The sequence below is a fragment of the Budorcas taxicolor genome, chromosome 6, assembly GCF_023091745.1.
Source record: "Budorcas taxicolor isolate Tak-1 chromosome 6, Takin1.1, whole genome shotgun sequence".
In the NCBI taxonomy this organism is placed as follows: domain Eukaryota; kingdom Metazoa; phylum Chordata; class Mammalia; order Artiodactyla; family Bovidae; genus Budorcas; species Budorcas taxicolor.
Window position 1 is genome coordinate 84,558,992 of NC_068915.1, and position 135,387 is coordinate 84,694,378.

The 135,387-nt window shown below is 37.8% G+C and overlaps 3 protein-coding genes and 3 pseudogenes across 3 annotated transcripts; all 6 read right to left on the reverse strand.

The window, feature by feature from the left end:
* Window positions 1-16,528: 16,528 nt before the first annotated feature.
* Window positions 16,529-34,486, reverse strand: LOC128049673 (UDP-glucuronosyltransferase 2B17-like). Its single transcript, XM_052641979.1, has 6 exons — window positions 33,757-34,486; window positions 32,795-32,943; window positions 26,321-26,452; window positions 20,708-20,795; window positions 19,640-19,859; window positions 16,529-16,808 (listed from the first exon to the last, which is right to left on the reverse strand). The coding sequence occupies exons 1-6, from the start codon at window positions 34,484-34,486 to the stop codon at window positions 16,529-16,531; spliced, it is 1,599 nt and encodes a 532-aa protein (XP_052497939.1).
* A 758-nt stretch (window positions 34,487-35,244) lies between these two features.
* Window positions 35,245-46,248, reverse strand: LOC128049532 (UDP-glucuronosyltransferase 2B31-like; annotated as a pseudogene).
* Window positions 46,249-51,775: 5,527 nt separating this feature from the next.
* Window positions 51,776-69,509, reverse strand: LOC128049646 (UDP-glucuronosyltransferase 2B4-like). Its single transcript, XM_052641943.1, has 6 exons — window positions 68,780-69,509; window positions 67,818-67,966; window positions 61,354-61,485; window positions 55,729-55,816; window positions 54,658-54,877; window positions 51,776-52,055 (listed from the first exon to the last, which is right to left on the reverse strand). Exons 1-6 carry the CDS (start codon window positions 69,507-69,509, stop codon window positions 51,776-51,778), a joined length of 1,599 nt encoding a protein of 532 aa, XP_052497903.1.
* Window positions 69,510-70,267: 758 nt separating this feature from the next.
* On the reverse strand, window positions 70,268-74,830 carry LOC128049533 (UDP-glucuronosyltransferase 2B31-like; annotated as a pseudogene).
* Window positions 74,831-76,945: 2,115 nt separating this feature from the next.
* Window positions 76,946-79,176, reverse strand: LOC128049534 (UDP-glucuronosyltransferase 2B31-like; annotated as a pseudogene).
* A 36,769-nt stretch (window positions 79,177-115,945) lies between these two features.
* On the reverse strand, window positions 115,946-132,575 carry LOC128049669 (UDP-glucuronosyltransferase 2B4-like). Its single transcript, XM_052641976.1, has 6 exons — window positions 131,843-132,575; window positions 130,843-130,991; window positions 122,382-122,513; window positions 122,113-122,200; window positions 120,799-121,018; window positions 115,946-116,225 (listed from the first exon to the last, which is right to left on the reverse strand). Exons 1-6 carry the CDS (start codon window positions 132,567-132,569, stop codon window positions 115,946-115,948), a joined length of 1,596 nt encoding a protein of 531 aa, XP_052497936.1. The 5' UTR covers window positions 132,570-132,575.
* Window positions 132,576-135,387: the final 2,812 nt, after the last annotated feature.

The window sequence follows — 135,387 nt, forward strand, 5'->3', positions numbered from 1 at the left end:
TGAAACAAGTCATTAAATAGTTTTTCACTATTAAGCTACTTTGCCTACCTAATGTGGAATCTGGACAAGAGATGATGCAATCATATTGGCTTTTCTTCTTTTATGTTAGTGACCACTGACCGCAAAGAAAATACCATAATACCTTTTTCTCCAGAGCTCTGGGCAAACTCTTCCATATCCTGTGAGAGAAGAATTTGCTTCATCACAAAGGAGCAACAGCATAACGACCAATATTGAAATGATTGCTACAAACAATTAAAGAGAGAAAAATCAGATATGGTCTGGAATTATTAGAGTTGTAGATTTTAAAAAGATGTTACCATCTTAACCATTCCTAAATGTGTGGTTCAGTAGTGTTAAGTATATTCATATTGTGCAACCAATAACCAGAACTTTATCACCTGGCAAAACTGAAAATCTATGTCATTAAGAAATGCTCTGGCAACCATCACTCTGCTTTGTGTTTCTACAAATTTGACCAAGCTATATACTTTTGAATTTTATGGTACATGTCTTTCTGGACTGGCTTATGACACTCAGGGGAAGGTGCATCCAAGTTGTGTGGTGTTTCAGAATTTCCTTTTAAAGGTTGAATAATCGTTTATTGCTTTATTGGTTGAGGGACATTTGGGTTGCTTCAGCCTCTTGGCTCTTGTGAACAGTGCTTTCATGAACATGATGTACAAATATCTCGTTGGCATCCTAGTTTGAATTCTTGTGAATACATTCCCAGAAGTGTAATTGCTGGACTATACGTAAATTCAATTTTTAAGCTTTTTAGGAAACTCCATAGTGTTTTCAATAATGATTGTTTTTTAACAGATCTCATCCCTGAGATTCTTGAGGTCCTTGGTATAAGGTGAATTTCTAGTGTTATGTGTATCTGTGCACTTGTGTATATGAGTTAGGAAAGAAAGGAGACAGAGGCAACACACAGTGGTGAAGAGGAGATACTGTAAACCAGTGTTAGACTTAGACTCTTCATCAATATTGTCATTGGTTACTACATAGATTATTGGAAGAAGACCACATAGCAACATAGCAACTCATATTTAATTGTTTATTATTATAGTCCTGCTAAATCATTTCTTTAATTTATTCCAGGGAGATGTTCTGAATACTTTTTAAAAATAAGTCATTAGTATTTCATTTCCCTATTAACACTAAGAAAAATTATAATTTGAATGATTTATCATTTTCTCATCTCTATACTTTACCTTCTCTTCAGTTCAGTTCAGTTCATTTACACAGTCATGTCCGACTCTTTGTGACCCCGTGTACCACAACAAGCCAGGCCTCCCTGTCCATCACCAACACTGGGAGTTTACCCAAACTCATGTCCATAGAGTCGGTGATGCCATCCAACCATCTCATCCTCTGTTGTCCCCTTCTCCACCGTGCCATCAATCTTTCTAGGCACCAGGGTCTTTTCATATGAGTCAGGTCATTGCATCAGGTGGCCAAAGTATTGGCGTTTCAGATTCAACATCAATCCTTCCAAGATTCAACATCAGTCCTTCCAGTGAAAACCCAGGACTGATCTCCTTTAGGATGGAGTGGTTGGATCTCCTTAAAGTCCGAGGGACTCTCAAGAGTCTTCTCCAACACCACAGTTCAAAAGCATCAATTTTTCAGTGTTCAGCTTTCTTTATAGTCCAACTCTCACATCGATACTTGACTACTGGAAAAACCATAACCTGACTAGACGGACCTTTGTTGACAAAGTAATATCTCTGCTTTTTAATATGCTGGCTAGCTTGGTCATAACTTTCCTTCCAAGGAGTAAGTGTCTTTTAATTTTATGGCTGCAGTCATCATCTGCAGTGATTTTGGAGCCCCCCCAAAATAAAGTCTGACACTGTTTCCACTGTTTCCCCATCTATCTCCCATGAAGTGATGGGACCAGATGCCATAATCTCAGTTTTCTGAATGTTGAGCTTTAAGCCAATTTTTCCACTCTCCTCTTTCACATTCATCAAGAGGATCTTTAGTTTTTCTTCACTTTCTGCCATAAGGGTGATGTTATCTGTGTATCTGAGGTTATTGATACTTCTCCCAGCAATCTTGATTCCAGCTTGTGTTTCTTCCAGGCCAGTGTTTCTCATGATGTACTCTGAATATAAGTTAAATAAGCAGGGTGACAACATAACAGCCTTGACATACTCCTTTTCCAATTTGAAACCAGTCTGTTGTTTCATGTCCAGTTCTAACTGATGCTTCCTGACCTGCATATAAGTTTCTCAAGAGGCAGGTCAGGTGGTCTGGTATTCCCATCTTTCAGAATTTTCCAGTTTGTTGTGATTCACACAGTCAAAGGCTTTGGCCTAGTCAATAAAGCAGAAATACATGATTTTCTGGAACTCTGTTGTTTATTTGATAAGCCAGTGAATGTTAGCAATTTGATCTCTAGTTCTTCTGCCTTTTCTAAATCCAGTTTGAACATCTGGAGGTTCATGGTTCACGTATTGCTGAAGCCTGGCTTGGAGAATTTTGAGCATTACTTTGCTAGCGTGTGAGATGTGTATAACTGTGCGATAGTCTGAGCATTCTTTGGCATTGCCTTTCATTGGGATTGCAATGAACCCTGACCTTTTCCAGTCCATGGCCACTGCTAAGTTTTCCAAGTTTGCTGGCATATTGAGTGCAGCACTTTCACAGCATCATCTTTCAGGGTTTGAAATAGCTCAACTGGAATTCCATCACCTCCACTAGCTTTGTTTGTAGTGATGCTTCCTAAGGCCCACTTGACTTCACATTCCAGGATGTCTGGCTCTAGGTGAGTGATCACATCATCGTGATTATCTGGGTCGTGAATATCTTCTTTGTACAGTTCTTCTGTGTGTTCTTGCCACCTCTTCTTAATAACTTCTGCTTCTTTTAGGTCCATACCATTTCTGTACTTTATTGAGCCCATCTTTGCATGAAATGTTCCCTTAGTACCTCTAACTTTCTTGAAGAGAGATCTAGTCTTTCCCAGTCTAATGTTTTCCTCTATTTCTCTGCACTGATCACTGAGGAAGGCTTTCTTATGTCTCCTTGCTATTCTTTGAAACTCTGCATTCAAACGTATATATCTTTCCTTTTCTCCTTTTCTTTTGGCTTCTCTTCTTTTCACAGCTTTTTGTATGGCCTCCTCAGATAGCCATTTTGCTTTTTTGGCATTTTTCTTTCTTGGGGATGGTCTTGCTTACTGTCTTCAGTATAAGACCACGAACTTACATCCCTAGTTCATCAGGCACTCTGTCTATCAGATCTAGTCCCTTGAGTCTATTTCTCACTTCCACTGTGATGATCTGAGCCACAGTCACTCCTGGTTTGTATTTGCTGACTGTATAGAGCTTCTCCATCTTTGGCTGCAAAGAATATAATCAATCTGATTTCGGTGTTGGCCATCTGGTGACATCCATGTGTAGTCTTCTCTTGTGTTGCTGGAAGAGGGTGTTTGCTATGACCAATGCATTCTCTTGGCAAAACTCTATTAGCCTTTGCCCTGCTTCATTCTGTACTCCAAGCCCAAATTGGCCTGTTACTTCAGGTGTTTCTTGACTTCCTACTTTTGCATTCCAGTCCCCCATAATGAAAAGTACATCTCTTTTAGGTGTTAGTTCTAAAAGGTCTTGTAGGTCTTTATAGAACCATTTAATTTGAGCTTCTTCAGCATTACTGGTTGGGACATAGACTTGGATTGCCATGATATTGAATTGTTTGCCTTGGAAACAAACAGAGATCATTTTGCCATTTTTGAGATTGCATCTAAGTACTGCATTTCAGACTCTTTTGTTGACTATGATGTTTTCTCCATTTCTTCTAATGGATTCCTGCCCACAGTAGCAGATATAATGGTCATCTGAGTTAAATTCATCCATTCTGGTCCATTTTAGTTTGCTGATTCCTAGAATGTCAATGTTCACTCTTGCCATCTCCTGTTTGACCACTTCCAATTTGCCTTGATTCATGGATGTAACATTCCAGGTTCCTATGCAAAATTCCTCTTTACAGCATTGGACTTTACTTCCATCACCAGTCCTATCCACAACTGAGTGTTGTTTTTGCTTTGGCTCCGTCCCTTTATTCTTTCTGGAGCTATTTCTCCACTGATCTTTAGTAGCATATTGGGCACCTACCGACCTTGGGAGTTCATCTTTCCATGTCTTATCTTTTTGCTTTTTCATAGCGTTCCTGTGGTTCTCAAGGTAGAATACTGAAGTGCTATTTCCTTCTCCAGTGGACCAGATTTTGCCAGCTCCTGGTTACCAGCATATTGCTCTCTGCTTTTACCTTTTGACTATTTTAGATTCTACATATAAGTGATATCATATGGAATATGTCTTTCTCTGTCTTTTCAAAGAGATGAAAAGAAATGAGAATCTCTAACTAGACTAACCAGGAAAAATTGCAATCTTGTAATTGAAAACCAATTTTGATTCAATTAATTAGGCACAGGTGGCTAGCACACATTAGTTTATAGACAATATCTAATAGTAAAAAAAAAAAAATAGTAATAACAACAGTTAGTATTTCTTCTAGATCCTTGAATATGTGCCAGTCACATTTTGGAAGTTTCAAATGTACTAAAAAAATTTTCCCCACAACAACAATGGGAGGTTGGCTCTAGGATTTTAAGAGTGAGTGGTTATATCTCTGTGAACACTGCGGTCTAGTTTCCATCATTGTTGCCTATATCTCCCGAAAACCTGCTAAATGGTGTCCCTTCTGCTCTTGGCCCTTTGCAATCCAACCCAGTGACTACATCCTGTGATTTTTTTTAAAAATAAAATGTGATCCTATCTCTTCTTTTCTTAACTCTTTTAACTTTCTCCCAATTCTTCTACTAGATATTTCAAATTCCTTATGATGATCTCTCTTCAACTTATTTCTTCAACATCATCTGCCTCTTACTCAGCCTCTTTCCATTTAGACTAAGCTTGAACTTCTTGGAAACTGTCATTACTATTCTACCTGCTTTTCTTTCATGTCTGCACCCCAGCCCTATCCCTTTTACCTATCCCTGAACATCCTTCAGATTTCACCTTACTTATCAGTGCTTCAGAGATAATTTCCATAATTCCTACTGGATATTTCAATAGCATGTGTGAAAGTGAAAGTGTTAGTCGATCAGCCATGTCCCACTCTTTGCGACCTCATGGACTTCAGCCTGCTAGGCTCCTTAGTCCATGGGATTCTGCAGGCAAGAATACCGCAGTGGATTGCCATTCCATTCTCTAAAAATTTTCCTGATTCAGGAACTGACCCCAGGTCTCACGCATTGCAAGCAGATTCTTCACCATCTGAGCCACCAGGGTAGGAATTTCCTTATTATGATACCGAGCATGAAATTTTTATGACTTTCTTGTATTCTGGCTTTCCAGGTAGAGTGCCAAGTGGCACAAGCTGGCTTTACACCATTTCTCTATATTAGCACTTACTTCTGGAATATGCTAATCATTGAACAATTATTCTTTTAATGAATGTCTGATGTTTTATTATCTGCTGAATAATGAAGACTTTCATTTTTTTCATATATTCTCAAAATTCCCAGGTATCCCATTTGATTCTGTAATGATAATTAAATTCAGACACTTGAGTTGGTATAGGAATTTCTTCGAGTTTCTAATTGGCTGGTAATTTTATCAAGCTTCTCACATCCAACTCACTCTAATCAAACATTCTAAATTAAGAATGCAGAATTATTTCTGTTGAAAATGCAAAGTAAACAATGCAAAACAGGAATACCTTAGGATTTGGCAGGTTTGCAGAGGAGGGCTCCAACAAATTCAAAATTTGGTAGCACTGGGAGAGGAAATTCTAAATCCCAGTAGGTTCGAATGAGCCATATTTCAGCTTTCCAATCATTGTCTCATATGTTGTAGTGGGTCTTCCTGAAAGGAGAACAAAAACAAATCTTAGAGGAAGTGACAATATTGTCAAATGCATGTATTAGGTAATTTTTGGAAAAGACCTTAGAGTATTTTAGCCAAAGATGTTTTGAAGTGTCTGTTTTTTGATAAAGCAAACATATATGTGCATGTATAATATACAATATGCTCATGCCTGGCAAGTTGCTTCTGTCATGTCTGATTCTTTACGACCCTGTGGACATAGCCAGCCAGGCTCCTATAGGATTCTCCAGGCAAGAATACTCCAGCGGATTGCCATTGTCTCCACCAGAGGATCTTCTGGACACAGGGGAGCCAGGGGGTGATGGTGGTGGTGGGGATGGGTGCGGGTGGGATGGGCAAAGGACTTTCTATTTTTTGCCCTCAGTTTTTAAAGATAGCTTTATCTGACACAGAATTTTTGGCTGATGGTTTTGTCTATCAACACTTTGAATATATCATCTCACTGCCATAGAGCATCCGTAGTTTCTGATGAGATATAAGTAGTATCTTATTGGAGTTTACTGGTATGGATATATTATCTTCTATTACTGCTTTAAGATTTTCTATCTTTAGTCTTCAACATTTCACTAGTGTCTGTGTATGGCTCTCCCATGTTTATCCTCCTTGGAATTGATTGAAACACTGGGATATGTAGACTGATATCATTCATCATATTTAGGATGTTTTCTGCCATTATATTTTGAATATTTTGCTTTGCCTATTTTCCTTATAGCACTCCTATTTTGTGTATGTTAGTGTGTTGGTTTATATCCCACAGTTTGCTACCCTTGTGTTCATTTCTCTTTATTCTTTTATATTTGTGTTCTTTTGATTGTATTATCTTATTCATCTATATTGAATTTGCTGGCTTTTTCATCTGTGGCTTCATCTTGACTACTGACTCCCTCTAGTGAGTTTTTTCCAGTACTGTAATTTTCAACTCTAAAATTTTCATTTGACACTTTTGAAAACATGATTTCTATCCCCTACTTTGTATCTCTTACTTTCTTGGGCTCCAAAATCACTGTGGATAGTCACTGCAGCCATGAAATTAAAAGATGATTGCTCCTTGGAAGAAATGCTATGACAAACCTAGACAGCACATTCAGAAGCAGAACATTGCTTTGTTGACAAAGGTCCGTATAGTCAAAGCTTTGGTTTTTCCAGTAGTCAGGTATGCATATGAGAGTTGGAAGATAAAGAAGGCTGAGTATCCAAGAACTGATGCTTTTCAACTGTGAGAAGGCTCTTTAGAGTCATCTGGACAGCAAGGAGATCAAACCAGTTAATCCTAAAGGGAAATCAACCCCGAATATTCATTGGAAGGACTGATGCTGAAACTAAAGCTCCAAGACTTTGGCCACCTGATGTGAAAAGCTGACTCATTGGAAAAGACCATGATGCTGAAAAAGACTGAGGGCAGGAGGAGTAGTGGGTGATAGAAGATGAGATGGTTGAATGGCATCACCGCCTTGATGGACATGAGTTTGAGCAAACTCTGGGAAATAGTGAAGAACAGGAAGCCTGGCAAGCTGCAGTGCATGGGGTCACAAAGAGTCAGACGTGACTGAATGACTGAGAAACAACAATCTCTGATGTATAGATTCTATTGGATGGGACATTATCTTTATACTTCTCTTTCTGTCTTAAGAATGGTTACTGAAGGTGGGTTGCATGCTTTTAGGAATTCAAAGTCCTCCATTTAGGTGTGATATAAGGATTCACAATGGTCTCACGGTCATTTGCCTGTGTGCGTCTTATGTCACTTCAGTCATGTCTGATTCTTTGTGACCCCATGGTCTGTAGCCCACCAGGCTCCTCTGTCCATTGGATTCTCCAGGCAAGAATACTGGAGAGGGTTGAATGCTCTCACTCCAGCAGATCTTCCCAACCTAGGGATTGAATCCACATCTCTCATGTCTTCTGAATTAGCCGTCGGGTTCTTTTCCACTAGTGCCACCTGGGAAGCCTGCGATTGTTTATATACACACATTGTGTGTATATTTAGTTTATCATTTCTTGAGTGTTTTGCCTTTCTCATAGTTTCCTTTGGGTCATTGGATACAATTTGCAATAGCCAATTTGAAGTTTTTCCCTGTTTGAACTATTAGTCTCTCTCATAGTCAGTTTCTATTGCATTTTTTCCCCCACATGGAGGTCACATTTCCATTTTTATTTATATGTATGGTGAAATTTTTGTTAAACTGTACCATTTAGGTAATAAGAGTATAGCAAGTTTGAATATTGATCCTCTCCAGGTCCATGTATTTTTACTGCTATTTGTTCAGTAACGGAATGGACTATTTTAGTGAAGCCTTTTTCCTCTACTGTGTTAAAGCTATGATATGACTACTTGGAAGGTGCAGCCTTTGGCATACTCACATTCCCTGGGCTGATAGCGGTTATAGTGGGACACTCTTTTTGACTGTCTCTATTTTTAACTGTTACCCCTCACTAGTTGTTGGGTGATTGTGCTATAGTTTTGGATAACATCTTGAAGTATAAATTGCTCCAGCATCTGACCCCAAAAAGTTCAGATGTTTTTTCAGGGATACTTTGGTAGTCAGTGTCTGATGTGTGTTCTGACCTCGGAAAGGCTCTTCTCAGCTGTGTCTTCCATTGGTTTTCTAGGATTTCTGGTAACTTCCCAGTGGTTTAGCTTCTATCTGTCTTGAAGCAACTAGCTTCCTCTTAGCTTCTTAGCAACAAATTCTTTCATAGCTTGTGGGCACTCATAGGCTTGAACTTCCCACTAAGTGCGAGTTACTCAGTCATGTCGACTCTTTGCAACCCAAGGGACTGTAGTCCCCGGAATTCTCCAGGCCAGAATACTGGAGTGGGTAGCCTTTCCCTTATTCAGGGGATCTTCCCAACCCAGGGATCAAACCAAGATCTCCCTCATTGCAGGCAGACTCTTTAACAGCTGAGTTACAATGGAAGCCCCAAAATACTGGAGTGAGTGGCCTATCCCTTCTCCAACGGATGTTCCTGACCCAGTAGTCAAACTGGGGTTTCTTGAATTGCAGGTAGATTCTTTGCCAACTGAGCTATCAGGGAAGCCCTGACCTTCCCACAGTCTGATTCAAATAAAATCAGTTGATGTATGGCAAAACCAACACAATATTGTAAAGGAATTAACGTCCAATTAAAATAAATAAATTTATATTTAAAAAAATATGTGTGCCTTGAGAATAACTTGGAGCTCTGTGTTTTATGCTTTGAATCTCTCTCTGATCAAACTCTCTGAACCTTGGCTTCCAGAGCTGGGGATATGGACACTGGCACGCTTCTCTCTCTGTTACATCCTTCTTTTAGGTGTAAATAATAGTGTCTATTTTTAGTTTGCCTCTTTCATTATGGAAGCTGCATTCTATGAATGAGCTGAGGAAATGACTATCTGCAATTCACTGTACTCAATATATTGCACCTAAATTGAATCTTTGCCCTTTGAGTGTGGCTGAGTGGAAGAAGGGAGAACCTTGTTGACCACTCTTGCCTGGAACGTAGCCTCTGTAACACACAGCTGAGATATGTGTGTGTGTGTGTGTGTGTGTGTGTGTGTGTGTGTGTGTAATTCAAGTGGCTTGACCCTTCTAAGAAGATACTATAGCACTCAAAAGGAGTTGTGAGGAGTGAGAGCTCTGTGTTCTTTCTGAACCTACTTAGAGTGGAATCTATTTTTCTGATTAAGGATAGTGAGACAAGGAGCCATTTGAGGTTTAAATGGTGCAGGATTTCGGTGGTTTTACTGTTGTAATGTTTTTCTGGAATAAATGTGTCTTTACTGTGTGTCTTCAGGACAATTTCTAGACACTTTAAATAGCTGTTTAAAACACAACTTCCATTAGTTATTCTTGTTTCATGTAAGAGCTGATCCATGGAATATGTCATGGTGCCATTTAAGAAGAAGGAGGTTGAAGGTGTTGTGAAATCTCTCTACATTCTGCTTCTTTAATATATTCAATGGAATGTAGATGCCAATTTGCTAGGGCTGAGATGAGTGAGTGGGAAGCAACTATCTAATGGGTACATAGTTGCTTTTGGGAGATGAAAAGACTCTGGATCTAGCTAGAGGTGATAGTTGCACATAGTGTAATTCATTAACTGAAGTATACAATTTATAATGCTTAAAAAGATGAATTTCGTGTTATATAAATTTAACCTCACTGGCAGAATCACAAATGGGTGCCACCAGGATTTGGCTCAAGTTCAGTTCAGTTCAGTTCAGTCACTCAGTCTTGTCCGACTCTTTGCGACCCCATGAATCTCAGCATGCCAGGCCTCCCTGTCCATCACCATCTCCTGGAGTTCACTCAGACTCAGGTCCATCGAGTCAGTGATGCCATCCAGCCATCTCATCCTTTGTCGTCCCCTTCTCCTCCTGCCCCCAATCCTTCCTAGCATCAGAGTCTTTTCCAATGAGTCAGCTCTTCTCATGAGGTGGCCCAAGTACTGGAATTTCAGCTTTAGCATCATTCCTTCCAAAGAAATCCCAGGGCTGATCTCCTTCAGAATGGACTGGCTGGATCTCCTTGCAGTCCAAGGGACTCTCAAGAGTCTTCTCCAACACCACAGATCAGAAGCATCAGTTCTTGGGCACTCAGCCTTCTTCACAGTCCAACTCTCACATTCATACATGACTACTGGAAAAACCATAGCCTTGACTAGACCTTTGTTGGCAAAGTAATGTCTCTGCTTTTGAACATGCTATCTAGGTTGGTCATAACTTTTCTTCCAAGGAGTAAGTGTCTTTTAATGTCATGGCTGCAGTCACCATCTGCAGTGATTTTGGAGCCCCCCAAAAATGATTTGGCTCAGAGGCCATGGTTTAATAGCCCCTGGTTTGTAATGTAAACCTATTTATCTATCATCTCTCTATGTATCTTTTAGTGTAGTTTTACAATTTTGTCTGAGTTTTAGGTGCATAGCATCATGATTCAGGATGTTTTGTAGATTATACTCATCATCATTTATTACAGATATTGGGTATAATTCTCTATGCTAGTCAATAGATTCTTATTGCTTATTTTAATAGTTTATATTTATAACACTCTACTCCTAATTTGTTCTTCCCCTTCTTCAGTTTGGTAACCATAAATTTATTGTCTATGTCTATGAAGCTGATTCTGTTTTATATACAGATACATTTGTATAGTATTTTTATGGATGACATATTTCACTATGAATGATATTTTCTAGGTTCATCCATGTTGCTACAAATGGCAAATTTTTATTCTTTCTAAGGGTAATATTCCTTTGTATATACATCCCACATGTTAAGACAATTATCTATTGTTGAGCATTAACTTGGCTTCCATATTTTGGCTATTGTAAATAATGCTGCTATGAATATTGTGATTCACGTAGTAGTATTTCAGTGACTTAAATCCACACTGTCTGTGTTCAGAGTGCAACCTCTTAACCATTATGGTATGGTGACTCCCTTTTCTGGGTTATACTTACTTTCAAAATGTAACATTAACAGTTTCCCATTATTAAGATATATCATCACTATGATATTATGATAAAAGCATGATTATTGTTTAGGTTATGTATTAGCACAAAAAACTGCCCTTAGAAGAGCCATATTTATTTTATTTTTATCTCTCATAGTTCTGAGTGTTGGTGGGGCTCATTCAGGTGATTCTTGTAATCAGATTCTCAGGTGGTTCCAGTCTTATGGTGACTGGGGCTATATCAGGAAGACCTCTGGTGACTGCTTTTAAATGGCTCAAATTGCTGGAGGGCTGGGACCACTGGGGCTTCTTAGGCATGTGTATGTATCTTTCCACAAGTGGTCATTTATCATGGAAACTTTGAGTATGTTACAGACCTACACGATGAGTAGGCAGACAGAGAGATGAAATGGAGATAGTGAGATAGATAGCTAGATAGAGACACAGACAGGCTGAACGACTGAGACAGAGAGGCAGAGACAGATTTGTGTTGTGTTCCGTAACTGAGCCTTGGAGGTTAGGCTGAAACATTTGTGAGACAGCCTCTAGAGTTACTGAAGTTCAAGAGAGAGGGAATTACTTGAGGGGAGAGCTGGCAGAGTATTTGTAGTCATGACTCAAAAACACTATAAGTATAGATGTAATCCAGCAGAGGTCCCTTAACTATTGCAAAATGCATATAATACTGCTGTTAAAGCCACAGTAAAATCAGTAGATTATGTGAGTTAAGATTTTAAAAACTACTGAAATTATAAATATAAGGTGTTCTAAAAAAATAGAAAGAGACCTTATTTGACACATTGAATAGTATGCTAAATTTCCAGTAGCTTTTTAAAAAATTTTTTTATTTTACTTTTGGCCCCAGCATGTGGGATGGGGATCTTAGTTCCCAGACCAGCGATTGAACATGTGCTTCCTGCAGTGTTGGAAGCTGGAATCTTAACCATTGGACCACCAGTGTAAGCACGTGCTCAGTCACTCAGTTGTGTCCAACAAGGCTTGTCTGTTCATGGGATTTCCCAGGCAAGAATGTTGGAGTGGATAGTCATTTTTCCTCCAGAGATCTCCCTGACCAAGGAATCAGACCTAGGTCTCCTGCATCTCCTGCATTGGTAGGCAAATTCTCTACCACTGAGCCACCTGGGGAGCCCCTTAAACCAATAGGAAAGTCCTCAATTCAAGGATTCTGAGAGAAACTAATACATTGATAACATGATATGAAAATCTTATGATTTAATATCTCAAGATAATAAGAACTGAATATATTGAATCTATATGTTTATTTCACTAATTATTTAATATCACATAATAAATAAATGAAAGGACTATTATGAAAGGTCAAGTAATGAAGAAGTATATAGAATAAAAATTTAAATTGTTTTCATTGGAAATTCAGTTCAGTTCAGTTCAGTTCAGTCGCTCAGTCATGTCTGACTGTGACCCCATGAACCACAGCATGCCAGGCCTCCTTATTCATCACCAACTCCTGGAGTCCACCCAAACCCATGTCTATTGAGTTGGTGATGCCATCCAACCATTACATCCTCTGTCATTCCCTTCTTCGCCTGCCCTCAATCTTTCCCGCATCAGAGTCTTTTCCAACGAGTCAGCTGTTTGCATCAGGTGGCCAAAGAACTGGAGTTTCAGCTTCGACATCAATCCTTCCAGTGAACACCCAGGACTGATGTCCTTTAGGATGGACTGGTTGGATCTCCTTGCAGTCCAAGGGACTCTCAAGAGTCTTTTCCAACACCACAGATCAAAAGCATCAATTCTTCTGCACTAAGCTTTCTTTATAGTCCAATTCTCACATCCATACATGATCACAGGAAAAACCTTTTAGCCTTGACCACATGGATGTTTGTTGACAAAGTAATGTCTCTGCTTTTCAATATGCTATCTAGGTTGGTCATAACTTTCCTTCCAAGGAGTAAGTGTCTTTTAATTTCATGCCTGCAGTCATCATCTGCAGTGATTTTGAAGCCCAGAAAAATGAAGTCAGCCATTGTTTCCACTGTTTCCCCATCCACTTGCCATGGAGTAATGGGACTGGATCCAGTGATCTTAGTTTTCTGAATGTTGAGCTTTAAGCTAAACTCTTCACTCTCCTCTTTCAGTTTCATCAAGAGGCTCTTTAGTTCTTCTTCACTTTCTGCCATAAAGGTGGTGTCATCTGCATATCTGAGGGTATTGATATTTCTCCTGGGAATCTTGATTCCAGCTTGTGCTTCATCGAGCCCAGCCTTTCTCATGATGTACTCTGCATATAAGTTAAATAAGCAAGATGACAATATACAGCCTTGACATACTCCTTTTCCTATTTGGAACCAGTCTGCTGTTCCATGTCCAGTTCTAACTGTTGCTTCCTGACCTGCATACAGGTTTCTGAAGAGTCAGGTCAGGTGGTCTAGTATTCCCATCTCTTGAAGAATTTCCCATAGTTTATTGTGATCCACACAGTCAAAGGTTTTGGCATAGTCAATAAAGCAGAAATAGACGTTTTTCTGGAACTCTCTTGCTTTTTAGATGATCCAGTGAATGTTGGCAATTTGATCTCTGGTTCCTCTGCCTTTTCTAAAACGGCCTTGAACACCTGGAAGTTATTGGAAATTCAGTGTATTCTAAAGATCGTCTCCTCTGTGGTCTACAAATTTACATATATTTACATAAAATATGTTTAATTTTATTTCCAAAGATGAGTGTCATGCTTATGTTTTTTAGAATTTCTGGAACTTTTTGTTTGGTAACGTGGCATGAAGAGTATTTAACAATATTGCCCATAATTGAACTGTTTTCTTTCATGGCTGTATAACTCATATCTATGTGGTAGATAAGTGTGTTCACAAATTGATAGCTATTTAAGTGCTAGTGGGAATATTCAGTATGTAATTATGAACATGTGCAAGTCTTTCTGCACGACATATAACTAGATAATGAGTTGCTATATAAAACAGTGTGTATAAATTTTATTTCAATGGTATTTCCATATTTTACTCCCTCAAAATTAGTCCTCCCAGATTATTTGTTCTATAAATTATTTGCAGGAATATTACTTGTTGACAATTTAAATTTCCCAGATTTTCCATACCACCTTTTATATGTCATTGGCCATTTCGCTTCTGTGAATTTCCTGTTTGTACTTTTCATTTATTTTCATATTGGAGTGCTAGACTTTTCACTGGAGATTTTTAGTCTTTCTTATTGCACAGTGACTACCAACCCTTTGTCTATTACACGTGCTGCCGTGTAGATTTGAGAAAAATTTTGTAAGCCTATATGCTTGATTTAAAAACATTTTCTACTATGGAAACATATGGTTCTACCTTCTTACTTTCTGTTAGTTTTATTTTTCTTTAAATATGTGTCAGTTATCTAGGTGGGTTCTATGAGAAGCTCTTGGTAAACTTTCCTATAATTCCCCAAACATCAATGTTTCTTCTTTAAAATAAACTATGCCTAAGGCTGATGAATGTTTTTTAAATGTTGTGGATGGTGGTCCCCTTGACCAAAGAGACAAGACTCATTCCCTGACCTGGACATTTTGATAATAAACTGCTTTTCTGATGTACAGTTTTCATCAGTACCTTCAGATTGTTTTCATTTGATTCACCAATTTTTTACAAAATTTACAAGATTTTTGTCTTGTGCTCATTGTTTCTGATGATTTCAGTCATAGTGGACCTAGGTTTAAAGAAAATAATGTCTATAATATTTTCTGTCATGATAAAGGATTGAATGTTTACACGTAAGTGTTATGGGAGGGACGATGCAATAGCTTCCTGAGGAAAGAGACAAAAGAATGATAAATGCTGATCTAAAGTGTGGTTATGATATAATATAATATGAAAGTGAAAGTTGCTCAGTCATATCCAGCTCTTTGGGACCCCATGGACTGTAGCCTACCAGGCTCCTCTGTCCATGGAATTCTCTAGGTCAGTGTACTGGAGTGGGTAGCTATTCTCTTCCCCAGGGGATATTCCCAACCTGGTATCAAACCCAGGTCTCCCACGTTGCAGGCAGATTCTTTACTGTCTGAGCCACCAGGGAAGCCCAAGAATACTTGAGTGGGTAGCCTAGCCCTTCCCCAGGGGAATCTTCCCAACCCAGGAATTGAACCAGGGTCTCCTGCATTGCAGGCAGTTTCTTTACCAGCTGAGCTACCAGGGAAGCTCATATTATAATATAATAGTAAATAATTCAGTCTGTGTTCAACAAACCCATTGAATTTTTCATCATATCTGCAAGTAGCTAAGCGGTGCTCTGTCCTGAATTGTAAAAATATACATAGATTTAGATATGTATATAGATATAGATAAGATCATAGATATATTTGGGTAGCTTTGGAGAGAATGAAAATTCAAAAGTCCCTTTAGAGTTCAGGTTATTATTTTCTTAACATACAGTTGAGAACTTATATCCATTAGCAAAAGCTGGTTATGAGAGTGAAAATAATAGATGAATAAAAGGTGGGTGACAAAAAGAGAATTAGGTCATGAAATTAAAGATTTTTGCAAATATCTCGGTTTTATAGATGGAAGCATGTAGCAGTTGCTACACTTCTAATTCCATGAACACTCCAAAGGCAAATGAGTTTAACTGGATGAAGGCAAGTGTCTTGCCATGGCTTTAGGTAAGAAGTGTTGTTGAGGCTGGATGCACAGTAAAAATGAAGAACTATTAGTGGTCTCACTAGTGAAATTAAAGGGTGAGTCTTTCAAAAGAATTCCAATTATTGAACAATCTCTATAGCAAGGAAAAGCTATAAAATTCTATATAAAAGTGAAGATAAAATTCTGAATATCTATAAAGTAATATGGATACTATGAATAGACTTTTATTGTTCTCGTTTCTACACCCAACATGTGAAAAACAGTTAAATTCAACCATATCTTTTTAGTATATTTTTGCATTAAAATAATAAATTTCAATACATACCCACATCATTTTATGGAGGAGTTCTACTTATGAGGCAGAACTGCTAGAGCAGCAGTACCCAAACTTTTAGGCCCCAGGAACCAGTTTCGTGGAAGACCATTTTTCCATGGACTGGGATAGGAAGCAATGGTTTTGGGATGATTCAAGCACATTACATTTATTGCTCACTTTATTTCTATTATTGCATCAGCTCCACCTCAGATCATCAGGCATTCGATCTCAGAGGTTGGGGACACCTGTGCTGAGTCTCAGATACAGCTAGTCTCTTTTCCCCTTCTTTCCTGTTTTAGCAAGCTTCCAGCAACAAAATAGACAACATTTTGTGATGACAAATATGGCAGTTGCCACACAGGCCAGCAGGAACCCAATGACATCCAGAGAGTGGTACTGGAACCAGGTGAGGTCATGGATAGCTGGCCGCAAGTGCTTGGCTCCTTTGTGGCGCATAACAAACTCGATCCAGAAGACTGCTCTGTCCAAGGGCTTCATAGGCTGATCACGTTGAATGGCTGATAATCTCATCACATTCTCTTTGTAGCTGAAGGAAAATCAAACAGTTATCATTTATGGAATGAGCTATAATAGATAAATATGTGAAAATTCCTTGCAGATGGTAACAGAGTGCAACACAGAGTGGAAGAAAAACAGATAATTTTCTCTGAGGTGATTATTGAGATATTAGCTTATGGGCTAGGATTTCTTAAATGCACAGTTTTCAAGCTACAAAGAAAAGAAAGAAAATGGGAGAGAACAAAATTGTGTATTCTAAAGAATGGAATAAGCTGTCCCAAAGGGAAAGAAAAGAAAAGAAATTCGTAATATGTTTGTCCAAAGTTTGAATTATCTCATAAAGAATTGTTAAGAGACCTGGTAGATGTATTTCAAAATGTTATAATCTAGATATAGCAGGTAAATCAGGGATGAGGTTTGGAGACATGTCCAGACAGGGCTGGTCTTACATTACTGAAGTGGTGGTTGAGAGTGTGGAAGTAGATTGACTCAGTTTGATTCCTGACTCTTACTTTGTTGGCTGCTTTTTTATTTTTCTGTTCCTCTGATTTTTTTTTTAAATTAATTTTACTGACATTTTAAAACATTTTTATTTTTTAAACTTTTAATTTTACTTTGGAGGGCTCAATTATGATAGAATCTGTTTCTCAGTTTTTCATTGTTATATAAAATGGCTAGGAATAGTGTCTTATCTAATTATTTTGAGAATATTGTATTGATTCTTAGAGGCATTCCTAGCATGCAGTAGACACTCAGTGAATGGTTACTAGTATTGTTGTTCTGGTTCTTGTATTGTTGTTCTGGTTCTTTGTCATGAGCCTTCTGGAGAAGGCTCAACATTTCACTCTCAGGCATTGCAGACACACTTGTTTCTATTGCTGAAATAATGGCAGACTAATAGACAAGAAGGAAGAATAAAGAGATATAGCTCATGAACTTTAAATCACAAAGTACTGTAACATGGCAGTGTAGTAATAACAATGGAAGTAACTTTTCTCCCTTTACTGTCAAAAACTCAGGAGGAGCACTGGGTTTTTGCAAAGACTGCAGTAATCCTAGAAATATATTTTTAATACAAGAGGAATAGACTACAATAAAGAAGTTACTTAAAATGTGTAAAGTAACACTGTTTTACTAAATACAACATGTAGCATATCAAGAACATTCAGTATATTTTCATTTTTGACACCAACATTACATTATTAAAAATTAAAAAGACATATAAATATACTAGAGATATGTACATTTACATAGAAACAGCAAATGAAAGATTTGTTTCTTTCAAAAAAAGAAAAAAAGTGCTTTTTATGCTGCTCACGTAGGACAATAGCTGTGCTAAAATTAAATTTATATAACACTGCTTATAAAACACACAATGCATTTTGCTGCCATTACTGACACATTCTCAAAATGCTTTCTTCACAAAGTCATTATGACAAAAAAGGGGGAATATATACATCATATTTGTGATATTAATATAATTGTGTCATTGAAATTCATGTATATCCTGAAGCGATTTGGAAATTAAATATTTCTGTTTTCAGAAAATGTGGTTATAAATAGGGATATCCCAACATAACTACCTATTCCAAATAAGACAAAAATGAGCACGAATAGAAGAACTCTGAATATACTTACATTTATAAGCTGTATCTACATAGTTGTAATTGAGAAAATTAGAAAATTCTAGTTGTTTACCATTTATGAATGATGGGATCAAAATATTATTACAGACTAGCAGATACAGAGAACAATCTATTGGATACCAGATTTGGGGGAGTAGAAACACACAAGTGGGGGAGTAGGAGGCAAAATAACTGGGAATAACATAAGCTCAAGGAGGTGTTATACAACACTGGAAATTTAACCACTATTTGGTAATTACTTTAAATGGAAAATAACCTGTAAAAATTGTGTAACATTTTTTGCAAAAAGGAATATCCCAACATATGGGTTTCCCTGGTGGCCACAGATGTAAAGAATCTGCCTGCAGTGCAGAGACCTGGTTTGATCCCTGGGTCAGCAAGATCCTCTGGAGAGGGGAGTGGCTCCCTACTCCCATGTTCTTGCCTGGAAAATTCCATGGACTGAGGAGTGGTGGGATACAGTCTATGGGGTCCCAAAGAGAAACACAACTGAGAAACCAACCCTTTCACTTTTTCATATCAACATATTCTTCCCAAGTCAATTATGTTTAGATTTTATAATTGTTCCAAACAAGACAAAATGACCACAGTAAAACAAAAAACAAACAAAAAAACAAAACACCAAGAATATACCCACATTTATAAATAGGATATACATATTTGAAACTGGGTAGTTAGAAAGTTATAGCTGTTTATCATTTATCAGAGATGGAGTCAAAATATTAGCATAGAAAACTTGGAAAATAGTAAATGTAATTGGAATTTGAAATGGATTATGTCATGGTGGTTTACTGAAAATAAACCATCTTTTAAGAGTTTAAAACATTTGAGAACTTCATACGCTGAAAGAAAGTAGAGTGGGCAGATGTGTATCCATATTGTTCATGGTTCTCTACACAACTTTGTTCTCAATGCTTCTTAATCCATTAGAATTTCAATGGTTCTTCTCATTCTAATGATTAAGTTTTCAAAATTTCTCCACTATCTTTAAAACACTGACAAACCTTTTCCATAAGGCCATGAAAAAAACTTAATGTGACATTCACAACCCGTTATTTTTGTCTGTTTTCAAAACATTGAGCAAATCTTACACCTCATTGTGCTTATATGAAGACTCATGGCTGCCTCCCTCGCCTTCAGATGAGAACTTCTCTAGAAAGATTGGCTAGTAAAGAAAAAAAAAAAAAAAATATATATATATATATATACTCACGAAGGATTATTAATGACTTCCTTCAATGCGTTGAGCAAATCTCTTGTTGACATTGTTTCCAAGTCCAACCTGACAGCTGTTCCCTTGGATTTCATTCGAGCGATGTTATCAGCTTGATCAGCAAACAAAGGAGTGCCCACCATAGGGATCCCATGATAGATGGCCTCATAAACACCATTGCTTCCACCATGAGTTATAAAGGCTTTGGTTTTTGGATGGCCTAGGATTGAGTGAATTTCAGTAAGATTATTAATTATAACAGAATAAAATGAGAGATGGGTATTATAAGGCACTGGAAGAAGCAATATCTTTTAGATAACATTATTATGTATATTGAAAGTGCTTTTAACTTGCTTTCAGAACTCAGAGACGAAACAGCTATGCCTGCTGAAGGGGTAAATGAAGATTTTGTGAAAGAAGATCTGAGTCACTTGAACATCACAAATGAATCCAGGATTGGCAGGTGAACAACCTGAAGGACCATTCTGGGTAAAAGAAACCACATGTGCAAAAAATGAGGGCATGCCAGAATTTATTCGCCTAAAGATACAGTGAAGTCATTTAGTTTGATAGGAATGGTGTCAGGGGAAAAGAAGGATAATGGTAGTGGCACTGGAACCAGAGGAAGGAAAAGCTAAATTTTATCATGAAGTGTGTTATTGCTTCACAAAAATGATTGCTGATTTTTTAAATAGAAAATTGAGAGTCATTGGTAATGGCAAAAGAGTTCTTATTTTTAGTAGCATTTAACATACCTCTACAGAATGGAAATGATAAGTATAAGGAAAGAATTCAGAGACAGAACAACAATCCAGGAAATTATTGAAAAGTTCACTGTGAAAAGTAATTACAGCTGAAGTAAAGATTCTGGCTGTGAGGGATGTGACTATGTAGAATAAACTGACAACTGTTATATGTTCTCCTTTTTTTCTCATAGCAAAGAAAATTATAATAAAGTAGTAAAGTTTTCCTTTTCAGTGTTTTAATAATTGCTTTGTAAGTGTGTTTCCTGTTGCACTCTGCTCAGCTGTTACTCATGTTTTCATTATTTGTTGTGACAAGTCTCACCAAGAAGGTCATTCTGGGGAAGCCATTTATACAACCGGGTGTTGGGTCCTAAGTTATCTGGTTTTTTGCCATCATATCTCCATAGCACCTGTTAAAAGTAAAGGAAATGCTTTATGAGTTGAACTTCACAGTTATACTAATACTTTCTAAATTGAATAAGATACATATAATTACATGCCTTCCATATGACATGTAAGGAAATGAAGACATATTAAGTAATGGTAACTAGTAATACAAAGACATAAATAGGAATACCTACGTTTGATGTATTAATTATGTACGCATGATGGCACAGACAAGTGAGATTTTCAATGACCAATTCAAATATTAAAAAAAAAAAACCTGCTTTGTTGTTGCTTTACCGTCACTAAGTTGTGTCCAACTCTTTGCACTCCATGGAGTGCAGCATGCTAGGCTTCCCTGTCCTTCACTATCTCTCAGAAGTTGCTCATATTCATATCCATTGATTCAGTGTTGCTATCCAAGCAACACATCCTCTGTCACTGCCTTTCCCTCCTGCCCTTAATCTTTCTCAGCATCAAGGTCTTTTTCAATGAGTCATCTCTTTGCATCAGGTGGCCAAGGGTATTGGAGCTTCAGCTTCAGCATCAGTCCTTCCAATGAATATTCAAAGTTAATTCACTTAGGATTGACCAGTTTGATCCTGCCATCAAGGGGACTCTCAAGAGTCTTCTCCAAAACCACAATTCAAAAGCATCATTTTTTTGGCACTCAGCCTTCTTTATGGTCCAACTCTCACATCCATACATGACTACTGAAAAACCATAGCTTTGACTATATGGACTTTTGCAGGCAAGTGCTGTCTTTGCTTTTTAATACTCTGTCTAGACTTGTCATAGCTTTTCTTTCATGGATAGGTGGTTTTATTTCTAATACAATAAGTCAGTGGCAGATTACACATAAGCTACATATTCATTTGCTTTCTTTATATGCTAGTGCTCATTTTCAAATTCAATATTCACTGATTTATTTTTGACTGCTATAAAAGAGTTTACTTATATCAAGTAGTTAAAATGGGAAGTTAATTTATTAGAATTTTACACGTTTTGATTACAAAGAAGAAAACGTATGCAGTCAATCACCTCAGATAAATATTTTGGCTTATTTATAATTTATTAATCCCCTTCATAGATCACAGCCTTGTCATGGTAAAGTGGCTTGTGTAACTCAATGAAGCTATGAGCCCTGCTCTGCACGGCTACCCAAGGGCAGATGGGTCATAGCAGAGTGTTCTGACAAACTGTGGTCCACTGGAGGAGGGAATGGAATGGACAACTACTCCAGTATGTTTGCCATAAGAACCACATGAACGATATGGAAAGACAAAATATATGACACTGGAAGATGAGTTCTCCAGGTCAGAAGGTGTCCAATATGCTGTTGAGGAAGAGTGGAGGGCAATTACTAATAGTTCCAGAAAGAATGAAGTGACTGGGCCAATGAATAAATGATGCTTAGTTGTGGATGTGTCTGGTGGTGAAAGTCTGATGCTGTAAATAACATAGGATCCTGGAATGTGAGGCCAATGAAATCAAGGTAGTTGGACATGGTCAAGCAGGATATGGCAAGAGTAAATATCAACATCTTAGGAATCCAAGAACTAAAATGGTCGAGTTCAATGAATTTAATTCAGATGACCATTATATCTACTACTGTGGTTAAGAATCCCTTAGAAGAAATGGAGTAGCCTCACAGTTAACAAAAAGGTCTGAAATGCAGTGCTTGGATGCAATCTCAAAAACAACAGAATGATCTTGGTTCATTTCCAAGGTAAACTATTCAACATCACATCAATCCAAGTCTGTGCCCCAACCACTAATGCTGAAGAAGCTGAAGTCAATTGATTTCAGCAAGACCTACAAGACCTTCTAGAATTAACAGTAAAAAAAAAAAAAAAAAAGAAGACGAAGTCTTTTCATCATGGGGATAGGAATGTAAAAGTAAGAAGTCAAGAGATACCTAGGATAAGAGGCAAGTTTGGCCTTGTAGTACTAAAAGAAGCAGGCAAAAGCTAACAGACTTTAGTTAAGAGAACACACTGGTCATAGTAAACATCTTTTTCCAACAACTGATGACTCTATACATGGACATCACCAGATGGTCAATACTGAAATCAGATTAATTATATTCTTTACAGCCAAAGATGGAGATGCCCTATACAGTCAGCAAAACAAGACCTGGAGTTGACTGTGGTTCAGATCATGAGCACCTGAGTGCACAATTCAGATTTGAATTGAAGAAAGACTTAAATTGAAAGTGGGGAAAACCGCTAAGCCATTCAGGTATGACAGAAATCAAATCCCATATAATTACACAGTGGAGGTGATGAATAGATTCAAGGGATTATATCTGATATACAGAGTGCCTGAAGAACTGTGGATAGAGGTGTATAACATTGTACAGAAGGCAGCGATCAAAACAATCCCAAAGAAAAGGAAATGCCAGAAGGCAAAATGGTTATCTGAGGAGGCTTTATAAATAATTGAGAAACGAAAGGGAGTGAAAGCCAAGGGAGAAAGGAAAAGAAAGATATACTCAACTGAATGCAGAATTCTCGAGGATAGATAGGAGAGATAAGAAGGACTTCTTCAATGAACAATGCAAAGAAATAGAGAAATCAATGGGATGTGAAAGACTAGAGATCTCTTCAAGTGAATTAGAGATCCCCAGGGATCATTTCATGCAAGGATGGGCACAATAAAGGACAGAAATGGTATGGACCTAACAGAAGCAGAAGATATTAAGAAGAGGCGGCAAGAATACACAGAAGAACTATACAAAAAAGGTCTTAGTAACCTGGATAACCATGATGGTGTGGTCACTCATCTAGAGCCACACATCTTGGAGTGTGAAGAAAATGGGACCATAGGAAATATTACTGTGAAGAAAGCTCGTGGAATTTCAGCTGAAATATTTCAAATCCTAAAAGATGATACTGTTAAAGTGCTGCACTCAATATGCCAGCAAAGTTGGAAAACATAACAGTGGCCACAGGACTGGAAAAGGTCAGTTTTCATTCCAAACCCAAAGATGGGTAATGCCAAAGAATGTTCAAACTACTGTACTAATAATGTTCCTTTCACACGCTAGCAAGGTAATACTCAAAAATCATTTATCTCGGCCTGAGCAGTACATGAACCAAGAACTTCCAGATGTGCAATCTGGGTTTAGAAAAGGCAGAGGAACCAGAGATCAAATTTCCATCATTCATTAGATCATAGAAAAAGCAAGAGAATTCCAAAAAAACATCTACTCTGCTCCATTGACTATGTTAACCTTTGACTGTATGGATCACAACAAACTGTGGAAAATTCTTAAAGAGCTGGGAATACCAGACCACCTTAACTGTCTCCTGAGAAACCTGTATGCAGGTGAAGAAGCAACAGTTAGAACCAGACATGAAACAACAGACTGGTTCAAAATGGGGAAAGGAATACACAAAAGCTGTATATTGTCACTCTGCTTACTTAACTTACATATGCACAGTGCATCATGTAAAATACTGGGCTCAGTGACTCACAAGCTGGAATCAAGCTTGCTGGGAGAAATATCAATAACCTCAGATATGTAGATGACACCACCCATTTGGCAGAAAGTGAAGAGGAACTCAAAAGCCTCTTGATGAAGTGAAAGAGGAGAGTGAAAAAGTTGGCTTAAAGCTCAACATTCAGAAAACGAAGATCATGGCATCTGGTCCCATCACTTCATGGGAAATAGATGGGGAAACAGTGGAAAGAGTGTCAGACTTTATTTTTTGGGGCTCCAAAATCACTGCAGATGGTGACTGCAGCCATGACATTAAAAGACGCTTACTCCTTGGAAGGAAAGTTATGACCAACCTAGATAACATATTCAAAAGCAGAGACATTACTTTGCCAACAAAGGTCCATCTAGTCAAGGCTGTGGTTTTTCCTGTGGTCATGTATGGATGTGAGAGTTGGACTGTGAAGAAGGCTGAGCACCGAAGAATTGATGCTTTTGAACTGTGGTGTTGGAGAAGACTCTAGAGAGTCCCTTGGACTGTGAGGAGAGCCAACCAGTCCATTCTGAAGGAGATCAGCCCTGGATGTTCATTGGAAGGACTGATGCTAAAGCTGAAACTCCAGTACCTTGGCCACCTCATGCGAAGAGTTGACTCATTGGAAAAGACTCTGATGCTGGGAGGGATTGGGGGCAGGAGAAGGGGACGACAGAGGATGAGATGGCTGGATGGCCTCACCGACTCGATGGACATGAGTTTTAGTGAACTCTGGGAGTTGGTGATGGACAGGGAGGCCTGGCGTGCTGCAATTCATGGGGTCGCAAAGAGTTGGACACAACTGAGTGCCTGAACTGAACTGAAAGAGATTCTTGATGTGGGTGAAAGAGGAAAGTGAAAAAGCTGTCTTAATACTCAACATTCAAAACAATACATTCATGACATCTGGTCCCATCACTTCATGGCAAATATATGGGGAAAATGTGGAAGGTGTGACATATTTTATTTTCTTGGGCTCCAAAAGCATTGTGGATGGTGACTGTAGCCATGAAATGAAAAGACACTTGCTTCTTGAAAGAAAAGCTATGACAAATCTAGACAGAATATTAAAAGGGGAGACATCATTCTGCCAAAAGAGGTCCATATAATCAAAGCTATATTTTTTTCCAGTAATCATGTATGGATATGAGAGTTGGATAGTAAAGAAGGTTAGGTAAGGTAAGATAAGGTGAAGTCACTCAGTCGTGTCCTACTCTATGCGGCTCCACAGACTGTAGTCTACCAGGCTCCTGTATCCATGGGATTTTCCAGGCAAGAGTACTGGAGTGGGTTGCCATTTCCTTCTCCAGAGGATCTTTCTGTCCCAGGGATCGAACCCAGGTCTCCTGCATTGTAGGCATACGCTTTAACATCTGAGCCACCCAAGAAGTCCTTAAAGAAGGTTAAGCGCTGAAGAGTTAATGCTTTTGAATTGTGGTGCTGGAGAAGATTCTTGAGACTCCCTTGGACTGCAAGGACATCAAACCCGTGAATCCTAAAGGAAACCAATCTTGACTCTTCATTGGAAGGACTGATGCTGAAGCTTCAATACTCTGGCCACCTGGTAACTGATTGGAAAGATCTTGATCTGGGAAAGGTTGAAGGCAAAAGGAGAAGGGCTGGCAGAGGATGACATGGTTAGATAGCATCACTAAATCAATGGACAAGAATCGTGGCAAACCCTGGGTAATAGTGAAGGGCAGGGGAGCCCAGCATGCTGTACTCCACGGGATTGCAATGATTCAGACGACTTAATGACTAAGCAACAACAGCAGAATTTTTTAATAGTGTTAATTAGTGCTGCCGAAGAAGTATGTTCTCTTAACTTACAAATTATTAAGCCCTACTTCCAAAAACAATGAAAAGTGGAATTGTTTGACTGGAATCAATATTGCATGACTACATTTATTGTTAAAATTTAACTCCCGAGAGCATCTGTATGTGTGTTGTGTCCTCAGAAGTCCTTCAAAGAAAAGGAACAAGTGACAAAGTGATAGGAAATGTCTAAAATCATATCTTTACAGAGTTTAACAGACTTATTAAATAGTTGTCTATGATTAAGTTATTGTATCTACCTTTTGTGGAATTTGAGCGAAGGCTGATGCAATCACCTCGGCTCTGTCTTCTGACATGTTACTGACCATTGACCCCAAAGAAAACACCACAATTCCATTTTCGCCAGAGCTCTGTACAAACTCTTCCACTTCCTATGAAAAAAGAATTTGCCCCATCACAAAACAGCAGCAACATAGCATACATTATTGAAAGGATTGCTACAAGCAACTAAAGGGAGAAAATCAGAAATTGTCTTGAGATTAGAGTAGAGATTTCTCACAAAAATATTGTGGTAAGATACACATGGCATAAAATTTACTTTCTTAATTGTTCCTGAGTGTATAGTATAGTAGTGTTAAGTATACTCACATTGTGCAACCAATCTCCAGATCTTTTTCATCGGACAAAACTGGAAGTCTATGATCATTAAGAAACTCTACTTTCCTCTTTCTCTAGCCGTTGGCAAGTTTCAGTCTACTTTGTGTCTACAAGTGAGATTAGTCTGGATACTTCTTACAAGTTGAATTGTAGAGTATTTGTCTTTTTCTGACTAGTTATTTTCACTTAATGTAAGGTTCATTCATGTTGTGACATGTGTCAGAATTTCCTTTTAAAGGTGAGTAATATTCCATTGTTTGTATATATGATATTTGTTTATTGCTTCCTCTGTTGATGGACATTTGGGCTGCTTAAACCTCTTGGTTCCTGTGAATAGAGCTTTCATGAATATGTTGTACAGATATCTCATTGGGATCCTAAATTCAATTATTTTGGATATAAACCCAGAAAAGGAATTGCTGAGCTATATGTGTAGACAGGTTTTATATTAGAAAGTGCACATTATTCTTTTCACATACTATACAGTTAGCTAATAGAGTGATTTCCCTCCCTCACCCACCCCACTCTCGCAATTCTCTTGAACATATTAACTTCACATCTTGGACTTTGGTCAGTTGTACTAATAAATATTTAACACTAAAAAATCATTAAAAAAATTTTTTTGAGGGACTTTATATTATTTTTTACAATTTTTTAAAAACATGTTTTATCCTTCAGATCCTGGGAAAAGAATGGGTGATATGAGGTCAATTTCTTCCATTATATATATTTGTGCAAATGTGTTTCTGTATAAGCAGGAAATAAGATAGAGCCAGTACTAGTAGTGACAAGGAGATACTATTAAACTATATTATCCTCAGACTCTTCATTAGTCTTGATGTTAATTACTAACATAGATTCTTGGAAGGAAGTTACTTGCCAGATTCAACTCCCTTTGATTCTTCATTATTATGATTCTGCTAACTCATTTATTTATTCCAGACAGACTTTTTGAGAATTATTTAGGTTATTCATTAATATTTCATTTCCTGACTATGAGCACTATGAAAAAATATATGATCTGAATCAGTTTATGTCTTTCATTCAGCTCTGTAATCCTATTCTTCATCTTAGACTTTGTCATAATTTCCAAACTCTGTCTAAAATACTAACTACTGACTTGAAGAGTCAAGTATTATAGTTTGGAAGTTCTATGAAATAGTTCTGTGAGTTCTATTTATAATCCAAATTTATACTTGTATAGTTACTTATTTGAGAGACCATATTGCTGTGTTCCTTTACATATGATGCCTTTGTCCTGAACTTGCATAATTAATGTCACAGATGGATGTGTTATGTCTAACTGCAGTGAAGGACCTTCAACTTGACTTCAATGAGTCCCCCTGGAAGCACCTGCTCCACAGAGGAAAAGGTGCCCAGGGCTTTTTGCAGCACAGGTCTGGTCAGCTTTTGAGCAATTCAATTCTAACTAAATAAAGCTCCAGGGGAATCCGTATTTGCCTGGAATTTTTTCTGAATTATTTTGCTTTGTGGTCCTGATCCTTTCTGATTAAAAAAAAAGTTACTTTCTATACTAGAATAATTCCAAATGTTGAATGGCAACCCACCCCAATATTCCTGTCTGGGAAATCCCATTGACAGGGGAGACTGGCTGGCTATAGTTCACAGGGTCATGAAGAGTCAGACATGACTGAGGATGTATGCATATTCACTGTTCTGCACCTTAGATCTCTAGTATTTATTTACTAAGAAATGCAAATTTGTATCCTTAAACAACATTTCTCCTGTTCTTCCAGCTCTCAGTCCTGGCAACTACCATATTACTCTGTTATTACAAGTTTGGCATTTTTAGATTTCGTATACAAGTGATTTATTACAGTATTTGTCCTTCTCTGTTTTTTCAAAAAGATAAACAAAACTGAAAACCTTTAGTTAGACTAATCAGGAAAAAAAGTGACTCAAATAAATAAGATTAGAAATGAAATGGAGACATTACAACTAATACTGAAAAATTACATAGGATCCCGAGACTACCATGAATAATTATAAGCTAAGAAATTATTAATACATATGTGAGAAGAATGGAGAACTTCTTAAAAGCAGAACCTACCAAGAATGAATCAGGAAGGTGTAGAAAATCTGAACAGTCCTAGTAAGTAAAGAAATTGAATTGGTAATCAAAAACCTATCAACACACAAAAGGCCCAGGGACTGATGGCTTCACTGATGTATTCTATGAAATATTATAGAATAATTAATGCTAGTTCTTCAAAAAATCTTAGAAATTAAAGAGGAGGGTAGGAACATTTCCAAACTCATCCTACAAGGTCATCACCATGATCATGATACCAAATAGATAAGCACATTGCAAGAAGATAAAACTAAAGTCAATATCCAGATTGAGTATTGTTGCAAAAATTCTCAACAAAATATCAACAAGACAAATTCAAGAGCACATTAAAAGAATTATATAGTAAGACCATGTGAGATTTATCTCTGTGACGCAAGGATAAATAGAATGAACAATAAAATAACTTGATTATCTCAATAGATGTCCAAAAAACTTTTAACAAGATATGACATTCTTTCATGAGAAAACCCTCAACATATATGGTATAGAAGGAACATATCTCAATGTAATAAAGAACATATATGACAAACCCAAAGCTAACGTTATACTCAACAGTGAACACTTGAAAGCTTTTTCTCTGATCAGAAACAAAACAAGGATGCCTACTCCCACTATATAGAATTCAGTTTCCTTACTGTGTACTAATAATGAAACATCTGGAAAAAACTGTCCCATTCACAATAGCATCAAAAGGAAGAAAATAACTAGAAATAAATTTAATCAGTGAAGTGAAAGATCTGTACAGTGATAACTATAAGAAATTGTAGAAATAGAAGAAAACACAAATAAATGGAAAGTCATCATATGACATGGACCAGAAGACTAATACTGCAAAAATGTTGACATTACCAAAAGCCCAAAGAATCACACCTTGAAATTTCATGTTTACCACAAAGTTTCAATATTTCAAATAGTGTACTGGCCCCCAAATAGACACATAGGCCATGGAACAGCATACAGGGTTCAACTAAGAGTCAACAAGGGAGCAAGGGAGACAAAAACACCAATTGTGGAAATGTTAGTCACTTCTTTCTTTTCTGAGAAAACTGGATAAACTATGAAAAAAACAAAAAACCAGACCACTCACAAAAACAACTCAAAATGTATCAATGTATCAATGACTTATGTGTATCAATGACTTAAACACAAGACCAGATACCATAACATCCCTAAAAGAAAATATAAGGTCAGGAACTCCTTGACACTGGTCTTGAAAATGATGTTTTTGTATAGGACATCAAGACCACAACAAAAGGGAAAAATCACAAGTGGGGCTACATCAAGCTTAAAAGCTTCTGCACAGCAAAAGAAATAATCAACAAGAGGAAAATGTGATCTACAGAGTGGAAGAAAAGTTTTGTAACCACATATTGAATGGGGGTTAAGATCCAGAATGTATGCACAACTCACACAACAAAATTCAATTAAAGAATGGGCAGATGAACAAAACAGACCCTTTACAAAGAAGATTTCCAAATGGTCACCAGGTATAGGAAAAGATACTGAACATCAGTAATCATCTGGGAAATGTATTTCAAAATCACAATCAGATATTACCTCACCCCTATTAGAAAGTCTATAACCAAGAAGAGAAAAGTGTTGTGAGAATGTGGAGAAAAGTGAATGCTTGTACAGTCTCAGTGGGAATGTAAATTGGTTTAGCCCTTATGGGACATACCTTGAAGGTTCCTAAAACAGTTAAAGATAGATCTATTGTATGATCCAGCAATTGTACTTCTGGGTATACAGTCAAAGGAAATAAAAACAGGATATAGAAGAGGTATATGGGCTCCATGTTGACTGCAGCATTCTTCACAATTAGCTAAGGGAAAAAACTTAAGTGCCCACCAATGGATGAATTATTTAAAGATGTTTCATAGATACACACAGACGTGCACACACACGCACAGAGACACATGTGCTCAGAATGAAATGTTATTCACCCACGAGAAAGAAGGAAGTCCTGCCATTTTTGACAATATGGGTGGACTTTGAGGACAATATGCTAAAATGTGTGCTGTCATTTTAATCTTCATTCTATTCCTATAATCAAATAATACCCTATGATATATATCCTAAAAGTTGTAATCCTAGCTTATGCTTTTTTAATGTTCAAGAAAACTGTGATCTTATTATCTTTGTTATTTTCCAAGTAAATATTTTATTGTATCTCATTTTTGTTGTATCTCATTTAATATATTTTATTGTATCTGATTTAGTATAATTTAACATTTGCTAGTGGCTCAGATGGTAAAGAATCTGCCTGGAGTGCAGGAAACCAGGATTTGATCTCTGGGTCGGGCAGATCCCCTGGAGAAGGGAATGGCTGCCTACGCCAGTATTCTTGCCTGGAGAATCCCATGGACAGAGGAGCCTGGTGGGCTACAGTCCATAGTGTCACAAAAAGTCAGATATGACTGAAGTGACTTAGCAGCAGCAGCAGCATTTAATATAAAGATTTTTAATGTCAGGAATTTTTAAGGTTTTGGTTATCAGATGAAGAAGATGAAATATTAAAGTATTTTTGTAAGTTTTAAGGCTTATCACCACAGCACTAGCTAAAATAAATGCCCATTTCCAACAATATAAGTGAATGTACATATAACCGTATGTTTTTATTCCCAACCCAGAGATTTATTTAAATTTATTTAAAGTAAATCATCCTGATTCACGTCAATGTATGGCAAAACCCACCACAATAATGTAAAGTAATTATCCTCCAATTAAATTAATTTAAAATAAAGAAAAAAATGAGTTAAGGTGATATCTCTGTGAATACCGTACTCTAGTTTTCACTCATTATTGTCTATATCTAGCAATAATCTGCTAAATGGTCTCTTCCTACTCTTTACCATTTACAATCCAACCCAGTGACGACATCTTGCTTTTTATTTGTAATAATATATGGCTATCTCTTTCTCAGGGTTTTTGTCATAGCTCAGTCGGTAAAGAGTCTGCCTGCAATGCAGGAGACCTGGGTTGGATTCCCAGGTTGGGAAAATCCTCTGGAGAAGGAAATGGCAACCCGCTCCAGTATTCACACTTGGAGAATCCCATGCACAGAGGAGCCTGGCAGTCTGTAGTCCATGTGATTGCAAGAGTCGGACACAAGTTAGAGACCAAACCACTGCCATCACCTCTTTCTTTCTTAATCCTTTCAATATTCTTCCCAGTGCCCCTACTAGATGTTTCAAATCTTTACAATTATCTGTTTCCAACTTGCCTCTATAGCATCATCTTCTCTATTCAGCCCTTTCCTATCTAGACTAAACTTGGGCTTTTGGGCAACTGTCATTACTACTCCACCTACCTTTCTTTTATATCTTCTTCCAACTGAGCTATGAGAGAAGTCCATATCTTCTTCCACCCCTGCCCTATTCCTCTGTTTATTCCTGAGCATCCTTCAGATCTCATAATTGTCTGTGAATCAGAGATACGTTATATGATTCATGCTGAATATTTCTTTAGCACTCTGGTCTTTCCATACTGTAACATTTTTTACAACTTGATTGTGTTCTGTCATTTCAGGTGGACTGTCAGGTGGTAGAAACTGTGCCTACACCATTTGCCTATATTAGCACTCACTTCTGGAATATGCTATATACAAAATTATCCTATAATAATTATAATACAATTATAATGTAACATATTATAGTGAGATGAGGTGTTTGGATGGCATCACCAGGTGATAATATCGCTGTTATTTTATTTATATGAAATATATATTTTTATATAGAACTATATGTGTCCTTTAATGAATGATGCTTCTCTATGTGTGAATAATGAAATTGCAATTTAATTGATGTATTATCAAAGTGTCCCATGTACTCTAGTTTATTCTGTAATGATAATGAAATTCAGATAGTTGTGCTGATACAGAAATACATCACTTTCTAGGTGAAAGTTCACTTTATCCAGGTTCCCACATCTGACTACCTGTAATCAAACATTCTAAATAAAGAATACAGAATATTCCTACTGAAAACACAAAGTTCACAAAGAACAGCAAGGAGGAGTAGGTGACCTTAGGCAGAGGCTTGGCAGGTTTGCAGTGGAGCCCTCCAACAAATTCAACATTTGGTAGTCGTGGACGGGGAAATGAAAAGTCCCAGTAGCTTCGAATGAGCCACATTTCGGCTTTCCCCATTGTCTCTGATAAGGTAGTAGGTCTTCCTGAAAGTAAAAAGAAAAACAACAACCAATGTTTGATCAAATGAGACTATTGTCATGTGTGTATATTAGATAATTTTTGCAAAGGAACTGGGGATGTTTCGGCCACGATATTCGAATGTGTCTGTTTCTTGATAAATCTATACATAGCACGGTATAGGATAATAAAGTATATCTGGAATACATCTGTTTCTACATAAGCAGAAACAATTTCTAAAAGCTAACTGGATACTTATACTACAAATATGTGTAGAACTCTCAATGTGCATGTCTTCATTTATCAAGACAGTTTATGAGATTCTTAATGACTTTAAGTTAAAAAAAGAGGTTTTGTAAGTTGGATAGTCACTTGCAGATGTCCTAGGTACTTCAGTCTGTGGTGAATGACTTCCTGGTATCCGATACTAGTAATGGGCTTTACCCTACCCTATAATTTAAGTGTTTGCATAATATTTGTTAGATTGAGGGTCATTTTATATATTTTTTTCACTGTTTCACTTATTTGAGATAAATTTTTGTGAATTTATATTTAGACAAACTCAACTTCCAAGGCACTAGGAAAAATAAGACTTCATGCTACCAACTAAAAACATGAATTACCTAGTAGTTTCGTTGCTAAGTGATAACTGACTCTTTTCAACTCCGTGGACTATAGCCCAACAGGCTTCTCTGTCCATGGGATTTCCCAGGCAAAAACACTGGAATGGAATGCCATTTCCTTTTCCAAAGGATCTTTCTGACCAAAGGATCAAACCTGTGTCTCCTGCCTTGGCAGGTAGAGTCTCTACCACTGAGCTATCAGGAAGTCCAACTTACCTAGTACTTCACTGTAAAACTGATTCCACTTCTTATCGTTGTATGCTGTGAAGAAAAGGTCAAAATAAAGTGTGTAAAACATATTTTTGACCCTCTCCATGAATGTCATGCGATCACTTAATTCTGAAAACATAACAGGTACATAAGATGGTGGGAATGGAAGTCTTCCGCTATTCTTTTCAATTATATGGCCAGGTGAGGTGTAATGACTGTACACGAATGGTATTTGAAGTAGTTCAGCCAGCAGTTCACCACAGGGTCCAACGGCATCTGCAATAAGGATATCAAACCTTGATCCCTGTAGTTTTGTCATTAATTTCTTGTTGGAAACAGCGTCCTTACACATACTTAAAGTAGTATCAAAAAATTCCCAAAATACACTCTTCACTGTTGCCAAATAGGACCAAAAGGAATCTTTCGCCACATATGTCAATTCCTCAAGAAGACGTTCCATAAAATTCTCATAATCACTTTTGGTTAAAGTTGTAGGAAAAGTCTCAAATCTCATAGTAGATGGTTTGCTGGAATTAGGAATAGTGGAAGCGGAAGATATCAGAACAGTCACCTCATGACCCCTCGTGACAAGTTCGTCCAGAATTGTCCTCATATTCAGCCAGTGACTAAATTCCACCGGCCACACCAGCACCTTTCCACAACTCCCACCGCTAAAGCAACAAGTCAGCTGTAGCAGCAGCATAAGCGAGAGTCTTTTCATAGACATCTTTCTCATATGCAGTCCTTTAAAAATAATTACTGTAAACTTTTGCTATTGCTCAGGCTTATATCCAGATGTTATTAACCAGAAGTTAAATTATAACTCCTATTCCTTAAAAAAGTAGATTACACGAATAGTCAGCAGATGTGGAAATCAAGTGAAAAGGCAAAGTGCAGAATGTTTCGAGATTATACAGTGTGTTTAGTATTGATTTGTCAGTGCTGTCACCCATCTTGTACACACACATCAATTATATTCTATGAGAAAGAAGACTAGTGTAAAACAATAGCAAGTGAGAGGCTCTTGTGTCTGCAGTCGCTTTGACACAGAATTAGAGATAAGGTGACATCAACAAAATGGAGGGTTATGAGGTCACAACAATTGTGTCCCTCACAGAAACAGCAAAAACAATAAATGACCAACTGCAAACCAATGTAAATTATTTGGGGAAAGTTCTGGACTAAAATGAAAAAGCAGCAGAAATCCTGCAGTTTGCAAAGACTGAAGATGTGTCTTCTGATTTTTTTGGTGTAATGTATTAATTCTAAAGATATCAATTAAGCTTGACTGGTCAATTGTATAATTTATGATCACTATTGCCATATTGATTATTTTGTCTGAACGATCTGCCTACTGATGACAGCGGGCAGTTAAAACAGAAGGAGACGACAGAAGATGAGATGGTTAGATAGCATCACTGACTCAATGGACATGAGTGTGAGCAAACTCTGGGAGATGGTAAAGGACAGGGAAGCCTGGTATGCTGTGGGCCATCAGGTGATGTTATCAGGTTGATCGGTAAACATAGGAAAGCCCACCATAGGGATCTCACGGCAGATGGCCTTGTAAGTGCCGTTGATTCCACCATGAGTTATAAAGCCTTTGGTTTTTGGATGATCTAGCACTGAGTGACTTTCAGTAAAATTATTAATAACAATTCAGAATAAAGCAAGAAATGGGCCTTATAAGGCACTGTAAAAAGCAATGTTTTTAAGATAACAGATGGTTACACACAGGAAACTGCATTTAAATTGCTTTCAGAACTCACAGCCAGAAACTCCTGTCTGCTCGAGAGATAAGTGAAGGCTTTATGAAAGAAGTGCTTTGTCACTTGGATTTCACAAGTGAATTCAAGATTGGCAGAAGAACAACTTAAAGAACACTCTGGGTAAAAGAAACCACATATGCATAAAAAGGGGGCATTCAGAAATATATTCTCTAAAAGATTAAGGAAGTCATTTAATCTGATAAGAATGGTGTCAAAATCACAGAAAGGGTAATGGTAGTAACTGTGGAACCAAAGAAAAGAGAATCTTCATTTTATTAAGAAATATGCTACCTCTTCATGGAAATGATTGTGGATTTTATTTCTGTAGAAAATGGAGAGTCACTGGTAATAAATAAGGAGCTATTATTTATCAGTAGTATTTAAAATACTCCTACACAGGAGAACCAATAGGTGTAAGGAAAGCATTCAGACGTAGAACAATAACCCATTAAGCTACTCACTGTTAGAAGCAATTACAGGCAAAACGAAGATATTTTAATTTTGGGCATAAGGGATATGACCAACGTATAATACAGTGCCAACTATGATATATTTTCCTTCTCCCCTCTAGTGTTGGGAGTGAAAACACAGAAGTAAATTTTCTTTCTGAATGTCTTAATAATAAACACTTGATAAGTTTATTTCCTATTGAAGTACTATCACTCTGCTCAGCTGTTAATCATGTTTTTAGGATTTGTTCTGCCAATATTTACGAAGAAGGTCATTCTGGGGGAATTCAGTTATACAGACAAATATTGGGTCCTAAGGTGTCTGGCTTTTTGCCATCATATCTCCATAGAACCTGTTAGGGCAACAAAAATACCTTATTCAATTAGTTTAAAGTTATAGCATTAGAATTCAAGAGATTAAAAGATAACATTAAATGTCTTCCATATGGCATGTAAGGAAGAAAGGATGCGTGATCATAAGCAACGATAACTATTAATGCACTGACAGCAGTAGGAATAGTTACATTTTATATACTTATTACTATATTCAGTCAGCTATGGAATATAATCATGACCATTCACACATGATGGCCTAGACAAATGATGTTTACATTTATAAATGAAGCCTTTTTTTGTAATTTATAAGTATCAATAAACTGTTGAAAAAGTTCCAACTTTGTGATAATAAAATTTATTCAGCTGACCATGAACACTTTAACAATGAACCACAAAGGAGTGACAGTGTCAATCTGTAGTTTCTATGCCCAGTACAAAAGTAAGGTACGGATTTTGGAATTCCCAATCAATTCTCATACACTGGATTATAATTTATAGTGTTTAACCTCTATTTGCTCTGGAAATGGAAAGTAACTCTATCAGCAAAGAAACAGCATAGGTCATCAGGAGAAGATCACAATATCAGATAGCAAATTATAAAAGTAGTTCAAAATATCCAAAGACCTCAGGGGAATTTTATGTATTAGCAAATAAGGTACCACTCTATTTTATGGAGAAAGAAGTTGCTGAATCTTTTCCATGCCACTTTCCTTATGCTTGATTCCTTCCTACAGTCCCTCTCCCTCCTCAATCAGAAGGAGCAATGTGACAGGTCAGAAGCAGAGTCCATTAAGGGCCAGACCTTACCACGCACAGAGCTTACTTAAGGGCAGGACCCTGTCTTCTCTTTGATCTTCCTGATTCAGACTTTGTCAGGACCAAGTCACCAGGGTGGCTGATGTTTCTCTTTCTCTAAGTCACTGTGTCTGGATGGGATCTGGAGGTCTCCTAGGCAGCCCTGACCATCCTTTCTCTGAATAGCACCCTGCAAAGCACACTGATCGGGCTACTTTAAAATTTAGGGGAAATGAAAGGGGTCAGGATTATCTGGCAAGTACAGTCTGCACGATGCATTCCAGGTTTTATCACTATTGCATAATGTCGTTGTGCTACTGCACTTACTGTTAAAATTTAACTCGAGGATATTTGTATGTTTACTGTGTCCTCAAGAGTCCTTCAGTGAAAAGGAACAAATGACAAAGCAGAATTTGATGGTTTATTTCCCTGCCCACAACCCCATTATAATATCAAAATTCATATTGGATCTCTTAGATATTTTTCATTTTGATAATGTTAATCCAAAGTATTGTTAATAAAAGATACTCTAAACTGCCGTCAGTCAGTCAGTTCAGTCGCTAAGTCGTGTCCGACTCTTCACAACCCCATGAATCGCAGCACGCCAGGCCTCCCTGCCCTTCACCAACACCTGGAGTTTACTCAAACTCATGTCCATGGAGTCGGTGATGCCATCCAGCCGTCTCATCCTCTGTCATCCCCTTCTCCTTCTGCCCCCAATCCTTCCCAGCATCAGGGTCTTATCCAATGAGTCAACTCTTCGCATGAGGTGACCAAAGTATTGGAATTTCAGCTTCAGCAGCAGTCCTTCCAGTGAACACCTAGGACTGGTCTCCTTTAGGATGTACTGGTTGGATCTGCTTACAGTCCCAGGGACTCTCAAGAATTTTCTTCAACACCCCAGTTCAAAAGCATCAATTCTTCAGCACTCAGTTTTCTTCACAGTTCAACTCTCACATCCATATATGACCACAGGAAAAACCACAGCCTTGACTAGATGGACCTTTGTTGGCAAAGTTATGTCTCTGCTTTTGAATATGCTATCTAGGTTGGTCATAACTTTCCTAACAAGGAGTAAGCGTCTCTTAATTTCATGGCTGCAATCACCATCTGCAGTGATTTTGGAGCCCCCCCAAAATAAAGTCTGACACTCTTTCCACTGTTTCCCCATCTATTTCCCATGCAGTGATGGGACCAGATGTCATGATCTTTGTTTTCTGAATGTTGAGCTTTAAGCCAACTTTTTCACTCTCCTCTTTCACTTTCATCAAGAGGCTTTTTAGTTCCTCTTCACTTTCTGCCATAAGGGTGATGTCATCTGCATATCTGAGGTTATTGGTATTTCTCCCGGCAATCTTGCTTGGTACCAACTTGTGCTTCTTCCAGCCCAGAGCTTCTCATGATGTACTCTGTATGTAAGTTAAATAAGCAGGGTGACAATATACAGCCTTGATGTACTCCTTTTCCTATTTGGAACCAGTCTGTTGTTCCATGTCCAGTTCTAACTGTTGCTTCCTGACCTGCATACAGGTTTCTCAAGAGGCAGGTCAGGTGGTCTGGTATTCCCATCTTTTTCAGAATTTTCCACAGTTTACTGTGATCCACAGAGTCAAAGGCTTTCGCATAGTCAATAAAGGAGATATAGATGTTTTTCTAGACCTCTCTTGCTTTTCCCATGATCCATTGCTGCTAAGTCGCTTCCGTTGTGTCCGACTCTGTGACCTTATAGACCCCATAGACCAGCCCACAAGGCTCCCGCATCCCTGGGATTCTCCAGGCAAGAATACTGGAGTGGGTTGCCATTTCCTTCTCCAATGCATGAAAGTGAAAAGTGAAAGTGAAGTCGCTCAGTTGTGTCCAACTCTTAGCGACCCCATGGACTCTGGCTCACCAGGCTCCTGTGTCCATGGGATTTTCCAGGCAAGAGTGCTGGAGTGGGGGTGCCATTGCCTTCTCCACAGATGTTGGCAATTTGATCTCTGTTCCTCTGCCTTTCCTAAATCCAGCTTGAACTTCTGGAAGTTCACAGTTCATGTTTTGCTGAAGCCTGGCTTGGAGAATTTGGGGCATTACTTTACTAGCGTGTGAGATGAGTGCAATTGTGCGGTAGTTTAAGCATTTTTTGGCATTGCCTTTCTTTTGGATTGGAATGCAAACTAACCTTTTCCAGTCCTGTGGCCACTGATGAGTTTTCCAAATTTGCTGGCATGTTGAGAGCAGCACTTTCACAGCATCATCTCAGGATTTGAAATAGCTCAACTGGAATTCCACTTTGTTCATAGTGATGCTTTCTAAGGCCCACTTAACTTCACATTCCAAGATGTCTGGCTCCAGGTGAGTGATCACACCACTGTAGCACGTGTCATATATATTTTGGTTTTTATAAATATTTGAGTTAAGTTGGGGTTATCATAGTAATTTACCTTTCTTGCAGAAATTGTCTGTCATCACACCTTTTATATTATTTAAGTGACTCATTAAATATTTTTCCACTCTTAAATTACTTTGCTTACCTTTTGTGGAATCTGAGCAAGAGCTGATGCAATCATATTGGCCCTTTCTTCTGTTAGTAACCATTGACTCCAAAGAAAACACCACAATGTCTTTTTCTCCAGAGCTTGGGCAAACTCTTTCACTGCCTGTGGAAAAAATATTTGCTTCATGCGGGGAAATTAACAAGATGACTCCAGTCAGGGCCTCTCGCTCCATGCTCTCATGCTGTCTCACCCATGTTCTGTAAACAATGAGTTTGCACGGTTACGTAACAGATGAGATCTGTAACAGATGTAGGACTGCATGCGCATATCACGAGGTACTTACTGGTCATGGGCTGCTTTGTGCAGTAGACCTGTAGGAGCTTCACCATGAAAGCCCTCACTGCTGCTGCACTGGGGCTACACTGGTGTGACCCATGGTTTTGTTACATGAGATTATGCTATGGCTAGGTTATGGTTTTGTTATGGCTGCTGCTACAGGTACTGCATCAGCCAGGAGAGAAGCTGCTTTATGGCTGCCGTGCCAGTCAGGAGACGGTAAACCTGTCTGCAGTTACTGTGGCTCCTTGAGTCTCCTTCCAGGCTCTTAACTGGTGCCTTGCCTACCCTGGGTTCAGCGAACAGTGTGAGATGTATGAATGGCAAGAAAACTGGCATCATAAACAACATCAGCAAGACACTTCATCACAAAGGAGCAACAGCATAGCTAACATATTGAAAAGATTGCTCCAAACATCTCAGTTCAGTTCAGTTCAGTCACTCAGTCGTGTCCGACTCTTTGAGACCCCATGGATAGCAGCACGCCAGGCCTCCCTGTCCATTACCAACGCCCGGAGTTCACTCAGACTTGTGTCCATAGAGTCAGAGATGCCATCCAGCCATCTCATCCTCTGTCGTCCCCTTCTCCTCCTGCCCCCAATCCCTCCCAGCATCAGAGTCTTTTCCAATGAGTCAACTCTTCACATGAGGTGGCCAAAGTTCCAGAGTTTCAGCTTTAGCATCATTCCTTCCAAAGAAATCTCAGGGTTGATCTCCTTCAGAATGGACTGGTTGGATCTCCTTGCAGTCCAAGGGACTCTCAAGAGTCTTCTCCAACACCACAGTTCCAAAGCATCAATTCTTCGGCACTCAGCCTTCTTCACAGTCCAACCCTCACATCCGTACATGACCACAGGGAAAACCATAGCCTTAACTAGACAGACCTTAGTTGGCAAAGTCATGTCTCTGCTTTTGAATATGCTATCTACGTTGGTCAATAACTTTTCTTCCAAGGAGTAAGTGTCTTTTAATTTCATGGCTGCAGTCACCATCTGCAGTGATTTTGGAGCCCCAAAAAATAAAGTCTGACACACTTTCCACTGTTTCCCCATCTATTTCCCGTGAAGTGATGGGACCAGATGCCATGATATTCGTTTTCTGAATGTTGAGCTTTAAGCCAACTGTTTCACTCTCCACGTTCACTTTCATCAAGAGGCTTTTGAGTTCCTCTTCACTTTCTGCCATAAGGATGGTGTCATCTGCATATCCGAGGTTATTGATATTTCTCCTGGCAATCTTGATTCCAGCCTGCGCTTCTTCCAGCCCAGCGTTTCTCATGATGTACTCTGCATATAAATTAAATAAGCACCTAAAGAGAGAAAACTGGATATATTCTAGAATTATTAGAATTGTAGCTTTTTAAAAGATATTGCCATCTAATCATTCCTAAAGGTATGGTTCAGTAGCATTAAGTATATTCATATAGCGAAACCAATCACCAGAACTTTTTGATCTGGCAAAAATTGAAACCTATGTCATTAAGAAACTACAATTTCCTCTTTCCTCAGCCTCTGGCAGTCATCACTCTGCTTTATGTGTCTACAAATTTGACTAGGCTGGATACTCTGGACTTTTCTTGTACTTGTCTTTCTGGACTAGTTTATTTCATTTAGAGTAAAATTCACCTCTGTTGTGTGGTGTGTCAGAATTTTCTTCTAAAAGCTAAGTAATAGTTTCTTACTTGTCTAATTCAATGAAACTATGAGCCATGCTGTGTAGGGCCTCCCAAGTCAGATGGATCATGGTGGAGAGTTCTGACAAAATGTGGTCCACTGGAGAATGGAGTGGCAAATCACTTCAGGATTCTTGCCTTGAGAACCCCATGAACAGTATGCAAAGGCAAAAAGATAGGACACTGATAGATGGGTCTCCAGGTCAGTAGGTGCCCAATGTGCTACTGGAGATCAGTGGAGAAATAAATCCAGAAAGGCAGAGATTTGGCAGGTTTGCAGAGAAGGCCTCCAATAAACTCAAAATTTGGTAGCACTGAGAGAGGAAATTGTAAATTCCAATAGGTGCCAAGATGAGTCATGTTTCAGCTTTCCTCATTATCTCAAATGTTGTAGTGGGTCTTCCTGAAAGAAAAAACAAAAACAAATCTTTGATGAAATGACTGTCTTGTCACATGCATATATTAGGTAATTTTTGGGAAAAGGCTTGGAATGTTTTGGCCAAATACGTCTGTGCATGTATAGTATGCAATACTCATGTATGCATGATAAATCGTTTCTGTCATGTCTGACTCTCTGTGAGCCTGTGGACCTAGTCGTTCTTTAGGCTCCTCTGTCCATTGGATTCTCTAGGCAAGAATACTGGAGTATTAGTAAGGTAGACACTGAAGTTTATTAAGGCAGATACTGAAGTTTAGTAAGGCAGATATATCATTGCTTGGAGAAGTCTTAATCCTTCAAATGGTTGTTTATGGCTTCCTGGAATGCTCTATACTAGTAATGGAACACAGGGTTCTACTTTCAGCATTCCATAAATTTTTCCATAATATTGATGAGTTTGCTGAACCCTGTCATGCCCTCCTCTAGGGGATCTTCTTGACCTAAGGATTGAATCCATGTCTCTTAAGTCTCCTTCATTAAGGTTCTTTACCACTAGTACCACCTTGGGAGCCCATAATATATAATATAGTGTAATATAATAAGAAAACTGAGCTACAAGTAGGAACAAGTAGGAACAAACAAGTGGGAACAGTTTCTAAGTGCTACCTAGATACTATTGCTACAAATATCTGTGGGACTCTTCAATATACATGTCTTCGTTAATCAAAAATTTTACGAGGTTTCTAGTGATGCTTTCTAAATTAAAAAAAGAAGTTTAGTAAAGTAGATATATAATTTTTTGGAGAAGTCTTAATCATTCAAATTGTGGTTTATGACTTCCTGGAGTGTTCTATGTCAGTAATGGAACACAGAGTTCTACTTGCATAAAAGTTTCCATAATATTTATGAGTTTGCCGAATCATTTTATATTTTCATTTCCTCATTTTACTTAGAGGAGACAAATTCCTGTGACTTTATGTGAATTCACCTTCAAACGAACTAGAAAAAATAAGATTTCATGCTACCAACTAAAAACATGACTTACCTAGTATTTCACTGTAAAGCTTACTCCATGTGTTCTCATTAAACATTTGGAACCAAAAATCAAAATAAAGTACATATGTTTTTGACCCTCTCCCTGAATGTCATATGACGACGAATTCAAACAACATAACAGGTACATAAGATGGTAAGAATGGAAGTTTTCCACTAATCTTTCCACTGAGTCACCATACAAGAAGCAGAGATCGTACAAATAAAGATACTCTAGGTATCTCAGTGAGAAGCTCACTCACCACAGGATCCAATGTTGTTGCAAGAACAACATTAAACCTGGTTCCTGTGTTTTGTCATAAGTCACTTGTTAGAAACAACATCTTTGCAGAGATCCTTAAAAACATCAAGAAATTCCCAGTATAAACTTCTTACTAATGAAAAATGTGTCCAAAAGAAATCTTTTGCCAGATATGTCCGCATGCTGACCAAATGCTTGATAAAATTCTTACAATGTGCTGTGTGCTGTGCTTAGTTACTCAGTCGTGTCTGACTCTTTGGGACTCCATGGACTGCAACCTGCCAGGCTCCTTTAGCCAGAGGAAAAGTCTCATATTTAATAGGAGATGATTCATTGGGATCAACAAGAACAGAAGGTGGAGGTGTCAGAACAGTCACCTCATGAACCCTCCTGACAAGTTCATCCAGAACTGTTTTCATATTCATTCAATGACTGTATTCCATTGGCCAAACCAGCACCTTTCCACAACTTCTAGAGCTAAAGTAGCAAGTCATCTGTTGCAGTACCAGAAATGAGAGCCACTCCATAGACTTTTTGCTCCTGCAAATATTACTGCGTTCTTTCACCAGTGCTCATGCATATATAAAAGGAGAAATCAATCAGGAAGTTAAATTATAATTCCTGATTTATAATATGGGAGATTATATATTTATAATATAATACAACTCAACTAAGTACATTATATTAATTGTCAACCGAAGTGGAAAGCAAGTGAAAGGGCAAAGAGTAAAACACTTCTAGGTTATACAGTGTGTTCAGTATTGTCAGCGCTGTCACTGATCTAAAAGTCGATGAGTTTACACATGCAAATCCACTGTTATGGAAGAGACAAGACTAGCCTGAAAACTGTAGCAAGTGAATGTCTGCAGAATCCTTCAATCAGAGTTAGAGTTAAGGTGATGGGTTATGGTCCATAGGGTTGCAAAGAGTCAAACGTGACTGAAGCAACTTAGCATGCATGCACACAGCAAGATAGACCGTTTGAAAGTTTCAACACTTGTATCTCCCACAGAGAAATAGCAAAAACTATAAATAGTGAAGTGAAGTCACTCAGTCATGTCCGATAGTGAACAATATGTTGGGAAATATGTCTGGACTATAATGAAGAAGCCACAGAAACCTGGCATGATTGAAAACTGAGGATGGTCATATAGAAAACATGGGACTGATTTTACCTGCATTACCCCATCCTCCAGTTCAGAGATTCTTGGTCTTGTGGCTAAGATCAAGTGTAGTTTTGGGACTTCCTAGATGGCTCAGTAAAGAATCCACCTGCAGTGTGAGAGACCCGGGTTCAATCTCTGAGTTGGGAAGGTCCCTGGAGAAGGGAACGGCCAGAATAAGGTATTCTAGCCTGGAGAATTTCATGGACTGTATAGTACATGGGGTCGCAAACAGCTGGACATGACTGAGCTACTTTCACTTTCAGGCGGCTCATCCCCTGCCAATGCAGGAGATGCAAGAGACACGGGTTCAATCCCTGTTTGGGAAGATCCCCTGGAGTCAAAAACGGCAAATCACTCCAATACTTTTGACTGGAAAATTCCATGAGCAGAGGAGCCTTGTGGGCTTTAGTCCATGGGGTTGCACCAAGTTGGACATGACTGAGCGACTGAGCACACAGAGTTCAGGACAGCTTGGCACCAGCAGAGATTCTGTCAGAGTAAGTTCCCTCCATGGGGAAGAGTAGTGTCAGAAAAGACCAGCAAGCCTCACTATCATAGGTGTTTGCAGCCTGTGTTACTGAGGACTTCCACAGTCTTCTGCAACTCTGAGTCCAGCCACAGAGCTGCCGTGCCTTTGCTGCTGTGTCTTTCCTGAGGCTGGAACTGTCCCTGGGGTGGGACCTGACTCCTGGGGCCCTGTCAGTCCTGTGCCTGGCTTTTTCTGATTGGGATGCCACTGCAGCCCACCCCCAGGTTCCAAGCCAGTTCTTTTCCTGGTATAACTGGGTTTGGGCTTCCCTGGCAGCTCAGCTGGTAAAAAATCCACCTGCAAAGCGGGAGACGTGGTCAATCCCTGGGTTGTGGAGATCCCCTGGAGAAGGAAATGGCAAACTTTCCACTATTCTTGCCTGGGAAATCCCATGGACAGAGGAGCCTGGCAGGCTATAGTCCATGGGGTCACAAGAGTCGGACACAACAGGCTGACTAAACCACCACTGCAAAACTGGGGACATGCTGCTACAGCTGTAGACCTTTGTTGGCAAAGTAATGTCTCTGCTTTTGAATATGCTAACTAGGTTGGTCAAAACTTTTCTTCCAAGGAGTAAGTGTCTTTTAATGTCATGGCTGCAGTCGCCATCTGCAGTGATTTTGGAGCCCCCCAAAAATGGTTTGGCTCAGAGGCCATGGTTTAATAGCCCCTGGTTTGTAATGTAAACCTATCTATCTATCATCTCTCTATGTATCTTTTAGTGTAGTTTTACAATTTTGTCTGAGTTTTAGGTGCATAGCATCATGATTCGGGATGTTTTGTAGATTATACTCATCATCATTTATTGCAAGATATTGGGTATAATTCTCTGTGCTAGTCAATAGATTCTTATTGCTTATTTTATGTTTAATAGTTTATATTTTTAACACTATACTCCTAATTTGTTCTTCCCCTTCTCCAGTTTGGTAACCATAAATTTATTGTCTATGTCTATGAAGCTGATTCTATTTTATATATAGATACATTTTGTATTACTTTTTAGATTTCACATATAAGTGATATAGTGTTTTTATGGATGACATATTTCACTATGAATGATATTTTCTAGGTTCATCCATGTTGCTACAAATGGCAAATCTTTATTCTTTCTAAGGGTAATATTCCTTTGTATATAACTCCCACATGTTAAGACAATTATCTGTTGTTGAGCACTTACTTGGCTTCCATATTTTGGCTATTGTAAATAATGCTGCTACGAATATTGTGATTCATGTAGTAGTATTTCAGTGACTTAAATCCACACTGTCTGTGTTCAGAGTGCAACCTCTTAACCATTTTGGTATGGAGACTCCCTTTTCTGGGTTATAGTTACTTTCAAAATGTAACATTAACAGTTTCCCATTATTAAGATATATCATCACTATGATATTATGATAAAAGCATGATTATTGTTTAGGTTATGTATTAGCACAAAAAACTGCCCTTAGAAGAGCCATATTTATTTTATTTTTATCTCTCATAGTTCTGAGTGTTGGTGGGGCTCATTCAGGTGATTCTTATAATCAGATTCTCAGGTGGTTCCAGTCTTATGGTGACTGGGGCTATAATCATGAGGACCTCTGGTAACTGCTTTTAAATGGCTCAAATTGCTGGAGGGCTGGAACCACTGGGGCTTCTTAGGCATGTGTATGTATCTTTCCACAAGTGGTCATTTATCATGGAAACTTTGAGTATGTTACAGACCTACATGGTGAGTAGGCAGACAGAGAGATGAAATGGAGATAGTGAGATAGATAGCTAGATAGAGACACAGACAGGCTGAACGACCAAGACAGAGAGGCAGAGACAGATTTGTGTTGTGTTCCGTAACTGAGCCTTGGAGGTTAGGCTGAAACATTTGTGAGACAGCCTCTAGAGTTACTGAAGTTCAAGAGAGAGGGAATTACTTGAGGGGAGAGCTGGCAGAGTATTTGTAGTCATGACTCAAAAACACTATAATTAAAAGTATAGATGTAATCCAGCAGAGGTCCCTTAACTATTGTAAAATGCATATAATACTGCTGTTAAAACCACAGTAAAATCAGTAGGTTATGTGAGTTAAGATTTTAAAAATTAGTGGAATTATAAATATAAGGTGTTCTAAAAAAAAAAAAGAGCGTCCTTATTTGACACATTGAATAGTATGCTAAATTTCCAGTAGCTTTTTTTTTTTTTAAATTTAAATTTCTTTATTTCAATTGGAGGCCAACCACCCCACAACACTGCATCGGTTCTGCCACACATCAACACGAATCCGCCACGGGCGCACACGTGCTCCCCACCCTGAACCCCCCTCCCACATCACCCCCCACACCACCCCTCTGGGCCATCCCAGTACACCAGCCCCAAGGATCCTGTATCTAACCAAAAAATTTTATTTTACTTTTGGCCCCAGCATGTGGGATGGGGATCTTAATTCCCAGACCAGCGATTGAACATGTGCTTCCTGCAGTGTTGGAAGCTGGAATCTTAACCATTGGACCACCAGTGTAAGTAAGTGCTCAGTCACTCAGTTGTGTCCAACAAAGCTTGTCTGTTCATGGGATTTCCCAGGCAAGAATATTGGAGTGGATAGTCATTTTTCCTCCAGAGATCTCCCCGACCAAGGAATCAAACCTAGGTCTCCTGCATCTCCTGCATTGGTAGGCAAATTCTCTACCACTGAGCCACCTGGGGAGCCCCTTAGACCAATGGGAAGTCCTCAATTCAAGGATTCTGAGAGAAACTAATACGTTGATAACATGATATGAAAATCTGATGATTTAATATCTTAAGATAATAAGAACTGAATATTTTGAATCTATATGTTTATTTCACTAATTATTTAATATCACATAATAAATAAACGAAAAGATTATTATGAAAGGTCAAAAATGAAGAAGTATATAGAATAAAAATTTAAATTGTTTTCATTGGAAATTCAGTTCAGTTCAGTTCAGTTCAGTCGCTCAGTCGTGTCTGACTATTTGTGACCCCATGAACCACAGCATGCCAGGCCTCCTTATTCATCACCAACTCCTGGAGTCTACCCAAACCCATGTCTATTGAGTCGGTGATGCCATCCAACCATCACATCCTCTGTCATTCCCTTCTTCGCCTGCCCTCAATCTTTCCCAGCATCAGTCTTTTCCAACGAGTCAGCTCTTTGCATCAGGCGGCCAAAGAACTGGAGTTTCAGCTTCAACATCAATCCTTCCAGTGAACACCCAGGACTGATGTCCTTTAGGATGGACTGGTTGGATCTCCTTGCAGTCCAAGGGACTCTCAAGAGTCTTTTCCAACACCACAGATCAAAAGCATCAATTCTTCTGCACTCAGCTTTCTTTTTTTTTTTTTAATTAATTAATTAATTAATTAATTAATTTATTTATTTTTTAATTTTAAAATCTTTAATTCTTACATGTGTTCCAGCTTTCTTTATAGTGCAGTTCTCACATCCATACATGATCACAGGAAAAACCTTTTAGCCTTGACCACATGGATGTTTGTTGACAAAGTAATGCCTCTGCTTTCGAATATGCTATCTAGGTTGGCCATAACTTTCCTTCCAAGGAGTAAGTGTCTTTTAATTTCATATCTGCTGTCATCATCTGCAGTGATTTTGGAGCCCAGAAAAATAAAATCAGCCATTGTTTCCACTGTTTCCTCATCCACTTGCCATAGAGTGATGGGACTGGATCCAGTGATCATGCAGTTTTCTGAATGTTGAACTTTAAGCCAAACTCTTCACTCTCCTCTTTCAGTTTCATCAAGAGGCTCTTTAGTTCTTCTTCACTTTCTGCCATAAGGGTGGTGTCATCTGCATATCTGAGGGTATTGATATTTCTCCTGGCAATCTTGATTCCAGCTTGTGCTTCATCGAGCCCAGCCTTTCTCATGATGTACTCTGCATATAAGTTAAATAATCAGGGTGACAACATACAGCCTTGACATACTCCTTTTCCTATTTGGAACCAGTCTGCTGTTCCATGTCCAGTTCTAACTGTTGCTTCCTGACCTGCATACAGGTTTCTGAAGAGTCAGGTCAGGTGGTCTAGTATTCCCATCTCTTGAAGAATTTCCCATAGTTTATTGTGATCCACACAGTCAAAGGCTTTGGCATAGTCAATAAAGCAGAAATAGACGTTTTTCTGGAACTCTCTTGCTCTTTCGATGATCCAGTGGATGTTGGCAATTTGATCTCTGGTTCCTCTGCCTTTTCTAAAACGGCCTTGAACACCTGGAAGTTATTGGAAATTCAGTGTATTCTAAAGATCGTCTCCTCTGTGGTCTACAAATTTACATGTATTTACATAAAATGTGTTTAATTTTATTTCCAAAGATGAGTGTCATGCTTATGTTTTTTAGAATTTCTGGATCTTTTTATTTGTTTAGTAATGTGACATGAAGAGTATTTAACAATATTGCCCATAATTGAACTGTTTTCTTTCATGGCTGTATAACTCATATCTCTGTTGTAGATTAGTGTGTTCACAAATTGATTGCCATTTAAGTGCTAGTGGGAATATTCAGTATGTAATCATGAACATGTACAAGTCTTTCTGCATGACATATAACTAGATAATGAGTTGCTATATAAAACAGTGTGTATAAATTTTATTTCAATGGTATTTCCATATTATACTCCCTCAAAATTAGTCCTCCCAGATTATTTGTTCTATAAATTATTTGCAGGAATATTACTTGATGACAATTTAAATTTCCCAGATTTTCCATACCACCTTTTATATGTCATTGGCCATTTCGCTTCTGTGAATTTCCTATTTGAACTTTTCATTTGTTTTCATATTGGAGTGCTAGACGTTTCACTGGAGATTTTCAGTCTTTCTTATTGCACAGTGACTACCAACCCTTTGTCTATTACACGTGCTGCCGTGTAGATTTGAGAAAAATTTTGTAAGCCTATATGCTTGATTTAAAAAACATTTTCTACTATGGAAATATATGGTTCTACCTTCTTACTTTCTGTTAGTTTTATTTTTCTTTAAATATGTGTCAGTTATCTAGGTGGGTTCTATGAGAAGCTCTTGGTAAACTTTCCTATAATTCCCCAAACATCAATGTTTCTTCTTTAAAATAAACTATGCCTAAGGCTGATGAATGTTTTTTAAATGTTGTGGATGGTGGTCCCCTTGACCAAAGAGACAAGACTCGTTCCCTGACCTGGACATTTTGATAATAAACTGCTTTTCTGATGTACAGTTTTCATCAGTACCTTCAGATTGTTTTCATTTGATTCGCCAATTTTTTACAAAATTTACAAGATTTTTGTCTTGTGCTCATTGTTTCTGATGATTTCAGTCATAGTGGACCTAGGTTTAAAGAAAATAATGTCTATAATATTTTCTGTCATGATAAAAGATTGAATGTTTACATGTAAGTGTTATGGGAGGGACGACGCAATAGCTTCCTGAGGAAAGAGACAAAAGAATGATAAATGCTGATCTAAAGTGTGGTTATGATATAATATAATATGAAAGTGAAAGTTGCTCAGTCATATCCAGCTCTTTGGGACCCCATGGACTGTAGCCTACCAGGCTCCTCTGTCCATGGAATTCTCTAGGTCAGTGTACTGGAGTGGGTAGCTATTCTCTTCCCCAGGGGATATTCCCAACCTGGTATCAAACCCAGGTCTCCCACGTTGCAGGCAGATTCTTTACTGTCTGAGCCACCAGGGAAGCCCAAGAATACTTGAGTGGGTAGCCTAGCCCTTCCCCAGGGGAATCTTTCCAGCCGAGGAATTGAACCAGGGTCTCCTGCATTGCAGGCAGTTTCTTTACCAGCTGAGCTACCAGGGAAGCTCATATTATAATATAATAGTAAGTAATTCAGTCTGTGTTCAACAAACCCATTGAATTTTTCATCATATCTGCAAGTAGCTAAGCGGTGCTCTGTCCTGAATTGTAAAAATATACATAGATTTAGATATGTATATAGATATAGATAAGATCATAGGTATATTCGGGTAGCTTTGGAGAGAATGAAAATTCAAAAGTCCCTTTAGAGTTCAGGTTATTATTTTCTTAACATACAGTTGAGAACTTATATCCATTAGCAAAAGCTGGTTATGGGAGTGAAAATAATAGATGAATAAAAGGTGGGTGACAAAAAGAGAATTAGGTCATGAAATTAAAGATTTTTGCAAATATCTCGGTTTTATAGATGGAAGCATGTAGCAGTTGCTACACTTCTAATTCCATGAACACTCCAAAGGCAAATGAGTTTAACTGGATGAAGGCAAGTGTCTTGCCATGGCTTTAGGTAAGAAGTGTTGTTGAGGCTGGATGTACAGTAAAAATGAAGAACTATTAGTGGTCTCACTAATAAAATTAAAGGGTGAATCTTTCAAAAGAATTCCAATTATTGAACAATCTCTATAGCAAGGAAAAGCTATAAAATTCTATACAAAAATGCAGATAAAATTCTGAATATCTACAAAGTAATATGGATACTATGAATAGACTTTTATTGTTCCTGTTTCTACACCCAACATGTAAAAAACAGTTAAATTCAACCATATCTTTTTAGTATACTTTTGCATTAACATAATAAATTTCAATACATACCCACATCATTTTATGGAGGAGTTCTACTTATGAGGCAGAACTGCTAGAGCAGCAGTACCCAAACTTTTAGGCCGCAGGAACCAGTTTCGTGGAAGACCATTTTTCCATGGACTGGGATAGGAAGCAATGGTTTTCGACGATTCAAGCACATTACATTTATTGCTCACTTTATTTCTATTATTGCATCAGCTCCACCTCAGATCATCAGGCATTCGATCTCAGAGGTTGGGGACACCTGCGCTGAGTCTCAGATACAGCTAGTCTCTTTTCCCCTTCTTTCCTGATTTAGCGAACTTCCAGCAACAAAATAGACAACATTTTGTGATGACAAATATGGCAGTTGCCACACAGGCCAGCAGGAACCCAATGACATCCAGAGAGTGGTACTGGAACCAGGTGAGGTCATGGATAGCTGGCCGCAAGTGCTTGGCTCCTTTGTGGCGCATAACAAACTCGATCCAGAAGACTGCTCTGTCCAAGGGCTTCATAGGCTGATCATGTTGAATGGCTGATAATCTCATCACATTCTCTTTGTAGCTGAAGGAAAATCAAACAGTTATCATTTATGGAATGAGCTACAATAGATAAATATGTGAAAATTCCTTGCAGATGGTAACAGAGTGCAACACAGAGTGGAAGAAAAACAGATAATTTTCTCCGAGGTGATTATTGAGATATTAGCTCATGGGCTAGGATTTCTTAAATGCACAGTTTTCAAGCTACAAAGAAAAGAAAGAAAATGGGAGAGAACAAGATTGTGTATTCTACAGAATGGAATAAGCTGTCCCAAAGGGAAAGAAAAGAAAAGAAATTTGTAATGTTTGTCCAAAGTTTGAATTATCTCATAAAGAATTGTTAAGAGACCTGGTAGATGTATTTCAAAATGTTATAATCTAGATATAGCAGGTAAATCAGGGATGAGGTTTGGAGACATGTCCAGACAGGGCTGGTCTTACATTACTGAAGTGGTGGTTGAGAGTGTGGAAGTAGATTGACTCAGTTTGATTCCTGACTCTTACTTTGTTGGCTGCTTTTTTATTTTTCTGTTCCTCTGATTTTTTTTTTAAATTAATTTTACTGACATTTTAAAACATTTTTATTTTTTAAACTTTTAATTTTACTTTGGAGGGCTCAATTATGATAGAATCTGTTTCTCAGTTTTTCATTGTTATATAAAATGGCTAGGAATAGTGTCTTATCTAATTATTTTGAGAATATTGTATTGATTCTTAGAGGCATTCCTAGCATGCAGTAGACACTCAGTGAATGCTTACTAGTATTGTTGTTCTGGTTCTTGTATTGTTGTTCTGGTCCTTTGTCATGGGCCTTCTGGAGAAGGCTCAACATTTCACTCTCAGGCATTGCAGACACACTTGTTTCTATTGCTGAAATAATGGCAGACTAATAGACAAGAAGGAAGAATAAAGAGATATAGCTCATGAACTTTAAATCACAAAGTACTATAACATGGCAGTGTAGTAATAACAATGGAAGTAAATATACTAGAGATATGTACATTTACATAAAAACAGCAAATGAAAGATTTGTTTCTTTCAAAAAAAGAAAAAAGTGCTTTTTATGCTGCTCATGTAGGACAATAGCTGTGCTAAAATTAAATTTAAATAACACTGCTTATAAAACACAAAGCATTTTGCTGCCATTACTGACACATTCTCAAAATGCTTTCTTCACAAAGTCATTATGACAAAAAAGAGGGAATATATACATCATATTTGTAATATTAATGTAATTGTGTCATTGAAATTCATGTATATCCTGAAGTGATTTGGGAATTAAATATTTCTGTTTTCAGAAAATGTGGTTATAAATAGGGATATCCCAACATAACTACCTATTCCAAATAAGACAAAAATGAGCCCGAATAAAAGAACTCTGAATATACTTACATTTATAAGCTGTATCTACATAGTTGTAATTGAGAAAATTAGAAAATTCTAGTTGTTTACCATTTATGAATGATGGGTTCAAAATATTATTACAGACTAGCAGATACAGAGAACAATCAATTGGATACCAGATTTGGGGGAGTAGAAACACACAAGTGGGGGAGTAGGAGGCAAAATAACTGGGAATAACATACGCTCAAGGAGGTGTTATACAACACTGGAAATTTAACCACTATTTGGTAATTACTTTAAATGGAAAATAACCTGTAAAAATTGTGTAACATTTTTTGCAAAAAGGAATATCCCAACATATGGGTTTCCTTGGTGGCTCAGATGTAAAGAATCGGCCTGCAATGCAGAGACCTGGTTTGATCCCTGGGTCAGCAAGATCCTCTGGAGAGGGGAGTGGCTCCCTACTCCCATGTTCTTGCCTGGAAAATTCCATGGACTGAGGAGTGGTGGGATACAGTCTATGGGGTCCCAAAGAGTCAAACACAACTGAGAAACCAACACTTTCACTTTTTCATATCAACATATTCTTCCCAAGTCAATTATGTTTAGATTTTATAATTCTTCCAAACAAGACAAAATGACCACAGTAAAACAAAAAAACAAAAAACAAGAATATACCCACATTTATAAATAGGATATACATATTTGAAACTGGGTAGTTAGAAAGTTATAGCTGTTTATCATTTATCAGAGATGGAGTCAAAATATTAGCATAGAAAACTTGGAAAATAGTAAATGTAATTGGAATTTGAAATGGATTATGTCATGGTGGTTTACTGAAAATAAACCATCTTTTAAGAGTTTAAAACATTTGAGAAGTTCACATGCTGAAAGAAAGTAGAGTGGGCAGATGTGTATCCATATAGTTCATGGTTCCCTACAATAACTTTGTTCTCAATGCTTCTTAATCCATTAGGATTTCAATGGTTCTTCTCATTCTAATGATTAAGTTTTCAAAATTTCTCCACTATCTTTAAAACACTGACAAACCTTTTCCATAAGGCAATGAAAAAAGCTTAATGTGACATTCACAACCCGTTATTTTTTGTCTGTTTTCAAAACATTGAGCAAATCTTACACCTCATTGTGCTTATATGAAGACTCATGGCTGCCTCCCTCGCCTTCAGATGAGAACTTCTCTAGAAAGATTGGCTAGTAAAGAAAAAAAAAAAAAAAAAAAAAAAAAAAATATATATATATATATATATATATATACTCACGAAGGATTATTAATGACTTCCTTCAATGCGTTGAGCAAATCTCTTGTTGACATTGTTTCCAAGTCCAACCTGACAGCTGTTCCCTTGGATTTCATTCGAGCGATGTTATCAGCTTGATCACCAAACAAAGGAGTGCCCACCATAGGGATCCCATGATAGATGGCCTCATAAACACCATTGCTTCCACCATGAGTTATAAAGGCTTTGGTTTTTGGATGGCCTAGGATTGAGTGAATTTCAGTAAGATTATTAATTATAACAGAATAAAATGAGAGATGGGTATTATAAGGCACTGGAAGAAGCAGTATCTTTTAGATAACATTATTATGTATATTGAAAGTGCTTTTAACTTGCTTTCAGCACTCAGAGACGAAACAGCTATGTCTGCTGAAGGGGTAAATGAAGATTTTGTGAAAGAAGATCTGAGTCACTTGAACATCACAAATGAATCCAGGATTGGCAGGTGAACAACCTGAAGGACCATTCTGGGAAAAAGAAACCACATGTACAAAAAAAGAGGAGGGCATGCCAGAATTTATTCACCTGAAGATATAGTGAAGTCATTTAGTTTGATAGGAATGGTGTCAGGGGAAAAGAAGGATAATGGTAGTGGCACTGGAACCAGAGGAAGGAAAAGCTAAATTTTATCATGAAGTGTGTTATTGCTTCACAAAAATGATTGCTGATTTTTTAAATAGAAAATTGAGAGTCATTGGTAATGGCAAAAGAGTTCTTATTTTTAGTAGCATTTAACATACCTCTACAGAATGGAAATGATAAGTATAAGGAAAGAATTCAGAGACAGAACAACAATCCAGGAAATTATTGAAAAGTTCACTGTGAAAAGTAATTACAGCTGAAGTAAAGATTCTGGCTGTGAGGGATGTGACTATGTAGAATAAACTGACAACTGTTATATGTTCTCCTTTTTTTCTCATAGCAAAGAAAATTATAATAAAGTAGTAAAGTTTTCCTTTTCAGTGTTTTAATAATTGCTTTGTAAGTGTGTTTCCTGTTGCACTCTGCTCAGCTGTTACTCATGTTTTCATTATTTGTTGTGACAAGTCTCACCAAGAAGGTCATTCTGGGGAAGCCATTTATACAACCGGGTGTTGGGTCCTAAGTTATCTGGTTTTTTGCCATCATATCTCCATAGCACCTGTTAAAAGTAAAGGAAATGCTTTATGAGTTGAACTTCACAGTTATACTAATACTTTCTAAATTGAATAAGATACATATAATTACATGCCTTCCATATGACATGTAAGGAAATGAAGACATATTAAGTAATGGTAACTAGTAATACAAAGACATAAATAGGAATACCTATGTTTGATGTATTAATTATGTACGCATGATGGCACAGACAAGTGAGCTTTTCAATGACCAATTCAAATATAAAAAAAAAAAACAAAACCTGCTTTGTTGTTGCTTTACCGTCACTAAGTTGTGTCCAACTCTTTGCACTCCATGGAGTGCAGCATGCTAGGCTTCCCTGTCCTTCACTATCTCTCAGAAGTTGCTCATATTCATATCCATTGATTCAGTGTTGCTATCCAAGCAACACATCCTCTGTCACTGCCTTTCCCTCCTGCCCTTAATCTTTCTCAGCATCAAGGTCTTTTTCAATGAGTCATCTCTTTGCATCAGGTGGCCAAGGGTATTGGAGCTTCAGCTTCAGCATCAGTCCTTCCAATGAATATTCAAAGTTAATTCACTTAGGATTGACCAGTTTGATCCTGCCGTCAAGGGGACTCTCAAGAGTCTTCTCCAACACCACAATTCAAAAGCATCAATTTTTTGGCACTCAGCCTTCTTTATGGTCCAACTCTCACATCCATACATGACTACTGAAAAACCATAGCTTTGACTATATGGACTTTTGCAGGCAAGTGCTGTCTTTGCTTTTTAATACTCTGTCTAGACTTGTCATAGCTTTTCTTTCATGGATAGGTGGTTTTATTTCTAATACAATAAGTCAGTGGCAGATTACACATAAGCTACATATTCATTTGCTTTCTTTATATGCTAGTGCTCATTTTCAAATTCAATATTCACTGATTTATTTTTGACTGCTATAAAAGAGTTTACTTATATCAAGTAGTTAAAATGGGAAGTTAATTTATTAGAATTTTACACGTTTTGATTACAAAGAAGAAAACGTATGCAGTCAATCACCTCAGATAAATATTTTGGCTTATTTATAATTTATTAATCCCCTTCATAGATCACAGCCTTGTCATGGTAAAGTGGCTTGTGTAACTCAATGAAGCTATGAGCCCTGCTCTGCACGGCTACCCAAGGGCAGATGGGTCATAGCAGAGTGTTCTGACAAACTGTGGTCCACTGGAGGAGGGAATGGAATGGACAACTACTCCAGTATGTTTGCCATAAGAACCACATGAATGATATGGAAAGACAAAATATATGACACTGGAAGATGAGTTCTCCAGGTCAGAAGGTGTCCAATATGCTGTTGAGGAAGAGTGGAGGGCAATTACTAATAGTTCCAGAAAGAATGAAGTGACTGGGCCAATGAATAAATGATGCTTAGTTGTGGATGTGTCTGGTGGTGAAAGTCTGATGCTGTAAATAACATAGGATCCTGGAATGTGAGGCCAATGAAATCAAGGTAGTTGGACATGGTCAAGCAGGATATGGCAAGAGTAAATATCAACATCTTAGGAATCCAAGAACTAAAATGGTCGAGTTCAATGAATTTAATTCAGATGACCATTATATCTACTACTGTGGTTAAGAATCCCTTAGAAGAAATGGAGTAGCCTCACAGTTAACAAAAAGGTCTGAAATGCAGTGCTTGGATGCAGTCTCAAAAACAACAGAATGATCTTGGTTCATTTCCAAGGTAAACCATTCAACATCACAGCAATCCAAGTCTGTGCCCCAACCACTAATGCTGAAGAAGCTGAAGTCAATTGATTTCAGCAAGACCTACAAGACCTTCTAGAATTAACAGTAAAAAAAAAAAAAAAAAAAAAAAAAAAATGAAGACGAAGTCTTTTCATCATGGGGATAGGAATGTAAAAGTAAGAAGTCAAGAGATACCTAGGATAAGAGGCAAGTTTGGCCTTGTAGTACTAAAAGAAGCAGGCAAAGCTGACAGACTTTAGTTAAGAGAACACGCTGGTCATAGTAAACATCTTTTTCCAACAACTGATGACTCTATACATGGACATCACCAGATGGTCAATACTGAAATCAGATTAATTATATTCTTTACAGCCAAAGATGGAGATGCTCTATACAGTCAGCAAAACAAGACCTGGAGTTGACTGTGGTTCAGATCATGAGCACCTGAGTGCACAATTCAGATTTGAATTGAAGAAAGACTTAAATTGAAAGTGGGGAAAACCGCTAAGCCATTCAGGTATGACAGAAATCAAATCCCATATAATTACACAGTGGAGGTGATGAATAGATTCAAGGGATTATATCTGATATACAGAGTGCCTGAAGAACTGTGGATAGAGGTGTATAACATTGTACAGAAGGCAGCGATCAAAACAATCCCAAAGAAAAGGAAATGCCAGAAGGCAAAATGGTTATCTGAGGAGGCTTTATAAATAATTGAGAAACGAAAGGGAGTGAAAGCCAAGGGGGAAAGGAAAAGAAAGATATACTCAACTGAATGCAGAATTCTCGAGGATAGATAGGAGAGATAAGAAGGACTTCTTCAATGAACAATGCAAAGAAATAGAGAAATCAATGGGATGTGAAAGACTAGAGATCTCTTCAAGTGAATTAGAGATCCCCAGGGATCATTTCATGCAAGGATGGGCACAATAAAGGACAGAAATGGTATGGACCTAACAGAAGCAGAAGATATTAAGAAGAGGCGGCAAGAATACACAGAAGAACTATACAAAAGAGATCTTAGTAACCTGGATAACCATGATGGTGTGGTCACTCATCTAGAGCCACACATCTTGGAGTGTGAAGAAAATGGGACCATAGGAAATATTACTGTGAAGAAAGCTCGTGGAATTTCAGCTGAAATATTTCAAATCCTAAAAGATGATACTGTTAAAGTGCTGCACTCAATATGCCAGCAAAGTTGGAAAACATAACAGTGGCCACAGGACTGGAAAAGGTCAGTTTTCATTCCAAACCCAAAGATGGGTAATGCCAAAGAATGTTCAAACTACTGTACTAATAATGTTCCTTTCACACGCTAGCAAGGTAATACTCAAAAATCATTTATCTCGGCCTGAGCAGTACATGAACCAAGAACTTCCAGATGTGCAATCTGGGTTTAGAAAAGGCAGAGGAACCAGAGATCAAATTTCCATCATTCATTAGATCATAGAAAAAGCAAGAGAATTCCAAAAAAACATCTACTCTGCTCCATTGACTATGTTAACCTTTGACTGTATGGATCACAACAAACTGTGGAAAATTCTTAAAGAGCTGGGAATACCAGACCACCTTAACTGTCTCCTGAGAAACCTGTATGCAGGTGAAGAAGCAACAGTTAGAACCAGACATGAAACAACAGACTGGTTCAAAATGGGGAAAGGAATACACAAAAGCTGTATATTGTCACTCTGCTTACTTAACTTACATATGCACAGTGCATCATGTAAAATACTGGGCTCAGTGACTCACAAGCTGGAATCAAGCTTGCTGGGAGAAATATCAATAACCTCAGATATGTAGATGACACCACCCATTTGGCAGAAAGTGAAGAGGAACTCAAAAGCCTCTTGATGAAGTGAAAGAGGAGAGTGAAAAAGTTGGCTTAAAGCTCAACATTCAGAAAACGAAGATCATGGCATCTGGTCCCATCACTTCATGGGAAATAGATGGGGAAACAGTGGAAAGAGTGTCAGACTTTATTTTTTGGGGCTCCAAAATCACTGCAGATGGTGACTGCAGCCATGACATTAAAAGACGCTTACTCCTTGGAAGGAAAGTTATGACCAACCTAGATAACATATTCAAAAGCAGAGACATTACTTTGCCAACAAAGGTCCATCTAGTCAAGGCTGTGGTTTTTCCTGTGGTCATGTATGGATGTGAGAGTTGGACTGTGAAGAAGGCTGAGCACCGAAGAATTGATGCTTTTGAACTGTGGTGTTGGAGAAGACTCTAGAGAGTCCCTTGGACTGTGAGGAGAGCCAACCAGTCCATTCTGAAGGAGATCAGCCCTGGATGTTCATTGGAAGGACTGATGCTAAAGCTGAAACTCCAGTACCTTGGCCACCTCATGCGAAGAGTTGACTCATTGGAAAAGACTCTAATGCTGGGAGGGATTGGGGGCAGGAGAAGGGGACGACAGAGGATGAGATGGCTGGATGGCCTCACCGACTCGATGGACATGAGTTTTAGTGAACTCTGGGAGTTGGTGATGGACAGGGAGGCCTGCCGTGCTGCAATTCATGGGGTTGCAGAGTTGGACACAACTGAGTGCCTGAACTGAACTGAAAGAGATTCTTGATGTGGGTGAAAGAGGAAAGTGAAAAAGCTGTCTTAATACTCAACATTCAAAACAATACATTCATGACATCTGGTCCCATCACTTCATGGCAAATATATGGGGAAAATGTGGAAGGTGTGACATATTTTATTTTCTTGGGCTCCAAAAGCATTGTGGATGGTGACTGTAGCCATGAAATGAAAAGACACTTGCTTCTTGAAAGAAAAGCTATGACAAATCTAGACAGAATATTAAAAGGGGAGACATCATTCTGCCAAAAGAGGTCCATATAATCAAAGCTATATTTTTTTCCAGTAATCATGTATGGATATGAGAGTTGGATAGTAAAGAAGGTTAGGTAAGGTAAGATAAGGTGAAGTCACTCAGTCGTGTCCTACTCTATGTGGCTCCACAGACTGTAGTCTACCAGGCTCCTGTATCCATGGGATTTTCCAGGCAAGAGTACTGGAGTGGGTTGCCATTTCCTTCTCCAGAGGATCTTTCTGTCCCAGGGATCGAACCCAGGTCTCCTGCATTGTAGGCATACGCTTTAACATCTGAGCCACCAAAGAAGTCCTTAAAGAAGGTTAAGCGCTGAAGAGTTAATGCTTTTGAATTGTGGTGCTGGAGAAGATTCTTGAGACTCCCTTGGACTGCAAGGACATCAAACCCGTGAATCCTAAAGGAAACCAATCTTGACTCTTCATTGGAAGGACTGATGCTGAAGCTTCAATACTCTGGCCACCTGGTAACTGATTGGAAAGATCTTGATCTGGGAAAGGTTGAAGGCAAAAGGAGAAGGGCTGGCAGAGGATGACATGGTTAGATAGCATCACTAAATCAATGGACAAGAATCGTGGCAAACCCTGGGTAATAGTGAAGGGCAGGGGAGCCCAGCATGCTGTACTCCACGGGATTGCAATGATTCAGACGACTTAATGACTAAGCAACAACAGCAGAATTTTTTAATAGTGTTAATTAGTGCTGCCGAAGAAGTATGTTCTCTTAACTTACAAATTATTAAGCCCTACTTCCAAAAACAATGAAAAGTGGAATTGTTTGACTGGAATCAATATTGCATGACTACATTTATTGTTAAAATTTAACTCCCGAGAGCATCTGTATGTGTGTTGCGTTCTCAGAAGTCCTTCAAAGAAAAGGAACAAGTGACAAAGTGATAGGAAATGTCTAAAATCATACCTTTACAGAGTTTAACAGACTTATTAAATAGTTGTCCATGATTAAGTTATTGTATCTACCTTTTGTGGAATTTGAGCGAAGGCTGATGCAATCACCTCGGCTCTGTCTTCTGACGTGTTACTGACCATTGACCCCAAAGAAAACACCACAATTCCATTTTCGCCAGAGCTCTGCACAAACTCTTCCACTTCCTATGAAAAAAGAATTTGCCCCATCACAAAACAGCAGCAACATAGCATACATTATTGAAGGGATTGCTACAAGCAACTAAAGAGAGAAAATCAGAAATTGTCTCGAGATATTAGAGTAGAGATTTCTCACAAAATATTGTGGTAAGATACACATGGCATAAAATTTACTTTCTTAATTGTTCCTGAGTGTATAGTATAGTAGTGTTAAGTATACTCACATTGTGCAACCAATCTCCAGATCTTTTTCATCGGACAAAACTGGAAGTCTATGATCATTAAGAAACTCTACTTTCCTCTTTCTCTAGCCGTTGGCAAGTTTCAGTCTACTTTGTGTCTACAAGTGAGATTAGTCTGGATACTTCTTACAAGTTGAATTGTAGAGTATTTGTCTTTTTCTGACTAGTTATTTTCACTTAATGTAAGGTTCATTCATGTTGTGACATGTGTCAGAATTTCCTTTTAAAGGTGAGTAATATTCCATTGTTTGTATATATGATATTTGTTTATTGCTTCCTCTGTTGATGGACATTTGGGCTGCTTAAACCTCTTGGTTCCTGTGAATAGAGCTTTCATGAATATGTTGTACAGATATCTCATTGAGATCCTAAATTCAATTATTTTGGATATAAACCCAGAAAAGGAATTGCTGAACTATATGTGTAGACAGGTTTTATATTAGAAAGTGCACATTATTCTATTCACATACTATACACTTAGCTAATAGAGTGATTTCCCTCCCTCACCCACCCCACTCTCGCAATTCTCTTGAACATATTAACTTCACATCTTGGACTTTGGTCAGTTGTACTAATAAATATTTAACACTAAAAAATCATTAAAAAATTTTTTTGAGGGACTTTATATTATTTTTTACAATTTTTTAAAAACATGTTTTATCCTTCAGATCCTGGGAAAAGAATGGGTGATATGAGGTCAATTTCTTCCATTATATATATTTGTGCAAATGTGTTTCTGTATAAGCAGGAAATAAGATAGAGCCAGTACTAGTAGTGACAAGGAGATACTATTAAACTATATTATCCTCAGACTCTTCATTAGTCTTGATGTTAATTACTAACATAGATTCTTGGAAGGAAGTTACTTGCCAGATTCAACTCCCTTTGATTCTTCATTATTATGATTCTGCTAACTCATTTATTTATTCCAGACAGACTTTTTGAGAATTATTTAGGTTATTCATTAATATTTCATTTCCTGACTATGAGCACTATGAAAAAATATATGATCTGAATCAGTTTATGTCTTTCATTCAGCTCTGTAATCCTATTCTTCATCTTAGACTTTGTCATAATTTCCAAACTCTGTCTAACATACTAACTACTGACTTGAAGAGTCAAGTATTATAGTTTGGAAGTTCTATGAAATAGTTCTGTGAGTTCTATTTATAATCCAAATTTATACTTGTATAGTTACTTATTTGAGAGACCATATTGCTGTGTTCCTTTACATATGATGCCTTTGTCCTGAACTTGCATAATTAATGTCACAGATGGATGTGTTATGTCTAACTGCAGTGAAGGACCTTCAACTTGACTTCAATGAGTCCCCCTGGAAGCACCTGCTCCACAGAGGAAAAGGTGCCCAGGGCTTTTTGCAGCACAGGTCTGGTCAGCTTTTGAGCAATTCAATTCTAACTAAATAAAGCTCCAGGGGAATCCGTATTTGCCTGGAATTTTTTCTGAATTATTTTGCTTTGTGGTCCTGATCCTTTCTGATTAAAAAAAAAGTTACTTTCTATACTAGAATAATTCCAAATGTTGAATGGCAACCCACCCCAATATTCCTGTCTGGGAAATCCCATTGACAGGGGAGACTGGCTGGCTATAGTTCACAGGGTCATGAAGAGTCAGACATGACTGAGGATGTATGCATATTCACTGTTCTGCACCTTAGATCTCTAGTATTTATTTACTAAGAAATGCAAATTTGTATCCTTAAACAACATTTCTCCTGTTCTTCCAGCTCTCAGTCCTGGGAACTACCATATTACTCTGTTATTACAAGTTTGGCATTTTTAGATTTCGTATACAAGTGATTTATTACAGTATTTGTCCTTCTCTGTTTTTTCAAAAAGATAAAACTGAAAACCTTTAGTTAGACTAATCAGGAAAAAAAGTGACTCAAATAAATAAGATTAGAAATGAAATGGAGACATTACAACTAATACTGAAAAATTACATAGGATCCCGAGACTACCATGAATAATTATAAGCTAAGAAATTATTAATACATATATGAGAAGAATGGAGAACGTCTTAAAAGCAGAACCTACCAAGAATGAATCAGGAAGGTGTAGAAAATCTGAACAGTCCTAATAAGTAAAGAAATTGAATTGGTAATCAAAAACCTATCAACACACAAAAGGCCCAGGGACTGATGGCTTCACTGATGTATTCTATGAAATATTATAGAATAATTAATGCTAGTTCTTCAAAAAATCTTCAAATTAAAGAGGAGGGTAGGAACATTTCCAAACTCATCCTACAAGGTCATCACCATGATCATGATACCAAATAGATAAGCACATTGCAAGAAGATAAAACTAAAGTCAATATCCAGATTGAGTATTGTTGCAAAAATTCTCAACAAAATATCAACAAGACAAATTCAAGAGCACATTAAAAGAATTATATAGTAAGACCATGTGAGATTTATCTCTGTGACGCAAGGATAAATAGAATGAACAATAAAATAACTTGATTATCTCAATAGATGTCCAAAAAACTTTTAACAAGATATGACATTCTTTCATGAGAAAACCCTCAACATATATGGTATAGAAGGAACATATCTCAATGTAATAAAGAACATATATGACAAACCCAAAGCTAACGTTATACTCAACAGTGAACACTTGAAAGCTTTTTCTCTGATCAGAAACAAAACAAGGATGCCTACTCCCACTATATAGAATTCAGTTTCCTTACTGTGTACTAATAATGAAACATCTGGAAAAAACTATCCCATTCACAATAGCATCAAAAGGAAGAAAATAACTAGAAATAAATTTAATCAGTGAAGTGAAAGATCTGTACAGTGATAACTATAAGAAATTGTAGAAATAGAAGAAAACACAAATAAATGGAAAGTCATCATATGACATGGACCAGAAGACTAATACTGCAAAAATGTTGACATTACCAAAAGCCCAAAGAATCACACCTTGAAATTTCATGTTTACCACAAAGTTTCAATATTTCAAATAGTGTACTGGCCCCCAAATAGACACATAGGCCATGGAACAGCATACAGGGTTCAACTAAGAGTCAACAAGGGAGCAAGGGAGACAAAAACACCAATTGTGGAAATGTTAGTCACTTCTTTCTTTTCTGAGAAAACTGGATAAACTATGAAAAAAACAAAAAACCACTCACAAAAACAACTCAAAATGTATCAATGTATCAATGACTTATGTGTATCAATGACTTAAACACAAGACCAGATACCATAACATCCCTAAAAGAAAATATAAGGTCAGGAACTCCTTGACACTGGTCTTGAAAATGATGTTTTTGTATAGGACATCAAGACCACAACAAAAGGGAAAAATCACAAGTGGGGCTACATCAAGCTTAAAAGCTTCTGCACAGCAAAAGAAATAATCAACAAGAGGAAAATGTGATCTACAGAGTGGAAGAAAAGTTTTGTAACCACATATTGAATGGGGGTTAAGATCCAGAATGTATGCACAACTCACACAACAAAATTCAATTAAAGAATGGGCAGATGAACAAAACAGACCCTTTACAAAGAAGATTTCCAAATGGTCACCAGGTATAGGAAAAGATACTGAACATCAGTAATCATCTGGGAAATGTATTTCAAAATCACAATCAGATATTACCTCACCCCTATTAGAAAGTCTATAACCAAGAAGAGAAAAGTGTTGTGAGAATGTGGAGAAAAGTGAATGCTTGTACAGTCTCAGTGGGAATGTAAATTGGTTTAGCCCTTATGGGACATACCTTGAAGGTTCCTAAAACAGTTAAAGATAGATCTATTGTATGATCCAGCAATTGTACTTCTGGGTATACAGTCAAAGGAAATAAAAACAGGATATAGAAGAGGTATATGGGCTCCATGTTGACTGCAGCATTCTTCACAATTAGCTAAGGGAAAAAACTTAAGTGCCCACCAATGGATGAATTATTTAAAGATGTTTCATAGATACACACAGACGTGCACACACACGCACAGAGACACATGTGCTCAGAATGAAATGTTATTCACCCACGAGAAAGAAGGAAGTCCTGCCATTTTTGACAATATGGGTGGACTTTGAGGACAATATGCTAAAATGTGTGCTGTCATTTTAATCTTCATTCTATTCCTATAATCAAATAATACCCTATGATATATATCCTAAAAGTTGTAATCCTAGCTTATGCTTTTTTAATGTTCAAGAAAACTGTGATCTTATTATCTTTGTTATTTTCCAAGTAAATATTTTATTGTATCTCATTTTTGTTGTATCTCATTTAATATATTTTATTGTATCTGATTTAGTATAATTTAACATTTGCTAGTGGCTCAGATGGTAAAGAATCTGCCTGGAGTGCAGGAAACCAGGATTTGATCTCTGGGTCGGGCAGATCCCCTGGAGAAGGGAATGGCTGCCTACGCCAGTATTCTTGCCTGGAGAATCCCATGGACAGAGGAGCCTGGTGGGCTACAGTCCATAGTGTCACAAAAAGTCAGATATGACTGAAGTGACTTAGCAGCAGCAGCAGCATTTAATATAAAGATTTTTAATGTCAGGAATTTTTAAGGTTTTGGTTATCAGATGAAGAAGATGAAATATTAAAGTATTTTTGTAAGTTTTAAGGCTTATCACCACAGCACTAGCTAAAATAAATGCCCATTTCCAACAATATAAGTGAATGTACATATAACCGTATGTTTTTATTCCCAACCCAGAGATTTATTTAAATTTATTTAAAGTAAATCATCCTGATTCACGTCAATGTATGGCAAAACCCACCACAATAATGTAAAGTAATTATCCTCCAATTAAATTAATTTAAAATAAAGAAAAAAATGAGTTAAGGTGATATCTCTGTGAATACCGTACTCTAGTTTTCACTCATTATTGTCTATATCTAGCAATAATCTGCTAAATGGTCTCTTCCTACTCTTTACCATTTACAATCCAACCCAGTGACGACATCTTGCTTTTTATTTGTAATAATATATGGCTATCTCTTTCTCAGGGTTTTTGTCATAGCTCAGTCGGTAAAGAGTCTGCCTGCAATGCAGGAGACCTGGGTTGGATTCCCAGGTTGGGAAAATCCTCTGGAGAAGGAAATGGCAACCCGCTCCAGTATTCACACTTGGAGAATCCCATGCACAGAGGAGCCTGGCAGTCTGTAGTCCATGTGATTGCAAGAGTCGGACACAAGTTAGAGACCAAACCACTGCCATCACCTCTTTCTTTCTTAATCCTTTCAATATTCTTCCCAGTGCCCCTACTAGATGTTTCAAATCTTTACAATTATCTGTTTCCAACTTGCCTCTATAGCATCATCTTCTCTATTCAGCCCTTTCCTATCTAGACTAAACTTGGGCTTTTGGGCAACTGTCATTACTACTCCACCTACCTTTCTTTTATATCTTCTTCCAACTGAGCTATGAGAGAAGTCCATATCTTCTTCCACCCCTGCCCTATTCCTCTGTTTATTCCTGAGCATCCTTCAGATCTCATAATTGTCTGTGAATCAGAGATACGTTATATGATTCATGCTGAATATTTCTTTAGCACTCTGGTCTTTCCATACTGTAACATTTTTTACAACTTGATTGTGTTCTGTCATTTCAGGTGGACTGTCAGGTGGTAGAAACTGTGCCTACACCATTTGCCTATATTAGCACTCACTTCTGGAATATGCTATATACAAAATTATCCTATAATAATTATAATACAATTATAATGTAACATATTATAGTGAGATGAGGTGTTTGGATGGCATCACCAGGTGATAATATCGCTGTTATTTTATTTATATGAAATATATATTTTTATATAGAACTATATGTGTCCTTTAATGAATGATGCTTCTCTATGTGTGAATAATGAAATTGCAATTTAATTGATGTATTATCAAAGTGTCCCATGTACTCTAGTTTATTCTGTAATGATAATGAAATTCAGATAGTTGTGCTGATACAGAAATACATCACTTTCTAGGTGAAAGTTCACTTTATCCAGGTTCCCACATCTGACTACCTGTAATCAAACATTCTAAATAAAGAATACAGAATATTCCTACTGAAAACACAAAGTTCACAAAGAACAGCAAGGAGGAGTAGGTGACCTTAGGCAGAGGCTTGGCAGGTTTGCAGTGGAGCCCTCCAACAAATTCAACATTTGGTAGTCGTGGACGGGGAAATGAAAAGTCCCAGTAGCTTCGAATGAGCCACATTTCGGCTTTCCCCATTGTCTCTGATAAGGTAGTAGGTCTTCCTGAAAGTAAAAAGAAAAACAACAACCAATGTTTGATCAAATGAGACTATTGTCATGTGTGTATATTAGATAATTTTTGCAAAGGAACTGGGGATGTTTCGGCCACGATATTCGAATGTGTCTGTTTCTTGATAAATCTATACATAGCATGGTATAGGATAATAAAGTATATCTGGAATACATCTGTTTCTACATAAGCAGAAACAATTTCTAAAAGCTAACTGGATACTTATACTACAAATATGTGTAGAACTCTCAATGTGCATGTCTTCATTTATCAAGACAGTTTATGAGATTCTTAATGACTTTAAGTTAAAAAAAGAGGTTTTGTAAGTTGGATAGTCACTTGCAGATGTCCTAGGTACTTCAGTCTGTGGTGAATGACTTCCTGGTATCCGATACTAGTAATGGGCTTTACCCTACCCTATAATTTAAGTGTTTGCATAATATTTGTTAGATTGAGGGTCATTTTATATATTTTTTTCACTGTTTCACTTATTTGAGATAAATTTTTGTGAATTTATATTTAGACAAACTCAACTTCCAAGGCACTAGGAAAAATAAGACTTCATGCTACCAACTAAAAACATGAATTACCTAGTAGTTTCGTTGCTAAGTGATAACTGACTCTTTTCAACTCCGTGGACTATAGCCCAACAGGCTTCTCTGTCCATGGGATTTCCCAGGCAAAAACACTGGAATGGAATGCCATTTCCTTTTCCAAAGGATCTTTCTGACCAAAGGATCAAACCTGTGTCTCCTGCCTTGGCAGGTAGAGTCTCTACCACTGAGCTATCAGGAAGTCCAACTTACCTAGTACTTCACTGTAAAACTGATTCCACTTCTTATCGTTGTATGCTGTGAAGAAAAGGTCAAAATAAAGTGTGTAAAACATATTTTTGACCCTCTCCATGAATGTCATGCGATCACTTAATTCTGAAAACATAACAGGTACATAAGATGGTGGGAATGGAAGTCTTCCGCTATTCTTTTCAATTATATGGCCAGGTGAGGTGTAATGACTGTACACGAATGGTATTTGAAGTAGTTCAGCCAGCAGTTCACCACAGGGTCCAACGGCATCTGCAATAAGGATATCAAACCTTGATCCCTGTAGTTTTGTCATTAATTTCTTGTTGGAAACAGCGTCCTTACACATACTTAAAGTAGTATCAAAAAATTCCCAAAATACACTCTTCACTGTTGCCAAATAGGACCAAAAGGAATCTTTCGCCACATATGTCAATTCCTCAAGAAGACGTTCCATAAAATTCTCATAATCACTTTTGGTTAAAGTTGTAGGAAAAGTCTCAAATCTCATAGTAGATGGTTTGCTGGAATTAGGAATAGTGGAAGCGGAAGATATCAGAACAGTCACCTCATGACCCCTCGTGACAAGTTCGTCCAGAATTGTCCTCATATTCAGCCAGTGACTAAATTCCACCGGCCACACCAGCACCTTTCCACAACTCCCACCGCTAAAGCAACAAGTCAGCTGTAGCAGCAGCATAAGCGAGAGTCTTTTCATAGACATCTTTCTCATATGCAGTCCTTTAAAAATAATTACTGTAAACTTTTGCTATTGCTCAGGCTTATATCCAGATGTTATTAACCAGAAGTTAAATTATAACTCCTATTCCTTAAAAAAGTAGATTACACGAATAGTCAGCAGATGTGGAAATCAAGTGAAAAGGCAAAGTGCAGAATGTTTCGAGATTATACAGTGTGTTTAGTATTGATTTGTCAGTGCTGTCACCCATCTTGTACACACACATCAATTATATTCTATGAGAAAGAAGACTAGTGTAAAACAATAGCAAGTGAGAGGCTCTTGTGTCTGCAGTCGCTTTGACACAGAATTAGAGATAAGGTGACATCAACAAAATGGAGGGTTATGAGGTCACAACAATTGTGTCCCTCACAGAAACAGCAAAAACAATAAATGACCAACTGCAAACCAATGTAAATTATTTGGGGAAAGTTCTGGACTAAAATGAAAAAGCAGCAGAAATCCTGCAGTTTGCAAAGACTGAAGATGTGTCTTCTGATTTTTTTGGTGTAATGTATTAATTCTAAAGATATCAATTAAGCTTGACTGGTCAATTGTATAATTTATGATCACTATTGCCATATTGATTATTTTGTCTGAACGATCTGCCTACTGATGACAGCGGGCAGTTAAAACAGAAGGAGACGACAGAAGATGAGATGGTTAGATAGCATCACTGACTCAATGGACATGAGTGTGAGCAAACTCTGGGAGATGGTAAAGGACAGGGAAGCCTGGTATGCTGTGGGCCATCAGGTGATGTTATCAGGTTGATCGGTAAACATAGGAAAGCCCACCATAGGGATCTCACGGCAGATGGCCTTGTAAGTGCCGTTGATTCCACCATGAGTTATAAAGCCTTTGGTTTTTGGATGATCTAGCACTGAGTGACTTTCAGTAAAATTATTAATAACAATTCAGAATAAAGCAAGAAATGGGCCTTATAAGGCACTGTAAAAAGCAATGTTTTTAAGATAACAGATGGTTACACACAGGAAACTGCATTTAAATTGCTTTCAGAACTCACAGCCAGAAACTCCTGTCTGCTCGAGAGATAAGTGAAGGCTTTATGAAAGAAGTGCTTTGTCACTTGGATTTCACAAGTGAATTCAAGATTGGCAGAAGAACAACTTAAAGAACACTCTGGGTAAAAGAAACCACATATGCATAAAAAGGGGGCATTCAGAAATATATTCTCTAAAAGATTAAGGAAGTCATTTAATCTGATAAGAATGGTGTCAAAATCACAGAAAGGGTAATGGTAGTAACTGTGGAACCAAAGAAAAGAGAATCTTCATTTTATTAAGAAATATGCTACCTCTTCATGGAAATGATTGTGGATTTTATTTCTGTAGAAAATGGAGAGTCACTGGTAATAAATAAGGAGCTATTATTTATCAGTAGTATTTAAAATACTCCTACACAGGAGAACCAATAGGTGTAAGGAAAGCATTCAGACGTAGAACAATAACCCATTAAGCTACTCACTGTTAGAAGCAATTACAGGCAAAACGAAGATATTTTAATTTTGGGCATAAGGGATATGACCAACGTATAATACAGTGCCAACTATGATATATTTTCCTTCTCCCCTCTAGTGTTGGGAGTGAAAACACAGAAGTAAATTTTCTTTCTGAATGTCTTAATAATAAACACTTGATAAGTTTATTTCCTATTGAAGTACTATCACTCTGCTCAGCTGTTAATCATGTTTTTAGGATTTGTTCTGCCAATATTTACGAAGAAGGTCATTCTGGGGGAATTCAGTTATACAGACAAATATTGGGTCCTAAGGTGTCTGGCTTTTTGCCATCATATCTCCATAGAACCTGTTAGGGCAACAAAAATACCTTATTCAATTAGTTTAAAGTTATAGCATTAGAATTCAAGAGATTAAAAGATAACATTAAATGTCTTCCATATGGCATGTAAGGAAGAAAGGATGCGTGATCATAAGCAACGATAACTATTAATGCACTGACAGCAGTAGGAATAGTTACATTTTATATACTTATTACTATATTCAGTCAGCTATGGAATATAATCATGACCATTCACACATGATGGCCTAGACAAATGATGTTTACATTTATAAATGAAGCCTTTTTTTGTAATTTATAAGTATCAATAAACTGTTGAAAAAGTTCCAACTTTGTGATAATAAAATTTATTCAGCTGACCATGAACACTTTAACAATGAACCACAAAGGAGTGACAGTGTCAATCTGTAGTTTCTATGCCCAGTACAAAAGTAAGGTACGGATTTTGGAATTCCCAATCAATTCTCATACACTGGATTATAATTTATAGTGTTTAACCTCTATTTGCTCTGGAAATGGAAAGTAACTCTATCAGCAAAGAAACAGCATAGGTCATCAGGAGAAGATCACAATATCAGATAGCAAATTATAAAAGTAGTTCAAAATATCCAAAGACCTCAGGGGAATTTTATGTATTAGCAAATAAGGTACCACTCTATTTTATGGAGAAAGAAGTTGCTGAATCTTTTCCATGCCACTTTCCTTATGCTTGATTCCTTCCTACAGTCCCTCTCCCTCCTCAATCAGAAGGAGCAATGTGACAGGTCAGAAGCAGAGTCCATTAAGGGCCAGACCTTACCACACACAGAGCTTACTTAAGGGCAGGACCCTGTCTTCTCTTTGATCTTCCTGATTCAGACTTTGTCAGGACCAAGTCACCAGGGTGGCTGATGTTTCTCTTTCTCTAAGTCACTGTGTCTGGATGGGATCTGGAGGTCTCCTAGGCAGCCCTGACCATCCTTTCTCTGAATAGCACCCTGCAAAGCACACTGATCGGGCTACTTTAAAATTTAGGGGAAATGAAAGGGGTCAGGATTATCTGGCAAGTACAGTCTGCACGATGCATTCCAGGTTTTATCACTATTGCATAATGTCGTTGTGCTACTGCACTTACTGTTAAAATTTAACTCGAGGATATTTGTATGTTTACTGTGTCCTCAAGAGTCCTTCAGTGAAAAGGAACAAATGACAAAGCAGAATTTGATGGTTTATTTCCCTGCCCACAACCCCATTATAATATCAAAATTCATATTGGATCTCTTAGATATTTTTCATTTTGATAATGTTAATCCAAAGTATTGTTAATAAAAGATACTCTAAACTGCCGTCAGTCAGTCAGTTCAGTCGCTAAGTCGTGTCCGACTCTTCACAACCCCATGAATCGCAGCACGCCAGGCCTCCCTGCCCTTCACCAACACCTGGAGTTTACTCAAACTCATGTCCATGGAGTCGGTGATGCCATCCAGCCGTCTCATCCTCTGTCATCCCCTTCTCCTTCTGCCCCCAATCCTTCCCAGCATCAGGGTCTTATCCAATGAGTCAACTCTTCGCATGAGGTGACCAAAGTATTGGAATTTCAGCTTCAGCAGCAGTCCTTCCAGTGAACACCTAGGACTGGTCTCCTTTAGGATGTACTGGTTGGATCTGCTTACAGTCCCAGGGACTCTCAAGAATTTTCTTCAACACCCCAGTTCAAAAGCATCAATTCTTCAGCACTCAGTTTTCTTCACAGTTCAACTCTCACATCCATATATGACCACAGGAAAAACCACAGCCTTGACTAGATGGACCTTTGTTGGCAAAGTTATGTCTCTGCTTTTGAATATACTATCTAGGTTGGTCATAACTTTCCTAACAAGGAGTAAGCGTCTCTTAATTTCATGGCTGCAATCACCATCTGCAGTGATTTTGGAGCCCCCCCAAAATAAAGTCTGACACTCTTTCCACTGTTTCCCCATCTATTTCCCATGCAGTGATGGGACCAGATGTCATGATCTTTGTTTTCTGAATGTTGAGCTTTAAGCCAACTTTTTCACTCTCCTCTTTCACTTTCATCAAGAGGCTTTTTAGTTCCTCTTCACTTTCTGCCATAAGGGTGATGTCATCTGCATATCTGAGGTTATTGGTATTTCTCCCAGCAATCTTGCTTGGTACCAACTTGTGCTTCTTCCAGCCCAGAGCTTCTCATGATGTACTCTGTATGTAAGTTAAATAAGCAGGGTGACAATATACAGCCTTGATGTACTCCTTTTCCTATTTGGAACCAGTCTGTTGTTCCATGTCCAGTTCTAACTGTTGCTTCCTGACCTGCATACAGGTTTCTCAAGAGGCAGGTCAGGTGGTCTGGTATTCCCATCTTTTTCAGAATTTTCCACAGTTTACTGTGATCCACAGAGTCAAAGGCTTTCGCATAGTCAATAAAGGAGATATAGATGTTTTTCTAGACCTCTCTTGCTTTTCCCATGATCCATTGCTGCTAAGTCGCTTCCGTTGTGTCCGACTCTGTGACCTTATAGACCCCATAGACCAGCCCACAAGGCTCCCGCATCCCTGGGATTCTCCAGGCAAGAACACTGGAGTGTGTTGCCATTTCCTTCTCCAATGCATGAAAGTGAAAAGTGAAAGTGAAGTCGCTCAGTTGTGTCCAACTCTTAGCGACCCCATGGACTCTGGCTCACCAGGCTCCTGTGTCCATGGGATTTTCCAGGCAAGAGTGCTGGAGTGGGGGTGCCATTGCCTTCTCCACAGATGTTGGCAATTTGATCTCTGTTCCTCTGCCTTTCCTAAATCCAGCTTGAACTTCTGGAAGTTCACAGTTCATGTTTTGCTGAAGCCTGGCTTGGAGAATTTGGGGCATTACTTTACTAGCGTGTGAGATGAGTGCAATTGTGCGGTAGTTTAAGCATTTTTTGGCATTGCCTTTCTTTTGGATTGGAATGCAAACTAACCTTTTCCAGTCCTGTGGCCACTGATGAGTTTTCCAAATTTGCTGGCATGTTGAGAGCAGCACTTTCACAGCATCATCTCAGGATCTGAAATAGCTCAACTGGAATTCCACTTTGTTCATAGTGATGCTTTCTAAGGCCCACTTAACTTCACATTCCAAGATGTCTGGCTCCAGGTGAGTGATCACACCACTGTAGCACGTGTCATATATATTTGGTTTTTATAAATATTTGAGTTAAGTTGGGGTTATCATAGTAATTTACCTTTCTTGCAGAAATTGTCTGTCATCACACCTTTTATATTATTTAAGTGACTCATTAAATATTTTTCCACTCTTAAATTACTTTGCTTACCTTTTGTGGAATCTGAGCAAGAGCTGAAGCAATCATATTGGCCCTTTCTTCTGTTAGTAACCATTGACTCCAAAGAAAACACCTCAATGTCTTTTTCTCCAGAGCTTGGGCAAACTCTTTCAGTGCTGTGGAAAAAAAAATTTGCTTCATGCGGGGAAATTAACAAGATGACTCCAGTCAGGGCCTCTCGCCCCATGCTCTCATGCTGTCTCACCCATGTTCTGTAAGCAATGAGTTTGCACGGTTACGTAACAGATGTAGGACTGCATGTGCATATCACGAGGTACTTACTGGTCATGGGCTGCTTTGTGCAGTAGACCTGTAGGAGCTTCACCATGAAAGCCCTCACTGCTGCTGCACTGGGGCTACACTGGTGTGACCCATGGTTTTGTTACATGAGATTATGCTATGGCTAGGTTATGGTTTTGTTATGGCTGCTGCTACAGGTACTGCATCAGCCAGGAGAGAAGCTGCTTTATGGCTGCCGTGCCAGTCAGGAGACAGTACACCTGTCTGCAGTTATTGTGGCTTCTTGAGTCTCCTTCCAGGCTCTTAACTTGTGCCTTGCCTACCCGGGGTTCAGCGAACAGTGTGAGCTGTATGAATGGCAAGAAAACTGGCTCACAAACAAGATCAGCAAGACACTTCATCACAAAGGAGCAACAGCATAGCTAACATATTGAAAAGATTGCTCCAAACATCTCAGTTCAGTTCAGTTCAGTCGCTCAGTCGTGTCCGACTCTTTGTGACCCCATGAATCGCAGCACGCCAGGCCTCCCTGTCCATTACCAACGCCCGGAGTTCACTCAGACTTGTGTCCATCAAGTCAGAGATGCCATCCAGCCATCTCATCCTCTGTCGTCCCCTTCTCCTCCTGCCCCCAATCCCTCCCAGCATCAGAGTCTTTTCCAATGAGTCAACTCTTCGCATGAGGTGGCCAAAGTACTGGAGTTTCAGCTTTAGCATCATTTCTTCCAAAGGAATCTCGGGGTTGATCTCCTTCAGAATGAATTGGTTGGATCTCCTTGCAGTCCAAGTGACTCTCAAGAGTCTTCTCCAACACCACAGTTCAAAAGCATCAATTCTTCAGCGCTCAGCCTTCTTCACAATCTAACTCTCACATCCATACTTGACCACAGGAAAAACCATAGCCTTAACTAGACAGACCTTAGTTGGCAAAGTCATGTCTCTGCTTTTGAATATGCTATCTAGGTTGGTCATAACTTTTCTTCCAAGGAGTAAGTGTCTTTTAATGTTATGGCTGCAGTCATGATCTGCAGTGATTTTGGAGCCCAAAAAAATAAAGTCTGACACTGTTTCCACTGTTTCCCCATCTATTTCTCATGAGATGATGGGACCAGATGCCATGATTTTCGTTTTCTGAATGTTGAGCTTTAAGCCAACTTTTTCACTCTCCACGTTCACTTTCATCAAGAGGCTTTTGAGTTCCTCTTCACTTTCTGCCATAAGGGTGGGGACATCTGCATATCCGAGGTTATTGATATTTCTCCTGGCAATCTTGATTCCAGCCTGTGCTTCTTCCAGCCCAGCATTTCTCATGGTGTACTCTGCATATAAGTTAAATAAGTACCTAAAGAGAGAAAACTGGATATATTCTAGAATTATTAGAATTGTAGCTTTTTAAAAGATATTGCCATCTTAATCATTCCTAAAGGTATGGTTCAGTAGGGTTAAGTGTATTCATATAGCGAAACCAATCACCAGAACTTTTTGATCTGGCAATAATTGAAACCTATGTCATTAAGAAACTACAATTTCCTCTTCCTTCAGCCTCTGGCAGTCATCACTCTGCTTTATGTGTCTACAAATTTGACTAGGCTGGATACTCTGGACTTTTCTTGTACTTGTCTTTCTGGACTAGTTTATTTCATTTAGAGTAAAATTCATTGCTGTTGTGTGGTGTGTCAGAATTTTCTTCTAAAAGCTAAGTAATACTTTATTACTTATCTAATTCAATTAAACTATGAGCCATGCTGTGTAGGGCCACCCAAGTCAGATGGATCATGGTGGAGAGTTCTGACAAAATGTGGTCCACTGGAGAATGGAGTGGCAAATCACTTCAGGATTCTTGCCTTGAGAACCCCATGAACAGTATGCAAAGGCAAAAAGATAGGACACTGATAGATGGGTCTCCAGGTCAGTAGGTGCCCAATGTGCTACTGGAGATCAGTGGAGAAATAAATCCAGAAAGGCAGAGATTTGGCAGGTTTGCAGAGAAGGCCTCCAATAAACTCAAAATTTGGTAGCACTGAGAGAGGAAATTGTAAATTCCAATAGGTGCCAAGATGAGTCATGTTTCAGCTTTCCTCATTATCTCAAATGTTGTAGTGGGTCTTCCTGAAAGAAAAAACAAAAACAAATCTTTGATGAAATGACTGTCTTGTCACATGCATATATTAGGTAATTTTTGGGAAAAGGCTTGGAATGTTTTGGCCAAAGATGTTTCAAAGTGTCTGTTTTTTGATAAAGCAAATACGTCTGTGCATGTATAGTATGCAATACTCATGTATGCATGCTAAAGCGCTTCTGTCATGTCTGACTCTCTCTGAGTCTATGGACCTAGTCATTCTCTAGGCTCCTCTGTCCATTGGATTCTCTAGGCAAGAATACTGGAGTATTAGTAAGGTAGACACTGAAGTTTATTAAGGCAGATACTGAAGTTTAGTAAGGCAGATATATAATTGCTTGGAGAAATCTTAATCCTTCAAATGGTTGTTTATGGCTTCCTGGAATGCTCTATACTAGTAATGGAACACAGGGTTCTACTTCCAGTATTTCATAAATTTTTCCATAATATTGATGAGTTTGCTGAACCCTGTCATGCCCTCCTCTAGGGGATCTTCCTGACCTAAGGATTGAATCCACGTCTCTTAAGTCTCCTTCATTAAGGTTCTTTACCTCTAGTACCACCTTGGGAGCCCATAATATATAATATAGTGTAATATAATAAGAAAACTGAGCTACAACTAGGAACAAGTAGGAACAAACAAGTGGGAACAGTTTCTAAGTGCTACCTAGATACTATTGCTACAAATATCTGTGGGACTCTTCAATATACATGTCTTCGTTAATCAGAAATTTTACGAGGTTTCTACTGATGCTTTCTAAATTAAAAAAAGAAGTTTAGTAAGGTAGATATATAATTTTTTGGAGAAGTCTTAATCCTTCAAATTGTGGTTTATGACTTCCTGGACTGTTTTATGCCAGTAACAGAACACAGGGTTCTACTTGCAGTATTCCATAAAAGTTTCCATAATATTTATGAGTTTGCTGAATCATTTTATATTTTCATTTCCTCATTTTACTTAAAGGAGACAAATTCCTGTGACTTTATGTGAATTCACTTTCAAACAAACTAGAAAAAATAAGATTTCATGCTACCAACTAAAAACATGACTTACCTAGTATTTCACAGTAAAACTTACTCCATGTGTTCTCATTAAACATTTGGAACCAAAAATCAAAATAAAGGACTTTGGGACTCAGAGGGAGAGGGAGAGGGTGGGATGATTTGGGAGAATGGCATTGTAACATGTATACTATCATGTAAGAATTGAATCACCAGTCTAGGTCTGATGCAGGATACAGCATGCTTGGGGCTGGTGCATGGGGATGACCCAGAGAGATGTTGTGGGGAGGGAGGTGGGAGGGGGGTTCATGTTTGGGATCGCATGTACACCCGTGGTGGATTCATGTCAATGTATGGCAAAACCAATACAGTATTGTAAAGTAAAATAAAGTAAAAATAAAAATTTAAAAATAAATAAATAAATAAATAAAAGATAAAAATTAAAAAAAATAATAAAAAATAAAGTACATATGTTTTTGACCCCCTCCCTGAATGTCATATGACAACTAATTCAGACAACATAACAGGTACATAAGATGGTAAGAATGGAAGTTTTCCACTAATCTTTTCAACTGAGTCACCATACAAGAAGCAGAGATCGTACAAATAAAGATACTCTAGGTATCTCAGTGAGAAGCTCACTCACCACAGGATCCAATGTTGTTGCAAGAACAACATTAAACCTGGTTCCTGTGTTTTGTCATAAGTCACTTGTTAGAAACAACATCTTTGCAGAGATCCTTAAAAACATCAAAAAATTCCCAGTATAAACTTCTTACTAATGAAAAATGTGTCCAAAAGAAATCTTTTGCCAGATATGTCCGCATGCTGACCAAATGCTTGATAAAATTCTTACAATGTGCTGTGTGCTGTGCTTAGTTACTCAGTCGTGTCTGACTCTTTGGGACTCCATGGACTGCAACCTGCCAGGCTCCTTTGGCCAGAGGAAAAGTCTCATATTTAATAGGAGATGATTCACTGGGATCAACAAGAACGGAAGTTGGAGGTGTCAGAACAGTCACCTCATGAACCCTCCTGACAAGTTCATCCAGAACTGGTTTCATATTGATTCAATGACTATATTCCATTGGCCAAACCAGCACCTTTCCACAACTTCTAGAGCTAAAGTAGCAAGTCATCTGTTGCAGTACCAGAAATGAGAGCCACTTCATAGACTTTTTGCTCCTGCAAATATTACTGCGTTCTTTCACCAGTGCTCATGCATATATAAAAGGAGAAATCAATCAGGAAGTTGAATTATAATTCCTGATTTATAATATGGGAGTTTATATATTTATAATATAATACAACTCAACTAAGTACATTATCTTAATTGTCAACAGAAGTGGAAAGCAAGTGAAAGGGCAAAGAGTAAAACACTTCTAGGTTATACAGTGTGTTCAGTATTGTCAGCGCTGTCACTGATCTAAAAGTCGATGAGTTTGCACATGCAAATCCACTGTTATGGAAGAGACAAGACTAGCCTGAAAACTGTAGCAAGTGAATGTCTGCAGAATCCTTCAATCAGAGTTAGAGTTAAGGTGATGGGTCATGGTCCATAGGGTTGCAAAGAGTCAAACGTGACTGAAGCAACTTAGCATGCATGCACACAGCAAGATAGACTGTTTGAAAGTTTCAACACTTGTATCTCCCACAGAGAAACAGCAAAAAGTATAAATAGTGAAGTGAAGTCGCTCAGTCATGTCCAATAGTGAACAATATGTTGGGAAAGCTCTGGACTATAATGAAGAAGCAACAGAAACCTGGCACGATTGAAAACTGAGAATGGTCATATAGAAAACATGGGACTGATTTTACCTGCATTACCCCATCCTCCAGTTCAGAGATTCTGGGTCTTGTGGCTAAGATCAAGCGTAGTTTTGGGACTTCCTAGATGGCTCAGTAAAGAATCCACCTGCAGTGTGAGAGACCCGGGTTCAATCTCTGAGTTGGGAAGGTCCCTGGAGAAGGGAACGGCCAGAATAAGGTATTCTAGCCTGGAGAATTTCATGGACTGTATAGTACATGGGGTCGCAAACAGCTGGACATGACTGAGCTACTTTCACTTTCAGGTGGCTCAGTGGTAGAAAGAACCCCCCTGCCAATGCAGGAGATGCAAGAGACACGGGTTCAATCCCTGTTTGGGAAGACCCCCTGGAGTCAAAAACGGCAAATCACTCCAATACTTTTGACTGGAAAATTCCATGAGCAGAGGAGCCTTGTGGGCTTTAGTCCATGGGGTTGCACCAAGTTGGACATGACTGAGCGACTGAGCACACAGAGTTCAGGACAGCTTGGCACCAGCAGAGATTCTGTCAGAGTAAGTTCCCTCCATGGGGAAGAGTAGTGTCAGAAAAGACCAGCAAGCCTCACTATCATAGGTGTTTGCAGCCTGTGTTACTGAGGACTTCCACAGTCTTCTGCAACTCTGAGTCCAGCCACAGAGCTGCCGTGCCTTTGCTGCTGTGTCTTTCCCGAGGCTGGAACTGTCCCTGGGGTGGGACCTGACTCCTGGGGCCCTGTCAGTCCTGTGCCTGGCTTTTTCTGATTGGGATGCCACAAGCCTTGTGGTCTGTGTGAGAGGAGCTGCTGCACTGCAGCCCACCCCCAGGTTCCAAGCCAGTTCTTTTCCTGGTATAACTGGGTTTGGGCTTCCCTGGCAGCTCAGCTGGTAAAAAATCCACCTGCAAAGCGGGAGATGTGGTCGATCCCTGGGTTGGGAAGATCCCCTGGAGAAGGAAATGGCAAACTTTCCACTATTCTTGCCTGGGAAATCCCATGGACAGAGGAGCCTGGCAGGCTATAGTCCATGGGGTCACAAGAGTTGGACACAACAGGCTGACTAAACCACCACTGCAAAACTGGGGCCATGCTGCTACAGCTGTAGACCTCATCTTGTACTTGCAGTCATGTCTTTGACCATTACCCAGGCTGTTCTAAACCCCCTTGTTGGATTCTAAGTCAGAGTTTGACCGACTGTTACGGGGGCCACACCACTGCTTTTCTGTACCACACCCCCTGGGTCCTGACATTGGCTTTAACATGCCATCACTGGATCGTGCTGCTCTGAGACTTCCCCTGGCATAAGTTTTGGAATTTTGATGCACCATCCTCAGGCTGCGCTGCTATAGCATTCAGTCCCCTGGGCCTAAGCCACTACTGTGCCCTGTCACCTCTGGCCCTTTACCACTGCTGCACCCACCCCTTCCCCTTGCAAGTCACTGAAGCAAACCAGCCACACACCTAAGTTCTATCACAAATCTGCACATGCTTGTACCTGACTCTGACACCGCTGCTCCAGCATGTACTCTTGCACGTCAGGGCCAAGGCAGTATAGTAGCTACATATGAACATAATTTTAGGACCTTTGCTTTACTGCCACTCTCAGTGTACTACATTGTACCTGGTGCCAAGAAGGATCTCCTCAGTTACAACTATGTGTCATGGACCCCAGCAGTAGGATGCCAGCAGACTTCACTGCCAAGGACCCTAATAGCTCTAGTTACCACTGCAACCATCAAGAACTATCTCTGTAGCCTTGGTCACTGAAGACCCATGCAGTCTTCACAGATGCTGATCTGTGTGATAGCCACACAGAGATTATGCAGCCATCCACTCCGAGGAACAGATATGCCACCTCATTCATTCATTTCTCTCACAGCCGGCTTTAGGTGAAAGTCTTTTCCCAATAAAGTGAGTCCAAAAAGGCTAGAAATGTGACAGTTCCCTCTGGGCAGAGACAATTATTGTGTTACCAAAGGAACACAATAATTTTTAGTAACTGACTCCCCAAAAATGAAAATCTATGAGTTACTAGGAAATAATTCAAAATAATTATTCTCAGAAAGTCCAGTGAGATTAAAGAGGACACACATAATTCAATAGTACCAGGAAAAACAATGCCTGAACAAAACAAGTAGCTGATAAGTGAAAAAGAAATTATAAAAGCAACTGAACAGAAATTCTGTAACTGAAAAATAAATAAATGAAATTTAAAATGCAATTGCTATTGAAATTTGACAATAAGCTCAATCAAACACAAGAAAGAATCTTCAAACTTGAAAACAAATGTCTTGATATTGCCCAGTTGATAGAGAGAAAAGGGCTTCCCTGGTAGCTTAGCTGGCAAAGAATCTGCCTGCAATGCCGGAGACCTTGGTTTGATTCCTGGGTCAGGAAGATCCCCTGGAGAAGGGCACGGTGATCCACTCCAGTATTCTTGCCTGGAGAATTCCCATGGACAGAGGAGCTTGGGGCGGGGGGCTACAGTCCATGGGGTTGCAAAGAGTTAGACAGGATTGAACGACTAGGCACACACAGAGAGAAAAGAATGAAAAAAATCTTTGTGAATTGTGTCCTAGAAAGTCAAGAAATAAACTCATGTACCCTATGTTCATCTAACCTATGACAAAGGAGGCAAGAATATACAATGGAGAAAAGACAGTCTCTTCAATAAGTTGCTGGGAAAACCGGACAGCTACATATGAAAAAAATGAAATCAGAATACTCTGTCACCATACACAAAAATAAACTCAAAATTAATGAAAGATCTAAATGTGAGACTGGACACTTAGAGGAAAACATAAGCAGAATACTCTGGCATAATTTATTCTTTGACATAACACCAACTTCAAAAAACATTCCTGCAAAAGAGTGTGAATTTTGCTGGGTCAGACTGTGTAGCAATTTATGCTCAAAAACACCATCTTGAACTGGAACCTGTCTTCCTCCATACTCTGATTTTTTAAGGTATAAATTTAGGCTATTGATTTGAAGTATTTGTTTTTTAATGTAGACGTTTACGTTTTAAATGACCCTCTTAACAATGTATTCTCATAATTTTTGTTTTTCATTTTCTTTCTTAAATTATTTTCTAAATTTTCTTTTGCTTTCATCTGTGATGCCTTTTTTGAATATTATCTAATTTCCATATATTTGTGAATTTCTCAATTTCTTTGTAACATTTTTTGTTATTGCATTGCAGCCAGAGGCCATTCATCTTGTGATTTGAATTTCTAAAATTTATTGAGACTTAAAAATTTCACTAGTGATAGTGTATCTTTGGAAATATTTATGTGTACTTGAGTAGATTGTGTATTCTACTCTTTTTGGAATGGGGTATTCTATAGATGTCTCTTAGAATCTAATTGGTTTATAGTGTTATGGAATTCTTCTGTTTCCTTTGTTGATCTTCTACCTAGTTTTCTATCCATTATTAAATGCAAGTGAGTAAAGTGTTCCAGTATTAATGTTGGATTATTTCTCCTTTAATTTCCCCCTGCTTTTGCTTCATGTGTTTTGGTCTTGATGTTAGGTATGTGTATCTTTTATAACTGATATATATTTACACTGATAGATTCACACTTTTATAATAAAATGTGTCTCTTCATCTATAGTAATATTTTTTTGTTTTAAAGTTTATGTGGCTGATATTAATATAGTCATTACAGTTTTTTTTATGGTTGCTCTTCATATGATATATATCCTACTCTATTCTTTTATTTCCACTTATTTGTATCTTTGAATTTATACTGTATCTTTAAGTAACATAGTTGAATATTTTTATTACAACATTTAACATATGTCTTTTGATTGAATTTTTAATTTATTTACATTTTGTGTTAATATTGCTACTGTTGGATTTATATCTGTCATTTTACTTTTATCTGCACGTCATTTTATCTGCTTAGGTTTTTTTTGCTGTCTTTCTTTTGCATCAAATGAGTACTTACTAGCACAACATCTCAATTCATTTAATGATTTTAAATTATTTTTGTATTGTTCTATGGTTTATTATATATACATGATAAATTATTAGAATTTTATTAGTTTTATACTAACTTAATTCCTCTTCAATATGGAAAAATAGTCCCTAAAAGCTCTATTCTATTGGAAACTTTTGTGCTGTCATTGTTATATATGCTATTTTCATACATGTAATTACATACAAGTGTATGTATTGTATACTAGCATTTATATAATTTTGTCCTTTTTTAAGGCAAAATGAGGCAAAAATGAGAATAAGTATATATTATTTCAGTGGTTTTGATAATCTTTTTAGTTACCTATTTTTATTTTCTATGTTTTCTTCCATGTATTCCTGTTATCATATAGCATAATTCCTTTCTTTAATACAGCTTGTTACCACCACCCACTTTATCTTGCTTTTGACAAATATATTAACTATACGTCATCTGTCTAACAATACAACTATGTACATGATTTACATGCTTGTTTTTTATATTAAGAGAAGAAAGAGAAAAAATATGTACTTGTACTGTCTTACAAAATTACTTATCTCTACCAATGCGCTTTGGTTTATCATGTAGATTAGAACTGCAGGCTGGTTTTACCATCCTCAGGCTGAAGAACTTCTCCAGTTTTCCTGTAAGGCGGATTTCCCAGCAATGAAGTCTTTTTTATTTTTAATTTTTGGCGGGGGGGAGGGGAAGGCATGAGCGGCAGAGGACTATCTATATTTTGTCCTTATTTTTGAAAGATAGCTTTGTTGACAGAATTTTTGACTGACAGTTTTTAATTTCAGCACTTTGAATATGTCATCCCACTGCCATAGAGATTCCATCCTTTCTGATGAAATATAAGTAATATTTTATTGCAGTTCATTTGTACGGATGTATTATTTTCTCTTGGTGTTTTAAGATTTTCTGTCTTTAGCTTTCAACATTTTACTAGTGTTGATGTATGGCTCTCCTATGTTTATCCTACTTTGAAGTGATTGAAATACTGGGTTGTACAGATTAATATTTGCCATCATATTTAGGATATTTTCCAGCATTATATTTTTGAATATTTTGCTCTGCTCACTTTTCTTATGGCACTCCTATTTTGCGTATGTTAGTGTGTTTAATTGTATTCCACAATTTGCTATCCTTCTTTTCACTTTTCTGTTCATTTTTACCTCTGTTATTTTGATTACATTATCTTACTGCTCTGTCTTAAGTTGGCTGGCTTTTTTATCTGCTGCTTCAAATCTGCTACTGATTCCTTCTGGTGAATTTTTTCAATTATTGTAATTTTCAACTCAAATTTTAATTTGGTACTTGAAAAATATGATTTCTATCTCTTACTTATAGACTCTGTCAATGGGACATTTTCTCTATAACTTTCTTTACTTCATTAAGCTTGTTTTATAGAAGGTGCATTGTATGTTTTTAGAAATCTATCCATTCCTTCTAAGTTCTCCCATTTTTTAGAATACAATGATTCATAATGTTCTTTTATGATCATTTATATATATATTTATACATACATATATATTTAGCTCCTTAGTTTATTTACTTGACTGTTTTGTTTTTTTTGATAATCCCCTTTGGGTCATTGAACACAATTTGTGATAGCTAGTATGAAGTTTTTACTTGTTAGAACTATTAGTCCCTCTCAGAGGCAGTTTCTATTGCTTTTTTTTACCCCATGTAGGTTACATTTCCCTGTTTCTATGTACTGTGAAATTTTTGTTAAGCTATGACATTTAGATAATGAGTATAGCAACTCTGGATACTGGTCCTTTCCAGTACCATTAATTATTACTATTATTTGTTCAATAACTAAATAAATTATTTTAGTGAAGTCTCTTTTCCCTATAGTGTGAAGCCTCTGTTGGGGGCTATTTGGAGGGTGGAGCTTAGGGCATATTCACATTCCCTGGGATGATAGTAGTTTTAGGAGGGGACTCCTTTTGACTGCCTCTTTTCTTACTGTTAACTTTCATCAACTATTGACTGATTGTGCTATAGGTTATGTTAATATCTTGGGAGCATAAATTGTTCCAGAATCTGACTTCCAGAAGTTCATTTTCATTTGCAAGGATGTTTATGGAAGTCAATGTTTGAGGCCTGTTGTGACCTCAGGAGGACTCTTCTTAGCTGTGTCTTTCTTTGTTTTTGTCTGATAAACTAGCTTGCAAATGGTTTAGCTTATATCTGTCATGAAACAATTAGCTTCCTCTTAACAGTTCACCAACAAATCTTTCATAACTTGTGGGTAATCAAAGGCTTAACCTTCCTTCCCACAGTCTGATTTAAATAAAGTGAAAATAGGTTGGAGCTCTGTGTTTTATGTTTTATGTCTCACTCTGGTCAAACTCCCTGAACACTGACTTCAAAACTGGGGATATGGACAGTGGCACACCTCTCTCTCTGTGACATCCCTTTAGGTATAAAGAGTAGTATCTATTTTCAGTCTGCCTCTTTTGTTCTGGAACCTCCATTCTATGAATGAGCTGGGGGAATGACTATTTGGGATATATGCCGTCCAAGGAGCAGTAGCTGCATGGGCACAGGAAGGCTGAGAGGAGCTACTCCATGTCCAAGGTCAGGAGGGGCGGCCATGAGGAGAGACCCCTTGCCCAAGGTAAGGAACACTGGCTGTGCTTTGCTGGAGCAGGCATGAAGAGATACCCCACATCCAAGGTAAGAGAAACCCAATAAGATGGTAGGTGTTGCAAGAGGGCATCAGAGGGCAGACCCACTGAAACCATAATCGCAGAAAACTAGCCAATCTGATCACATGGACCACAGCCTTTTTCAACTCAATGAAACTAAGCCATGCAGTGTAGGGCCACCCAAGAAGGGCGGGTCATGGAGGAGAGGTCTGACAGAATGTGGTCCGCTGGAGAAGGGAATGGCAAACTACTTCAGTATTCTTGCCTCGAGAACCCCATGAACAGTATGAAAAGGCAAAATGATAGGATACTGAAAGGGGAACTCTCCAAGTCAGTAGGTGCCCAAATACTACTGGAGATCAGTGGAGAAATAATTCCAGAAAGAATGAAAGGATGGAGCCAAAGCAAAAACAATACCCAGTTGTGGATGTAACTGGTGATAGAAGCAAGGTCCGATGCTGTAAAGAGGAATATTGTATAGGAACCTGTATGTCAGGTCCATGAATCAAGGCAAATTGGAAGTGGTCAAACAGGAGATGACAAGGGTGAATGTTGACATTCTAGGAATCAGTGAATTAAAATGGACTGGAATGGGTGAATTTAACTCAGATGACCATTATATCTACTACTGCGGGCAGGAATCCCTTAGAAGAAACGGAGTAGCCATCATGGTCAACAAAAGAGTCCAAAATGCAGTACTTGGATGCAATCTCAAAAATGACAGAATGATCTCTATTCGTTTCCAAGACAAACCATTCAATATCACAGTTATCCAAGTCTATGCCCCAACCAGTAACACTGAAGAAGCTGAAGTTGAACAGTTCTATGAAGATCTACAAGACCTTTTAAAACTAACACCCAAAAAAGATGTCCTTTTCATTATAGGGGACTGGAATGCAAAAGTAGGAAGTCAAGAAACACCTGGAGTAACAGGCAAATTTGGCCTTGGAGTATGGAAAGAAGCAGGGCAAAGGCTAATAGAGTTTTGCCAAGAGAATGGACTGGTCATAACAAACACTCTCTTCCAACAACACAAGAGAAGACTCTACACATGGACATCTCCAGATGGTCAACACCAAAATCAGATTGATCACATTCGTTGGAGCCAAAGATGGAGAAGCTCTATACAGTCAGCAAAAACAAGACCAGGAGCTGACTGTGGCTCAGATCATGAATTCCTTATTGCCAAATTCAGACTTAAATAGTAGAAAGTGGGGAAAACCACTAGACCATTCAGGTATGACCTAAATCAAATCCTTTATGATTATACAGTGGAAGTGAGAAATAGGGACTAGATTTAAGGGACTAGATCTGATAGACAGTGTCTGATGAACTATGGACAGAGGTCTGTGACATTGTACAGCAGACAGGGATCAAGACCATCCCCATAGAAAGGAAATGCAAAAAAGCAAAATGGCTGTCTGGGGAGGCCTTACAAATAGCTTTGAAAAGAAGAGAAGCCAAAAGCAAAGGAGAGAATATAGTAAAGTGGCAGGATATAAGATCAACATGCAGAAATCCCTTGCATTCCTATACACTAATAATGAGAAAGTAGAAAGAGAAATTAAGGAAACAATTCCATTCACCATTGCAACAAAAAGAATAAAATACTTAGGAATATATCTACCTAAAGAAACTAAAGACCTATATATAGAAAACTATAAAACACTAATGAAAAAAATCAAAGAGGACACTAATAGATGGAGAAATATACCATGTTCATGGATCAGAAGACTCAATATAGTGAAAATGAGGATACTACCCAAAGCAATTTACAAATTCAATGCAATTCCTATCAAGCTACCAGCCATATTTTTCACAGAACTAGAACAAATCATTTCAAGATTTGTATGGAAATACAAAAAACCTTGAATAGCCAAAGCAATCTTGAGAAAGAAGAATGGAACTGGAGGAATCAACTTGCCTGACTTCAGGCTCTACTACAAAGCCACAGTCATCAAAATAGTATGGTACTGGCACAAAGACAGAAATATAGATCAATGGAACAAAATAGAAAGCCCAGAGATAAATCCACACACATATGGACACCTTATCTTTGACAAAGGAGGCAAGAATATACAATTGAGTAGAGACAATCTCTTTAACAAGTGGTGCTGGGAAAACTGGTCAACCACTTGTAAAAGAATGAAACTAGATCACTTTATAACACCACACACAAAAATAAACACAAAATGGATTAAAGATCTAAATGTAAGACCAGAAACTATAAAATTCCTAGAGGAGAACATAGGCAAAACACTCTTTGACATAAATCACAGCAGGATCCTCTATGATCTACCTCCCAGAATTCTGGAAATAAAAGCAAAGATAAATAAATGGGATCTAATTAAAATTAAAAGCTTCTGCCCAACAAAAGAAAATATAAGCAAGGTGAAAAGACAGCCTTCTGAATGGGAGAAAATAATAGCAAAGGAAACAACTGACAAACAACTAATCTCAAAAATATACAAGCAACTTATGCAGCTCAAGTCCAAAAAAATAAACGACCCAATCAAAAAATGGGCCAAAGTACTAAATAGACATTTCTCCAAAGAAGACATACGGATAGCTAAAAAACACATGAAAAGATGCTCAACATCACTCATTATTAGAGAAATGCAATCAAAACCACAATGAGGTACCACTTCACACCAGTCAGAATGTCTGCGATCCAAAAGTCTACAAGCAATAAATGCTGGAGAGGGTGTGGAGAAAAGGGAACCCTCCTACACTGTTGGTGGGAATGCAAACTAGTACAGCCACTATGGAAAACAGTGTGGAGATTCCTTAAAAAATTGCAAATAGAACTGCCTTATGACCCAGCAATCCCACTGCTGGGCATACACACCAAGGAAACCAGAATTGAAAGAGACACATGTACCCCAATGTTCATCGCAGCACTGTTTATAATAGCCAGGGCATGGAAACAACCTAGATGTCCATCAGCAGATGAATGGATAAGAAAGCGGTGGTACATATACACAATGGAGTATTACTCAGCCGTTAAAAAGAATTCATTTGAATCAGTTCTGATGAGATGGATGAAACTGGAGCCGATTATACAGAGTGAAGTAAGCCAGAAAGAAAAACACCAATACAGTATACTAACACATATATATGGAATTTAGAAAAATGGCAATGATGACCCTCTATGCAAGCCAGCAAAAAAGACACAGATGTGTATAACGGACTTTTGGACTCAGACAGAGAGGGAGAGGGTGGGATGATTTGGGAGAATGGCATTGAAACATGTATACTATCATGTAAGAATCGAATCGCCAGTGTATGTCCGATGCAGGATACAGCATGATTGTGGCTGGTGCATAGGGATGACCCAGAGAGATGTTATGGGAAGGGAGGTGGGAGGTGGGTTCATGTTTGGGAACGCATGTACACCCGTGGTGGATTCATGTCAATGTATGGCAAAACCGATTACAGTATTGTAAAGTAAAATAAAGTAAAAATTAAAATTAAAAAAAAAAACCACAAAAGCAAAGGAGAAAGGGAAAGATATACCCAATTGAATGCATAGCTCCAAAGAATAGCAAGGAGAGATAAGAGAGCGTTCCTCAGAGATCAGTGCAAAGAAATAGAGGGAAACAACAGAAAGGAAAAGACTAGAGATCTCTTTAAGAAAATTAGATACCAAAGGAACATTTCATGCAAAGATGGGCTCTATAAAGGACAGAAATGGTATGGACCTAACAGAAGCAGAAGATATTGAAAAGAGGTGGCAAGAATATCCAGAAGAACTATACAAAAAAAGAGCTTCATGACCCAGATAATCACGATGGTGTGATCACCCACCTAGAGCCAGACATCCTGGAATGTAAAGTCAACTTGGCCTTAGAAAACATCACTAGGAACAAAGCTAGTGGGGGAGATGGAATTCCAGTTGAGCTATTTCAAATCCTGAAAGATGATGCTGTGAAAGTGCTGCTCTCAATATGCCAGCAAATTTGGAAAACTCAGCAGTGGCCACAGGATTGAAAAAGGTCATTTGCATTCCAATACCAAAGAAAGGCAGTGCGAAAGAACGGTCAAACTACCGCACAATTGTGCTCACCTCACACGCTAGTAAAGTAATGCTCAAAATTCTCCAAGTCAGGCTTCAGCAGTACGTGACCCATGAAATTCCAGATGTTCAAGCTGGTTTTAGAAAAGGCAGAGGAACCAGAGATTAAATTGCCAACATCCACTGGATCATGGAAAAAGCAAGAGAGTTCCAGATAAACATCTATTTCTGCATTATTGACTATGCCAAAGCCTTTGACTGTGTGGATCACAATAAACTGTGGAAAATTCTGAAAGAGATGGGACTACCAGACCACCTGACCTGCCTCTTGAGAAACCTATATGCAGGTCAGGAATCAACAGTTAGAACTGGACATGGGACAACAGATTGGTTCCAAATAGGAAAAGGAGTACGTCAAGGCTGTATATTGTCACCCTGCTTATTTAACTTATATGCAGAGTACATCATGAGAAACACTAAGCTGGAAGAAGCACAAGCTAGAATCAAGATTGCTGGGAGAAATATCAATAACCTCGGATATGCAGATGACACCACCGTTATGGCAGAAAGTGAAGAAGAACTCAAAAGCCTCTTGATGAAAGTGAAAGAGGAGAGTGAAACAGTTGGCTTAAAGCTCAACATTCAGAAAACGAAGATCATAGCATCTGGTCCCATCACTTCTTGGGAAATAGATAGGGAAACAGTTGAAACAGTGTCAGACTTTATTTTTTGGGGCTCCCAAATCACTGCAGATGGTGATTGCAGCCATAAAATTAAAAGATGCTTACTCCTTGAAAGGAAAGTTTTGATCAACCTAGATAGCATATTGAAAAGCAGAGACATTACTTTGCCAACAAAGGTCCATCTAGTCAAGGCTATGGTTTTTCCCTTGGTCATGTATAGATGTGAGAGTTGGACTGTGAAGAAAGCTGAGCACCAAAGAATGATGCTTTTGAACTGTGGTGTTGGAGAAGACTCTTGAGAGTCCCTTGGACTGCAAGGAAATACAACCACTCCATCCTAAAGGAGATCAGTTTTGGGTGTTCACTGGAAGGACTGATGCTGAAGCTGAAACTCCAGTACTTTTCTACCTCATGTGAAGAGTTGACTCATTGGAAAAGACTCTGATGCTGGGAGGGATTGGGGGCAAGAGAAGGGGACGACAGAGGATGAGATGGCTGGATGGCATCACCGACTCGATGGACATGAGTTTGGGTAAACTCCGGGAGTTGGTGATGGACAGGGAGGCCTGGCATGCTGTGATTCATGGGGTTGCAAAGAGTCGGACATGACTGACTGACTGAACTGAACTGATTCTCAATATGTTTTGCCTAAAGAGAACTTTGCCCTATGAATCTGGTTGGGTGGAATATGGGAGAACCTTGTTGACCACACTTGTGTGGAACTTTGCCTCTGTAAGATAGCTGAGATGTGTATGTTTGAGAAATTCAAGTCACTTGACTTTTGGAAGAAGATACCATAGCAGTCAAAGGAACTGTGAGGAGTGAGAGGTCTGTGTTCTTTCTTAACCTACTTAGAGTGAAATCTATTTTTCTGATTAAGGAAAGTGAAAGAGGGAGCAGTTTGAGGTTTAAATCGCATAGGATTTCAGTGATTTTACTGTTAGTATACCCTTCTGGAATTAATGTGTCTTTACTGTATCTTCAAGACAGTTTCTAGACATTTTATTATTACTGTTTTTTTTTTTTTCAAACTTTAAATTGTTTATTTTGTATTGTGGTATAGCCAATTAACAATGTTGTGATAGTTTCAGATGAACAGCTAAGGTTTCAGCCATACATATACATGTATCCTTCCTACCCCAAATCCCCATCTCATCCACGTTGCCACATAACATTGAGTAGAGTTCCATTGTTCTATCCAATAGGTCTTTGTCAGTTATTCACTCTGAATATAGCAATGTGTACATGATCTTCCCAAACTCCCTAAATATCTCCTCCCCTCAGCAACCCTAAGTTCATTTTCTGTTAGTCTTTTTCTATTTTGTAAGTTTATTTGTATAATTTTTTTTTTTAGATTCCACATATAACAGATGTCATACGATATTTCTCTTTCTTGGTCTGACTTACTTCACTCAGTATGACTTTCTCTGTGTTTATTAGTATTGCTGCAAATGGCATCATTTTCTTTTTAATGGCTGAGTATATTCTATTGAATATATGTATGCCTTCTTTATCTATTCCTCTGTTGATGAACATTTAGGTTGCTTCCATGTCTTGACTATTGTAAACAGTGTTGCAGTGAACATTGGGGGTGCATGCATTTATTTTTGGATCATGTTTTTCTTTGGATATATACCCAGGAGTGGGATTGAAGTGTTATATGGTAAGTCTATGTTTAGTTCTTTAAGGAATCTCCATACTGTTTTCCATAGTGGCTGTACCAATTTACATTCCCACCAACAGTGTAGCAGGGTGCTCTTCTTTCTATACCCTCTCCAACATTTGTTATTTGTGATTTTTTTTGATGATAGTAATGAGTGTGATATCTCACTGTAGTTTTGATTTGCATTTCTCTCTGCATTGGAGAAGGAAATGGCAACCCACTCCAGTATTCTTGCCTAGAGAATCCCAGGGATGGGGGAGCCTGGTGGGCTACCGTCTATGGGGTCGCACAGAGTCAAACACGACTAAAGCGACTTAGCAGCAGTAGCAGTAGCAATAACTAGCGATGTTGAACATCTTTTCATATACCTATTGGCCATATGTATGTCTTATTTGGAGAAATGTCTATTCAGATCTTCTGTTCTTTTTTTTTTTTTTTTTTGAGTGGGCTGTTTGTTTTGATGCTGTTAAGTGAATTTCTAGACACTTCAGTTGTTTTAAAGCATAGTTTCCACTAGTTATTCTTACTTCATGTAAGAGCTTGTCCATAAAATATGTCATGTTAGCATTTAAGAAATGGGAGATTCAAAGTGTTTTGAAATTTCTCAACATTCTGCTGCTTTAATACCTGCAGCAGGATGTAGATGGCTATTTGCTAGGGTTGAGGAATGAATGAATGGGAAGTAACTATCTAATGGGTATATAGTTTCTTTTGGGAGAAGAAAATACTCTTGATCTAACTAGAGGTGATGATTGCATATCATGTAAACTTTAACTGAACTATATAATTGATAATGGTTAAAAGGGCAAATTTTGTGTTATATATATTTAACCTCAGCAGTAGAACCACAAATGGCTGCCGCCAAGATATGGCCCAGAGCCCATGGTTTAAAAGCCCTTTGGTTTGTAACATAAGTGAATACATCTATCTATCCTCTATCTATCTATTGAACATATGTATGAATATATCTATGAATATATGTATCAATAGATCTGTCAATCTTTAATGTAGTTGATTTACAATTATGCGTTAGTTTTAGGTGCATAATATAACAAATCAGGGCTTTTATAGGTTATATTTCGTTATTGTTGTTGTCCAGTCACTAAATTGTGTCCGAATCTTTGTAACTCTGTGAACTGCAGCACGCTAGGCTTCCCTGTCTTTCAGTATCTTTTGGAATTTGCTCAAACTAACGTCCATCGAGTTGGTGATGCCATCCAACCATCTCATCCTCTGTTGTGCCCTTCTCCGGCCCGCAATCTTTTCCAGCATCAGTGTGTATGTGTGAGTGTGCTCAGTTGTTCAGTTGTGTCTGACTCTTTGTGACCCCATGGACTATAGCCCACCAAGCTCTTTGTCCATGGAATTTTCTAGGCAAGAATACTGGAGCGTTTCCATTTCCTTCTCCAGGCAATCTTCCAGACCCAGGGATCAAACTGGTGTCTCTTGGGTCTCCTGCCTTAGCAGGCAGATTCTTTACCACTTTTCTCCTGGAAGGTCCCAGTATCAGGGTTTTGTGTGTGTGTGTTTTTTTTTTCCCAATGAGTCAGAGTTTTAAGCCAGCTTTTTCACTCTCCTCTTTCTCTTTCATGAAGATGCTCTTTAGTTCCTCTTTATCTTCTGCCATTAAAGTGGTATCATTTGCATATCTGAGGTTCTTGCTATTTCTAAATATCATCAACCTCAGATATGCAGATGATCCTGGCAGAAACACTCTAATGGCATAATGTAAAGAGAAACTAAAGAGGCTCTTGATGAAGGTGAAAGAAGAGAGTGAAAAATCTGGCTTAAAACTCAACTTTCAAAAAACTAAGATCATGAGATCTGGTTCCATCATTTCATGGAAAATAGAAGGGGAAAAAAGGAAGCACTGGCAGATTTCTTTTCCCCTCTTGGGCTCCAAAAAACCTAGTAGGTTACTGTAGCCATGAAATTAAAAGATGCTTGCTCCTTGGAAGAAAAACTATGACAAACCTAGGAGTGTATTATAATGCAGAGACATCACTTTGCCATCAAAGATCTGTATAGTCAAAGCTATGATTTTTCCAGTAATCATGTATGGATGTGAGAGTTGGACCATAATGAAGCCTGAGTACCAAAGAATTGATGCTTTTGAATTGTGGTTCTGGAGAAGACTCTTGAGAGTCCCTTGGACAGCAAGGAGATCGAGCCAATCAATCATATAGGAAATCAACACTGAATATTCATTTAAAGACTGATGCTGAAGCTCCAATACTTTGGCCTCCTGATTAAAAGAGCTGATTCACTGGAAAAGACCCTGATGCTGGGAAAGATTGAAGGTAGGAGAAGAAAGGGGCAACAGAAGATGAGATGGTTGGATAGCATCATCAATGCAATGGACAGGGATTTTAGCAAATTTCAAGGAATAGTAAAGGACAGGGAAGCCTGGTATGTTGCTGTCCACAGTTTGGCAAAGAGTCAAAGACACAACCTGAGGACTAAACAACAATAAAGTATCAAGATAGTTTACTGAAAATAAATGCTCTTTGAAGAGTTTAAAACAGCAGAGGAGTTCACACACTGAAAGAAAGAAAAGTGGGCAGATGAGTGTCCATAACATTGATGGTTCCCTATTTGAACTTTGCTCTCAATGCTTCTTAATCCTTCTATTACCATTTCAGTGATTATTCTCTTTCCAACAATTAGACAAAATAGACTTTAAAATAAAGAATATCATAAGAGACAAAGAAGGACACTACATAATGATCAAAGGATCAACCAAAAAAGAAGACATAACTGCTATAAATGTCTATGCACTTAACATAGGAGCACCTCAGTACATAAGGCAAACACAAACAGGCATAAGAGGAGAAATCTATAGCAACACAATAATAGCAGGGGACTTTAACACCCCACTTTCACCAATGGATTGATGATCAAAACAGAGAATCACTAAGGAAACAATCCAATTACAAATACTATTTTATTTATTATTTTCAAATTATTTATTTATTTTTAATTTTTTTTTACTTTACAATACTGTACTGGTTTTGCCATGTAAATGTATGGAAAAACCAATACAGTATTGTAAAGTTAAAAAATAACAATAATTAAGAATAAAATAAAATAAATTACCAAAATGTGGGAAAAAAAAAAAACCCAACAAACAAACAGTGATCAAAAATCTCCCCCTAAACAAAATCCCAGGGCCAGATGGCTTCACAGTGGAATTCCATCAAACATTTAGAGAAGAGCTAATGCCTATTTTTCTGAAACTCTTCCAAAAAATTGCAGAGGAAAGAACACTTCCAAACTCATTCTATGAGGCCACAATCACCTTGAAACCAAAACCAGGAAAAGACAACATGATAAAAGAAAATTACAGGCCAATATCAGCAATGAACATAGATACAAAAATCCTCAACAAAATCCTAGCAAACAGAATCCAACAACACATTAAAAAACTCATACACCATGATAAAGTTGGGTTTATTCCAGGGATGCAAGGATTTTTCACTATACACAAGTCAATCAACATGATACACCATAATAACAAATTGAAAGATAAAAACCATATGATCATCTCAATACATGCAAAAAAAAGCCTTTGACAAATCCAGCATCCATTTATGATAAAAACACTTCGAAAACTGGGCATAGAAGAAACCTACCTTAACATAATAAAGGCCATATATGAAAGGCCAACAGCAAATATTGCTCTGAATGGTGAAAAATTAAGAGCTTTCCTCTAAGATCAGGAACAAGACAAGGACATTCACTCTCACCACTATTATTCAACATAGTTTTGGAAATCCTAGCTACAGCAATCAGAGAAGAAAAAGAAATAAAAAGAATCCAGATCAGAAAAGAAGAAGTAAAGCTATCACTGTTTGCAAATGACATGATACTATACATAGAAAACCCAAAAGAAACTATCAGAAAATTATGAGAGCTAATCAGCAAACTCAGGAAAGTCATGGGATACAACGTCAATACACAGAAATCACTTTCACTCTTATAAACTAACAATGAAATATCAGAAAGAAAAATTAAGGAATCAATCCCATTCACCATTGCAACAAAAAGAATAAAATATCTAGGAATAAACCTACCTAAGGAAACAAATATCAACAACCTCAGATATGCAGATGACACCACCCTTATGGCAGAAAGTGAAGAGGAACTAAAAAGCCTTTTGATGAAAGTGAAAGAGGAGAGTGAAAAAGTTGGCTTAAAGCTCAACATTCAGAAAACAAAGATCATGGCATCCTGTCCCATCACTTCATGAGAAATAGATGGGGAAACAGTGGAAGCAGAGTCAGACTTTATTTTTTGGGGCTCCAAAATCACTGCGCATGGTGATTGCAGCCATGAAATTAAAAGACACTTGCTCCTTGGAAGGAAAGTTATGACCAACCTAGATAGCATATTCAAAAGCAGAGACATTACTTTGCCGACTAAGGAACGTCTAGTCAAGGCTATGGTTTTTGCAGTAGTCATGTATGGATATGAGAGTTGGACTGTGAAAAAAGCTGAGCATGGAAGAATTAATGCTTTTGAACTATGGTGTTGGAGAAGACTCTTAAGAATCCCTTGGACTGCAAGGAGATCCAACCAGTCCATTCTAAAGGAGATCAGTCCTGGGTGTTCTTTGAATGGAATGATGCTAAGGCTGAAGCTTCAATATCTTGGCCACCTCATGTGAAGAGTTGACTCATTGGGAAAGACCCTGATGCTGGGAGAGATTGGGGGCAAGAGGAGAAGGGGACAACAGAGGATGAGATGGCTGGATGGCATCACCGACTTGATGGACATGAATTTGAGTGAATTCTGGGAGTTGGTGATGGACAGGGAGGCCTGGCGTGCTGCAATTCATGGGGTCACAAAGAGTCGGACATGACTGAGCGGCTGAAGTGAACTGAAGCAAACAAAAGACCTGTATATGGAAAACTGTAAGACACTGATGGAAGATGACATAAACAGATGGAGAGATATTCTATGGCTCCTGGTAGTGAAAATGACTATATCACCAAATGCAATCTACAGATTCAATGCAATCCCTATCTAATTACCAATGGCTTTTTTCACAGAACCAGAACAAAAAATTCCACAATTCATTGGAAACACAAAAGACCCTGAGTAGCCAAAGCAGTCTTGAGAAGAAAGAATGGACTTGGAGGAATCAAACTTTCTGACTTCAGACTATACTACAAAGCTACAGTCATCAAGACAGAATGGTAGTGACACAAAAACAGATATACAGACCAATGGAACCCAGAGATAAACCTGTGCACCAAAGAGTACCTTATTTTTGACATAAGAGGCAAGAATATACAATGGGGCAAAGAGAGGCTCTTCAATAAGTGGTGCTGGGCAAAGTGGACACCTACATGCAAAAGAATGAAATTAGATCATTACCTAATGCCATACACAAAGATAAGCTCAGAATTAATTAAAGACCTAAATGTAAGATCAGAAATTATTAAAATTTTAGAGGAGAGCATTGACAGAACACTTGATGACATAAATCAAAGGAAGATCCTCTATGACCCATCTCCTAGAGTAATGGAAATAAAAACAAAAATAAACAAGTGGGATCTAATTAAACTTAAAAGCTTTTGCCCAGCAAAGGAAATTATAAACAAGGTAAAAAGACAACCCTCAGAATGGGAGAAAATAATAGCAAGGGAAACAACTGATTAAGAATTAATTTCCAAAATATACAAGCATCTTATACAAATCAATACCAGAAAAGCAAACAATCCAATCAAAAAGTGGGAAAGAGACCTGAAGAGACATTTCTACAAAGAAGACATATGCATGGCTAACAAGCACATGAAAAGATGCTCAACATCACTCATTATTCAGTTCAGTTCAGTTCAGTTCAGTCGCTCAGTCGTGTCCAACTCTTTGCGACCCTACGAATCACAGCATGCCAGGCCTCCCTGTCCATCACCAACTCCCGGAGTCTACCCAAATCCATGTTCATTGAGCCAGTGATGCCATCCAGCCATCTCATCCTCTGTCGTCCCCTTCTCCTGCCCGCAATCCCTCCCAGCATCAGGGTCTTTTCCAATGAGTCAACTCTTCACATGAGGTGGCCAAAGTATAGGAGCTTCAGCCTCAGCATCAGTCCTACCAATGAACACCCAGGACTGGTCTCCTTTAGGATGGACTGGTTGGATCTTTTTGCAGTCCAAGGGACTCTCAAGAATCTTTTCCAACACCACAGTTCAAAAACATCAATTCTTCACTATTAGAGAAATGCAAGTCAAAATTACAATGAGATACCACCTCACATCAGTCAGAATGGCCATCATCAAAAAGTCTACAAACAATAAATTCTGGAGAGATTGTGGAGAAAAGAGAACACTCTTGTGTTGCTGGTGGGACTGTAAACTGATACAGCCAGCCACTGTGGAAGATGGTTTGGAGACTCCTTAGAAAGCTAGGATGACCAGATAACCCAGCAATCCCACTCCTAGGCATATACCATGCGGAAATAAAAACAGAAAAAAACACATATAACCCAGTGTTCATTGCAGCACTATTTACAATAACTATAACATGGAAGCAACCTAGATGTCCATCAACAGATGAATATTTAAGAAGTTGTGGTACATATATACAATGGAACACTACTTAGCCATAAAAAGGAACACATTTGAATCTGTTCTAATGAGGTGGACGAAACTGGAGCCCATTATACAGAGTGAAGTAAGTCAGAAAGAGAAATATAAATATCATATACTGACACATATGTATGGAATCTGAGAGATGGCACTGATGAACTTATTTTCAGGGCAGCAATGGAGAAAAAGACATAGAGAACAGACCTATGGACAAGGTGGAAGGAGAGGAGGGAAAAGGGAAAATGTATGGAGAGAGTAACATAGAAACTTACAATATCATATGTAAAACAGATAGCCAATGGGAATTTGCTGTATGACTCAGGGAACTCAAACAAGAGCTCTGTGACAGGCTGAAGGGTGGGGTAGGGAGGGAAGTCTGGGAGGGAGGGGACATGGGTGTACCTATGGCTGATTCTTATTGATGTATGACAGAACACCATAAAATTTTGTAAAACAATTATCCTTCAATTGAAACATTTTTACAAAAAGAAGCCCTTCAAGGAAAGAGAACAGTGACAAAGCAGAATATGGTGATTTATTTTCCTGCCCATGTTACCATTATAATTCCAAAATTCACACTACATTTCTTCAAATAACATTTTTTTATTACAATGTTAATCTAAAATTATTAAGGATCAAAGACACTCCTTGTAATGCTATAACTAGCCTGTCATTTATATTTGGTTTATTTATATATCTGAGATAAGTGGTAACTATCATATTTTACCTTTCTGGTAGAAAATGTCTAAAATCAGGTCTTTTACAGTTTAACAGATATTAAATAGTTGTCCACTATTAAGTTACTGTGTGTACCTTTTGTGGAATCTGGGCAAGGGCTGATGCAATCACATTGGCACTTTCTTCTGACATGTTACTGACCATTGACCCCAAAGAAAACACCATAATACTATCTTTTCCTGAGCTCTGCACAAACAACTCTTCCATTTCCTATGAAAAATTTTGTTCCATCACAAAAGAGCAGTAGTGTAGCAAACATTATTGAATGGATTTCTACAAGCAACTAAAGAGAGAAAATCAGATGGAATTCTTCAGTCAAGAATCCTGAAGTGGGTATCCATCCCTTTCTTCTGGGGATCTTACCAACCCAGGGATTTAATCTAGGTTTCCCTCATTGCAGGAAGTTTCTTTACTGTCTGAGCCACCCGGGAAGCCTCTCATTCTACTCTATGTTTCTACAAATGTGACTAGACTGGGTATTTCTTATAAGGTGAATTGTATAGTATTTGTCTTTTTCTGACTGTCTTATTTCACCTAGCATAAGATTCATTCATGTTGCGATTGTGTCAGAATTTCCCTTTAAAGGTGAATATTTCATTGTTTGTGTATATGATATTTAGTTTATTGCATTATCTGTTGATGGACACTTTTGTTGTTTCAACCTCTTAGCTCCTTTGAATAGAGCTTTTATGTATTTAGTGTGCAAATATCTCACTGGGGTCCTAATTTCAGTTCTTTTGGATACATACCTAGAAGAGGAATTGCTGAGCCACATATGTAGACAGGTGTTATATTAGAAAATGTGCATTATTCCTACAATGTGCTATATAGCTAGTTTATAGAGTGATTTCCCTCCCTAACCCCTCCAACCCCCCGGTCTCCCCCCTACAAAGCCATGTCTCTTGAACATGCTGCCTTCACACTTTGGACATTGGTCAGCTGTGCACTTTGGACATTGGTCAGTATTTAACACTAAAGAAGTTAAAATTTATTGAGGAAACTCCATATTATAAACCATAATGGCTGTTTTTAACATAAATCATCCTTGACTTCCTTGGGAAGGGAATGGGTGATATGAGGTCAGTTTCTTCTATTATGTATATTTGTGCAAATGTGTTTGTGTATAAGCAGGAAATGAAATAAAGCCAGTACATAGTGCTGACAAGGAGATACTGTTAAACAATATTATATTCAGATTCTTCATCAATCATGTTGTTTGTTACTAATATAGATACTTGGAAGGAAGTTACAATGCAGGATTCAACTCACCTTTAATTTTTTTTATTATTATTCTACTAAATCATTTATTTATTTGAGACCATCCTTTGAGAATTATTTTATTTAGTCATTAATATTGCTTTTTCCTACTAGCACTATGAAAAAATTATCATTTTATTCAGTTTATGTCTACCATTCTTATTGCTTGCTTATTCTTTACCTTAAAAATTTTAATAATTTCCAAAACTCTCTGTCTATATTACTAGTCACTGATATTGAGGAGTCTGGTTTTATTGTTTAGAAGTTTTATGAAACAGTTCTATGACTTGCGTTTGTATCCCAGAGGTACACTTATATAGTTACTTATTTGAGTGACTGTATTGCTGGATTTGAGTTTCCCTGGTGGCTCAGATGGTAAAGAATCCACCTGCAATGCAGGAGACCTGGGTTCGATCCCTGGGTTGGGAAGATCTCCTGGAGGAGGGCAAGGTAACCCACTCCAGTATTCCTGCCTGAAGAATTCCCATGGACAGAGGACCCTGGTGGGCTAGAGCCATGGGGTAGCAGAGTCTGGACACAACTGAATGACTCAGTACATGGCATTTACGGTTTGTTTACATACAGCACCTTTTGTCCTGAAATCTTATAATTGATGTCACAGTAGGATGTGCTATGTGTAACTGCCGTGAGGGACCATCATCATCACCTGAGACCCAGGGAACACCTGCCCCACAGTGGGAGAGGTAACCCAGAGCTTTCTGCACCAGCGATCTGCTCACCTTATGAGTAGTTCACTTCTAACTAAATAAAGCTCCTTGCGAATACTTATTTTCCTGAAACTGTTTTTGAATTATTTTGTCTTGTGGTACTTGATCCTTTCTAGTTTAAAAAATATGTTGTTTTCTATACAGGAATAACTCCACATTTCTCAAAGTTTTCTATTTAAGATTTAGAGGAGCAAAATTTTTCTGGATATCTGATTAAAACCATGTACTCATCTTTTTAAAAATATTTTCTTCTGTTTAATCTCTGGAAAATAATGACCAAATTTGTATATCATAAAAATACACTTTATGATTTTAATTATTGTGTAAAACTTCTTTGCAAAAATATATTTTAACAAAGAAAAGAAAAGAAAGCACTTTTTCAAACTTTAACCTTAAAGGCTCTGTTGATGCTGCTGCTGCTGCTAAGTCACTTCAGTCGTGTCTGACTCTGTGCGACCCCGTAGATGGCGGCCCACCAGGCTCCCCCATCCCTGGGATTCTCCAGGCAGGAACATTGGAGTGGGCTGCCATTTCTATATCCAATGTGAGTGTTCCTCAAAAGTATAATTTCATCTGTTGATATCAGTTTTAATATTATTGTCACTAAACTTTCTTAATGCTCACATGGTATATCCAGGTAATATTCTATTTCTAGTAATCTGTAGTAGAATTTAAAGTTACTTATCTTCAATGCTTTGTCATATTGCCTTGCTACCCAATGCTGCTTCATCTATGCTGTGAAAAATGCATCCATTTGGAATTATTATAGTACATACTGTCTCTACAAATTAGTTACTGATATGGAATGATTCACTTCATCCTCTGATATCTTTATGAAAATAATATAAGCTCATGGCAATAAAATATGCAAAGGTATGAAAATTTATATAAAGGGAAATAAGATTTATTAAAGCTCTCCATACAGGGATAGTCTTAGTTTCACATTATATACTTATAGAAAAGGGTGAATATATTTAACATATAACATTAAGTTAACATATATAACATGATGACTGATACATCTATATATTATAATATGATTGCCATTTTAATGATGGTTCAAACCTCTATCATGCCATATAATTATAATTTCTACTTTGTGGCCAGATAAGTTAACAAGTATGTGAGCTGTGAACTTCTAGATGTTCAAGTTGGATTTAGAAAAGGCACAGGAACCAGAGATCAAGTTGCCAACATCCGCTGAATCAAAGAAAAAGCAAAGATATTCCAGAAAAACATCTACTTCTGCTTTATTGATTACGCCAAAGCCTTTGACTGTGTAGATCACAACAAACTGTGGAATATTCTTAAAGAGATGGGAATACCAGACCACCTCACCTGCCTCTTGAGAAATCTGTATGCAGGTAAATAAGCAACACTTAGAACCGGACAAGGAACAATAGACTGGTTCCAAATTGGGAAAGAAGTACATCAAGGCTGTATATTATACACTGCTTATTTAATTAATATGCAAAGTACATCATGAGAAATGCTGGGCTGAATGAAGCACAAGCTGGAATCAAGATTGCCAGGAGAAATATCAATAACCTCAGATACACAGATGATACCACCCTTATGGCAGAAAGTGAGGAAGAACTAAAGAGCCTCTTAATGAAAATGAAAGAAGAGAGTGAAAATGGTTTAAAACTCAACATTCAGAAAACTAAGATCATGGCATTGGGTCCCATTATGTCATGGCAAACAGATGGGGATACAATGGAAACAGTGACAGACTTTATTTTCTTGGGCTGCAAAATCACTGCAGGTGGTGACTGCAGCCATGATTAAAAGATGCTTGCTCCTTGGAAGGAAAGTTATAACCAACCTAGACAGCGTATTAAAAAAAAGAGACATTATTTTTCCAACAAAGGTCCACGTAGTCAAAACTGTGGTTTTTCCAGTAGTCATGTATGGATGAGAGAGTTGGATTATAAAGAAAGCTGAGCACTGAAGAATTAATGTTTTTGAACTGTGGTGTTGGAGAAGACTCTTGAGAGTCCCTTGGACTGCAAGGAGATCCAACCAGTCCATCCTAAAGGAAATCAGTCCTGAATATTCTTTGGAAGGGCTGATGTTGAAGCTGAAACTCCAATACTTTAGCCACCTGATGCAAAGAAATGATTCATTGGAAAAGATCCTGATTTGGGAAAGATTGAAGGCAGGAGGAGAAGCGGACAACAGAGAATGAGATGGTTGGATGGCATCACTTACTCAATGGACATAAGTTTGAGTAAAGTCTGGGGGCTGGTATTGGACAGGAGGCTGGCATGCTGCAGTCCATAGGGTCGCAAAGAGTCAGATACAACTGAGCGACTGAACTGAACTAGATAAGTATGGACTTCTCTGGCATTCAGCGTTGAAGAATCCACCTGGAGATGTGAATTTGATCCCTAGGTTAGGGAGATAACCTGGAGAAGGAAATGGTAATCCATTCTAGTATTCTTTCCTGGAAAATCCCACAGAGAGAGAAGTCTGGTGGGTTACAGTCCACGGGGTGGCAAAAGTCATATAAGACTTAGTGACTAAACAACAAGCAACAACTAGGTAAGTCATGTTTTTAGTTGGTAGCATTAAGTCCTATCTTTCCTAGTACCTAGGAGGGTTTGTATAAATATAAATTAACAGAAATTTGTTTTAAAAAAGTGAAAGAGAGAAATAAAAATAAAAAAAATTTTCTTGGGCTCCAAAATCAAGAATCTCAATAGTCTTCTCCAACATCACAGTTCAAAAGCATCTATTCTTCAGAACTCAGCTTTCTTTATAGTTCAACTCTCACAACCATACATGACTACTGGAAAAACCATAGCCTTGACTAACTGGATCTTGGCAAAGTAATGTCTCTGCTTTTTAATATGCTTTCTAGGTTTGGCATAACATTTCTTTCAAGGAGTAAGCATCTTTTAATTTCATGGCTGCAGTCACCATCTGCAGTGATTTTGGAGCCCCCAAAAATAAAGTCTGCAACTGTTTCCCTATCTATTTGCCATGAAGTGATGGGACCAGATGCCATGATCTTAGTTTTCTGAATATTGAACTTTAAGCCAATTTTTTCACTCTCTTTCACTTTCATCAAGAGGCTCTTTAGTTCTTCACTTTCTGCCATAAGGGTGGTGTCATCTGCATAGCTCAGGTTATTGATATTTCTCCCAGCAATCTTGATTCCAGCTTGCGCTTCATCCATTTTAGCCTTTCTCATTATGTACTCTGCTGCTGCTGCTGCTGCTAAGCCTCTTCAGTTGTGTCCGACTCTGTGCAATTCCATAGGCAGCAGCCCACCAGGCTCCTCTGTTCCCGGGATTCTCCAAGCAAGAATACTGGAGTGGGTTGCATTTCCTTCTCCAATGCATGCATGCATGCTAAGTCATGTCAGTCATGTCCGACTCTGTGTGACCCTATGGACAGCAGCCCACCAGGTTCCTCTGTCCATGGGATTCTCTAGGCAAGAATCTGCATGTAAGTTAAATAAAAAGGGTCAAATACAGCCTTGACGTACTCCTTTTCCTATTTGGAACCAGTCTGTTTCATGTCCAGTTCTAACTGTTGCTTCCTGACCTGCATACAGATTTCTCAAAAGGCAGGTCAGGTGGTCTGGTATTCCCATCTCTTTCAGAATTTTCCATAGTTTATTGTGATTCACACAGTCAAAGGCTTTGGCCTAGTTAATAAAGCAGAAATAGATGTTTCTCTGGAACTCTCTTGCTTTTTCGATGATCCAGCGGATGTTGGCAATTTGATCTCTGGTTCCTCTCCATTTTCTAAAACCAGCTTGAACATCTGAAAGTTCACAGTTCATGTATTGCTAAAGCCTGGCATGGAGAATTTTGAGCATTATTTTACTAGCGTGTGAGATGAGTGCAATTGATCATTCTTTGGCATTGCCTTTCTTTGGCGTTGAAATGCAAATTGAATTTTTCCAGTCCTGTGGCCACTGCTGTGTTTTCTAAATTTGTTGGCATATTGAGTGCAGCACTTTCACAGCATCATCTTTTAGGATTTGAAATAGCTCAACCGGAATTCTATCACCTCCACTAGCTTTGTTCATAGTGATGCTTTCTAAAGCGCACTTGAATTCACATTCCAGGATGTCTGGCTCTAGGTGAGTGATTACATCATCCTTATTATCTGGGTTATTATTATTATTATTTACAGTTCTTCTGTGTATTTTTGCCACCTCTTCTTAATATCTTCTGCTTCTGTTAGGTCTATACCATTTCTATCCTTCACTGAGCCCATCTTTGCATGAAATATTCCCTTTGTATCTCTAATTTTCTTGAAGAGATCTCTAGTCTTTCCCTTTCTGTTGTTTTCCTCTATTTCTTTGCATTGATCACTGAGGAAGGCTTTCTTATCTCTCCTTGCTATTCTTTGGGACTCTGCTCAAATGGGTATATCTTTCCTTTTCTCCTTTGCTTTTCACTTTTCTTCTTTTCACAGCTATTTATAAGGCCTCCTCAGACAACCATTTTGCTTTTTTGCATTCCTTTTTCTTGAGGATGGTCTTGATCCCTGTCTCCTGTATAGTGTCACAAACCTCCGTCCATAGTTCAGCAGGCACTCTATCAGATCTAGTCCCTTAAATCTATTTCTCACTTCCCCTGGATAATAGTAAGGGATTAAATTTAGGTCATACCTGAATGGTTTAGTGGTTTTCCGTACTTTCTTCAATTTAAGTCTGAATTCGGCAATAAGGTGTTGATGATCTGAGCCACAGTCAGTTTCTTTTATTGTTTTTGCTGACTGTATAGAGCTTCTCCATCTTTGGCTGCAAAGAATATAATCAATCTGATTTCAGTGTTGGCAATCTGGTGAAGTCCATGTGTAGAGTTTTCTCTTGTATTTTTGAAAGAGGGTGTTTGCTATGACCAGTGAATTCTCTTGGCAAATCTCTATTAGCCTTTGCCCTGCTTTATTCCGTACCCCAAGGCAAAATTTGCCTGTTATTCCAGGTGTTTCTTGACTTCCTACTTTTGCATTCCAGTCCCCTATAATGAAAAGGACATCTTTTTTTGGTCATCATTGTGGACATATTGCTCATCTTCCCTCACCTTCTTTGGGGCCAGAAGTGGAACTTTGAAGCACCATTCTCAGTTGGTGCATTCCCAGCTACAGCACGCCTCTGCAGTATTAAGCCACTGCAGAACACTTTCACCTTGGCCCTGTACCACTGCTCCAGTATCTTTCCTGAAGAAGTCCATGGACAGAGGAGCCTGGTAGGCCATTATTGTCCATGGGGTTGCAAAGAGTTGGACATGACTGAGTAATTAACACTTTCACTTCACTTTTCACCACTGCTGCATTCCTCCCACCTCTCAAACATATTATTAAATAACTATATGTCATAGGCCTGGAAATGCAACTATATACATATTTTACATGCTTGCTTTTTATATTTTTTAAGAGAAGAAAGGAAAAGATACATGTTTTATAAATTGCTTCTCTTTATCACTGCTCTTTGGTTTATCATGGGGATTAGAATTGTAGTCTGGGTTTACTTTCTTCTGCCATAGGACTTCTCTCAGTTTTTCCTGTAGAGCACATTTCCCAGCAATAAATTTTCTTTTGGAGTTAGAGGGCACAAGACTATATTTTTCACTCATATTTCAAAAATAGTTTTGCTTGATAATGAATTTTAGGTTGACAGTTTTGACTTTCAGCACTTTAAAAGGTCATCCCACTGCCATGGAGCATTCCTTATTTCTTATGAGAAATAAGCACTATCTTGGCATTCACTTGTTAGAAGGAATTATTTCTCTTTTAGTTCTTCAAGACTTTCTGCTTTAGCTTTCAACATTTCACTAGTGTCTATGTATGGCTCTCCAATATTTATCCTACTTGGAATTAGTTGGACAATTGGGATGTGTAGTTGGGATTTTGCGTCTTGATTGAAATGCTTTCACACATTTAAAATATTTTGCTCTGCATCTTTTCTCTTCTGGCTCTCTCCCTCTGTGTATGTTAGTGTGCTTTATTATGTATCACCATTCTCTAAACTTCTGTTCATTATTCTTTTTTTCCCTCTGTTCATTTGATTATGTTAACTTATTGATCTATAATATCTTTATGTTTCCTGGCTTTTTCATCAGCTTCTTAAAATCTACTATTGACTTCCTCTAGTGAATTTTTCATTTCAGATATAGTAATTCTCAACTCCAAAATTTCCATTTGTTACTTTTGTAAAATATGATTTCTATCTTTTATTTATAGGCTTTATTAGATGGAATATTATTATAATACATTGCCATTATACTTTTCTTCTTTAAGCATAGTTGCCTGAAGATAGGTTTCATGCTTACAAGAATTTATCCTTTTCTTCTAAGTTCTCCAGTTTGTAGGAATATCACAAGAGTAGCCTATGATCTATTATATTCTTTACTTTAGTTTCTTATTTTATTTATTTGTGTTCTTTGTCTTTTAGCTAGACCTCAGGAAGGCTCTTCTTAGCTGTTTCTTTCTCTGGTTTTCTCTGATAAACTAGCTTGCCAGTGGTTTAGCCTGTATCTGTCATGAAGCAATCAGCTTCCTCTTAACTGCTTATCAACATATCTTTCATAGTTTGTGAGTAATTATAAGCTTGACCTTCCTACAGTTTGATAAAAAAAAAAAATAAAGTGTTTTGAGAATGGCTTTTATGTCCTAGGGCTTACTTGATGCCTCAATTAGTAAAGAATCCACCTGCAATCCTGGAGACACCAGTTCGATTCCTGGGTCAGGAAGATCCCCTGGAGAAGGGAACAGCTACCCATTCCAGTGTTCTGTGCTTCCCCTGTGGCTCAGCTGGTAAAGAATCAGTCTGCAATGCGGGAGACCTAGGTTCTATCCCTGGATTGGGAAGATTCTCTGGAGAAGGGAAAGGGTACCCAATCCAGTATTGTGGCCTGGAGAATTTCATGGACTATAGTCCATGGGGTCGCAAAGAGTCGGACATGATTGAGCGACTTTCATTTTATGTCCTAAGTCTCCCTATCATGAAACTCTGCACCTTGGCTTCCAGACCTGGGGATAGGGACCAAGGCACACTTCTCTCTCTGTGACATCCCTCTTTTAAGTGTAAACAGTAGGGTTTATTTTTAGCTTGCTTTTTTCATCACAGAGCCTCCATTCTATGAATGAACTGAGCAAACAACTGCCCTATGACTGGGGTTGTGTGGAAGACGGGAGAATTTTGTTGGCCATACTTGTCTGGAACTTAGCTACTGTAACACACAGCTATGGTGTGTGTGTGAGAGAGAAATTCAAGTGGCTTGATCCTTCTATGAAGATACGATAACACTCAAATGGGAGCTGCAGGTAGTGAGAGCCAGGTGTTCTTTCTGAACCTACTTGGAGTGGAATCTATTTTTCTGCTAATGGATAGTATGAGAGGGAGAACTTTGGATTTAAACATCACAGGCTTTCAACAACTTTACTGTTAATGTATTTTTCTGGAACAAATGTGTCTTTATTTGCTGCATGTCTTTTTAGGGCATTATCTAGACACTAAATAGTTGTTTTAAAGTATCATTTTCAGTGGTTATTCTTACTTTGTGTAAGAGCTTGTCCATGTAATATGTCATGTTGGCATTTAAGATGTGGGAGGTTTGGGGTTTCCTTGGTGGCCCAGTGGTAAAGAATCTGCCTGGCAATGGAGGAGACACGAGGTTTGATCCTTGGTCCAGGAGGATCTCACATGTCATGGGATGAGTTAAACTGGTGCACCACAACTATTGAGCCTGTGCTCGAGGGCCTGGGAACCACAAATAGTGAGCCCACCCATTGCAACTTCTGCAGCCCACATGCCTTAGAACCTGTGCTCCCCAACAAGAGAAGCCACATCAATAAGAAACTTGTGCATCACAACTAGAGAGCAGCCCTCATGCCCTGCAGCTAGAGGAAAGGCTGCACAGCAACAAAGCCACAGTACAGCCAAAAAAGAGTCAGAGGTTCCAGGAATAAAATTTTCTATCTACCTATCTGTTTCTACCTATCTACCTTGAAGTGTAGTTGATTTACAATTTCGTGTTAGTTTCAGGGGTATAGCTTAATGATTCAGTGTTTTTGTAGATTATATTCCATTACAAATTATTATAAGATATTGGGTATAATTCCCTCTACTATCCATAAGATTCTTTTGCTTATCAATTTTTGTGTTTGGTTGTTTACATTTCTTACTCCATACTCTTAATTGGTGGCTCCCTTCCTGCTGTTTGGTAAGCATAATTTTATTCATTGCCTATGTCCGTGAATCTGAGTCTATTTTGTATATAGATTCATTTGTATTACTTTTTAGATTCCACATATAAATGATGTAATATTTTCCCTCTGTGTGACATATTTCACTAAGAATAATGCTTTCTAGTTCCATCCACGTTGTTGCAAATGCAAAATTTTATACTTTCTAAGGGTGAGTAATAGTCCTTGTACATATATCCTACATCTTCTTAACATAGTTATCTGTTGATGGGCGCTATCCTATTTCCCAGATGACTTAGTTTTTCTTCTGTGTCATTTAGTTAGCTATTCATTGTTTATAAATTGCTTTTTATCTCAAATTTAATTATTTTTCATGAGTTGATCTTTATAATTTCTAACTACATGTTATAATGATCAGTGTTTTTATCTATAACTTTTTCTTAATTTAATTAATACTTTTATTACCTCCTTTTAAAGCTCAGTACCTAGTAGACTGGTGATGGCTGTTTCATCATTTGCTATTTCAAGGGATTTCTCTTGCTCTTTTAATGGGAGTGTTTCTTCTTCTTTTTCATTTCACTTAACTTTGCCTCTCTGAATTTAGGAGAAACAGTTCTGTATTGTGGTCTTGAAAGGGTGTTTTTATGTGTGAGTATCCCTGTGTAGACTGCATGTTTTCAATGTCTTTGGTATGAAGACTGATTTAGAAATGGATGTCCATCATGTCTTCCATCAGGGTGTGTGTGCTGGGTGTTATCACCTTGATAGGGGGCATTGTTGCTGCTTAAGTGTCTGAAGTGCAAGGTGATCCAACCAGTCCATTCTGAAGAAGATCATCCCTGGGATTTCTTTGGAAGGAATGATGCTAAAGCTGAAGCTCCAGTACTTTGGCCACCTCATGCGAAGAGTTGACTCACTGGAAAAGACTCTGATGCTGGGAGGGATTGTGGGCAGGAGGAGAAGGGGACGACAGAGGATGAGATGGCTGGATGGCATCACGGACTCGATGGACGTGAATCTGAGTGAACTCCGGGAGATGGTGATGGACAGGGAGGCCTGGCGTGCTGCAATTCATGGGGTCGCAAAGAATCGGACACGACTGAGCGACTGAACTGAACTGAAGTGTCTAAAACCCAGAAGGATGTAAGGTGGGATTCCCTTTCTGCTCCAAGCTATTGCCACTCTATCACAGGCAGGGTCTATTCACTGATTGCTGGAGTACAAGCCCTGAGAGTTAGGCTTGATTCGGCTATTTTCATAGTAATTATTTTCCTTTCACCATGGGTGGAGAGTACTGAAGTCAGTGAGGTATGTGTGTTCACAGAGGTCCTATACACCACCTGTGTAGGCATGCTCATGTGCATCCTAAGCTTGCGTCCTCTGCCTTGTGTGGTTGTCCAGATATAATGTAAGTCTGTCGTGTGGAGTAGGTGGGGCCAGAGTACCTGGCCAGCTGGGAGAGGGACTATGGCACACTCATCATGCTGACTTTTGAGACAATGTCTAAGTGTCAACATTGGTGGTGGTCACCTCTTCTAGACCACACTCAAGGTCGCAAGCATTTTCATCATAGCTATGGAGAAACCATAGCTTTGATTATATACATCTTTGTTAGCAAAGTGATGGTTCTGCTTTTCAATACACTGTAGGTTTCTCATAGCTTTCTTTCCAATGAGCAAGCATCTTTTAATTTCATGGCTGTAGTCATCATCCAAAAGAAAATAAATTCTGTCACTGCTTCTCCTTTTCCCCTTCTATTTGCCATGAACTGATGGGACAAGATGCCAAGATCTTAGGTTTTTTAAAATGTTGAGTTTCAAGCCACTTTTTTCACTTTCCTCCTTCACCCTCATCAAAAGGTTCTTTAATTCCTCTTCACTTTCTGCCATTAGAGTGGTATCATCTACATCATTGAGGTTATTGATATTTCTCCCAGCAGTCCTGATTCTAGCTTAGAATTTATCCAGCCTGGTATTTCACATGTTGTACTGTGCTTATAAGTTAAATAAGCAGGCTGACTCCATACAGCTTTGTTAATACTTCTTTACCAAATTTGAGTCAGTCGGTTGTTCCTTGTCTGGTTCTAACTGTTGCTTCTTGACCTGCATGCAGGTTTCTCAGGAGGCAGGTAAGGTGGTCTGTTACTCCCATCCTTTTAATAATTTTACACAGTGTGTTGTGATTCACACAGTCAAAGGCTTTTGCATAGTCAATGAAGCAAAATTTTTTCTGGAATTCCCTTGCTTTGTCTATTATCCAAGGATGTTGGAAATTTGACCTCTGGTTTCTCTGTCTCTTCAAAACCCAGGTGTACATCTGGAAGTTCCTGGTTCATGTACTGCTGAATCTTAGCTTGAAGGATTTTTGAGTATAACCTTACTAGCATGTGAAATGAGTGCAATTGTGCACTAGTTTGAACATTCTTTGGCATTGCCTTTCTTTGGGATTGGAATGAAAACTGGCATTTTTCAGTGCTGTGGTCACTGCTGAGTTTTCCAAATTTGCTGATGTATTGAGTGCAACATTTTAACAGCATTATCTTTTAGGATTTTAAATAACTCAGCTGGAATTCCATCACCTCCACTAGCTTTGTTCATAGTAATGCTTCTTAAGTCCCACTTGACTTCTCACTTTAGGATGTCCAGCTCTAGGTGAGTGACCACACCATTGTGGTTACCTGGATGACTGTGACCTTTTTTGCATAGTCTTCTGTGTACTCTTGCCACTTCTTACTTTCTTCTGCTTCTGTTAGATCCTTACCATTTCTGTTTTTTATCATGCCCATCCTGGCATGAAATATTCCCTTGATATCTCCAATTTTCTTGAAGAGCTTTCTAGTCTTTCCCATTCTATTGTTTTCCTCTATTTCTTTGCATTGTTTGACTAAGAAGACCTTCTTTTCTCTCCTTGCTATTCTCTGGCACTCTGCATTCAGTTGAGTTTGTCTTTCCCTTTCTCCCTTTCCTTTTGTTTCTCTTGTTTCTTCAACTATTTGTAAAGCCTCCTTAGACAACATCTTGCCTTCTTAAATTTCTTCTTCTTTTTGCTGGCTCTATAGAGCTTATTCATCTTTGGCTGTATCTGGCAATGTCCTTGTGTAGAGTTGTCTCTTGGGTTGTTGGAAAGGGGTGTTTACTATGATCAGCATGTTCTCTTGACAAAACTCTGTTAGCCTTTGCCTGTTTCATTTTCTCTCCAACTTCAAACTTGTATGTTATTCCAGATTACTTTTTTGACTTTCTGCTTTTGCATTCTAATTCCTTATGATAAAAAGGACATCTCTTTTTGTTGTTTGTTCTAGAATTGGTTGTAGGTCTTCATAGAACCAGCCAACTTCAGCTTCTTTGGCATCAGTGTTTGGGGCATAGACTTGGATTATTTGATGTTGAGTAGTTTGGAAACAAATTAAGATTATTCTTCGTTTTTGAGGTTGCAGCCAAGTACTACACTTTGAACTCTTGATTACGAGGGCTACTCCATTTCTTCTAGGGAGGAATTTTTGCCCACAATAGTAGATATAATGGTCATCTGAATTAAATTCACCGAACATGTTCATTTTAGCTCACTAATTCAGTCTTTCCATCTTTAGCTTGACCATGTCCCATTTACCTTGATTCATGGGCCTAACTTTCTGGGTTCCCTTGCAATATTGTTCTTTAGAGCATCAGACTTTACTTTCACCACCAGAAACATCCACAATTGAGTGTTGCTTCTGCTTTGGCCCAGCCACTTCATTCTTTCTGCAGCTGTTAGTTATAGCTCTTGTCTCTTCCCCAGCGGCATATTGGACACCTTCTGACCTGTGGGGCTCATCTTCTAATCTCACATCTTTTTGCCTTTTCATACTGTTTATGGAATTCTCTTGGCAAAAATACTGGAGTGGGTTGCCATTTCCTCCTCCAGCGGACTTTATTTTGTCAGAACTCTTCACCATGAGCCATACATCTTGGGTGTTCCTGCATGGCACGGCTAATAGCTTCATTTAGTTAATGTAAGTCCCTCTGTGGCAACAAGGCTGTGATCCAGGAAAGGGATATTAATTCTATTTTTCTTAAAAATGTGTCAATTATCTAATGAGGTTCTATAAAAAATTCTACAGTAAATTTTCCTATAATTTCCCAAGTCTCAATGTTTCAATTTATTTTTAATATCAATTATGCCTTAGGCTGAAGAATATTGTGTAATGTGGATGATGGTCCTCTTGATTAATAAGACAAGAATGTGTTTCTGCACCTGCACCACTTTAATCATAAACTGTTTTCCTGGTGCACATTTTTCATAAGTGCTCTCATATTGCTTTCATTTGATTCACTAATTTTTCCTAAAATTTGTAATTTTTGTATTGTGCTCATTGTTTCTGATTAGGTCAGTCATAGTGGGCCTAGGTTTAAAGAAAATGATGTCTATATTATTTCCTGTCATGATAAAGGATTGAATGCTTATGTGTAAGTGTTGTGGGAGGGACAAGACAATAGCACCTTGATGAAAGAGACAAAAGAATGATAAATACTGATCTAAAGTGTGGTTCAAAATATATTATAATGTAATAGTATTTAATTCAATCTGTGTTCAACAAACCCAAGGAATATCACATCATATCTGCAAGTAGCTAAGTGGTGTTGTGTCCAGTTTCATAAGAATATATATAGATTTAGATATGTATACAGATACAGTGTATAGATATAGTCAGGTTCATTAGGAGAGAATGAAAATTCAATAAGTCTCTTTATATAGTCTCTCTATATAGTACAGGCTATATATCTTCTTAATATAAACTTGAGAACTTACATTCATTATCAAGGAGTGAAAATAATAGATGACTAAAAAGTGAATGAGAAAAGAGAATTAGGTCATGAAATTGAAGATTTTTGCAAATATCTCAGTTTTATAATAGGAAGTAGGTAGTAGTTGCTGTATTTCTAATTCCACAAACACTGTTCTGGGAAATGAGTTAAACTGGATGAAGTCAAATGTCTTGCCATAACTTTAAGAAGTGATGCTGAGGCTGGATGCACAGTGAAAATGAAGAATTGTTAATGACCTCTCAAATAAAATAAAAAGACATATCTTTTTACAGAATTCCAATTATTGAGCAATTTCTATAGCAAGGAGAAAGTAAAAATTCTACATCAAAATGAAGTTAAGAGTTATGACTATCTACAAAATAATGTGGATGCTATGAGTAGACTTGCTATTGTCCTTGTTTTACTCTCGATATGTTAAATATAATTACATTTGTTAATTTCTTTTTAGTATAACTTTAGAAGCTCAGTCAGTAAAGAATCTACCTCCAGTACAGGAGACCCAGGTTCGATACCTGTGCTGGGAAGATCCTCTGGAGAAGGAAATGGCAACCCACTCCAGTATCCTTGCCTGGAAAAATCTCATGGACCCAGGAGCCTGGTGGGCTGCAGTCCATGGCGTTGCAAAGAGTTGGACATGACTGAACAACTAACACTTATTTACTTAGAATTAAAGTAATAAATTTCAATATATAAGCTTACAGTTTTATTTTCTTTCAATTTTTTGCCAGTATTTTTCCTTGGCAAGCCATATTTCTAACCCAAGTAGAAAATCCCTTGAAAGTGAAGTTTGTATTTTGTCACAAGAGGATGGGAAACATAATTTTTCCAACTGGAATAAATTGGAGGAGTGTTATCTATGGGGCAAAACTGCTTGAGGTCTCAGAAACAGCTAGTCTCTTTTCCCCTTCTTTCCTTTGCCAGCAAACTTCCGGTAACAAAACAGGCAACACTTTGTGACAACAAATGCAGCAGTTGCTACACAGGCTAGCAGAAACCCAATCATGTCCAGAGAGTGGTACTGGAGCCAGGTGAGGTTGTGGATAGCTGGTCGCAGGTGCTTGGCTCCTTTGTGGCGCATGACGAACTCAATCCAGAAGACTGCTAGGTCTAGGGGCTTTACAGGCCGATCATGATGAATGGCTGATAACCTCATCACATTCTGTTTGTAGCTGAAGGAAAATCAAATAGACATCGATACATAGAATGAGCTATAACTGAAAATTTGTGAAATTTTCTTGCAGATGGAAACAAAGAATGCATCACAGACTTAAAGAAAAATAGATAATTTTCCTGTGAGGTGATTCTTGAGATCTTAGCTTAAGAGCTAGGACTTCTTAAATGTATAGCATTTCAAGCTACAAAGGAAAGAAAGAAAATGGGAGGGGTTTGTGCAGTCTAAAGAATGGAATGAATTAAGTCCCAAAAGGAAAGAAAACAACAACAACAAAAATCATGGTTTGTTGCTCAAAGTTTGAATTATCTAGTAAAGCCCTGATAGAAACGTGTTAAAATGCTGTCATAATCCAGAGATAGCAGGAAAGTCTATGATGAGGTTCCAAGATATGTCTAGGCAGGGCTGATCTTACCGTAGTGAAATAGTGTTCCAAAGTGTTGAAGTGGATTGTCTGTGTTTGACTCCTGATTCTGACATTTATCTTGTTGGTTGCTTTTTTATTCTTTTTGTCTCACAGTTTTATTTGCTTTAAGTTTACTAAATTTTTTAAAATGTTTTTATTTTTATATTGGAGGGGCCATTCATGATATAATCTATTCCTCAGTTTTTCATTTTTCTAAGGAATGGATAGGAATAGTATCTTATCTGATTATTTTGAGATAATTTTTTTGAGATATTTTGAGGATATTGTATTGATTCTTATAGGCATTTCTAGCATATTGTATACTTGCAGCAAATATTTGCTAGCATTGTTGTCGTTCTTGTTCTAAAAGACTCTGGAGAAGGCTCAACATTTTACTTCCAGGCATTGCAATTACATTCATTTTTACTGTTGATAATAGACCAGTAGACAAGAAAGAAGGGAGAAAAAAGAGATATAGCTCAAGAACTCTAAATCACAAAGTGTTACAAGATGACACTGTGAGCAATAGCAATGGAGGCAACTTCCCTCCCTTTTCTGTCAAAACAGAGGAGGTGCACTGGGTTTTTGAGAGGACTTCAGTAATCTGGAAAGTGAAAGTGAAGTCACTCAGTCGTGTCTGACTCTTAGCGACCCCATGGACTGCAGCCCACCAGGCTCCTCTGTCCATGGATTTTCCAGGCAAGAGTACTGGAGTGGGATGCATTGGAGAAGGAAATGGCAACCCACTCCAGTATTCTTGCCTGGAGAACCCCAGGGACAGAGGAGCCTAGTGGGCTGCCGTCTATGGGGTCGCACAGAGTCGGACACGACTGAAGCGACTTAGCAGCAGCAGTAATCTGGAAACGAATGGTCAGAGTAAAAATCATATTGATTATATTCTTTGCACCCAAAATGGAGAAGTTCTATATGCTCAACAACAACAACAACAAAAAAAAAAAAAAAAAGAGAGAGAGAGAGAGAGAAGAAATAAAGAAGGCAATGTGGTTGTCTGAGAAGTCTTTATAAATAGCTGAGAAAAGAAGAAAAGCAAAAGGCAAGGAAGAAAGGGAAAGATATACCCAACTGAATGCAGAGTTCCAAAGAATGCAAAGTGCCTGGCCATTTAAGTGAACAAAGCAAAGAATTAGAGGAAAACAGTAGAATGGGAAAGACTAGAAATCTCTTTAAGAAAATTAGTGATATCAAGGGAACATTTCATGCAAGTATGGGCAAAATAAAGGATAGAAATGGTAAGGACCTAACAGAAGAAAAAGAGATTAAGAAGAGGTAGCAAGAATACACAGAAGAACTATATGAAAAATGTGTTAATGACCTGGATAACCACAATGGTGTAGTCACCTAGAGCTTAAAAATCAACATTCAAAACACTAAGATTGTGAAATCCTCTCCCATCACTTCATGGTAAATAGAAGGGGGAAAAGTTGAAACAGAGACATATTTTATTTTCTTAGGTTCCAAAATCACTGGGGATGGTGACTGCAGCCATGAAATTAAAAGATACTTGTTCTTTGGAAGGAAAGCTATAGCAAACCTAGACAGCATATTAAAAAGAAGAGACATCACTTTGCTGACATAGACCCATATAACCAAAGTACGTTTTTTCAAGTACAGATGTGAGAGTTGGGCCATGAAGAAGGCAGAGCACTGAAGAATTGATACTTTTGAATTGTGGTGCTGGAGAAGACTCTTGAGAATCACTTGAGGAGACTCACTTGAGGAGACCAAACTTGCAAGGATATCAAACCAGTCAATTCTATAGGAAATCAACCATGAATATTCATTGGAAGAACTGATGCTGAAGCTCTGATACTTTGGCCACGTGATGCAAACAGCCAACTCATTAGAAAAGACCTTGATGCTGGGAAAGATTGAGGGCAAAAGGAGGAGCAGGCAGCAGAGAATGAGATGGTTAGATAGCATCACCAACTCAATGGACATGAGTTTGAGCAAACTCCAGGAGATAGTGAAGGACAGGGAACCCTAGCATGCTTCAGTCCACTGGGGCACAAAGAGTTGGCTACAACTTAGTGACTGAACAACTGCCACAACAATGGTAACAACAGTATGTTACTAAACATTATATGTAGCAGAACATGAATATTCAGTATATAGCAGGTAATAAATCATCTTCATTTTTTGACACCAGTTTTACATTAAGTAAAAATCAATAAAGATACTAAAGAGATGTACATTTATATAAAATTGGCAAATGAAAGGTTTATTTCTTTAAAAAAAGAGAAAAATAATGTAATATTTTTCTGTTCATTTAGACAGTGGAAACAGTGGCTAACTTTATTTTTTGGGGCTTCAAAATCACTGCAGATGGTGATTGCAGCCATGAAATTAAAAGACGCTTACTCCTTGGAAGGAAAGTTATGACCAACCTAGACAGCATATTAAAAAGCAGAGACATTACTTTGTCAACAAAGGTCTGTCTAGTCAAGGCTATGGTTTTTCCAATAGTTATGAATGGATGTGAGATCTGGACTATAAAGAAGGCTGAGTGCCAAAGAATTAATAGTTTTGAACTGTGGTGTTGGAGAAGACTCTTGAGAGTCCCTTGGACTGCAAGATGATCCAACCAGTCCATCCGAAAGGAGATCAGTCCTGGGTGTTCATTGGAAGGACTGATGTTGAAGCTGAAACTCCAATACTCTGGCCATCTGATGCGAAGAGCTGACTCATTTAAAAAGACCCTGATGCTGGGAGGGATTGAAGGCAGGAGGAGAAGGGGACGACAGAGGATGAGATGGTTGGACAGCATCACTGACTCAATGGACATTAGTTTGGGTAAACTCTGGGAGTTTGTGATGGACAGGAAGGCCTGGCATGCTGCAGTTCATGGAGTCGCAAAGAGTCGGACATGACTGAGTGACTGAACTGAACTGAACTGAATATAATATTTTTACTGTTCATTTAGGACAATAGCAGTGCTAAGATTAAATTTACATAACACTGCTTATAAAACACAGATATACACTGTGCTACTATTAATGACAAATTCTCAAAATGTTTTCTTTATAAAGACATTATAAAGAAAAGGGGAAACATATACATCATATTTGTTATATTAATTTAATTGTGTTATTGGAATTCATGTATATTCTGAAGTTATTTGGAAATCAAATATTTTTGGTTTCGTAAATTTGGCTTTTAAATAGCAATATCTCAGAATATCTGTTCAAATAAGACAAAAAGAAGGACAATGACAGGAGCTCAGATTATACCTACCTTTGAAAATAGTATCTACATAGCTGTAATTGAATAAATTAGTATGTTCTAGTTGTTTACTATTTATCAGTGATGGAACCAAAATATTATTACAGACTTGCAGACATATAGGACAATTTATTGGTTACCATATTTGGGGGAGTAGAAATATATGGGTAGGGGAGTAGGAGGCAAAAATTGAGAAGTATATAAGCTCAAGGATGCATTGTACAACACTGGAAATTGAACCAATATTTTCTACTATTTTTAAATGGAAAGTAATATTTAAAAATTGTGTGAATTTTTAAAAGAGAACTATCCCAACATATCACTTCCAAGTTGATTATGTTTAAATTTTATAATTCTTCCAAACAAGACAAAAATGGCAACAATCAAAAAGCCTAAGAATATACCTACATTTATAAATAAATATCTTCATAGTTGAAACTGGCTAATTAGAAAGTACTAGCTATTTACCATTTATCAGTGATTGGGTCTAAATATTAGCATAGAAAACTTGGAAGATATTGAATGTAATGGGAATTTCAGATTGCTTATATCAAGGTTGTTTACTGAAAATAAATTCTTAGAAGAGATTAAAACATTTTTGGAATTCACTTGCTGAAAGAAAGTAAAGTGGACATCTATGTTTCCCTACTTTAACTTCATTTTCAAACTTCTTAATTCCTCTATTATCATTTCAGAGATTCTTCTCATTCTAATGGTTAGATCTTTCAAAATTTCTCCACTGTCTTTAAACCACTGACAAACCTTTCCCTTAAAACCATGAAAAAATATTACTGCGACACTCACAATAGGTTATTGATGACTGAACTGAGTGAATCTTACTCCTCATGGTGCTTATGTAAAGACTAATGAGTCTTCATATGAGAACTTCTCCAGAAAGAGTATCTAGTAAAAAAAATATACTCACGAAGGATTATTAATGACCTCCTTCAATGCATTGAGCAAATCTTCTGTTGACATTGTTTCCAAGTCCAATCTGACAGCAGCTCCCTTGGCCTTCATGTGAACAATGTTATGAGGTTGATCAGCAAACAAAGGAAGGCCCACCATAGGGATCCCATGGTAGATGGCCTCATAAACGCCGTTGCTTCCACCATGAGTTACAAAGGCTTTGGTTTTTGGATGACCTAGGATTGAGTGAATTTCAATAAAATTATTAATTTTAAGTTTTAGAAATAAATTGAGAAAAGTGCATTATAAGGTAACTGAAGGAAACAGTCTTCAATAACAGGTTATTACACATATGAAAGTCCTTTTAAATTGCTTTCAGAACTCAGAGAAGTAACTGCTGCATCTGCTGAAGGGGTAAATGAAGACTTCATGAAAGAAGTGTTGAGTCACTTGGACTTCACAAATGAATCCAGGATTGGCAGGTGAGCAACTTGAAAGAGCATTCTGGGTAAAAGAAACCAAATGTGCAAAAAAAGAGGAGGGCATGCCAGAAATTATTCTCTTAAAGATATAGTGGAGTCAATTAGTCTGATTAGGAATGGTGTCAGGGGAAGAGAATGGTAATAGTAGAGGCACTGGAACCAGAGGAAGGAAAAGTAACCTTTTACCTTGGAGTGTTTTATTGCTTCATAAAAATGATTATGAATTTTTTTCTTACAGAAAGTGAAGAGTCACTGGTAATAAAAGGAGAGTTCTTATTTTTAGTAGCATTTATCATACCCCTACAGAGGGGAAAAGATAGATGTGACGAAAGAATTCAGAGACAGAACAACAATGCAAGAAGTTATTGAAAAGTTCACAGTCAGAAATAATTACAGCTAAAATAAAGATTCTGGTCATAAGGGATATGACTGTGTATAGTAAAATGCCAGTTGTTATGGGTGTGTATGCTAAGTCGCTCAGTCTTCTCTGACTTTTTGTGACCCCATGAACAGAAGCTCACCAGGCTCCTTTGTTCATGGGATATTTCACACAAAAATATTGAAGTGGGTGGCCATTTCCTTCTGTAGAGGATTTTGGGGACTCGTGGATAGAACCCACTTCTCCTGCATCTCTTGCACTGGCATGCTGATTCTTTACCACTGAGCAGATTGGGAAGCCCTGCCAGCTGTCCCCATTTTCCCCCTAGCATAGTAAATAGAAATGAAGCAGTAAAGTTTTCTTTTCGACTGTTTCAACAATTCTCTATATATTTGTTTCCCTTTGAAGTACTATCACTCTGTTCAGCTGTTATTCATGTTTTCAATATTTTTTTTCTGCCAAGTCTTACCAAGAAGGTCGTTTTGGGGGAGCCACTTATACAGCTGAGTATTGGGTCCTAGGGTGTCTGGTTTTTTGCCATCATATCGCCATAGAACCTGTTAAGGTAAAGGTAATAATCTAAAATTACTATCTATCAAGACAGTCCCTGCATGGCTATAGCACCTGCAAAAAATTGGAGCTATCATTATAGTTATCTTTCTGGAAGAAAAATCAGACCTTTTATAAAGTTTAACAGACTCATTAAATAGTTATCCACTATTGAGTTACTGTGTGTACCTTTTGTGGAATCTGGGCAAGAGCTGAAGCAATCACATTGGCTCTTTCTTCTGACATGTTACTGACCATTGACCCCAATGAAAACACCACAATACCATGTTCTCCAGAGCTCTGCACAAACTTTTCCATTTCCTGTGAAGAAAAGAATTTGCCCCATCACAAAAGAGCAGCAGCATAGCAGACATTATTGAAAGCATTGATGCAAGCAACTAAAGGGAGAAAATAAGATAAGTCTGAAGATACTAGAGTAGTGGCTTCTTAAAAAATATTATGGAAGGATACACATAACAGAAAATTTACTTTCTTAATCATTCCTAAATGTATAGTATTGTAGTGTAAAGTATATTCACACCATGCAACCAATCTCCAGAACTTTTTCTGGGGAAAAACTGGAAGTCTATGCTCATTAAGAAACTCTGTTTCCTCTTTCTCTAGCCTCTGGCAAGTTTCATACTACCCTGTGTTTCTACAAATGTAACTAGTCTGGATATTTCTTATACGTTAAATCCTACAGTATTTGTCTTTTTCTGATTGGTTTATTTCACTCAGCGTAAGGTTCATTTATGTTGTGATATATCAGAATTTCCTTTCAAAGATAAGCAATATTTCATCATTGTGCATATGACATTTTGTTTATTGTTTTGTCTCTTGATGGACACTTGGATTGCCCAACTTCTTGGGTCCTGCTAATACAGCTTTTACTTACCTGTTGTGCAAATATATCATCCAGAGGAATTGCTGAGCTGTATAGATAGACAAGTTTTATACTAGAAAGTGTACATTATTCTTACTGCATGCTATATAGCTAGTTTATAGACTGATTTCCTTTCCTTGCACCCCACTATGTTCTTGAACATGCTAACTTCACATCTTGGACTTTGGTCACATGTGCTAATAAATATTTAACACTAAAAAATCTTTTAAGTAAACTGTATGTTATTTTCAGTAATGACTGTTTGTTTTTTTTTTTTTTTTTAAACAGACTTCATCCCTTGGAGGTACTCGGAGGTACTTGGAGGGAAATGGGTCATATGAGGTCATTTCTTTTATTATGTATAATTGTGCAAAGGTGTTTCGTATAAGCAGGAAATGAGATAGAGCCAGTACACGGTAGTGACAAGAAAGTACTGTTAAACAGTATTATACTCAGCCTCTGCGTCAGTTATGTTGTTAATTACTAACATAAATTTTTAGAAGCTACACTGCAGGATTTAATTCACCTGTAATTCCTTATTATTCTAGGTCTACTAAATCATTTATTTATTCCAGGCAGATTGTTTGAGAATTATTTTAGGTTCGTCATTAGTACTTCATTTCCCTATTAGTACATGAAAAATTTATTATTTGTTTTTTTTTTTTTTTTTCATCCCCATGCACCAGCCCCAAGCATGCTGTATCCTGCGTCAGACATAGACTGGCAATTCAATTCTTACATGATAGTATACATGATAGAATGCCATTCTCCCAAATCATCCCACCCTCTCCCTCTCCCTCTGAGTCCAAAAGTCCATTATACACAGCTGTGTCTTTTTTCCTCTCTTGCATACAGGGTCGTCATTGCCATCTTTCTAAATTCCATATATATGTGTTAGTATACTGTATTGGTGTTTTTCTTTCTGGCTTACTTCACTCTGTATAATCGGCTCCAGTTTCATCCATCTCATCAGAACTGATTCAAATGAATTCTTTTTAACGGCTGAGTAATACTCCATTGTGTATATGTACCACCGCTTTCTTATCCATTCATCTGCTGATGGACATCTAGGTTGTTTCCATGCCCTGGCTATTATAAACAGTGCTGCGATGAACATTGGGGTACATGTGTCTCTTTCAGTTCTGGTTTCCTCGGTGTGTATGCCCAGCAGTGGGATTGCTGGGTCATAAGGTAGTTCTATTTGCAATTTTTTAAGGAATCTCCACACTGTTCTCCATAGTGGCTGTACTAGTTTGCATTCCCACCAACAGTGTAGGAGGGTTCCCTTTTCTCCACACCTTCTCCAGCATTTATTGCTTGCAGATTTTTGGATCGCAGACATTCTGACTGGTGTGAAGTGGTACCTCATTGTGGTCTTGATTTGCATTTCTCTGATAATAAGTGATGTTGAGCATCTTTTCATGTGTTTGTTAGCCATCCGTATGTCTTCTTTGGAGAAATGTCTATTTAGTTCTTTGGCCCATTTTTTGATTGGGTCGTTTATTTTTCTGGAATTGAGTTGCATAAGTTGCTTGTATATTTTTGAGATTAGTTGTTTGTCAGTTGCTTCATTTGCTATTATTTTCTCCCATTCAGAAGGCTGTCTTTTCACCTTGCTTATATTTTCCTTTGTTGTGCAGAAGCTTTTAATTTTAATTAGATCCCATTTGTTTATTTTTGCTTTTATTTCCAGAATTCTGGGAGGTGGATCATAGAGGATCCTGCTGTGATTTACGTCTGAGAGTGTTTTGCCTATGTTCTCCTCTAGGAGTTTTATAGTTTCTGGTTTTACATTTAGATCTTTAATCCATTTGAGTTTATTTTTGTGTGCGGTGTTAGAAAGTGATCTAGAAACAATTCCATTCACCATTGCAATGAAAAGAATAAAATACTTAGGAATATATCTACCTAAAGAAACTAAAGACCTATATATAGAAAACTATAAAACACTGATGAAAGAAATCAAAGAGGACACTAATAGATGGAGAAATATACCATGTTCATGGATTGGAAGAATCAATATAGTGAAAATGAGTATACTACCCAAAGCAATTTACAAATTCAATGCAATCCCTATCAAGCTACCAGCCATATTTTTCACAGAACTAGAACAAATCATTTCAAGATTTGTATGGAAATACAAAAAACCTCGAATTGCCAAAGCAATCTTGAGAAAGAAGAATGGAACTGGAGGAATCAACTTGCCTGACTTCAGGCTCTACTACAAAGCCACAATCATCAAAACAGTATGGTACTGGCACAAAGACAGAAATATAGATCAATGGAACAAAATAGAAAGCCCAGAGATAAATCCACACACATATGGACACCTTATCTTTGACAAAGGAGGCAAGAATATACAATGGAGTAAAGACAATCTCTTTAACAAGTGGTGCTGGGAAAACTGGTCAACCACTTGTAAAAGAATGAAACTAGATCACTTTCTAAAAATTTATTATTTGAATCACTTTATGTTTATCATTCACTCAGCTCTGTAATCCTTATCCCTTACATTCAACTTTGTCATAATTTCCCAAACTCTTTATCTAAATTTCTAATCAGAGACATGGAGGAGTCTGACATTGTATTTTGGAAATTCTGTGAAACAGTTCTGTAAGTCCTATTTATAACCCAGAGATGCACTTGCATAGTCATTTATTTGAGCCACCATATTTCTGGGTTTGTTTACATATGGCATCCTTTGTCTAAACTATATTGTATAATTGATGTCATGGTAGGATGTGCTATGTCCAACTGTGTTGAAGGACCCTCAGTGTCATCTACATTAGTCACCTCAGGGTGCACCTACCCACAGTGGGAAACGTGCCCCAGGGCTTTCTGCAGCAGAGATCAAGTCACCTTTTGGGTAGTTCATTTCAAACTAAATAAAGTTCCTGTTGAATCTGAACTTGCCTGGAATTGTTTCTGAATTATTTTGTCTTGTGATCCTTGATCCTTTCTAATTAAAAACTTACTTTCTATACTACAGTAAGTCTACTGTGATCAATGTTCTCTAGTTTTAAAATGTAGAGGAGCAAATTTTTTTTTAGATATTTGATCAAAATCACATATTCATATTTTCTTAGTTCTTTCTTCTATTTTAGATTCATTATCCTTTTCTATCTGGAAAATAATGACCCAATTCTTCCATCATAAAATGTATACTTTCTGATACTAATTATTTTGTAAAACTTCTTTGCAAAACTATTTTATAACCTAAAAAAGAAAAGAAGGAATTTTTTAAACTTAACCTTGAAGACTGTATTTGATGAACTTTTTCAAAAGTATAATTTCACCCTGGTGATATCAGTCTTAATATTAAGACACTGAACTCTCTTAAGATTCTCACAGTATATCCAGGTAATGCTTGTATTTCCAGTGAGCTGTATTAGCATTTAAAGTTACTCATTTTCAATGTTTTGTTTCATTGGCTTGCTACCCAAAACTTTTCATCTGTTTTGTGCAAAATGCATCCAATTGGTGTTATTGTAATACATTTTATCTCTACAAATTGATTACTGATAAGGACTGGTTCATCTCATTCTCTGATATCTTTAAAAAATAATGTAAGTTCATGGTAAGAAAATATGCAAAAGTATGAAAAATTATTTAAAAGGGAAGCAGCAGCAGCAAGATTTACTAAAACTCCCTATCCAGGGATATTCTTAATTTCAAATTCATATATTTTTTGAAAATCTTGAAAATGTATTTGACATATTACATTATGTAAGCTGATATAAAACATGATGATTGATACATCTATTATTGTAATACGATTGCCATTTTAATGATGGTTCAAACTTCCATCATTATGATTTTTTTTTTTTTTTTTTTTGTGGCTGGATAAATTAACATCTGGCCTCTTAGCAAGTATGCTGGTTATAATAAAATATTGTAGTCTATATTCACTATTTTGTACCTTATATCTCTAGGGCTTATTTACTAAGAAAACTTACAAGTTTGTAGCCTTAAACAACATCTCTCCTATTTCCCACCTACTAGGCCCTGGAAGGACAAGAAAATGGCAACCAGGGACGGGGGAGCCTGGTGGACTGCTGGCTATGGGATCGCACAGAGTCGGACATGACTGAAGCAACTTAGCAGCAGCAGCAGCCCCTGGAAACCACCATATTACTCTCTATTATTACGAGTCAGCATTTTTGGATTCCACGTGTAAGTGATATTACACAATATTTGTCTTTCTCTGTCTTTTCAAAGAAGTAAACAAAATTAAAAACCTTTAGCTAGACTTACCAAGAAAAAGAGGACTCAAATAAATACAATTATAAATGAAACAGGATACATTAAAATCAATACTGAAAAAATATATAGGATCCAAAGGGACTACTATGAATAATTATATGCTAACAAACTATATACCCAAGAAGAATGGATAACTTTTTAAAAACACAATCTACCAGAACTGAGTAAGGAAGAAATAGAAAATCTGAATAGTCATAATGAGTAAAGAAGTCAAATCAGTAATCAAAAGCCTACCAACACGTAAGATGGTTGGATGACATCACTGACTCAATGGACATGATGGACAGGGAAGCCTGGCGTGCTGCAGTCCATGAGGTCACAAAGAGTCAGACATGACTGAATGAATGAACTAACTACTAACCAACACATAAAACACCAGGACCAGATGGCTGCACTGAGGAATTCTATAAAACAGTATAGGATAATTAATCCAGTTCTTCAGAAAATCTTAAAAATTAAAAAAGAGGATGGGAACATTTCCAAACCCATTCTACAAGGCCAGCATTACCCTTATATCAAGAACAGTACAAAGGTAAAAACTACAGGCCAATGTCCAGACTATAGTATAGATGCAAAAATTATCAACAAAGTATCAGCAATTAAATTCAAGAACACATTGAAAGAATTATATACCAAGACCAAGTGAGAATTATCTCTAACATGTAAGGATGCTTCAGTGTATCCAAATAATAATTGTGATACATTGCGAATAGAATGAAATATAAAATAACTTTATTACTTCAATAGATGTACAAAAAGCATTTGATAAGATACAACATTCTCATGATAAAAACCCTCAACATAAGGAAGAAAGAACATAACTCAAGGTAATAAAGTTATATTGTAAAAATGTAATAAGAGAGTTACAATGTAATAAAAGAGATGCATGACAAACCCAGACCTAACATTATGCTCGACAGTGAAAGTTTGAAAGCTTTTTCTCAAAGATCAGGAACAAGACAAGGATGCCAAATGTCATATTGATTCAACATAGTCCTAGCTAGAGCAACTAGGCAAGACAACGGAATGAAAAGCATCCTAAACAGAAAGGAAGGAATAAACTTTTTAATTTTTTTTGCAGAAGACATTTTTTTTTGTGCAAAAAATCTCACAGATTCAACTAAACACCTGAATTAATTAATAAATTCAATAAAACTACTTTAAGGTTATATGTTGATAATATCAACATACAGAAATTAGTTCTGTTTTTATGTACTAACAATGTAACTTCTGAAAAAAGCTATCCCAGTCACAACAGCATCAAAAGAAGAAAATGACTAGGAATAAATTGTGAGAAGGTAGAGAAAAGTGTCCCACTGTCAGTGGGAATGTAAACTGTTTAGCTCTTAGAGAACACAAAATGAAAGTTCCTAAAATAATTAAAAATAGATCTGCTGTATGACCCTGTTATCCCATTTCTGGATATACAGCCAAAGAATAAAAATAAAGACAGGATAGCAAAGAGATATATATGCTCCCATGTTTATTGTAGCATTATTCACAATAGCTAAGAAACAACTTATGCACCCATCAATGGGTAAATCTTAAAAAAGAGATTTCACACACACACACTCAGAATGGAATGTTATTCACCCATGAGAAAGAAGGAAATCCTACCAATTTCAATAACATAGATGGACCTTGAAGACATGATGCTAAAATTTGTGCTTTAATTCTAATCTTTATCTACTTCTATAATGAAATATGAATTATGACATATATCATGAAAATTGTAATTCAAGCTTACATTCTTTTTTAACCTTCAGGAAAATTGTGACCTTTTAATATTTCTTATTTTACATCTGAATATTGCATTATAGCTGATTTAGTGTAATTAAGCATTTTTATGAAAATATAGATTTATACATACATTCATCTATATTGTTGAAGAAGGTTGTTCATTTTAGCTACAGCCTTATAACTTAAAAAAAAATTTTAGTCATCTTGCTCACCTGATTGCCAAATCTTAAATATTCTTTTTTTAAATTAAAAAATTTAACATAAATATGTTAAATTAAATTAAATTTGCTCTAGTAAAGTTTATTAAATTTATTGAATTATTTACATTAAATTAATTTTTTAATTTAGTAAACTTTTTAAATTTATTTTTTAAAAACTCCATAGGACTTCCCTAGTGGCTCAGTGTTAGAAGAATTTGCCTGCAAAGCAGGAGGTGCAAGTTTGATCCCTGGGTCTGGAAGGTACCCTGGAGAAGGAAATGCCAACCCACTCTAGTATTTTCGCTTGGGAAATCTCATGGACAGAGGAGCCTGGTGGGCTACAGTCCATCGGATCACAAAAGAGTTGGACACGACTTAGCAACTAGACAGCAACAATGGGGTATCTACTTTACAGCTTTCTGAATAATATAATCTTGATTAGGAAAATCATCTCAATTTCAGTAAGATTCCTGGCAAACATTGGGTTAGTGATAGTATGTTATAGTAACAAAATAAGAATAATGAAGATAGTTAATATTTCTTCTGGATCATTAGATGCTACTGACATTTTGGATGTTTCACATGTACTTACAATTTTTCCCTCAATGATAATATGAGGTTGCTGCTATTATAAGATTTAGTGTTGTCCTATCTCTGAGTATGTTGCCTGTATCTTGAACAACCTGCCGAATATTCTCCTTTCCCACCCTACCGTTCACAATCCAACCCAATGACTACATCCTAGTTTTTTTTTTTTTTTAAGAATATTTGACCATATCTCTTTCTTATCCCTTTCAATGTTCTTGCAGGTGCTCCTGCTAGACGTTTCTCAAGTTAATAATTATCTATTTCCAATTCACATCACCAGCATTATCAGGCTCTTTACTTAGCCTCTTCTTGTTTAGATTGAACTTGTACTTCTTGGAAACTGTCATCATCACTCTACCTGCTCTTCTTTTCTATCTTCTTCTATCCCAGCCCTATCTCTTCTGTTTATTCATGAACATCTTCAGATTTTCCTATGATTCATACTGGATGTTTCTATAGCACAGTGGTCTTTTCTTATAATACTTTTACACACTTTTTATGACTTCCTTGTATTCTGTCTTTCTAGGTGGAGGGTCAGGTGGCAGAAACTGTCTACACCGTTTCTCTATATTAGCACTCCACAAATAAGTTATATATATAATTATCTTATAGTAGGATAATTATGCTACTATAATTGTAACTAATATTATGCTAATATTAAAGTATGAATTATATATTACTATATTTTTATATAATAATATAACTATAAATGTCTGATACTTCATTATGTGTTGAATAGTGAAATCATAATTTAACATATTCTCAAAGTCTCTAGCATATTCTGTTTATTCTGTGATGTTAATAAATTTCAGATACGTGTGGTGACATAGAAATATATCAATTTCTAACTGGAAGTTCACTGTATCCAGCTTCCCATATCTGACTCATTGCAATCAAACCTTCTAAATAAAGAATGCAGGATAATTCTTATTGAAAACACAAAGTTAACAAAGAATAACAATGAGGAGTAGGTGACCTTAGGCAGGGATTTGGCAGGTTTGCAGTGGATGCCGCCAACAAATTCAAAATTTGGTAGCCGTGGGCGAGGAAATGAAAAATCCCAATAGTTTCGAATGAGCCACATTTCAGCTTTCCCCATTGTCTCAACTAGTGTAGTGGGCCTCCCTGAAAGTGAAAATAAAAACAAAACAACAACAAATGTTGGATCAAATGAGAATATTGCTGTGTGTGTATATGTATTATGCTTAGTCACTCAGTCGTGTCTGACTGTTTGTGACCCCATGGACTGCAGCCCTCCAGGCTCCTCTGTCCACGGGGATTCTCCAGGCAAGAATACTGGAGTGGGTTGCCATGTCCTCTTTCAGGGGATCTTACCAACTCAGGGATGGAACCCAGGTCTCCCACATCGCAAGTGGATTCTTTACCATCTGAGCCACCAGGGAAGCCCATGTATATACATTAGGTAAGTTTTATAAAGGACCTTGCCATGATGTGACCAAATATGTTTCAATGTAACTGTTCTTTGACAAATATACAACATTAGATAGGATGATATGATATAATATAACACTATTTGGAAAATGAACTACACAAGTAGAAACAATTTCTAAATGCTACCTAGATACTTGAGCTACAAATATGTGTTTAATTCTCAGTGTACATGTCATTTGCCAAGACATTTTATGAGATTTTTAGTGACTTAAAATTTTAAGTTAAAAAAAAAGAAGTTTGGTAAGTTGATAGATAGTCAGTAGCAAAGGTCTTATGTGCCTCAACTTATGGTATATGACTTCTTGGTATCCAGTACTAGTAAAGGACTTACAAGGTTGTACCTCACCCTATAATTTAAGTGTTTTCATTTCATGATATTTATAAGACTGATGGTTATTTTATATTTTTATTTGAATGTTTCATTTATTTGAGACAAATTTCAGTGAATTTATACTTACACAAACTCACATTCCAAGGCTTTATAAAGATAGGACTTAATGTTATCAACTAAACACATGACTTACCTAGTACTTCACTGTAAAACTGATTCCACTTCTTCTCATTGTATGCCTGGAACCAGAATTCAAAATAGAGTGCATATATCATATTTTTGACCCTCTCCATGAATGTCATGTGATCACTTAATTCTGACAACATAACAGGTACATAGGATGGTGGGAATGGAAGCCTTCCACTCTTCTTTTCAACTGAAGATCCAGGTGTGGAGTAGAGACTGTACATGAATGGTATTTTAAGTATCTCAGCCAGCAGCTCACCACAGGGTCCAACAGCATCTGCAAAAATGACATCAAACCTTTCTTCATGCAGTTTTACCATAAGTTCCTTGTTTGAAACAACTTCTCTACAAGTCTTCATTAAAATATCAGAATATCCCCAAGATAAACTTTCCACTGTTGAAAGATGGTTCCAAAAGGAGTCTCTCACTGCATGCTTCCATTTCTCAATGAAAAGTTTGAGAAAATTCTCATTTTCTTCTTTAATTAAAGATAGAGGGAAAGTCACTAATTTGAGAGATGTTTTTTTGGGATCAATGAAAGTGGAAACTGAAGGTGTCAAAACAGTCACCTCATGACTTCTTGTGACAAGTTCATCAAGAATTGTCTTCATATTCATCCAATGACTATAGTCCATTGGCCACACCAGGACCTTTCCGCAGCTTCCAGAACTAAAGTAGCAAGCCAATTGTAGCAGCAGCAGAAGTGAGAGCCATTTCATAGACATCTTGTTCATATGCAGTACTTTAAGCAAACACGGAAGACTTTTTCTATTGCTCAGGCTTATATCCAGAAGACATCAATCAGAAGTTAAATTATAACTCCTATGCCTAAAGTAAATAGATTACACATATAGTCAGCAGATGTGGAAATCAGGTGAAAGGAGAAGTATATAACACTTCAAGATTATGAAGTGTGTTTATTGCTGTTTTATCACCACTGTCACCAATCTAAAAGTCGATGAACTTTTACACGCAAATCAATTATATTACCTAAGAGAGAAGATTAATGTAAATCACTGCAAATGAGAGGCTCATGTGTCTGCTGTTTCGTTGACACAGAATTAGAGAAGGGTGACATCAACAAATTTGGCCTTGGAATATGCAATGAAGCAGGGCAAAGGCTAATACAGTTTTGCCAACAGAACACACTGGTCATTGCAAACACCCTCTTCCAACAACACAAGAGAAGACTACACATGGACATCACCAGATGGTCAACACCAAATTCAGATTGATTATATTCTTTTCAGCCAAAGATGGAGAAGGTCTATATAGTCAGAAAAAACAAGACCGGGAGCTGACTGTGGCTCAGATCATGAGCTCCTTATTACCAAATTCAGACTCAAATTGAAGAAAGTAGGGAAAACCACTAGATCATTCATGTATAAACTAAATAAAATCCCTTACTATTATCCAGGGGAAGTGAGAAATAGATTTAAGGGACTAGATCTGATAGATAGAGTGCCTGATGAACTATGGAATGAGGTTCATGACGTTGTACAGGAGACAGGGATCAAGATCATCCCCATGGAAAAGAAATGCAAAAAAGCAAAATGGCTGTCTGGGGACGGCTTACAAATAGCTGTGAAAAGAAGAGAGGCGAAAAGCAAAGGAGAAAAGGAAAAATATAAGCATCTGAATGCAAAGTTCCAAAGAATAGGAAGAAGAGATAAGAAAGCCTTCTTCAGCGATCAATGCAAAGAAATAGAGGCAAACAACAGAATGGGAAAGACTAGAGGTCTCTTCAAGAAAATTAGAGATACGAAGGGAACATTTCATGCAAAGATGGGCTCAATAAAGGACAGAAATGGTAAGGACCTAACAGAAGCAGAAGATATTAAGAAGAGGTGGCAAGAATACAAAGAAAAACTACAAAAAAGATCTTCATGACCAAGATAATCACGATGGTGAGATCACTAATCTAGAGCCAGACATCCTGGAATGTGAAGTCAAGTGGGCCTTAGAAAGTATCACTAGGAACAAAGCTAGTGGAGGTGATGGAATTCCAGTTGAGCTGTTTCAAATCCTGAAACATGATGCTGTGAAAGTGCTGCACTCAATATGCCAGCAAATTTGGAAACCTCAGCAGGGCTTCCCTGGTGGCTCAGAGGTTAAAGTGTGTGCCTCCAATGCGGGAGACCTGGGTTCGATCTCTGGGTTGGGAAGATCCCCTGAAGAAGGAAATGGCAATCCACTCCAGTATTCTTCCCTGGAGAATCCCATGGCCGTAGAAGCCTAGTAGGTTACTGTCCATGGGGCCACAAAGAGTCGGACATGACTGAGCAACTTCACCTGCACCTTCACCTTCAGCGGTGGCCACAGGACTGGAAAAGGTCAGTTTTCATTCCAATCCCAAAGAAAGGCAATGCCAAAGAATGCTCAAACAACTGCACAATTGCACTCATCTCACACGCTAGTAAAGTAATGCTCAAAATTCTCCAAGCCAGGCTTCAGCAATATGTGAACCGTGAACTCCCTGATGTTCAAGCTGGTTTTAGAAAAGGCAGAGGAACCAGAGAGCAAATTGCCAACATCTGCTGGATCATCAAAAAAGCAAGAGAGTTCCAGAAAAACATCTATTTCTGCTTTATTGACTATGCCAAAGCCTTTGACTGTGTGGATCACAATAAACTGTGGAAAATTCTGAAAGAGATGGGAATACCAGACCACCTAACCTGCCTCTTGAGAAATCTGTATGCAGGTCAGGAAGCAACAGTTGGCACTGGACATGGAACAACAGACTGGTTCCAAATAGGAAAAGGAGTATATCAAGGCTATATATTGTCACCCTGCTTATTTAACTTCTATGCAGAGTACATCATGAGAAATGCTGGACTGGAAGAAGTACAAGCTGGAATCAAGATTGCCAGGAGAAATATCAATAACCTCAGATATGCAGATGACACCATATTTATGGCAGAAAGTGAAGAGGAGCTAAAAAGCCTCTTGATGAAAGTGAAAGAGGAGAGTGAAAAAGTTGGCTTAAAGCTCAACATTCAGAAAACGAAGATCATGACATCCAGTCCCATCACTTCATGGGAAATAGATGGGGAAACAGTGAAAACAGTGGCAGATTTTAGTTTTGGGGACTCCAAAATCACTGCAGATGGTGACTGCAGCCATGAAATTAAAAGACGCTTACTCCTTGGAAGAAAAGTTATGACCAACCTAGACAGTATATTCAAAAGCAGAGACATTACTTTGCAGACTAACGTCCATCTAGTCAAGGCTATGGTTTTTCCAGTGGTCATGTATGGATGTGAGAGTTGGGCTGTGAAGAAAGCTGAGCACCGAAGAATTGATGCGTTTGAACCGTGGTGTTGGAGAAGACGCTTGAGAGTCTTTGAACAGCAAGGAGATCCAACCAGTCCATTCTGAAGGAGATCAGCCCTGGGTGTTCTTTGAAAGGAAAGATGCTAAAGCTAAAACTCCAGTACTTTGGCCACCTCATGCAAAGAGTTGACTCATTGGAAAAGACTCATGCTGGGAGGGATTGGGGGCAAGAGGAAAAGGAGACAACAGGATGAGATGGCTGGATTGCATTACCTACTC

What these genes read in the sequence shown, in the direction of transcription:
- LOC128049673 (XM_052641979.1), bottom strand. Translation starts at nt 34,486, where the DNA reads ATGAGAAAGATGTCTATGAAAAGACTCTCGCTTATGCTGCTGCTACAG. An exon ending in CTGCCAAGCCTCTGCCTAAG is followed by an intron (nt 26,453 to 32,794) that starts GTCACCTACTCC and finishes CTTTTTTCATAG; the next exon opens with GAAGTGGAAGAGTTTGTACA. An exon ending in GAAGTCATTAATAATCCTTC is followed by an intron (nt 16,809 to 19,639) that starts GTGAGTATATAT and finishes ATTTTCCTTCAG; the next exon opens with CTACAAAGAGAATGTGATGA.
- LOC128049669 (XM_052641976.1), bottom strand. Translation starts at nt 132,569, where the DNA reads ATGAACAAGATGTCTATGAAATGGCTCTCACTTCTGCTGCTGCTACAA. An exon ending in CCCCCAAAACGACCTTCTTG is followed by an intron (nt 121,019 to 122,112) that starts GTAAGACTTGGC and finishes ACTCAATCCTAG; the next exon opens with GTCATCCAAAAACCAAAGCC. An exon ending in GAGGTCATTAATAATCCTTC is followed by an intron (nt 116,226 to 120,798) that starts GTGAGTATATTT and finishes ATTTTCCTTCAG; the next exon opens with CTACAAACAGAATGTGATGA.
- LOC128049646 (XM_052641943.1), bottom strand. Translation starts at nt 69,509, where the DNA reads ATGAGAAAGATGTCTATGAAAAGACTCTCGCTTATGCTGCTGCTACAG. An exon ending in TCGCTCAAATTCCACAAAAG is followed by an intron (nt 55,817 to 61,353) that starts GTAGATACAATA and finishes TACTTTTAACAG; the next exon opens with GTGCTATGGAGATATGATGG. An exon ending in GAAGTCATTAATAATCCTTC is followed by an intron (nt 52,056 to 54,657) that starts GTGAGTATATAT and finishes ATTTTCCTTCAG; the next exon opens with CTACAAAGAGAATGTGATGA.